The 132,170-nt window shown below is 32.1% G+C and overlaps 6 protein-coding genes and 1 pseudogene across 6 annotated transcripts; 1 reads left to right on the top strand and 6 right to left on the bottom strand.

The window, feature by feature from the left end:
- Positions 1-27,927: 27,927 nt before the first annotated feature.
- Positions 27,928-38,709, bottom strand: LOC139514840 (sialate:O-sulfotransferase 1-like). The gene is made up of 3 exons (XM_071304449.1): positions 38,571-38,709; positions 29,602-29,743; positions 27,928-28,801 (listed from the first exon to the last, which is right to left on the bottom strand). The coding sequence occupies exons 1-3, from the start codon at positions 38,637-38,639 to the stop codon at positions 28,506-28,508; spliced, it is 507 nt and encodes a 168-aa protein (XP_071160550.1). The 5' UTR covers positions 38,640-38,709; the 3' UTR covers positions 27,928-28,505.
- A 25,822-nt stretch (positions 38,710-64,531) lies between these two features.
- Positions 64,532-70,050, bottom strand: LOC139516280 (uncharacterized). Its single transcript, XM_071306284.1, has 2 exons — positions 70,003-70,050; positions 64,532-66,252 (listed from the first exon to the last, which is right to left on the bottom strand). Exon 2 carries the CDS (start codon positions 65,549-65,551, stop codon positions 64,532-64,534), a length of 1,020 nt encoding a protein of 339 aa, XP_071162385.1. The 5' UTR covers positions 65,552-66,252; positions 70,003-70,050.
- A 5,777-nt stretch (positions 70,051-75,827) lies between these two features.
- Positions 75,828-81,940, top strand: LOC139516277 (uncharacterized). Its single transcript, XM_071306282.1, has 4 exons — positions 75,828-76,001; positions 77,735-77,823; positions 78,790-78,965; positions 79,428-81,940. Exons 1-4 carry the CDS (start codon positions 75,979-75,981, stop codon positions 79,605-79,607), a joined length of 468 nt encoding a protein of 155 aa, XP_071162383.1. The 5' UTR covers positions 75,828-75,978; the 3' UTR covers positions 79,608-81,940.
- A 1,874-nt stretch (positions 81,941-83,814) lies between these two features.
- Positions 83,815-86,594, bottom strand: LOC139516279 (putative nuclease HARBI1; annotated as a pseudogene).
- A 10,971-nt stretch (positions 86,595-97,565) lies between these two features.
- Positions 97,566-99,245, bottom strand: LOC139515202 (E3 ubiquitin/ISG15 ligase TRIM25-like). Its single transcript, XM_071304766.1, has one exon. It carries the CDS (start codon positions 99,243-99,245, stop codon positions 97,566-97,568), a length of 1,680 nt encoding a protein of 559 aa, XP_071160867.1.
- A 14,101-nt stretch (positions 99,246-113,346) lies between these two features.
- LOC139516278 (uncharacterized) lies at positions 113,347-119,466 on the bottom strand. The gene is made up of 2 exons (XM_071306283.1): positions 119,398-119,466; positions 113,347-117,035 (listed from the first exon to the last, which is right to left on the bottom strand). Exon 2 carries the CDS (start codon positions 117,019-117,021, stop codon positions 115,324-115,326), a length of 1,698 nt encoding a protein of 565 aa, XP_071162384.1. The 5' UTR covers positions 117,022-117,035; positions 119,398-119,466; the 3' UTR covers positions 113,347-115,323.
- A 3,497-nt stretch (positions 119,467-122,963) lies between these two features.
- LOC139515201 (E3 ubiquitin/ISG15 ligase TRIM25-like) lies at positions 122,964-124,664 on the bottom strand. The gene has a single exon (XM_071304765.1). The coding sequence runs from the start codon at positions 124,662-124,664 to the stop codon at positions 122,964-122,966; it is 1,701 nt and encodes a 566-aa protein (XP_071160866.1).
- Between the last annotated feature and the right edge of the window lie 7,506 nt (positions 124,665-132,170).

Raw genomic sequence — 132,170 nt, 5'->3', positions numbered from 1 at the left:
ATGCTAAAATCTGGTATAAGCCTATTATTTTTATATATACATATAGTACATTTAAGTAAATTATCATTTAAATTTATAAAAAAACTAACTAAATACGTTATTGAAAACAGTTTAACCCTTTCATTGCCAGGAAAAATCCGCAATTTTCCGTTAACTGCCAAGCTTGTTTTTTTTTCTACAGTACACAAGAATATTTGCCGTCAGTGACGTTAACAATAACGTCGCGTCATAAGATTTTCACTAATTTGATTTGCTCCGTTTTTTACGCCAATTTAATTGTGCGTTTATTTATGGGAACGGCAAATATTGTCCTCCACCTAGAGCTCTTCGATCCACAAAAAATGCCGTATGTGTCCTATTAGAATCAGAATAATTGATGGGGCTTGAATATATCGTTATTTTACAACTGGTTGTCCCTTTAAGCCGATATTTTACCACTCGCTAACGCTCAGGGTAAAATATTTGTCATAAAGGGCCAACCCGTGGTAAAATCACGATATATTCAAGCCCCCATGAACTATTTCTTGAAGCAAGGAAAAAATACATGTTTAAATTCGTTTGGTGTACGTTTCACATTAGTGCAATACATGTCACTAGTGAGTTTAAACAAATTTACATTGCATCGGCCTACCAACTTGTGATAGAACGTCTTCCTAATAACCCTATTAATGTAGTATGTGTGTCAGGTAAAAAAAAATCGCTGTTTAAGATTGCCATTGATGTTGCTGTGTTCAAAGCATTTCAATGTAAAAGAAATCTTGCGCAATTTCGTGCTGCAAGTGGTGTTCAGTAGGAAACTGTACGCTAACGTATACGTAATGAGGAAAAGCATTAACCAATTAATATGAAAAAGAAAATGTGGTATGATTGCCAATAAGACGACTCTGCACAAGGCACCAACATGACATAGAAATTAACAACTATAGGTCATCGTACGGCCTTCAACAATGAGCAAGGCCCATACCACATAGTCAGCTATAAAAGGCCCCAAAATGACAATGTAAAACAATTCAAACGAGAAAACTAACGGCCTTATTTATTAAAACAAAATAAACGAAAAACAAATATGTACTGATAGCGTTTGACATTTTTAGCCGAACAGATTTATCAATTTTACATAACTTGAATTATTGTATGCTGGTTCATATTCTAGACGCCAGTCTTTGCTCCTTTATTATATTATTCACTAACAAAAAACAATTATGAAGCCGCATTTTTGCGCCTGTCCCAAGTCAGGAGCCTCTGGCCTTTGTTAGTCTTGTATTATTTTAATTTTAGTTTCTTGTGTACAATTTGGAAATTAGTATGGCGTTCATTATCACTGAACTAGTATATATTTGTTCAGGGGCCAGCTGAAGGACGCCTCCGGGTGCGGGAATTTTTCGCTACATTGAAGACCTGTTGGTGACCTTCTGCTGTTGTTTGTTTTTTTCTATGGTCGGGTTGTTGTCTCTTTGGCACATTCCCCATTTCCATTCTCAATGTTATGTAGCACATAAACAAACTACAACCACTGAATTACAGACTCCTGACTTGGGACAGGCATTTACATACATAATGTGGCGGGGTTTAACATGTTAGCGGGATCCCAACCCTACCCCTTACCCTTGGACAGTGGTATAACAGTACAACATAAGAACGAACTATAAATATCAGTTGAAAAAGGATCATCAATCAACTTTATTGATGATAATGTTCTCAACGACCTGTCCGAAAATTATAAGCATACAATTGAGAATGAAAATGGAGAAGGCAGTAAAATCATTTGACGAAGGCCAAGCTTAAAATGCAGTTGAGTTATCTTCAGTCTGATGCAGTATATTAAAATAAAAACAATTTGATAAATATTTTGGCGTAAAATGGCATAAATGAAAAAGTACGCGAAACTGTCGCAATGTCTTTAGCAACTAAACAATGTGATGTCATATGTATACTCACGATGTAAAACATAAACATTAGACGTGTTTATACCTTTTGTACGCTTCTGAGACTAAAAATGTGACTTTCATGTTTATTTTGGTGGCTTGCTTAGTTACGGACATATAAACACAATATGAACGTATAGTTTAATAATAATGCTAGTTTCTTTTAATTCTTTTTGGGAATCTCATGTATAACGTCTGCCTTATATTCATAGTTGGTTCATATAGCATACCTACTGTTTTCTGGAAAACAAATCTTATTGTGTTACAAATTCATTGAAATCATTATTTTTAATCAAAATAGGTTTTTTTTTCGTCCTACCATATGATACCCTAATCTTTGTTTCTTTTATACATAAAATACAATTTTAAATTTTCATTCATTATGGCAAAAAAATTTAAATCTAGCATTTATGTCATTAATGTATACGTACAACATATGTGCCAGGCAATCAAAACGTGTTATCACTTATTTATAACATAATATTATAAGATAAGCAACACGACGGGTGACACATGTGGAGTAGGCTCTTTTTATCTTTCCGGAGCACCTAAGATCACCTCCAGTTTTCGGTGTGGTTCGTGTTGCTTAGTCTTTAGTTTTCTATGTTGTGTCTTCTGTACTATTATTTGTCTGTTTGTCTTCTTATTTTTAGCCATGCATGGCGTTATCAGTTTATTTTCTATCTATGAGTTTGACTCTCCCTCTGGTATCTTTCGTCCCTCTTTTATTTCTTACCTATTCTATATAAGCTCAACATGTATGTACCTCCACAAATTTCATCTGAATTCCCGCCACATGCCGTATTACATTCAAATGAGTCTCTTTGTATGAAATTGTCAGAGTTCGAAACATTGCTACAAAAGCAATGGTGCCATGCCTGTAATACATAGTCATATTGATATATTTGTTAATATTTAAAGTAATAAGATATGATGCGTTTGGCTGTTGTAGATTTGAAACTATGACATGATCTACTCTTAGAAACCAAATTTAAAAATCAGGAAGTTACGAACCTTCAACAGAACTCAATTTAAAACCTTTGATTATTGTGTTCTATTGTTTGATATTCTCTTTTTTTTTTTTAACTATTCCACATTTTTCAAAAGGACTTTTCAAGTGTCAAAAATTTTCATGATTACAGAAAAAAATACGAAATATACCAGGCGTATAATTTCGAACGCTAAACGCATGTTTCTTCTACCAGAGACTGAATAATGACGTTCAAATAAAAAAGTAAAAACAATAACTAAAAGAGGAGTTTCTAATATCTAGAAGGATAGCATTCATCATCAATTCGGAACGCTTATGGTTGCTATAGCTCGAGAGATTTAATTTGTCACTTTACTCATTTAATATGCACTCAGGTTTGTCCAAGGTTGTGGATGCTTTATCCTTTCTTCACGACAAATATGTTCCTTTTACAGAAGACAAAGTTTTCAAAAATATTGTTTTATGTGCATGAATCATTAACAGGGATGTCTAACTAAAGAACAAGGAATTCACAGAAACTGACATGTACAACTACATCATTTATGAAAGAGAAGATTTTATAAAATCTCAAGCATGTTCTCTTTTTTGAATGAACAGGGAAAAGGACGAGGACTATCTCAAACGTCACAAAAAAATCTGATAAATAAATGAAATTCAAAAATCGATTGAGAAAAAAAACAAATCCAGGATACAAACTAAAACTGAGGGAAACACATCAAATACAAGAGGAAAACTACGACACAACAGAAACACAACACTAAAGTGTAACACACACATGAACGAACTATAATATAACAATAGCCATTTCCCTGACTTAGTACAGGATATTTTAAGAAAAAATGGTGGGATCAACCTGGTTTTGTGGCTATTCAAACCTCCCGCTTGTATGGCAATGTTTTAAATAATTTAAAATGACAACATTACATGACAGGACTACAATACACATAAAGCGGAGAACATATATGACAGCGAAACACACAAATAATAGCTATCAAAAGGTACCAGGTTTATAATCTAATACGCAAAACGCGCGTTTCGTCTACACAAGACTAATCAGTGACGCTCAGATCAAAAAAGTTCGAAAGCAAAAACAAGTACAAAGTCGAAGAGCATTGAGGACCAAAAGTCCCAACAAGCTGTGTTCAATACGGCTAAGGTGTTCTGACTGGGATAAGAACATCCTTAGTATTTAGAATAATTCGTATTTTTTCAAACAGCAAATTCATAATAATGACTTATATATAATAGATATACATGATAACATCGAAGTGGTGACTAACTAAAGAATAAAAAGAATACTTAAAACAACCTAAACCAGCACATAAAAAGTCAAAACCGAGTTAGCCGAAGAGATCGACGCACAAAGTGACGTCACATTTGAATTTCTAAAAATTTCCAAAAAAACATTAAATAACCGTGTTGTCAAGATATTCAACTAATCTTTTTATAATAAATATCTTCCTAAAGTTCTTAATCCAATTCTTTCAGAGGTAAAAGATGGTCTTCAGGAAATTTTTGTGATAATGTATATCCAACCATTGGTGTGAAGCCTATGTGGACGTTAACATTTTTAAAGTACTACTCTAAAATATTATATTGCTATCTTAAAATATTGGCATTATGTATATCTTTTAAGTTTTCTATGATTTACACTACTACTTTCCATGCTCAATTGAAAGGTCGACTCCTGTCATTGTATTAGTTCTTTTTTCCATTCTTGTTCCAATCTCACATACGTTCCGACTATTAATTGGAGTCTTCGTAGTATTAAGGGGAGCGAATGATGAATTGGTTCCGATGACTGTTTTCTTCATTGAATTATGTATGGTAGCTAACTAAATAGTATAAATTTATGTGAATATTTAGAAAGGATTTATCATGATCACAATGAACTTGAAATATAAGAAACAAAAGTGCAGTTAAGTTTGTATCAATCTTAACTTACAGTTAGATATTGGCAAAGAAAATTAGTTGAGAACAAATCTTTACAAGAAGAGAGATGATCTGAGCTTCCCAATTTTGTAATCCCGATTTCTTTGTAGCAATATTTCAGAAGCGTCCTCCACATATCTCCAAGTTGATACGATATTCCCGAGCTTGCATTTCCTATCATGATTTCATTCCCATGATAGAGCGTTTCTGCTTACAAAAAAGCTGTTAAACCAAGAATTCCAAATATTCAAGGTGTTATTATCCCTTTCGAATATTTATAAACGCTATCATTGACTGCTATGGAATATCGACGACGGATATTTTCTAATCGTCGTAATAATACATTATGTCCTCTTTTCCTCGAATGTGACCTATCGAATAAGACTTATCACCGATTTTGTACTTAAATGAGCAATTCAACGGGTCACACATGTGGAGCAAGATCCTTATATCACCCCAATTTTTGGTGGGGTTAGTATTGCTCATTCCTCAGTTTTCAATGTTGTGCTTTGTGTACTGTGGTTGGTCATCTTGTCGATTTTCGGTTTTTTTCTTCATGGCACTGTCAGTTTGTGTTCGACATATGGGCTTGAATGTCGTTTTGGTATCTTTCACCTTCATTCTGTGTCATTTGGTATCTGGAGGATAGTTCTCTCATTGGCAATCATACCACATCTTCTAAAATGTATATTAAATAATTTGGCGGAAATACGGGATAGTGATTTCACAGAACGGGAAACATTTATTGTTTTCTTTTTGAGTGGTTAAAGCTGGGGTCAAACATTCACGATTTTTACTACCGCCCGGAGCATTCCCGATAATAATTTGTTTAAAGTCTGATTCAGAGCTTGTAAATCGTGGCTTGAAATTTTGACTTTTTATTAAAATTTGTGAAAACATTTATTTAATCACAACATTTATTTAATCACAACAACAATCATATATATATAAGAAAATTATTAAAAGATAAACGGTTTCAATGCATCACTTTTTTACTAGTACTTTCACTGCTTCCGCAGATCTTCAGGTAATATGACTTGTATATAAATAAAACAATTGATTGACGTTAACAATAGTATGACGTTAACAAATACAAGGGAGACTACTAATGTCATTTTAAGACTTTAAAATGTTACGTTAAAATTAGAATATCATTTATCATTTAATCCCGGGTTGAGAATGTTTATGAATAATTCTTCCTTCTTCCTCCGGAGAAAATCATTTTGACGATTGACCATATACAATGGAAATATTTTAAATCGTCCATTAGAACAACGATGGAAATGGTAGTTTGCCCTGATGAGTGTTAAATCTTCATGGTTGGTTTGTTGTCTATGTAAAGTCATTCTAGTCCGCAGTTCATTTTTTGTCTCTCCAACATAGAATTCCTCACAATTTGAACATATGAGAGAATAGATATATATATATATCTGATTGTTGTTGTGATTAAATAAATGTTTTCACAAATTTTACACAATGTATTTATTATTTGTCAGCAATCTAACTCAACAATTTATATATATATATATATATATATATATATATATATATATATATATATATATAAGTACGTCTGAGTCAGTGACAACTCTACAACAGATGTATCCATCGGATCGCCATCAATGATGGTGATACATGGCTGTGTACATAATGTATATACAACTCGTCTAAACATCAACCCAACAATGTTAGATCTGTAAATTTGCGTTCGCAAATTTTTGGTTCTTCCCTCGCCGGGATTCGAACCCATGCTACTGTGATATCGTGACACCAAATCGCCTGCACTGCAGCCGTCCCGCTAGACCACACGACCACCTGGGCTCTCAAAAAAAGAGCTTTCGCTGGCCGTGTGTTACCTTTCCTCGTCAGTTTTAATCTAGCGGCGTACTACAGTACATGATATATAAGGCATGAAGATGTTATTGCTACAGATCAGCTAAATTATCTATAGTAAAGGATCCTACAAATTAATGTAATATACAGTCACAGAAAATACATGTAATTATATTTATAAGTACGTCTGAGTCAGTGACAACTCTACAACAGATGTATCCATCGGATCGCCATCAATGCATGGGTTCGAATCCCGGCGAGGGAAGAACCAAAAATTTGCGAAAGCAAATTTACAGATCTAACATTGTTGGGTTGATGTTTAGACGAGTTGTATATATATATATAGAAATTGTTGAGTTAGATTGCTGACAAATAATAAATACATTGTGTATATATATATATATATATAAAAATTGTTGAGTTAGATTGCTGACAAATAATAAATACATTGTGTATGAAAATAATAATATAACATCTACACACGCTTAAAAAACACGTGTCTCATGTCTATCTCTAGATTCACCTTCCGTGACAAGGTAACACTACGACTATTGAAGTTATATTTTAATATAGCGGATGTGGTCGAGTGGTCTAGAGCGCTGGATATAAGGCTAAGCGATTGGTGCTGTAGTGTATCAAAGGTGTGAGTTCGAATCCCGCTGAGGGACGGACAAAAATTTGTCAGTATAAAATCTAACTCTAACACTGTTTGGTGTAATTTTCAGACTTATATATATATATATATATATATATATTGTTCCCAAGCGTCCAAATCTAGCCGTTTCCATACGATCTTGTCCGGATTATCCCACTGTAAATCCGCTTCTAATCCGATTTGCATCTTTCCCATCAGATACATGTATGAAGAAATGTTTAGATGAGAAGAGATGGCATTTGATAAAATCATACAAATGGACAGAATTGTCATCTTCAAAATTAATTAATGTTCTATCAACAGAAAATGTTAAAAAGGAAATTTTAGATTTAGAGATGGAACATTTTGATAGCAATAAACTAGGCGTTGATGGTGCAACTGAAAAACTAACCAAAATTTTAGAAACTGTTGCAGAAAATACATGTAAAGTCATATCTAAACCAACAAAAAAGAAAAAGAAAAAATTAAACAAGTATGGTCAGATAATGTAGTATATGAAACAAAAAGACAAATAAACTATTTAGGAAATAAAATCAAGAATAACTTAAATGACAAAAGTTTAAAATCTAAATATTTTGAATTATGTAAAAAACTAAAAAAATGATTAAACAGAAAAAATTTGAATATCACCAAAAAATTTATAAATCACTTTCAGATAATTTAAAAAATAATCCAAAAGAATACTGGAATGTTCTAAAGGCAATAAAAAAGAAACCAAATATTGAAGAAGATATTCCTGAAATTTTAATGAATGAAAATAAAATCATAAAACATTTTCAGGATCAGGGTACACCAGTCTCATATTATGATAAATCCTTTGTAAATAAACTGGAACGTGAACTAAACATTATAGAAGATAATATTGAATTGAATATGGAAACTGATGCACCAATTACATTTGCTGAAGTAAAACTGGTCATTTCAAACCTTAAAGTAAACAAATCAGCAGGTCCAGATAGAATTGTGAATGAAATACTCAAACACTCACAACCTGTGATAATTAATTCTATTGTAAAAGTTTTTAATTTGATTTTAAAGACAGGTAATTATCCAGATTCTTGGAAATTATCTTTCATGATCCCTTTACATAAAAAAAGGTGACAAGTTAGACCCTAATAATTATAGAGGCATTTCTCTTATAAGTAATCTACCAAAAATTTTTAATGCCATATTAAATAATAGGCTAATCAAGATTGTTGACAAACAATTAAGTGATTGTCAGTTTGGTTTCAGAGAAAATCACAGAACAGCTGATAGCATCTTTTTATTAAAGTCCTTGATTAATAAATATTTACATAAAGAGAAAAAAAAGATTTATGCCTGCTTCATAGATCTGAAAAAGGCTTTTGATTCAGTATGGAGAACTGCTTTACTTTATAAATTATGTAAAATGGGAGTTGGCAAGTCTTTTTATAGAGTTATAAAACAACAATACTTAAATACTAAATCATCTTTAAAGTATAAAGATTATGTATCAGAATATTTAAATATTGCTAGAGGGGTTAAACAGGGAGACACACTAAGTCCCACTTTATTTAATGTCTTTATAAATGATATTGTAAAAAATTTTGAGGGAAATGATTCAAGTCCCCTTAAGCTTATAAATAGTAAGGTAGGATGCCTTCTTTTTGCGGATGATCTTTTAATTCTGTCAGAATCAAAAGAGGGTCTACAAAACAGTTTAAATAACGTTAAATTATATTGTAACAAATGGCAACTCTCTTTGAATACAAACAAAACTAGATCCATGATTTTTAGTCAGTCAAAACATAAAAGTAAAACATCACATATTTACTATGAGAATAAAGCCATAGAGAGTGTAACAGAATATTCATTTTTGGGAATGTTGATAAAATGTAATGGAAATTTATCACAAAGTACTTTAGAGCTGACAAAAAAAGCAAAAAAAGTATTTTTTGCAATAAAATCATATACTAAATCATTGAATAATCCTATACCTATAAAAGTAGCAAATAATCTTTTTGATTCTTTAGTAAAACCAATTATGACCTATAATTCAGAAGTAACATATTTGGATACATATATTTCTTTTTATCGAGCCAAAAGCAGAGCCTTAACTTCAGGAAAAGAAATTAATCAACTTGATTTTATAGACAAAACCCCCATAGAAAATATGCATCTTAAATTTTGTAAATCTACTCTAGGGATAAGAAAAAATGCATCCAATTTAGGAGCAAGAGTTGAATTAGGAAGATTGCCTATAGAATGCTTTATTAAAACACAAACCCTTTTATATTTAGCTAGACTATATAATAATAATATTAATCCATTGTTAAAGGATGCTTTTTCTCTAGCACAGTCTCTAGATTTGACAGGAACTTACTCATGGTATACATATGCTAAAAATATTGTTAAAGAGACTAACGTTGACCTTAATATTCGGACATAAAAGATGTAAATAAAATAAAAAAACGATATAAAGTTAAAAATGAAAAATAGATAAGAAGATTTAATTCAAAATAAATTTCAAAACATCGATGATAAAAGTAAATTTTTTCTCTATAAAAAACTTAAAAAAAGATTACAAACTAGAATATTATCTAAATACATCTAATTTTCAGATAAGGAGATTAATCACTAAATTTAGAATAAGTGATCACTCCCTCTTGATTGGAAAGGGGGGATATTTTAAAATCCCAAGAGAGGAACGTCTTTGCCATAAATGTAAAATACTAGAGGATGAGAAACATTTTTTACTATGTTGTGAGTATAATAAAACTCTAAGAAATGACTTTTTTCATCACATATGTACAGAAAATAATAACTTTAATAATTTAAATGAAGAAGAAAAAATTCATTATTTACTAAATCCATCATCACCTTTACAAACAAATAAGTTAGGATCCTTCTTGAAAAAGTCATTAGAACTGAGGGCAGGGGACTCTTAACAACTTGTTTGTTGTTATAAATTTTAATGCTGTTGATATTTTGTATGTTTAATATGTATGTATTTATGTTTATTGTGTTTATTGTATTAATAGAATGAAATTCAAAACAGTGTGGCTGTGGCCATTGATTGACACATTAAATTCATTCATTGACTGGGACAATTTACGTGAACGTTTGTCTGTAACGACCACTGTTCACGACGTACCTACGATAGACATTTAAACTGTGGGGTCACCAAAGGTTTCTTGACGCCTTTAATTATAAAATAATTCGAAAAATTAATCAGGAATAACCTTTATGTTTTGATTTATACTATTGATATAAATCAAAACATCGTGTTATTTCTGATTAATTTTCCGAATTGCTTTATTAAGGTGTTGAGAACCTTTGGTGACCCCATAGTTTAAGGGTCTTTAAAATGTACATAGTCAGCAGTGGTCGTTACATACAAACGTTCACCTAAATTGTCCCAGTCAATGGATGAATTTAATGTGTCAATCAATGGCCACAGCCACACTGTTTTGAATTTCATTCTATATGTTGGTCACAAACTGTAAAGTTTATATGACAATAAAATATTTGATTTGATTTGATTTGTTAAAAGCGACGGAATCTATCCCGACAACGTCCCAATTCTGCCGAATGCGATCCGACAGACATCAGGCAGTGACCAGACAGTGAACCGACGCTGATGGAAGATATTCGTTAGAAAACTGTTGCTAATTTGGGATGATCAGGTACTGACAGAAGGCAATCCTATCACATTATGTTGCACCGCATTGCAAACGGCTTTGTCTGGACTCGGTCGTATTGTGTTCTGTAATTGTCGGGACTTAGACGAGGATATTATAATACCTAATTTTGTATTAATAACGGGACTGTTCCGGAACTGTTTCGTCAGAGACTGTCACGACATAATCGCGATTGTAATCCGACTAGACAAAATCTGATGAGTTACGGGATGCTATGGGATGCACCTTACTGACGGGGATACATGGCCGACCTCTCCGATACGATAGAATCTGTCACGAACGTATACTACAGCGTTCAGACAATAATAGGACATTCCAGATCATTGAGGATAATTATCCGACATTTTTTACTTTTCGTGTCCTAGCGCTCTCGGATCTCAAACTGGAGCCAGAATTGGTACTGTGTGAACGCCGCATAACCAAATGATAATACCGTAACTATCTGGCTTAAATACATCAAGGTTATCAGTTAAAGTAAAATTAGATAAAGCAAAATGACAATTTTTTTTTGAAAATCATCGTGCACTACGTCAATTTGTTTATATATAGACGTTACGTACAGTGTTCGGTTTAGTAATGGTAAAGTTACTCGACGTAGTTTTTAATTATTATTTAATCCGACCTCTGTACAAAACGCCAAACTTTTGCACTGTATTTAATACAGCTGGCATTGAGATATTTTTAAACTTCTTATTTGGAAAATATATATATAAGTATACATGACTGATTATATATTTTTGACAAATAAACTTTATTTCTTCATAATCTTATTGAAAATATATATTTCAAGTATTTGTCACTGCCCATGAATGTTAATTGTTGCAAAATGCATATATCATCTATGATGCTCAGGATTCCGTCACCACAAGTATCTTAGTCTAGGCATGTACATCGTGTGGAAACAGCAAGCATCAAACTGTTTAGTACTTTAAAAGTTTAAATGATATCAACCGCCTTTAACTATAGTTTTCGAACTATAAATAGCGAATAATTTTATGGTCTTTTTATCCGTACTATCAACATCCCAAACATGTGTCTTTTAAGAAGATTATAATGTTTGTGGATGCGTGGAAATAACTGTTAGTGTATACAACAAACATGCGTTCTAGCAGGCACATACATGTTTCTAGGTTTCAAAGTCGAAAAGTTATTATTTATCAAAAACTTCTACGCCTTTAAGATCAGCACATAGTTTACAACAATATTTTTTGTGATTTATTACCTTTTTCAGAGATATTATTAAAAAATATCTCCAAAAAATATATTACTACACAAAACATGTAAATGCTATATATAGCTAATGACACAAAAATGCTAAACTTTCAGTTGATGGAAAATAGAATTATATATATATTACGTTACATTTCATACGTTCCGTGCAAAAGACGTTCAATTTGGACGTGGTAACATTTTGGGGAGACACGGACAACTTGACGGAAATTGATGAAAAATTTAGCGTTTCCTAAACATTGAAGGCTTAAACAAATCTTCAAACAAATTACATTCCAGTAGTAACATTTGTTTTCATAGTTCATTTGTCTGTCACAAATTTAAAATAGCCTAAATTATCATGGTACTTGAGCAATGGCTCTATGGTAACATTTTAGGGAGACACGGAAAATACTTTAAAAAAATAAAACGAGAGAAGCTGTGTTAGAAATAAAAACATGTTCGTAAAATTCAATAAAATTACATTTTCATGTAGAGGTGGCGAACCCTTTCTATAAGTTATGTGAAAATATTGTAATATCGAATTGCTTGCTTTCATTTTCGTGTACTCGAATTTTCAAATCTTACAGCTTCTATGGAATTTCGAAAATGGCCGCCATATTGCAAACTGACTTGAAACTTATCGTAACCTTTTCACACCATGAACATGATCATATTATATCCCACATGTACAAATTTCATAGGAATCCATTCAGTAGTTTGATTTTTTTCTTCGTTTATATTTGGATGGTCAGTTATTGTTGTTACGTCTTACACGGCAAAAATGGCAGTATGAACGAGAAGTTATAGCTTAATTATGTAATAATACATAACATTAAATTTATTAAAGCCAGGTTTTACTTAACTTTGATTCTAATGATGAATCAAGACAAGCTACTAATTGATAATACGCAGAAATGATTTGTTTTTGTCCTACTGTTGCATCAAGAAATGATCAAATGAAAAATAGACCGAATACCGTGCATAACGTCATACCTGAGTTCCCATGTAAGTAGCGTCATCTAGAAATGAGCAGCAATGTGATACAGACATATCATTGGTCATAGTTTTTTCATCAAATTGTCCGTATGGTAGGGTTCTTACTGCTCCTTCTTGATAGCATCCAATGTACTGTTTTCCTGTGAAAAATAGTTTGTTATTTCACAAAAAAATCAAAATTGTTACATTTACCAAATTAAGATATAGTTAAGTAATTGTTATTGATGTTATATAAATGATTGTTCGATGGTAAATTATGTTTTAATAGTAAATTATCATCTTTGTATTTTGTTGCCTTAAATAACTTTCAGATCTTAACACATAGACACAAATTACTCTTTAAGAAAGAACCATATATCGTATGGCAAAAGATCTAATTATATAAATGATAATTTCTACTGTTAATTCATAAATTTCGCTGTGCATTCATAATGTGTTTATACTTATAAAAACGTATCTTAAAGGTAGAGTATTGCTTATAAAATTTTCATGATAGTTTAGCTTTAATTTGTTTAACTATTTTTAATTCAAATATATTGATAAACTTATACAATTAGATTGGTTATATATCCTTTCGACAAACAAATAATAGCATATTATACATTTATTGAATAAATTGATGTAACTTTCAGGATAACTGTTACACTAAACATAATAACGATAATTAAAGGGGCTCAAGTTACGAAATATATATATAAAAATTCTAAACATGATTTTTTTTTGTTCAATCATTAATGAAAGTCAAATAGTGGAATAATTATTCCATTTAGCGGCCAGAATGGTTCAGTTTTGTCAAAATAAAGAAATAAACAATGATTATGATATACTGCAAGTGAGGTCATCGGAGGTCAACTCGATAAGGATGAATTAATGATAAGATAAGCGTCTGCGATAGTTACATAATATGGACAATGTATCAGCAGAAGTGCGCAGGACCATTGCGCTTTTTAACCTATAACACTAAAAGATCTCGAATACAAGGACATTTGCGCTTTAAAGTTTGGAATACCTGTACAAAATTGACAAGACATTTGCGTTTTTTACCTATAACAGTTTACCAGTAATCTTTGAAAATTTACCATATTCATGGAGAGATGTACATATTTGTTTTGAAAGAATTTTCCGAAATAACGACAAAATCAGTTTTTTTTTATGTAAACTAGACGTTTTATAAGAAATATAGTGTATGTTTTTAGATAAACGATAGAGAAAACGAACCTCTTATGGATGGAACATTCATAGTTTGACCAAATTCAGTTAGTTGTTTTTATTAATGATTTCAAAATTGAAATATATGCTCCTCTTGTATCCATTCTGTTCAATGCATATTCAGAGGAACTGCAACATCATAGTTGATCTAAGCTTGTTTCAATTAATGAAAACCGAAAATTTTTTTTGAACAACTCAAATGTCCCGCGCCGGACCAGAAATAGTAATCATGAAACAACATTTCTTTTATTATTTGATATATATCAGTCAAAAGAAACGATACAAGGCTATGCCTCTTCCATATACTATGAACTTGGATACACTGTACCAAGGTGAATAATTACACAATTTGTCAATTTGAGGATGTCGTATCAATTTATCCTCATGTTCAACTGCACAACAGAAGTGGTCGTAAACTATGTGTACAAGCCAATATTTCCGTTAATGGCATAATTTGACAGGATCATTTTCATTATTGCTTGATTGTCTCAATCAAAAACAAAGTTTAAATCCTTCAAAAGCAAAATTCTTAAAATGATATAATGGGGACTTATTTAGAAATATTTATTAAAATTAATAATTATTTGCATTGTATTGCCGAAATAAGTTTTTAAAAAAAGCAAGAAAATATATCACGTTTATAATTTAGTCCGTATTGCTGTCAAGAAAAATAAAAAGTATCAGAAAATTCATAAAGAATGAGAAACTGTTCATCAGAACAGAAGGATTATCAGATGAATTGAAAAATTACTCACCGATGCCATAACCTGTAATTTTGTCTCGTTGATGAAGAAAATAAAGTATTAAGATACAGTTAATTCGACTGAACATATTTGTTTTGTAAGACACAGGCACAACATGTGCTGCAAATCATGTTGAGTCTTGCATGTAATGCGCTTATAAAGACTTTTTAAAGTATCCTTTGACAGGGTAATGTAGCCATGAAATTTTGAAATCGAAAAATATGACATTTATTTGTTTGCTTAAAAACAATTACAAAACAACAAAATATATAAATCGGTTAATATTCAATTTCAAATTTATTCTTCTTGTTTGCCAAGGAAAATGTATATTTCTGACACTATTATGTTTCTTAAATTGTTCAATTCAGATATTATACAGTAGATAAATATAGAACAAAGGTTACAATGTTTTGTCTGGTTTTTTTTTTAATAAACCTAGGTATGCCTTTTTCAAATCTTTAGTTTAAGTAAATACATATTGTTTCTTACTCAAAAGAAACTAGCATTGACATGAACGTCCAACTGAAATTAACTAGAAAATTCCAAATTTCACCATATGGCTTAAATCCATCTTTTCAGACGGTTAATGATAGCTATGTGAAAGATGTATATTGATCTAACTGATATGCTAAAGGATGTAGTCAGTTGTAAATTTAAAAAAAAATGGAACATAGAACTGAAACTTTAAATCAGAAGAGCATTAAATTTGTTCTTTAAGAATACGTTATAATCCTATTTACCATTTTTCGTTTATTCTTGCGCATTGCGGTGGCCCAAGGTCTCTTGAGAGGTCTTGATTAAGGACACAGCATACAGAAAATATTTAAGGAATGACTGTAATATTTGTTCTGTCTATGAAGAAATAACATTAAAAATTTGGTGCACACTGAATAACGCGCGTAGCGGGTTATTTAACAGTGTGCACCACATTTTTCATGTAATTTCGAATAGACAGAAAAAATATTAAAGTCATTTCTTATAATTTAATTCTAAATTCCATGATTTTAAACCGTAGAAAACCATGAAAAAACGTTGAAGACGTCACGGTCACATAACTAAATTATGTCTATGGGCTGATAACAAAATAACGTCAACCAATCATCAGACGCGTTACATCTAAAATTAGATTATTGGTGAATTAATGTACAGAAAGACCATAATTCAATAGCAGTACATTTCTGTAATGTTTTATAATGTAAAAGATTTCTTATATAAGAAAGGTTACGTATGCGTGTTTTGTAGTAAAACTAAGCCATTCAAGTTCATTTTAAAATACAAGTTTCGTATAACTTTAAAAAGTTTGCATGCATGAAGAATGAGACAATCAGCTTATTTACTAAAAATAAAATCATGTATTCATGTTCTAGTAAATACTATTGAGAATTAGGCCGCCTTAGTTGTTTCAATACAGGCACTTTATATGTGTCTATATTTATAGTTTTATTTAATAAACCTCTGAAGATTCTTTAGAATTGTAGAATGAAGTAGAGCATTTGTTTTATACTGGCTTACATCAATAATATAGATAATTTTCTGATTTTACACTTTTTAACTTGCCTTTTAAAAAAGTCATTTTTTCAGATTTGATCATTTATAGAGCTTCTACTCTGACATCTGCTCCATTCTTACACGAACAAAAATGTTCGAAAATGGTTTCTTCATCAAAAGCTTTACATTGTTTTTGAAGTCTTTCTTCGAGAAAAAAAATTATCAAATGTATTCACTTTTAGCTCATCTTGACTATAGAGATAAGTGAAATATTCTGATCTCTAAGCATTGACCGTCTGTTGTCGTCAATTGACTTTTACAAAAATCTTCTCCTCTGATACTACCGAAACAAATTCAACAAGACGTTTCCACAATCACTATTTAGGTATATATATATATTTAAAAAAAATGTTTTCAATCATCCCACCTGTCAATCGAGATGGCCGGATTGTCTAAAAACTAAAACACAGAGGTTTATAATAAGTTGTGTCTATTATTTTGAAAATCGTTACATAGATTTTCAGAATGTTAAGCTCGACCAATTGTACATTGTCGTCATAACTGTCATTTGACTAAATATATGATTTTTTGCACTGATTTTTTTTTAATTTCTGCTCTTATCTTGAAAACAATAATGTATAGAGAGAAACTTTATATTTTAAAAATGATCAGCGAGACATAAGCGTGATGGTCGAAATCGTCAGTCTATTCCTTACTAAAGTTATTGTCCTTTGATGACGATTTTGTATTCATTTAAATGGGTCTCGACTTTTTATTTTCAAAATTATATAACATGGATATAGACTTAAATAAGCAAAAATTATCGTCATATAAGATCGGTATTCAAGACAATATAAAACTTTATCATATGTTTAGTAGTAAAAACCGTAGTTTTGCATATTTGATAAATAGCCTGCTGTTTAATCCATATCTCGCAACTTTGATGAGCACCCTTGATCGCATACCCTTTATCACACCCCTATCCTTTATCGCATACCCTTTATCACACCCCTACTTCTTTTTTTTTTTGTACATAACGTTTTTTTTTTTTTTTTTTTTTTTTGGCTTAAGAAAATTTTTTCTCATAATAGGTAAATTATTTGAATAACGTCATTGTTTGGTATTTGACGTCACGAACGTGAAGTTTCCATATTGTATGTGACGTCACCAACGTCAAGTTTTCATATGTTTTGGCACACTAAATGCAACTATAAAAAATACAAAACACACAAATAAATACAATAATAAACAAAATATTTTTAAAACAACAGCACGCAAATTGTAAGGTAACCCAGGTGCTTCGGATAAGTAATTGAGCAGTTCTGTTAATGCCTTTTAAACAAGACAAAAGTAGAACTGAAGGTAACCCAGTGCTATGGATCAGAAAACAGTTCATATTATATAATACTCTTCTGTTGAAATATATGATAAAGCGTATAATACATGGCAAAATCCGTATCACATGCCGTATCACCCTCGACCAATATCATCCCTCGGGCCTAAAGGCCCTTGGGCTGATATTGATGTCTCGGGATGATACGACATATGATACGGATTTTGCCATGTATTATTCTCTATGTATCGGAGTTATTGTCCTTTAGTGTAATTTTACCATAGTTTTGTGTTTTGCCTTATATTAGATAAATTAGTGCATGAATGATTGATAAAATGAAACTTGAAATAACAAACATGATCACCATCGTAAGATCAACAAACAAGTTAAATTTTACCGATACATTTAGTAGATTTTCGCTCTTTTCAGAAGTGATCGACAAGGATTTTACAAATTTTGTTTTTTGGCCAAATACAAAGTCGTTAAAAAAAGAATTTTTTGTCATGAGTTCTATTCTAGCCCGAAATGTTTATGAGAGTCCAATGTAGACTGTGCGCATAAGTGAGCGATACAGACGTCGTAGAGCCACCAGTTTCAGAAACTTAACTTCTATTCTATTCTTTCATGTGTATTAAAGATTGATAATCAGACATAGAAATACGTGAATCCAATGATGATCCTTAATTTTATATTTAAAATGAACTTTAAGTTTCTAAATGTAAGTTGTAGGGATGTTCATCAAGAAATGGTGGCGATGATACTGTTAATTATTTGTAAAACGCTGTATGTTTCAATTCTGTAAATATAGATAATGCAATTACCCATAGGAACTCCCCATGTGGCTAAAACTGTGACACTTCTACAATGAAAAATATTTCATCAAAAATTATATCTAAGAAAGGAAAGTTGATATGCACTCCCATTTCATTCAAAGGTCAAAACATAGCGCTGTACTGCATATTTTCAACATGTATATGCCCTGCAACTTTTTAGAGTTTAAACTTATATCAAAATGACGTACTACCTACCTTTACTCTTTGCCTACTTCAAAATTCAATTTTCACCGCAATTGTGTGTTTTTATACTGGAAACAGTCCTAGATTATATCTATAGAGATCACATATTGGAACCAGCATTTCAACAAATAAAATTATCTATGAATACTATATATTTTTCCTCAAAAGAGGCTGTATTTACAAAGGGCAACCTGTAGATTGCCTACTCTAGAAGATTTAGACGTATCATGCCTCGTTTGTCAATACCTTATCTTACGAAGTGTCACTTTCTGATGTGTTCATTGTCCTTTTCGTCTCATTTTCATGGTTCAGTGACTGATAAAAAGGAATTATTGACAGTTTTCTCATGAATGTCACACTAATGATGAGTTTGAGATACTTAAAGTTGGTATTTCAAATCGTTGCAACGTCTTTCTTCTGTCAGATATAGTTTACAAATTAATGGTTTAAACAAATTATGTAACAGCTGTTAGGGAAATGTTTAATTATCAAATAGAAATGCTCGGAAAATTATAACAAAATAATGCATGGTTCTTTCAATTCACTTATTTGTCACTAGCTCCACATGTTCATAACACGACATTCTTTTGCTTTGGTGTGGTATAAAAACGTTCAGACACTTTGGGTCGTGTGTGCATACAGAGGGAACCGAGTTAGTTTTCTTTGGGGTTATTAACCATGTTATAGACAAATGTTTTGCAATTTTATACCATCATGAATTATAAGTGTTAACTTAATAGCACTATTGAATCCGGGATATATTAAGTTCTTCCAGTTTCAGTGTTGACATTCTGGTTCCAATATGTGATCTCTATGTTACATCTCATATATATATATTCCGGCGAGGGAAGAACCAAAAATTTGCGAAAGTAAATTAACAGATCTAACATTGTTGGGTTGATGTTTAGACGAATTGTATATACATTATGTACACAGCCATGTATCACCATCATTGATGGTGATCCGATGGATACATCTGTTGTAGAGTTGTCACTGACTCAGACGTACTCATAAATATAATTACTTTCTGTGACTGTATATTACATTAATTTGTAGGATCCTTTACTATAAATAATTAAGCTGATCTGTAACAATAACATCTTCATGCCTTATATATCATGTACTGTAGTACGCTGCTAGATTAAAGCTGACGAGGAAAGGTAACACACGGCCAGCGAAAGCTCTTTTTTTTGAGAGCCCAGGTGGTCGTGTGGTCTAGCGGGACGGCTGCAGTGCAGGCGATTTGGTGTCACGATATTACAGTAGCATGGGTTCGAATCCCGGCGAGGGAAGAACCAAAAATTTGCGAAAGCAAATTTACAGATCTAACATTGTTGGGTTGATGTTTAGACGAATTGTATATAAACATTATGTACACAGCCATGTATCACCATCATTGATGGCGATCCGATGGATACATCTGTTGTAGAGTTGTCACTGACTCAGACGTACTCATAAATATAATTACTTTCTGTGACTGCATATAACATTAATTTGTAGGATCCTTTACTATAGATAATTTAGCTGATCTGTAACAATAACATCTTCATGCCTTATATATCATGTACTGTAGTACGCCGCTAGATTAAAACTGACGAGGAAAGGTAACACACGGCCAGCGAAAGCTCTTTTTATGAGAGCCCAGTTGGTCGTGTGGTCTAGCGGGACGGCTGCAGTGCAGGCGATTTGGTGTCACGATATCACAGTAGCATGGGTTTGAATCCCGGCGAGGGAAGAACCAAAAATTTGCGAAAGCAAATTTACAGATCTAACATTGTTGGGTTGATGTTTAGACGAGTTGTATATACATTATGTACACAGCCATGTATCACCATCATTGATGGCGATCCGATGGATACATCTGTTGTAGGGTTGTCACTGACTCAGACGTACTTATATATATATATATATATATATCGGTCAAAGTTTACAATCAGGTACAACAACGTGAACAACCAACGTCATCATCATCATCATCATCATCATCATCATCATCATCATCATCATCACCATCATCATCATCATCATCATCATCATCATCATCATCATCATCATCATCATCATCATCATCATCATCATCATCATCATCATCATCATCATCATCATCATCATCATCATCATCATCATCATCATCATCATCATCATCATCATCATCATCATCATCATCATCATCATCATCATCATCATCATCATCATCATCATCATCATCATCATCATCTTCCAATAATGGCCAGGAGTCGTAGACGACTGTAAATATTGACCAAGCGTAGGTCTGAGAGAGCCACTCTCGACATAGGTTTATTTTGTACAAATAAAAATCATCATCATCTTCTAATAATGGTCAGGAGTCGTAGACGACTGTAAATATTGACCAAGCGTACATGTAGGTCTGAGAGAGCCACTCTCCACACAGGTTTAATATGTACAAATAAAATGCTGGTATTTACATCAAATGGTGGTTTATGTGGTTGTCCTCACTGCCGCCGTTTCATGGAGGCTGGCCGTGAAGTAGTTCAGAGTGGTTGAGTTGGGTTGAGTTGGTCACCGTTGTTGGACACTGGTTCCAATTCTGGATAGTGCGAGGAAAGAAAGATTGTCTGTACACTTCTGTTTTGGTGTAGATTTGCCTCAATCTGTTTGTCCCTCTGGTTCTGTTGTCACTTTTGTTGATGATACTGTCGGATCCTGGTATGGAAATCATGCCATTGATGGCCTTGTACATGATCAATAGGCGTCGGTCTTGTAATGATTCCCATTTAAGAAGCTGAATCATGTTGGTGACACATCTAGGGGTTTTATCTCTGTAGTTATTACAGACATAACGGGCTCCCTTTCTTTGCACTTTGTCGAGTCGTTTTATGTCTTCCGATTGTATAGGTCTCATACAGCGGACGCATACTCCAATGATGGTCGGACCATGGATCTGTAGGTTGTTTGTTTTTGGACTGTTTTGTTACAATCTCATAAGTTGCGGCGCAAGAATCCTAGAGTTCTTGATCCTTTGGCTGCTGTTATTTCTGTGTGCTTTTTTCCAGTTAGATCTTCACTAAGAGTAACACCAACATATTTGCTGCTGTCCACAACTTCGAGCTGGTGTCCATGTAGGTGGTACTGTGTCTCTAAGATGTTTTTCGGTTGGTGTCTATTCTGATGACTGTGCATTTAGCAGGGTGAAAGCTCATCTGCCATACATTATCCCATTGCTCGAGGACAGCGAGGTCTTGTTGAAGTTTTTTGTTTTGCATCTGCTTGATTCCTGATGTGCTTATACACATGTATATAAAAAAAAGTAAAATCACAAAAATTACTTAGAGGAAAATCAATTCGGAAAGTCCATAATCACATGGCAAAATCAAGCTGTCGTCGGCAAAAATGCGAACTACAGAAGATGAAACTGTATAAGGCAGGTAGTTAATGTATACCAGGAACAAGACTAGACCTAGGACAGTGCCTTAAGGAACTTCAATAAGAACATCTAGCTTCTCTGAGGTAGAGCCTTCTACTATCACTCTTTGTGTTCGAGATGACAAAAATGATGAAATTCATTTTTGGATGTTTCCTCTTATCCCATAAAATTCTAGCTTGTTCAAAAGGCGTTTGTGTGGCACTTTGTCAAAAGCCTTGGCAAAATCCAGTAGTATTATATCAACCTGATCTCTCCCTGCCTTCAGTTTTTCTGCTATTCCTTGGATCGTTGATATCAACTGTGATTCACATGATCTTTTGGAGCGGAATCCATGTTGGCAATCGGTCAGAATCTTGCAATTATGTAGATGTCTCATGATGGTTGAATGAACTTTGCTGACAACTGATGTGAGGTACACTGGTCGGTAATTTGATTGAACATTGCGCTCTCCTTTCTTAAAAAAGCGGTGTAATAAAAGCTTCTCTCTAGTCTGATTGAACAGTCCATGAATTGATTGAATACTGGAATAGTAGAGTAAGTGCTGGCGAGATCTCAGCTGCACAGGTTTTCAGGAACTGGGTTTGTATTTGGTCTGGAACAGACGCTTTGTATTGATTACGTCTTTTCAATAGCTTGATGATGCCAATTTCATTGATCCGGATGTGATTCATGCTTTCATATGGGCTTGGGCCTTTATCAGTTATAGTGGTTAAGTCCTATTCTGTGTACACAGAGTGGTTCAGGATTTCAGCTTTGGAATGACTGTCGCTGTGTAAAAAACATTCATTCAAAAGATGTGATATTCCAGCTGGTTCTTGCTTGTTACTCTTTACATAGGACCAAAAGCGTTTTGGGTTGGTTTTGATGTCATCGTTAACTGATGTTTTTATAAATTCACGCTGTGCTGTTCTCATTAATCTCTGTGATTATGGCGTGCCCGATCCTTCAAGTTTTTGGTGGTGTTTGCTCTCCTTGTAAACCCATGGGTGTGTGTTAAATTTGATGATGACATCTTGGATGGAATACGAGTGTTATTAACTAATGTAACTCCTTCCTTAAATGCTTGCCACATCTCCAGATTTTTGGAATTCAGAGCATCTGAACTGTGTAGCGAATTCTGTAGTTGCAGATCTTAGTGATGTTTCATCGATCTTTTTCCAAAGATGAATTTTCCTACGTTGTGTTTTTTTTTTCCTTGAGACTTGGTGGGTACTATCATAAAGGACTATGTCATGTTTATTTGTGTCACCAAATGGTGATAGTTGTTTACAACGTAGTTTAAATGCTGGGTGACTAGAAAAAGAAGATCAAGAAAATTGTCTTGTCGATTAAGGAAATCTACATTCTGTTTTATTCCTGAATCATGTGGTAGGTTTATATATGGTTGATTGACTTTCTTTGAATATTGACGACCAGCTATGGTGTTGGTTTTCCAGCAGATGTCTGGAATGTTGTAGTCTCCCGATAAGATGAAAATAGCTTTCTTGTGTTGTTGTTTAAGTTTCGACAACTTATTGTATGTATCAGTGATATAGTTGTCATCAGATCTGGTTGATGGTCTGTAGTATGCTGCAATGACCATTTTCTTTCCCTTTGGTAGTTCTAAAGTACCAGAGAGTTAAACTGACTTACTTTTTGTATGATTGTGGTAAATTTCAAGTTCTGCTATACAGCTATCATCACACACCCATGCGCATCTGATTTCCTGTCGTTCCTGAAGACAGTGTAGCCTAATGATGGATTCATAAATTCAGATGTCTGAGTGGAGCCATGTTTCCGTTCCGATTATTATATCAGGAGATTTTGATTCTAGTATTACCTCAATGTTGTGCTTTTTATTTCTTATGCTTCGACAATTTATTTTCAGCATGCGCAGATGTTTTCTTTGTCCAGTTCTTGTTGGCCGGTGTTTAACACTGGTTGCTAAGAAGATGGTGCAGCTAAAGGGCTTCCGATTGAAGAGAAAGAACTGTTTATAGAGCGGTCCAAGTTTGACGATATGTCTGTTGTGCTCTCTTTACCAGAATAGCTGTCGTCAGTGGTGGTGCTCGTCACGGATGAATAAGTACTACCAATGCTGTCTGCTCATATGTCGGGAATTTCATACAAAATTGCTGATTGATTATTGTTTCCACATGTTGGACAGTGCCATGAGTCAGAGTTATTTGCAAGGTTGTCAAACAACGATGAACTCATACCTATGTATGATTTGTGAGACCTTTGGTCACAAGTATTACATGCCAAAGCGTGTTGGCCAAAGTGCTACTTCATTGTTGCAGGACCCGCATGGATATTTAGATACTGGACCTGGGTGGCTTTCAATGCCGTTCATAAGGAGGAATATAATCCAGAACGATTTCCTGTTTAGCTGTAATGAAGGTTGAATTCTACGCTGACGTTGTGAGCTAAACCAAACGTAAACTAGGCATGGCCAGTTTAAATATTTGTTAGTGAACGCTGGTATAAAAGCATATGCACTAAAATCATTGTTTTTATCATGATTTTAAGTGCAACCATGATTGTCAAAGTTTATGAAAATTGGTGTTTCTACATTTAATACTTCATGGTAAGTGCTGTTCATATATCTATTTACTACTATGATATGTTGACATTATTGCATCAGCGTGTTGTATGCTATGATTACCAACTTGATGTCCATAATATGATATGTGTACTGAAAAATGTATCTTATGTTGTTATTTACTTCTTCCAGGTAATGTTAACATTCAGCCGGATGATTACGATGTTTACAACGGGGGATAAATTCATGTGTGTTGCCACCTTTTGTTGATAGATTGATAGTTTCTGTAAATTTCGTTTTGATCTGAAGAAACTGGCTCAAAGATTAGGAGTTGAATATTCAGGGTATCTGAATGCAGAACAATCAATTGATTATCATGTAAAACCATGTGTGAAAGTAAAAAACTGATTTTTTTGTGTTTTCGCGGCAACCTCCGACATACGCAACCTTATCTTAGTCTTGAAAAAAAAATATTCATGTTTAAAGCATAAGATAGACATAGAGACAGTATTATTAAGAATAAATTCTTGAAAATCTTAAAATATAATTTGTATTTACCATTTCTTGTTTTAATGTTATCTTTACTATAAATTAAATATCTAGCACTGAATAGGGTGACACGTTGTCGCTACACTCCTTTAAATATACACATGTCATAATTACATTGGCATGAGGGTAACTTGATTATTAGAGGATCAAAGGATTTAATTAAGACAATCAAAGGCAGGTATCCCTATATTTTATTACTTTGCTGGTTTTATGATTAAAAAGACGTTTTTTGTGAGCTTAATTTTACTTTTAAATTAAACTTTTTCATATTATCATATATTAGATATTTTTTTTAGAAAATGACACTTGCTGAATCTAAGGATATTGCAAACTATATTTCCACATTTGTACCTAGTGCTCAAATGTATAGCATTCTGAATGACAACTGGAATCCACCTAGTTCTTTTCCTTTTCATAAACGTGAAATCTACGGGTTAAAAAGATGCTTCTAATATGCGTGGCTTCACTATTTCCCATGCATTGTCTATTCAATTTCACAGGACGAAATTTATTGCAAATTTTGCGTTTTGTTCGCTACTGACGACAACCCCGGACAGTTTGTTAAAAAAAACACTTTCAGAATTTAGTAAAGCAAATGGTGAATGTTAATCTCTCAAACAAACAAACAAAATACTACCAAACAGCCTTATTAAGATCACAAAACTTTACCAGCACACATGATAAGACGCGGCTTGAGGAATAGATGCAAGGGGTGATACAGCAATTGCAAAACTGGTAGATACGATCTGTAATTAAATAATTAAACTATTCAAAAATTTATTTAGAGTAACCATATGCCGGATGAACAAAAAGTGTGCCATTTATTGAAAAACGTATAGTTTGATATAACAAGAAAACTCATCCCCCCCCGCTTCAAGCTCTGGATCAGCGCCTGATACAAAACACTGAGGGCAGCTACAGGCTATCAATATACTTATGATGTTTTCCATCATACTTTGAACGACAAAACTATTTTATTTATTAATATTACTTTTACTTATGTATCTTGTCATACTTTGAATGACAAAATCATTTTATGTCTACCAGTGCTAAGTCTGTTTTTTTGTTATATCTATTTCACGTGACTCTGTATTTATGTATCCCGTCATACTTTGAACGACAAAATTATTTTATGTCTACCTGTGCTAATTTCAAACGCGCAATTTCACACCAGTACTTTATTCCTTCCATCCTTTGTGGGTGGATTTTACATAGATAAATAAAATCATATAAGCAAAATGAGGATGTGAAATGTGATGTATGCAGTTTTGTGCCTCTTCGTTACATTTGTTGTTTTTATAGTGATTAAGATGATAACACAATGTTGACTGCTGTCCCCTATTTTTACCTATTGTGTCTGTTTGTCTTGTTCACGCATCGTTGACAATATAATGGATTTTGATGCGACTGTCATACAAGTGAGAGATTTAGCTAGCTATAAAACCAGGTTCAATTCACCATTTTCTACATAAGAAAATGTCTGTACCAAGTCAGGAATATGACAGTTGTTATCCATTCGTTTGATGTGTTTGAACTTATGATTTTGCCATTTGATTTGGGACTTTCCTTTTTGAATTTTCCTCAGAGTTCAGTATTTTTGTGTTGGTTTTTTTTTTCTTTATACTATGATCAGATGTAAGGATAGGAAGAAGACAAGAAGTGTACAAAACCAAAAACCTCAAACCAAAGAATAAAAACGCAAATTTGTAAATCATGTCAAATAAACTCATCATAGATACCAGGACTAAATTTTGTACATACGCCAGACGCGCGTTTCAAAGAAAACAGTCAACACAATACTTCCATAAACAATATATAGTAAATGGGATCGGACGGGTCAGTAGTTCCTGATCCAATTGTGGCATCCATGTTGTTAACAGTAAATGTGATGATAATGTCAATTTTTATAATGTCACAATCGAAGAACACAGGATGAGATAGTGGGTGTTGGCATAATCTATAACATATTTTTTGTTTTTAATTCCCTGTTTTTAAATAAAATAGTCCTCAGAAATTAATGTTTCAACTCAAACAAGCAAATCTAACTTTAGATGAAAATGGATATTTTTGTTTGTCTCGTTTTGATCATTTACTCTTGACGTTTATACGTATTGAAACATTCCTAAATGTCACTTATGAAGATAAAATTGGACGCACGACATTGATAAGTGTGCTATCATTCTTTCACATACAAGTACTGTTATACTCAGATTGGATACAACACAAAACACTTTGAAAAGTAGATTTAGTTAAATAAATTTAATTCAAAATGAAGTCAGTAAGAATTAAAAACATAATGAGAAAAGATAAGTCAATAGTAAAACTACAATTCAAACAGATATTTAACTGGTAGGCTAATCATTTCATGGTATTTCAAATCACTGAAACAAGAAAAAAAATACTGAAATAATAATTTTAAACTTACTATTTTTTTAACATATGACACTTGGAATAAAGTTAAATAACAAGAATACGAAAGTCGGAAATAAATTCTAAACGAAAAATTTTCTACAGGTCATATTGATATTTTGAATTAATATAGTGGAGCGTTCAAGTATTTTTTCTTTATTATTATTTATAATATTATTTTGATATACAATGATTTTGTTGGTTACACTCATATTGGTCTGTACTAGTCAGCGTTCATATCCACTTATATTAAATGTTCAAGCGTTGACAACAATTTAATAAAATCCAAGTTGTACAGTGCTCAGTTTTTTGTAACAAATTTAACAATTTGAATTGCAGGTATCTGAGGAATATACGTATGTATACTTCTTTGATTGTTTTTAAGTCTAAGTAATCAAAGTGATGATAAATGTATTTACTCTGCCATTTTTAGCTCCGTTCTACAAAATAGATCCGAAATTGTGCATTAAATTTAGTTTATTCTTTGATTTACACAAATTGTTTTCCAAAAATAACGAAGTTTCGAAGTTCGCTGTATTTCTACATTTCAATGGTTGGTAAATAATTCTAATATAAACAGATAGTAAACTACAAACTATAATTGTTTTCAACTAAGACAATGTTATCATTGACAGATCCTATGAACATCTATAACTACTACAAATATAACAGGAACAACCAGTACAATGATGCCGACTATGCCAATATTTCTTGAAGACTTCCTCGGATCATATGCAGACATTTTAGTGGCTCTGTACAATTTTGTTCCTTTCTTGTCAATAGAAATTGCATTCCTCAACAAATATAATTTCTCAGCTAGTTCTTCCTCTGTCCAGACAGTGTTATTTATTTGCAAACAGTGCAAAGTGGATTCAGTGGTCACTTTTGAAACACTTGGCACTATTGTTTCGGGTGAACAATCTGAAAGTTGAGATAAATATGATAATATGAAACCTGTCTAAAATAAACGAAAAGAAAACAATTGCAAGTTGAATTTAGGTATTTTAAGAAGAAAAAAACCATTATCATTACTTCTACTGAATTGTGTACTTAACTTTAGAATTAAGCCATAATCAAGTTTCATGGGTTGATTATTTTATTATTGTTTCTGAAGCACTAGGTATACATTTTTTCTTATTTTGAATTAGATTTTATACCACGTTGTCCTGTCCTAAACTCTTTATAGTGTGAGTAAAATTTCTAGAGCAAGCATAGAGCTACTTTAAAAAATTTTATATTTGCGTTCTGCTTATAACAGGCATATCAGGACAAGTTAAAATTACAAGATTACACGTTCGATCCTACTGTACACTGACACGAAGACATAAAAGAGAACACGTAATAAAAGGGATTATTTGAAGTACTAGTTTGCAGTTCCGGTAAAACCTATAACCCCTCCAAGACCAATTATATGTACACAAAGTGTATTCTAACCAACTTCAAAATGTATCCTGCTCGGAGAAGAAACAAATGCCAATAATCAGTTATTGGTTTGAACTTGACAAAGGGATTGAACACTAAACCTTACGATACAGAGACAACTGGCCACCAAAGTTCAAATGAAATCAATGTAAGCAATTATAATAAATGTTCGTCCTCATCAATGAGAAAACTCTATACCTTTGTTTGTCTTTCATTTTATGAAACAAAATTCATTTTGTTTAAAAGTTGAAAATCTGGAACAAAAGCATTATCAATATGTGATATCACTATAACCTTACCTAAACTATATAAGCTCAATCTGTACAAGGCTCCACAAAATTCATCTGAATTTCCACCACAGGGCTCATTGCATTCACTTAGTTCGGTTTTTACAAAACTGTCATTGTTGGGTGCATTGCTACAATAGCACTCTTTACGTAACTGTAATAGATTAAAACATTGTTATACCGTTATGTATTAACATTTTATAGTAATACGTATGCATCTTTTGATTGATCCGGCATTGAATCTTCCTACTGTGGATTCATTTATTTTCGTTGGTATTAGTTTTCGTGGATTTTAAACATATTGCATTTTCGTGGATATTTGATTTTTTTGTTTTCCCAATCTCTGTAATCAGAGCCTATTGAAAATATGATATTCGTTGAACATTTGAATTCGTGGTTGACCCATACTCACGAAACCCACGAAAATTGGTTTCCAACAAAAAATAGTGAATCTACAGTATGCAGACATGGGGTAATGCAGATTTGTAATTGTAATGCATGGTAATGCATTACATTTTGTCAAGTAATTGTATGTTATGTGTAATGCGGCAATTTTTGCATTACATGTAATTGTAATATAATGCATTATTTGAGAAAAAAAAGTTGTGTAATTTAATGCATTACATAGCATTACATGACACTACTTTTTTCACAAATTTTAATGTATCTTTCACAGATTGTTGGAGGTTTAGCTAAAGCAGAATTTAAGATTTCTGGATTGATTAAGAAAATAATCATTTGGATAATGACTTTTATTTTAATTGAAAAGCATTACTACTGTAAAAGTGTTTTATTGTTGTCAAAACATCAATGAATACTTTGTCATGATTAGATAACAGAAAATTTACCATTGATATAAACACTAATTAGTTTGTAATGCAATCAATCTTTAAAATTTCACTATTTTGACACTTGTTCATAACTTATAGGCTCTTTGTTTATATTTTAATTACGAAAGAAATAATCAGTGAATATTTTTGATTCAAATTTATTAAACAAATGTACATATATAAAAGTGAAGTTAACATTAGTTAAAATAAATATTAAAATTTATTTCTTTTTAGAGAAAGCACAGATGTAAACCTTGAAAACCTTGTTAAAAATGTTAAAATTTAATAGTTGTATTAAATTAACAAATGTAATGTGTTATTCCTTTGCATTACTTTGCAAATGTAAATGTTATGTAATGCATTACTTTGATAAATGAATGTAATTGTAAGTGTAATATAATGCTAATTCTGTAAAAATAATTGTAATATAATGCATTACATTGCAATTTAAATCGTCTCATACCTGAATCCTGTACCAATAAACAAAATTTAAAAAAAAAAACAGGAAATTAAGACTCTTTTAATAATTATCCTTACGTGGTTTGCCCTTATTTTGTGATAATGAATGTTTTGTCTTCTTAATCCACATATTTTAAAATAGTCTGATGTGTCAATACTTCCTTTTAGAGGTTTTATTTTAAACGAAATCACCAAAGATACCAATCATATTATTGTACGGTAGACGTGTATTTCGACTACATTAGACTTGAAATTAAAGTGACGCTCAAATCAAAAAGTAAACAGACCAACTAAAATATGTTCCTTATCTGAAAATATTGCACACATCATCATCTTGGGTTGGAAAAGCTATAAAAAAAAAGAGCGCAAAGTCAGGTTTAAGGCTCTTAATTAACAATATGTGACTTCTGGCCAAAATAAAAAGGTTGAAATGTGGGTTTTTTCATTTCAAATTATCAATTTAGACAAAGAAAGCAAATTTTTTCTGATTTTTTGGTTAACATCGCTTTTCGCGTATTAAAAATCCTTATCTGTTCAACCAACTTTTGCAATTTTCACAGATTTCTAAATAGTTTACCTTAACAACTCATAAACTAGTAAAAGATCGACGCAAGATACCAAAGGGTTACCTTTACAAAAGTCCGAGGTGGAAGATTCATAACCTCTCTCAACAACAGGGTTGTTTTTGTTACAGCAAACAAAGCTTCAAACAATATTGTTTTTTTTTTATAAACAAGAATCAATTTTAAACCAAAAACAATAATCGGAATGGGTTATGTCCATCTAAAGAACAGCTCAACTGGGAATTCGAGAATAACTTCAGCATTACGGAAGAAGATATTTTATAAAACCCCATATTTATACTTGGTACCTTAACTTTACTACGCTAAAACTATATATAGATGAGATGTCAACATATTAACCTAAAAAGTTGTCTAAAGTGCTAACCGGCATTCTATCAATAGTAAATCATAGTACTATATACTAGTAAAGTAATCTAACTATTGTGGTGATATACATACATTTAGCGTTATCAAGTTGGTGTGAGTTTGACATATTCAGGTTTGTCCCTATCACAACAATGCACAATACTTCCGATTTTACAATTTTAAATTACATATTTTGTATTCTATGGTTTTCGCTGCTATTCACAATGATTAATTGATAGATCTACTCTTTCCTGTTATCGTGACTTTCGTTTAACATCATTCTTGTTTAAATCTCTTTCATTTTGAATTTTCATTGGTGTTTTCATAGTATCAAATGAAAAAAATATCAGTTGGTGTTTTCATAGTATCATATGAAACAAATATCAGTTGGTGTTTTCATAGTATCAAATGAAACAAATACCAGTTGGTATTTTCATAGTATCAAATGAAACAAATATCAGTTGGTGATTGTTTTCGTTATTCGATTGTTTGTAGTTAATACCTTCTAAAACAGTTGGTCATACTAAGAAAACTTGACGGGAGGACGAAGTGGTGATTTAACTGAACGAAAGACATTGTTTTCTTGTGAAGTGCAGTAAATATCAATTCTGGAATGAATACGTCAAGGTTATTTCTTTTGTAATAATAAGAATATAATAAATAAACTATTAAACTACAAAAAAAAACTAGAGGCTCTAAAGAGCATGTGTCGCTCACCTTGGTCTATGTGAATATAAAACAAAGGAAGAAGATGGATTCATGACAAAATTGTGTTTTAGTGATGATGATGTGTTTAAATTTGTACATCTTACTTTACTGAACATTCTTGCTGCTTACCCTTAGGGGGTCAATTGACCATTTTGGTCATGTTGACTTATTTTTAGGTCTTATTTTGCTGTACATTATTGCTGTTTACAGTTTATCTTTATCTAAAATAATATTCAAGATTATAACAGAAAACGGCAAAATTTCCTTAAAATTACCAATTCAGGGGCAGCAATCCAACAACAGGTTGTCCGATTTATTTGAAAATTTCAGGGCAGATAGATCTTGACCTGATAAACAATTTTACCTCACGTCAGATTTGCTTTAAATGCTTTGGTTTTTGAGTTATAAGTCAAAAACTGCATTTTACCCCTATGTTCTATTTTCAGCCATGGCGGCCATCTTTGTTTGTTGAACGGATCACATGACACATTTTTTAAACAAGATACCTCAAAGATGATTGTGGCCAAGTTTGGATTAATTTGGACCAGTAGTTTCAGAGGAGAAGATTTTTGTAAAAGATTACTAAGATTTACGAAAAATAGTTAAAAATTGACTATAAAGGACAATTACTCCTAAAGGGGTCAACTGACCATTTCGGTCAAGTTCACTTATTTGTAAATCTTACTTTGCTGAACATTATTGCTGTTTACAGTTTATCTCTATCTATAATAATATTCAAGATAATAACCAAAAACAGCAAAATTTCTTTAAAATTACCGATTCAGGGGCAGCAACCCAATAACGGGTTGTCCGATTCATCTGAACATTTCAGAGCAGATAGATCTTGACCTGATAAACAATTTCACCCCATGTCAGATTTGCTCTAAATGGATTGGTTTTTGAGTTATAAGCCAAAAACTGCATTTTACCCCTATGTTCTATTTTTAGCCATCGCGGCCATCTTGGTTAGTTGGCCGGGTCACCGGACACATTTTTTAAACTAGATACCCGAATGATGATTGTGGCTAAGTTTGATAAAATTTGGCCCAGTAGTTTCAGAGGAGAAGATTTTTGTAAAAGTTAACGACGACGGACGACGACGCCAGGACGACGACGGACGCCGGACGCCAAGAGATGAGAAAAGCTCACTTAAGGGCCAGGTGAGCGTAAAAAACAGTAGCTTCGTCAAAATGGGGGAAAACAAAGTAAACGACTGTTAAATATATTTCACAGACAACTAAAGATTACGCTACACGACCGCTACCTGGTTAACAGTAGTATACCGCTGTTCGAAATTCATAAATCGATGCAGAAAAAAAACAAATCCGGGTTACAAACTAAAACTGAGGGAAACACATCGAATATAAGAGGAGACCAACAACACAACAGAAACACAACACTGAAATGCAACACAAACACACAGAGAAACGAAATTAAAACTTGGATTCCACGGAAATATAAGCATAATCTTTCCTGTTCCTTTCGTAGAACCTGCCGTTTATACTATCAGAGCTTCCTGTGAAATCGGGGTTCTGATAGTCAGTAGGATGGGGTATTTAACTTTCTTTTTTCGCAAAATAATTGTGAAAGATCGCTCTAGAGAACAATTACATGCATTTATATTTCTCGTTTGAATTTTCTTACATTTGTCTTTTTATGGCCTTTATACATTTAGCAGAAAATGCGGTATGGGCTTTGCTCATTATTGAAGGCCATATGGTATCTTATACTTGTTAATTTTTATGTCAGTTAGACTCTTTGTTGAGAGGTGTCTCATTGGCAATTATGCCAGATCTTTCATTCTATATATAATTATATAATGAAAAGTAAAGTAGTCATCCCTGTCTCTTCAGGGCACTTTTCCCCCCATAGACATATCGTTAAAGCCGCCATCTTGGATGGTGGAGGGAAATTTTCGATATGGGTCAAGGGGTCATTTTGTTAACTAGTAACATAATTGAGAAATTTTTGTGTGTTCTTAATAATAATTATTTTTGATTACTTATATAATTAACCACTCCAATTAATATAATTGTTTAAATCAGATATTTTGAAATTTATTTTATTATTTCTCCATTCACCCACAAAATACTTTTAAAATCAATTCAATTCAAACTATTGCGTATTATATTTTCCATTAATAACATCTAACCCTAATGATTTTTAGTTTATTTTTATTGTTAACAAATCCTCGATCTTTAATTGTGTAAACAAATTACTTAATCATTATTGATTTTCGGCTTATCTGGTTAATCCCTTTGGGAAAATGGGCAATCCCTATGGGACATACATGTAAACGTGTAAATAACGATATTGATTTACGGATTATATCATTACTGTGCTTTGGTAAACATAATTTATGCATTTTTTCAGCACTTTTGCGTCTTAATTATATATTTCATATATAACATGTAACTCCAAAGTATCTTTAAATAAACGATAATTTAATGCTTTTGGTAATTCCTGTAGGCTTGCTAGCCATTTTTGTTTGAATTGATCTATTAAATTCTGTTTGATGGTTACATGTAGCCATGTTTTATTTACAAAAAAGATATTGTCCCATACTGTCACGGGATTGAGGAAGGACTTAAGATGGATTCAAGCCAGCTAGGACATTGATTACATTATTTTGAGACTCGTCTTTAACTTTAACGTATTGTAGTTATCCTATCCTAAACAGGATCAAATTCTAGAACTTTTTAAGAGTACATTTTATAGGATCAACAAAGATTTATTAGGAATGTTTATTATGTAAATTATTGCAAAATAGTTGAAGACATTTCTATGGAGAATAACAATTCCAATGAATCCACTATGATAGCAAAGATATGTGCACGCAGTTTAAATAGGCTACATATATATCAGATGTATTTTTTCTTTAACTTGGTGAATAAAATGTAAAGAAATCAAAATTGCTTAATTGCTTTTAATATTTGTTTCAACCTTTTAAAGTATGATTATTTAACATGATATTTTACATTTATTGAATATAGACGTTGTCTGTTCTATTGTCGGGTTGTTGTCTGTTCGACACATTCCCCATTTCCATTCTCAATTTTATATTTCATTGATGTAATGTGATGTAAGTAATATAAGTGTATCATGCACAGAAATACGAGAGAAAATAATGTATGGCAGGCAATTTTCAAAGAGATAGAAGAAGTTAAAAATTGGGTAGCGTCACTTTTACCATTCAAAAGTTATGTCCCTTTATAACATTATATACAAGCGAGGCATCATCTGTGTCCCATGGACACATTCCTCCCATTATTTTTTTTGTGTGTCTTGTATTCATTAACAATTGATTTTAATGAGAAAACATGGTCCGCTACTCTAGCCTAGTCAATTTTCACATATCAAAGTTCATCAAAGTGTTAATGTTGCTAAACTTCTTAAGTCTGGTAAGTATAAGTCTATTAACAGTTTATTACCCAATTTTTAACTTGGTCTGAGTTTTGTGGTAATAGGCATTGTGCAAAAGTTTCATTACAGTTGGTTGAGGCAAACTTAAGTTAGAGTACCAAAACGAAAAAATTCAGCATTTTTTCCATTTGTAAATGGTAATAACTCTAGATCGATTAAGTGACGCCACCATAATTCAAACTCGATCTGTGTTTACCGTAGTGATAATTAGCGTTGTGCATAAAGGGGCCTCGGTGGCCGAGTGGTCTAAGTACTTACTATTGTATTGCATGTTAACGAATTGGTTACATGTTTAGGGGCTAAACATGTTTAATATCTTAACATGTTTAGGAAAGTGCTTACAGTCTAAACGTGTTTGCCCTTCAATGTTTAGTCGAATGACATGTTTAGGGTGAATGTGTTTAGAATGTAAACATGTAAATTCTTAAATACACTCTTTTTTTCAATTCAGGTCCTATCTTTACCTTTATATAGTTTCCAAAATTTCTTTTTCTGTAGCTTTTTCTGTCAAAGCAGTGGTGGACACTGAATTCTTCTGTTTGGGTTAAACGTGAAGTTTATTTTAATTTGGTTGAAGCTTAAAATTCTACATTTGACAGTTAAGAGACATAAGAATTTACCAGTCCTTAAAGGTGCTTATTTTAACATGTGTTCATAATTCTTCTATCTCTTTGAAAATTGCCTGCCATACATTATTTTCTCTCGTATTTCTGTGCATGATACACTCATATTACTTACATCACATTACATCAATGAAATATAAAATTGAGAAGGGAAATGGGGAATGTGTCGAACAGACAACAACCCGACAATAGAACAGACAACGTCTATATGCAAAAAATGTAAAATATCATGTTAAATAATCATACTTTAAAAGGTTGAAACAAATATTAAAAGCAATTAAGCAATTTTGATTTCTTTACATTTTATTCACCAAGTCAAAAAAAAAATGCATCTGATATATATGTAGCCTATTTAAACTGCGTGCACATATCTTTGCTATCATAGTGGATTCATTGGAATTGTTTTTCTCCATAGAAATGTCTTCAACTATTTTGCAATAATTTACATAATAAACATTCCTAATAAATCTTTGTTGATCCTATAAAATGTACTCTTAAAAAGTTCTAGAATTTGATCCTGTTTAGGATATGATAACTACAATACGTTAAAGTTAAAGACGAGTCTCAAAATAATGTAATCAATGTCCTAGCTGGCTTGAATCCATCTTAAGTCATTCAACAATCCCGTGGCAGTATGGGACAATATCTTTTTTGTAAATAAAACATGGCTACGTTTAACCATCAAACAGAATTTAATAGATCAGTTCAAACAAAAATGGCTAGCAAGCCTACAGGAATTACCAAAAGCATTAAATTATCGTTTATTTAAAGATACTTTGGAGTTCGAGAAATATTTAAATATTTTGAATGACAGGCAGATATCCTTATTTCTTAAATTTCGAACTTTGAACATGAAATTTCCAACAGAAACTGGAAGATGGCAAAACATAGAAAGAGAAAACAGAAAATGTGTATTATGTAATCCAGATGCCATTGGTGATGAATACCATTACATTTTTAAATGTTCAGCTTTTGATAACTGTAGAAAACAATGCATTGCATTTTACTATAGAAATAGACCAAACACATTGCAGTTTTATGACTTAATGAATTCAAAATAAATGTACAGAATTGAACGAACTATGTAAACTTATTAAGGAGATTAATAACAAATTGAACTTTTCTGGGTGAACAATTGTAAATGCCTCTATCTACTTTCGTACATTATTTATTTATGTAATTGCATTGAAATATGTATAATTATCTCTATACCTTTGTAATTTGGTTTGTGAGAATAAAGATATATATATGATTATATTATTATTTACCCAATAAAAGACTCAGGATTTTTAAGAATAAAATATCCGAAAATTAATAGGGTTACATGTTATAGATGAAATATATAATTAAGACGCAAAAGTGCTGAAAAAATGCATAAATTATGTTTACCAAAGCACAGTAATGATATAATCCGTAAATCAATATCGTTATTTACACGTTTACATGTATGTCCCATAGGGATTGACCAGATAAGCCGAAAATCAATAATGATTAAGTAATTTGTTTACACAATTAAAGATTGAAGATTTTTTAACAATAAAAATAAACTAAAAATCATTAGGGTTAGATGTTATTAATGGAAAATATAATACGCAATAGTTTGAATTGGATTGATTTTAAAAGTATTTTGTGGGTGAATGGAGAAATAATAAAATAAATTTCAAAATATCTGATTTAAACAATTATATTAATTGGAGTGGTTAATTATATATAAGTAATCAAAATTAATTATTATTAAGAACACACAAAAATTTCTCAAATATGTTACTAGTTAACAAAATGACCCCTTGACCCATATCGAAAATTTCCCTCCACCATCCAAGATGGCGGTTTTAACGTTGTTTATGGGGGAAAAAGTGCCCTGAAGAGACAGGGATGACTACTAAATAAGTTGATAAATTAGGCAATGCAAATAAATAAATATATAAATAAATGCAGATAATAAAAACTTATATTATACGGAAATCCCGAATATCATCATGTACAACGCTAAATTGTTTTAAAAGTACCTCAGTTCCCATGAAAGTAGCATCATTCAGAGATGAACAGCAATGTGATGCACACATATCATTGGTCATAGCGTCGCTATCAAGTCTCTTGTGTGGTAAGGTTCTTGTAGACTGGTCAACATAACATCCAAGGTATTGTTTTCCTGTTATGAAATGAGGTTTTTTTTATTATTTTAAAGCAAACAGCGAAACTTGAAATTTGACAAGTTATTTTATTCCTTGTTGATTAAGATAAAGGATGGTAGTGATATGTAAACATGCACTCATAGATCGAATCAGATTAATCTGCAATAAGTTTGGCACTGCCCATGGCCTAATCCGTCCGCTTTTTCTCGAGTTTGACTTACCGAATTGAAATAAATCACCGGCCTTGTACTTACATGGGCAATATGACGAATGCCACATGTGGATCAGGATCTGCTAACCCATCCAGTGCACTCCCAATATTTGGTGGAGTTCGTATTGCTCAGTCTTCAGTTTTTTATGTTGTGTTTTGTGTATTGTGGTTTGTCTTTTTGTCTTTTTGGAGTTTTTTTGTCATGCGTTTGAATATCCCTTTGCTATATATAGCCTCTCTTTACTAATGACTAAGAAATACCTTATGTGTATATGTTCCGGACCATATTAGTATTTGGACCATACGCGTATGGTCATGACCATATGGGTATATACTCATATGGTCCGACCGTACGCGTATGGTCGGGGTAATTAACACTCTGTTACAGTTTACTTTAGATACTTCTAAACTCTTCATATGGTATGACCGTTCCTTAAAAAATCGCTATCATATAAATCATTTTATTATCATATTATAATAAAGAGATTAACTGGAAAAGTTTCACCTAGTTAATTTTACTACCTAGTCAAAACTAGAATAAACACATTTTATACCGATTTGTTATTACGAGTGAATAGCAATATGTCTACTTAAAAAGATAACTTCTAAAAATTTCTCAATAAACTGTTACGCAAGAAGTCACTGGCAAGGCACATATTTAATTTAAGTTGTTTTGTGAATATGGTGTACTGCAGTCATATTACGGTATTTAAAATCTAGAGCTTCATAAACACCGTAGAAACATCGAAATAACTCAAAACCTCGTCATCACTACACACAGCTGCAAAGAAAGTTACATTTTCACTTTCAAACAAAAGGTGTACCTGAAAAGGATTGTGCACAACCATGAAGTGCAAATGCAAAACAAGTTATGTACCGTGTGGAAGTAAATGTCACTACATAAGCCTATATGGAAGAATGTAATAAGCGATGAAAATTAACTTTGGCATCAATATCTAATTTCAACGTAGCCTTTAAATAAATACTTTGCCATGTAGATAAAGTTTATTGTATTATTGAAACGTTTTAAATGCATATTTTAAAAAAAATATCTATATGGTCAAAATACTCAGATGGTCCGGCCCGTTAATAACCATACATGGCTTTGTTTGTACTTGTTTGTTTGCTTTTTGGCCTTGAATGTGTGTCCCTAATATTTTATTAACTGTGCATTTGCATTCATATATCGCAGATCAAATTTATTCGTTCATAGTGTATTAATTTACGTTTTTTGATTGAGTTAAGCCTGCCAATTGATATTTTATCGTGTGTTTTTCTATGTTGTGATGTTAATATGCTATTGGTTAAGAAAAGGGAGAAGGTTTGGATCCATTAAAACGTTTAATCCCGCTGCAAATGTTTGCACTTGTCCTAAGTCAGGAATCTGATATACAGCAGTTGTCGTTTGTTAATGTAATTTATACGTGTTTCTTGTTTCTCCTTTTTTTATATAGATTAAACCGTTGGTTTTCCCGTTTGAATGGTTTTACACTAGTAATTTTGGGGCCCTTTATAGATTGTTATTCGGTGTGAGCCAAGGCACCGTGTTGAAGGCCGTACATTCAACCTATAAATGGTTTATCTTTTTTTTAAATTGTTATTTGGATGGCGAGTTGTCTCATTGGCACTCACACCACATCTTCCTATATCTAAGTATATACTCATATGGTCCGACCATATGAGTATACACATATGGTCATGACCATACGCGTATGGTCCAAATACTCATATGGTCCGGAACATATAAAAAGAACCTCATCGGCCGTAAAAGAAATGACAGCAGATATGTAAGACCCCTCATGTAAGGTTTCAAGGTTAGTTAAGTAATTTCTGTAAGGTTTTAAAGGATAGAAAGTGTGTATGATAAGGCACGTGATAAAGTGAAATTGATCATCAATAAAGATTGTATCTCAAATTTTCATATTATGAAAAAAAGAGTAAAGAATAAAATGCATGCAGGTATTTGAAGACTCAGATTATCAGAAAAACTCGAAACAAAAAACTAGCAAAATTTGCTAAATTTTCACGCAACTCTTCGAAATTTTGCATGAACGTTAGAATGATGTGATCGATGTATTTCAGTAATGTTCCATGGCTGCCTCCATCTTATATTTGCATATATATTTTGAAAAGAATATGATGAACAGAAACTTTCAAGGGAAAATTTAGTTTTGAAGCTTGAAATATTTCAGTTGAAAAATTTAAATTTTAACAGACAATTTATTAAATTGTATGCACGATGTACTAAATGCTAAATACTAAATGCTCTAGAAACCTAAATTATGAGCTTATTATTCAATTCATAACAATATGCTTGCAATTTCTTGCGGAAATGTCCGAAGTAAACTTTCGTGTCTTCACAAAACTTTTAAGGCAAAAAACAGAGACTTAATTTCGGGCAGATTATTTTTCGGCTTTGAAAACAAGATAATAAAAATTACTTTAAATGTTGTTATTGGAACACCAAACTGTACTGTATAAGATTACAGTTTATCTATAAAACATACGGATCAATGAAAATATCTTGCAAGGTTGTCCGTTAACATAATTTGACGTTGTCACAAGCGTTATATGTCAGGAACGGTATGAACTGCATTCTCAAGTTACTTCTATGCTAACTGTAAATGTTCTGCTTTCAACAAAACGAAATTATGCACATTTTCAAATAATGTACACCTATAAGACCATTGAAATAAAATTAAGAAAACTATATCATGTATATGTAGGTATGTTTTATTCCCTCTTTTACCACCCGCTAGATAAAACTTACTCCGATACACAAACTTTAAATTTAATTTCTTATTTTACGACAAATAATCAATTTTGTGATAATTTGTCAACATTAAACACACATCGATAAATGATTAGAAAAGTATACCTCTTTATCAAATTTGTCTCACTTTAATATTTCTATGGTACCTTTTTTCTGACATTTTGCATAACTAGGGATTTATCAAAACGACAGTAGTTTAACAATGTTCAAATCAAAAAGATTTGTTTGAAAAAATATATATCGAGGTTATAAATGAAAACGAGGGACGACATCAGGTGCGTTTACAAGTTAAGTTCCAGCTCTGCTATGCATCTCCCGCAATGCAATTTCACACTAAATTAAGTCAAGATGACATAATCGACAAAAGGACACAGTCGATAAAATTACAGATCAACAACTATACTGGTATCTAGAGGTCGTAGATCCATCGGAATTCGGACTAAAAGGCTGAGATATAATAATCTTTAGTGCCCAGTTTCACGAAGCTGTCTTAGGACTAACACATGTCTTAGGATGGTGTTATGACATATCTTAGTCCTAAGTGGTTTTCACAACGTGGTCCTAAATTAGGACATCTCTTAAAGTTGGTCATAAAGTAAGAACTACACGAGAGGTGGCTTATGATGGTCTTAGGATAATCATTAGTTTATTTATATAAACTGCACTCATTTTTTATATATATTGATTTTGGTCATAAAGTAAGAACTACACGAGAGGTGGCTTATGATGGTCTTAGGATAATCATTAGTTTATTTATATAAACTGCACTCATTTTTTATATATTGATTTTGCAATTAATCTTGATATTATATAATTATTCTCCTTTTCCTGCTTCTTAATCTTTAACTTAATTAACACGTTAACTGTAAATACAGTAGTTTATGATAAAGATATTCTACTTTTACATGATTTTTCCGTAAATCAATGTTTATATTTGAAAATTAAAAAAACTTGTGACAGGTTTAGGATGTCTTTGCTAAGATCTTCCTTGGACAGCTTCGAGACGAGGTCTGACATATGTCCTATGATAGTCATAAGAGGATCAAAAGACATGTCCTAAGATATATTATGACAGTTCTTTGGATAGCTTCTTGAAACCGGCCCCAGACTCAAATAAAATATGATGATGATAAAACGTCCAGTATTTTTATTATATCATCTTAAGATTTTGAAGTGAATCTTTAGAATTTTTAATACTCCACATCTGATAAAGAATATCTTAAAATTTTATGAGCGAATATATTTGTATATGGCATGTTTTTTCTTCTTCTGATATCTCTAATGAGACTTTTATCTAGGTCAACGCATTGGTCTTTAATCAGAAAAGATTGAAATATTGAATCTCAATTGTGATTAATTATAAAATTATGAATGATGCTCACAATTGTTGAAATTCTGAAGAACACAACAAGGAATGAATACAGGACAGCAAAAAAAAAACTTGAAAATAAATCAACATATTTTAAAGCTTGTTCATTAATAAGGGAATCTAAGTATTGACAATTTACATGTAAACCAAACACATAGTTTAAAATACATACAAAAGATTAAATCGTAAAACAACATAGGTATATTTACTGATTTTGTTAAACCGAAGAAAAAACTGGATCTTCCTTTATTTTATTTGATACCAAAAACTATTGGGTGGTGGGATTTAGATGTGTATACTAAAATAAAGAATTGACTTATGATCAGAGTTCATATGATATAAGTCCCTGTCGTCATCACGGGAGGGGTAACTTCGATATTTTTTTGGTAGGGGTGTGCCATTTTTGCCTCAAAAAACGTACCCATTTTAATATAACATTCACTGAAATTCAATACCTATAGTTATATAAATATTTAAGAAAGAATGACCTATACTTATATACAATATTTAAAATATGACCCATGCTTATATAAGCACTAACTCATCATCACTCATAATTCATAAATATACCGTTTTTAAATATGAATTGACATCGTTTGGTGCAATATTTTATCGTTATATATACGCATGGATTGTTGGATATTTATATATGATATGTAGATCATACCCCAAATCAATATACAGTTATCAAACGTGAATGCATTTTAATATAGGATGTCATTAAAAAGGAGGTTCATTTTTATATAAAATGTCGCAAAAAACGCTTGAAAGATGATATATCTTTAAATTCAAATCTTTTATTTAAATATATGCTAGCTAGAATGGTCCATGAAGAAAAAAATGTTTTCTGAAAGAGACAATCCATACTTAAAAAACACTCTAATTAGAGTAAAACTGAAATTGTCATTATAAATATGGTACATTTTTTAATTTATTACATTGTGTTTACATTTGAGGACAAATCAGCATTCATATCCGTCTTTCTGCTTAATTCTAATTAAACAGACGTCATAGACTAAAACACTTCAAAACGTGAGGAAGCTGGCATCATTTATCAACTTTATTTTCCGCAAAAGATGATGTCCTTTGATACTGTATTGTCATTGATAAAAAAAAAGATAATGCAAGTATATCACATTGATATAAGAAGATGTGGTTACATTCTCAAGAAGATAACTATCCATCCAGGTCACAACTTGGCAAAGTAAAACATTATAGGTCAAAGTACGGCCCTTAAAAAGGAGTCTTGGGTCATACCGAACAGCAAGCTATAATAGGCCTCAAAAAGGACTATTGTAATATCATTCAAGCAGACAATGCAACGGTCTAATCTATATAACAAACAAACAAGAAACGATAAAAAAAAAACACATAAACCACATGAAAAGAGACCTTTTTTCTAGTTTACACTGTTTACAGATTTTAATCATTAAATTAGATCAAAACTGTTAAACAAATGTTAAAAAACAGTTATCATACTATTTATATATCATGTGTATAAGGTAACTTCATAATGGCTCTGGAATTTTCACATGATTGGTATGGAAACAAATCCGGAAAAGATTTGAAAACAATTAAGAAAATCCGGAAAATGGTAGTTTTACATTTATTTTGTAGAGGTTGTAATAATGATGTTAATTTGAAAATAAAGAAAAATACAGGAACTGTCATGAACAAATCTTCAAAAAATCTTAGGAAAGTAGCAAATAATAAGATAAAGCGCATTAAATGAAAAATTAGAAAAAATACTCACCGATGCCATACACTACGATTTTGTCTCGTTGATGAAATAGAAACAGTAATAAGATATACTTCAGTCGACCGTACATATTTTGTCTGATATGTAAGACACAGACCTTAAATGCGCTTTTAGTCCGGTTGATTCTCAGATGCAATGCGCTTATAAAGACTTCTTAACGTATCCTTTACGTAGACAATTCTTACCATGAAATTAAAAAATCGAAAAGTATGACACTAATTTGTTTGCCTTTAAAAACAATTCCAAAAAACGATCTTTTTTTAACTCGGGTAATATTTGGTTTCACATTAATTGTTGTTGTCTGCAAAGTAAGACATATATTTATGACACAGATGTGTTCAATAAATTGTGCAATTTAAATATTATAATAAATAAATATAATGCAAAAGTAACATGTATTGGATTTTTTATTTTAAACATAGGGATGCCAACTTTTTTCAACTCTTTAGTTTACGTAATTTATTCTTATTCAAAAGAAACTAGCATGGGTAAGTACATCCATCTGGAATCAACCAGAAATTTCAAATTTTAACATGTGGTAAATTTCCATCCTTTGGAACGGATTACAATGGTTATGTGAAAGATGTATATTGACCTAACTGTTATGCTTAAAGATGTCAGGTGAACTTTTGTTTTAAATATGGAATTTAAAATTGATACTTAAAATTATCACAGTATTAGCATAGCAACAAAACAAAATATATATTGATAGGTTATGGAACTTCTATTGAGGATAATTTTTTTTAAATAGCGATTAAAGGCTGGCTTCGAATTTTACCTTATCTTTAGCACCAGTTTGGTCTCAAATCGTAAGAAAGGAATCTTAAATTGCTGTTAAATTTTGGTAAATGATCTTTTATGAGCTATTTATATATATAATTAAGTATTATATGAGAGAAAAAGAGGGTTACGTGTGGTAACTATATTTCCCTTTGTCGTAGGACAAAACTTTCTAGACCTGACCATATACGTAAAGAGCATTGAAATCCAAAATTTGTACCACATTATATTTTTTTCTATTTTAAAGATTAGTTTTTAGTTTGTTCCCCACTATCTGTATGATAAAACATTTGAAAAGGTTTGTTAACAGCACTGTTTCGACCATTCAACATTGTTGGTAACAAGAAAAACAAATGACAATAGAAAACAAGTATACGACACATTTGAGTTTTATATAACCACTGAATACTCCAATTTCTATTGATTTATATCTCTAATATAATTACTATGCTTAATGAAGCGAATGGATAATCTAAGCGGTACGTAACTCCTCTTAACCTTCAAAATGCAAACAATATTCGAAGTGTTGGTATAGAAACCTTATGACATTATTTTTTTGGAAACAAGATCCTACTGCGCAATTTAAAATGTCCGCCCGTCTGCCCCGACGTTGAAAGAACCATTGTCATTACTACCTAAAGAATATTATGTTCCTATCGTCCTAAATATGTATGAAATACTTGATCTTAAATGTCAACCAAAACGCGTCAATAAATATTTAATCAAATAAATTATTTGATTTGTAGTGAGTACCAAAATGCAGACTGCATATAGTTATAAAAAAGAGGTTGCCAAAACAAACTAGAGGCTCTAAAGAGCCTGTGTCGGTCACCTTGGTGTATGTGAATGTTAAACAAAGGACACATGACAAAATTGTGTTTTGGTGATGGTGATGTGTTTGTAGATCTTACTTTACTAAACATTCTTGCTGCTTACAATTATCTCTATCTTTAATGAACTTGGCCCAGTAGTTTCAGTGAAAATGCTAGTGAAAATTTACAAATTTTATAAAAATTGTTAAAAATTTACTATAAAGGGCAATAACATTTTGGTCACGTTGACTTATTTTAAGGTCTTACTTTGCTGTACATTATTGCTGTTTACAGTTTATCTCTAACTATAATAATATTCAAAATAATAACAAAAAAACGGCAAAATTTCCTTAAAATTAGCAATTCAGGGGCAGCAACCTAACAATCAATTATCCGATTCATCTTAAAATTTTAGGGCAGACAGATCTTTACCTAATAAACAATTTCTTATCCTGTCAAATTTGCTCTAAATGCTTTGGTTATTGAGTTATAAGCCAAAAACTGCATTTTACCCTTATGTTCTATTTTTAGCCATGGCAGCCGTCTTGGTTGGTTGGCCGAGTCACTGGACACATTTTTAAACTAGATACCTCAATGATGATTGTGGCCAAGTTTTGGTTTAATTTGGCCCAGTAGTTTCAGAGGAGAAGATTTTTCTAAATAAAAGATTACTAAGATTTACGAAAAATGGTTAAAATTGACTATAAAGGGCAATAACTCCTAAAGGGGTCAACTGACCATTTTGGTCATGTTGACTTATTTGTAAATCTTACTTTGCTGAACATTATTGCTATTTACAATTGATCTCTATCTATAATAATATTCAAGATAATAACTAAAAACAGCAAAATTTCCTTAAAATTTCCTATTCAGGGGCAGCAACCTAACAAGGGGTTGTCTGATTCGTCTGAAAATTTCAGGGCAGATAGATCTTGACCTGATAAACAATTTTACTCCCGTCAGATTTGCTCTTAATGCTTTGGTTATTGAGTTATAAGCCAAAAACTGCATTTTACCCCTATGTTCTATTTTTAGCCATGGCAGCCATCTTGGTTGGTTGGCCAAATCACTGGACACATTTTTAAACTAGATACCCCAATGATGATTGTGGCCAAGTTTGGTTTAATTTGGCCCAGTAGTTTCAGAGGAGAAGATTTTTCTAAAAGATTACTAAGATTTACGAAAAATGGTTAAAAATTGACTATAAAGGGCAATAACTCCTAAAGGGGTCAACTGACCATTTTGGTCATGTTGACTTATTTGTAAATCTTACTTTGCTGAACATTATTGCTATTACAATTTATCTCTATCTATAATAATTTTCAAGATAATAACTAAAAACAGCAAAATTTCCTTAAAATTTCCAATTCAGGGGCAGCAACCTAACAAGGGGTTGTCTGATTCGTCTGAAAATTTCAGGGCAGATAGATCTTGACCTGATAAACAATTTTATCCCTTGTCAGATTTGCTCTTAATGCTTTGGTTTTTGAGTTATAAGCCAAAAACTGCATTTTACCCCTATGTTCTATTTTTAGCCATGGCGGCCGTCTTGGTTAGTTGGCCGGGTCACGCAACACATTTTTTAAACTAGATACCCCAATGATGATTGTGGCCACGTTTGGTTAAATTTGGCCCAGTAGTTTCAGAGGAGAAGATTTTTCTAAACGATTACTAAGATTTACGAAAAATGGTTAAAAATTGACTATAAAGGGCAATAACTCCTAAAAGGGTCAACTGACCATTTTGGTCATGTTGACTTATTTGTAAATCTTACTTTGCCGAACATTATTACTATTTACAGTTTATCTCTATCTATAATAATATTCAAGATAATAACCAAAAACAGCAAAATTTCCTTAAAATTACCAATTCGGGGGCAGCAACCTAACAACGAGGTGTCCGATTCATCTGAAAATTTCAAGGCAGATAGATCTTGACCTGATAAACAACTCTACCCCATGTCAGATTTGCTCTAAATGCTTTGGTTTTTGAGTTATAAGCCAAAAACTGCATTTTACCCCTATGTTCTATTTTTAGCCATGGCGGCCATCTTGGTTGGTTGGCCGGGTCACGCAACACATTTTTTAAACTAGATACCCCAATGATGATTTTGCCCAAGTTTAGTTAAATTTATCTCAGTAGTTTCAGAGGAGAAGAGTTTTCTAAACGATTACTAAGATTTACGAAAAATGGTTAAAAATTGACTATAAAGGGCAATAACTCCTAAAAGGGTCAACTGACCATGTTGGTCATGTTGACTTATTTGTAAATCTTACTTTGCTGAACATTATTACTATTTACAGTTTATCTCTATCTATAATAATATTCAAGATAATAACCAAAAACAGCAAAATTTCCTTAAAATTACCAATTCGGGGGCAGCAACCTAACAACGAGGTGTCCGATTCATCTGAAAATTTCAAGGCAGATAGATCTTGAACTGATAAACAATTCTACCCCATGTCAGATTTGCTCTAAATGCTTTGGTTTTTGAGTTATAAGCCAAAAACTGCATTTTACCCCTATTTTCTATTTTTAGCCATTGCGGCCATCTTGGTTGGTTGGCCGTGTCACGCCACACATTTTTTAAATTAGATACCCCAATGATGATTGAGGCCAAGTTTGGTTAAATTTGGCCCAGTAGTTTCAGAGGAGAAGATTTTTGTAAAAGTTAACGACGACGGACGACGGACGACGGACGACGACGACGACGGACGACGACGACGACGGACGCCGGACGCCAAGTGATGGGAAAAGCTCACTTGGCCCTTTGGGCCAGGTGAGCTAAAAAGTAGTTAACAAACCTAACACAAAGTAGAATACGAAATACTCTAAATTTTAGCTTACTTCAAAATAATATTTGTATTATGTATTACATTAAAACCCGCTGCATTTACATTTTATTTGCTCCAGTCCTAAGTCATCAGCCCATTATTCAGTGGTTGTCGTTTGTTGATATGGTTTAAGTCTTTCTAGTTTTTCGTTTTTATAGATGAGACCGTTGATTTTTCTATTAGAATGGTTTTACAATGATCATTTTTGGGGGCTCTTTATATCTTGCTGTTCAATGTGAGCCAAGGCTCCTTGTTGAAGGCCGTACTTTGACCTTTAATGGTTTACTTTTACAAATTGTGACTTAGATGGAAAGTTGTCTCATTGGTACTCATATCACATCATCTTATATCTATAAATAAAATAAGGAGATGCGTTTCGAGTGCCACATGTGTGCCAATGAGACAACGATACACCAAAGTTAATATGAAATGAATTTAAGCAGTTATAGGCATCCGTACAGCGTTTGATTATGAGAAAACCCCATACTGTGTAGTTAGATATTAAATGCACCAACACGAAATATATGAAACAATTCAATTTAGAAAAATAACGGCCTCATTTACATATTTGCATGTTATAAATAATGTTTTTCATAGGATCAATATATGTAAATAGATTGTAACTTATCTTACGGGCCTCACAGTAGAGATATCCTGCTTGGTATAAGATTTGTACATGTACAGCCAAACTTCGGAACTAAAACTTTGCGTCTATTATTAATTTTTTTTTTTTTTTTGTAGTAATTTATGGAATCGAAATCCCTCATTAAATAATTTCACGTTATAGATTTATGTTCATTGGAATTTAAAACCTCTCTAAAATACCTTTCTACTACTATAGCTAAGAATATGGGCAATATACCCAAGGAAGAGAGGTCAAGGGAGGTAAAAGAAAAAAATAACCAAGAGGCTCCAAAGAGCCTGTGTTGCTTACTTTGGTTTGTCTGCATTGCAAAAACGACACTCGCATTCAGTAACGAAAATAGAATTCATGATAAAAACCTCTGTCTTATTAATTTTGTATTGCTGATAATTTAATCTGATTAGTCCTCTCTATCTACTTTATTTTTTGCTCAAACAACAGAAGAAAATAAACAAAATTCTTATTAATCATTTCTATAAAGAGTGACAGTCTACTCATAAACTTTTAAAAGAACTTTTATGATGTTTGTTATTGTCTTGGTCCAGTTTATACACCAATAAAATCCTTTGAAATGACGTTCTATCCTTTAATATAATTCTATAAATTGGAGATCATTTAATTAACCCTCCCACCAGTAACCTCTAGATATAATGATAGAATACGTCATCAAAGAGTGTCAATTGTAGATCATTATAGTGTTAATCATTTTTGCTCATTTAAGTTTCTATCTATCTATCATATCTTCTATAACGCAAAAACGTAAAGTGGTAAATATCGTCATCTAAGGGCAACAACTCTAATAAGAAGTTGACTGACGATTTCAGCCATCATCTGATGAATAATCTATTTTGCTAATCAATTTAGCTTATCAATTTCGGGTTTCTCCTGATTTATTACAGTTTTCAACATAGTAGTCAAAAATGAAACAAAATTGTAAAATTTGTCATTTCAGGGCAATACCTCTTGTAAGAAGTCGTCTGAGAGTTTGACGTATACAGAAAATAGGTAAAGCTCGACATTCTTAACATTTTTGTTCGCGACCAATTTTCCTATTCTATAACGGTAAGCAAAATAATAGACAAAATTTGCAGTTTACCTTTTTGCCTTTCTTTTTAGCAATGTCAGCCATCTTGATTTGCAGGTGGGGTAAGCGGACACTTTTTTACCTAATATCCCAATAATGATTCTGTTAATTGTAGAAGAGGAAACACATTAGACGAAAAATGACGACAACGACGGACGACGGACGTCAGGTGATCAGTAAAATCTTATTTTGGGCTTTTATGATTACAAAAATTATAACATCATTCCCTGATGCCATACACTGAATTATGGGTTCGTTGTTAATTTAAAGAAGTAATAACATAAACTTCAGTTGACCAAACATATCCGTCTGACATGTGAATCACAAACGTAAATATTACATTTCGATAGATTTTTTCCTATGCAGTATTGCAATCAAGAGGTTTATTATGACTTTAAACAGTTAATATTTTTAACATTAAAATTAAAGAATCAAAAACTATGACATGCGATTGTTAGAGTAAGAAAAAATTTCGAAAAAGAAAATCTTATAAGTCAGTATATAGTCATATTCAAATTCAGACTGTGTGTCTGCAAAGAAAAACATGTATGGTCATGCATTGCTGATACAAAAATCAACGGCAAAGAATGTTATTCGAATATTGTTTGGAAAAAAAAACCTTTTCAAGTAGTCTACAGTTTTAACCATTGTTTCTATTTCAAAAGGAACCTATCACGAGTCCCAATTCAAACTACCTGAACTAGGATCCAACTCTAACAAGTTAAGATAAGTTCTAGAATTGATTTACGTGAATATGGCCGTTTTCACACCAAACACCATGTACAGCAAACATGTTCACAATTAGTTTAATGTAATGTACACTGGTTTCACATTAAATTTGTTCACATCAATACACCTTGTTTAATTATTTGTACATAAGATGTGTTCACACTATTTGTCATTTAAAAAGTAAAATCACAAAAATACTGAACTCAGAGGAAAATCAATTTGAAAAGTCCATAATCACATGGCAAAATCAAAAAACAAAACGCATCAAAAACGAATGGACAAGAACTGTCATATTCCTGACTTGGTACAGGCATTTTCAAATGTAGAAAATGGTGGATTAAACCTGGTTCTATAGCGCTAACCCTCTCACTTTAATAACAGTCTCATCAAATTCCGCTACATTTACATGATGCGTTAAATAAACAGTACAATTAATAAAATAGTCAAAATATGGGTACATCAGTCATCATCGTATAACAACTTAACAGGACACAAAAACATCTACTATCTACGAACACATGGATTGATTTGAGTGTCTGACGTCAGAAAAATTATATACGTAACATAAATTTGTCGTTCAATGTGCATACAATAGTTATCAAAAGTATTAAATGTTCATAATGTAGAACCGGATGTAGATTTTCGAACAATTTTTCGAGCAGTTACGGAACAACCATTTGACTTCAAAAAAGAGTGGGGAGGGAGAATTTTCATTGAAAAATATTCTGATCCCCAATTTGATAAAAAAAAAATATTCTGGTCATACAGATGATTAAAAAAATATTCTGAATCCAGAGTTTTCCAATACATTATAGTGTTAAATATTGAAAAACAATTATTTGATTGCTAGCATCGAAAAAAACTGAATAAAAACGTTCGGAACAAGAAAATCTAACACAGAAACCCCCCTTTCCCCTTTAAGAAGTTGAGTGATTGCTTTTTTATGATAGCCATTTTGATGATTTACAGTAGTTTAAAGATACAATATATGTCTCAATTACGCATTAGAAAACGTACGCTGCATCAGAGTGCTTTCAGACGAAAAAAATGATTGTAATGAGATGTCAAGTATCACTACATTTCTCTCTTTTCTGTTTGTTTCTTTTTCTTTTGTTGTTTTTTTTCTCCAGGGAGTATTTTGCAATAGGAGGGGATGGTGTTTTTTTTATATGACTTCAGTCGATTCGGGAAGACCTTTTCACATGAAATATTTGTTCGGAAATGATGATGCTTTGAGTCTTGATAAGGGGTTAATAAAGCTACGTTAGGTGTTTTTATAACAAATCAATATATTATTATTATTATTATACAATATTTATATAGCGCATTATATAATTTGAAAAATTACCCTAAGCGCTTAACATGAATAAAAAAAAATAAGATACATAAGGTAAAAGCAAAATATACAATCACATAAATACAATTTCTGAGCAGTGGCGTGTAAAATGAAAACATTGATTGTCGGTTAAATAGAATAATATAAAAGAAAGTACAACCCACACAAAAAAATCTAAAATTTAAATTAATCAAAATGAAAGAAAAGTAAAAAGTTTCAAAAAAAAAAAAAAAAAACCAAGGTGACTCAAGTATTAAAAATTATTAAGTAAAAGTTCACTATACAATCAACTGGTAAAACAAATTGTTCATAAATTTCAAAATTTACAAAAATCAATATATCAAGTGTATACAAATATTTCTTTAAAGAACTTTATTAAAAAAATGTTATAAATATCAATTTTATTCCAAAATCGTCTCTTCTTTATAAATATACATGGTAAAATTAATCTTCTTAACGCCTAGTTTTGTGTACACTTAAGCTACACAATGCCTACATTGACTATCGGCTGTATGTAGACAAAACATGATTTAAACTACATGTAAACATAGAGTGAAAGTAATTGTGTTTAGTTTAAGTTTGAGTTACACTAAAACAACACTGAGTTCAGGTCAATGTGAACACGACCTGTATCCGAATAGTGTTTTTGTTGAACTGGACTTTTTGTTGATAGATAAAAGACTTGTCGTTTCCTAGTTAATTGTACTGTAATTCATTCATATTGCGGATATCATTAAACAATGTTCAATATATGCTACTATTAGAATTTTTTTTTATATAGGGTGTCATGTTGTTTTCAGATTCATTGTCGACTGTACATATCTGTCTCATATGTAAGACACAGACCTTAAAAGAGTTTTTTTTGTCCGGTTGATTCTTACATGCAATGAGCTTATAAAGACTTTTCAAAGTTTCCTTTACGTACACAATTCTAACCATGAAATTAAAAAATCGAATATTATGACAATAATGTGTTTGCCTTTAAATACAATTACAAAACAGATTCTTTTTTTAACTCTGGTAATATTTGGTTTCAAATTAATTGTTGTTGTCCGAAAAAGAAACATATATTTATGACACAGATGTGTTCAATAAATTGTGCAATTAAAATATTATATAATAAATAATTATAATGCAAAAGTAACATATATTGGATTTCTTATTTTAAATATAGGGATGCCTACTTTTTTTAATCTGTAGTTTACGTAAATGATTCTTATTCAAAAGAAACTAGACTGGGTGTGTATTTCCATCTGGAATCAACTAGAAATTTCAAATTTTAACATGTGTTAAATTTCCACCCTTTCGGACAGATTACAATAGCTATGTGAAAGATGTATATTGACCTAACTGATAATATGCTTAAGGATGCCAGGTGAACTTTTAAAATATGGAACTTAAAATTGATACTTAAAATTATCACAGCATTAGTTGAGCAACAAAACAAAAATATATATTCATGCGTTATGGAACTTCTTTTCAAGATATATTTTTAAATGGCTAAGAAAGGCTGTCTTTGAATTTTACCTTATATTTAGCTATATTTTGACGATAAGTAAATTTAATTCAATTTGTTTGAACGAATGTTTACGGTTGGACTTTTAAGAAGGTTTGATAAGATCACTCTTTCGATCATTCAGCATTGATGGTTACAAGAAAAACAATTGACAAAAAGATATCAAGTAAAAGACAGTATTTAACATGTTATTCTGTTTCATATAACCACTTAAATGTTAACTCAAATTTTCTTTTGATTCATATCTTTAAAAATTAATATGCAGAATAAAGAGAACTGATTATGTTATAAGCAGCAACTCCTCTAAAACTACAAAATGCAAACTTTGTTCGAAGTATTGGTATAGTTACCTTATGGCATTTGTATTTTTTTTTAAACAAGATCCTACTTCGCAATTAATAATGTCAGCCTATCTGCCCTGACGTTGAAAGAACCATTGTCATTACCACCAAAAGAATATTTTGTTCTGATCATCCTGAATATGTATGAAATACTTGATATTAGATGTTTACCAAAAAACGTCAATAGATATGTAATCAAGGATATCATTTGATTTGTAGTGAGCACCAAAATGCAGTCTGCATATAGTTATGAAAAAAGAGGCTGCCGAAACAAATAAGGGGTTAACAAAACTAACACAAAGCAGAATACGAAATTTTAGCTTATTTTATAATAAAATGTGTATTATTATGTTTTAACCCGCTGCATTTCCATTTAGTTGCACCAGTCTTAAGTTATGAACCCATTATTGTCGTTTGTTGATGTTGTTTTTCGTGTTTATATAGTTGAGACTGTTGATGTTCCTACTTCAATGGTTTTACACTGGTCATTTATTTGTGGGGGGAGTCTTTATAGTTTGCTGTTTGCTGTGACCCAAAGCTCCTTGTTGAAGGACGTACTTTGACCTATAAGGTTTACTTTTACAAATTGTTACTTATATAGAGAGATGTCTGATTGGCACTCATACCACAACATTTTTTATTTATCGGTAATTAGTACATTTTTCCTTTGATGTGTACTCGCTGATAATGTCAGTATCAGTGGACTGGCCGTGATATAAAAATTATTGGGTTAGTACGCAAATGACATGCGCGAATGCAACGCGTAAGGATCTACTTCCCCCCTTCATTCACAAAATTGCGCGTGATTTTTATCGCAGAAACGCACGAGATTTTTGGCGAATGAAACACTTGACATTGATTATAACTTTCACAAAGTTAGTTTAGCCTTTTTTGTTGAGAAAATGTGAACAGAAAATGCATGAAAAAGCCGACAGACTTAAAAAAAAAAGCGTTATCTATAATTGATATATGAAGTACTGTGTAACAACTTACACATCGTCCATGGTGTTCCAATCCGAGTTTTTATTCATACAATACCAATACATAGCCTGGTGCCGTTCCAAGTAGTTTTCTTTTTCTGTTTCTTGAGAAGTATTTGTTTTACCTGTTCAGTCACTATAAAGTGTTACAATTCATATTTAACGCAACACATAAATAGTGACCAAAAAGGTACCGCTATCGCATTAGAGAAGCTAGAAAAAAATGAAATTTACGCATTTTCGACAGTTTTGTGGGACCATCATATACAACTTTAAAAGATTTAAAGACAGATATTCATAGAACGAAGAACAAAAAAGTGAACTTATTCATATGCGGATCTAGGATAAATTTTAAAAAGGGGGTAACCGGGGCACCATCTATTAAAATGTTTGAAATAATTATGAAGTAGACAATAAATGAGCTTGTTCAGATAATTTACAAATTACAGTCAGCTTTAAGTCAAATATAATTATAACGTGACGTCGTTGAACTTAAAAATGATGATCGTATTATTCTAATGTTCTGACTTACTATGCTCGAGGGGGATACATGGATAGGACCTTAATCGGGACTCCGGGATCGGGTGTTTTTAAGCTCGTAATTTTGGGATATCGGGATTTACTTTATTTATAAATCACAGGAGTTTGATATACCAAAGTCGACTATCACAGTAGAGCTTCTCTCTCGACTTTGGTATATTTTTAACCCCTCATTGATAGGATTTCAAACTCTTCGAGAGAAGCTCTACTCTGATCGACTTTGGTATATTTTTAACCCCTTATTGATAGGATTTCAAACTCCTGTGATTTAAATTCGGGACCTCGTGATTTCGTGTTTTTAAACCCGGGATTTCGGGATCAGGACCCTCCTATCCCCCCTCTATGTTGATGCTTTGTGAAAAATAAAGAAATCTGACTTACCGGTATGCTACCATTATATTTGCCATTGTTAGAGTCATGTCCAAAGCAGAATATTAATGAAACACATGCAATAATTCCTTTTCAATACTTTGTGCAAGAGAACGCCATGTTTACTGCACTGTGACAAAATTTCAAATGACGTAATGCAGCCTGTGACGTCAAGTGTGATTCGCCGTGATTCGACGCGAAAAAGAAGTTCGTTTGATATTTTCTCTATTATAGTAGTAATTTTTTTTTTAAATTACCGATAAACAGAATAAAGGACTTTTTGTTTTTGATACTGACTTTATCACAGAAAATATCAGGCTCGCCCTTCGGGCTCACCTGATATTTTACTGTGATAAAGTCAGTATCAAAAACAAAAGGTCCTTTATTCTATATTTATATCTAAAAATAAGGAGATGTGTTACGAGTGCCAATGAGATAACAATACACAAAGGTGCATATGAAGTCGATTTAAGCAGTTATTGGAAACTGTAAATCGTTCGATAATGAGAAAAACCCATGCTGTGTAGTTAGATATTAAATGCACCAACGCGAAATAAAAGAAACAATTCAATAAAAAAAAACTAAAGGCCTCATTTATATACTTACTTGTAATAAATAATGATATTCAACGGATCAAATAAATGTATATAGAGAGTAACGTATCTTATGGGTCTCGCTGTAAAAAACTTCGGAACTAAAACTTTGCGTTTATTATTGAATTTTGTAAAGTTTTGTTGTAATTTATGGAATCCAAATCCTTCATTAAATAATGTCATGTTATACATTATGTTCATTGGAATTTAAAACCTCACTAAAATACTTTTTCTACTACCATACCTAATATAAGGATCTGGAAACTATACTCACCGGGAGAGAGGCAAAGAGAGGTAAAAGAAAAAAAAACCAACAGCGTTTTGTCCTTGGTTTGTATGCATTTCAGAAAAGGACACTCGCACACATAAACGAAAATAGAATTCATGATAAAAATCTGTCTTATTGAATTTGTATTGCTGATCATTTAATCTGATTAGTCTTCTCTATCTCCTTTTTGCTCAAACAACAGAAGAAAGTAAACAAAATACTTATTTAAGGGCAATCATTTCTATAAAAAGTGACAGTCTACTAACTATGTAGATCTTGATTTGCTGATAATTTTTGCTCATTTAAGTTTCTATCTTTCTATCATAGGTTTTATATATAAATATCGTCATCTTAGGGTAACAATAAGAAGTCGACTGACGATTTCAACTATCAATTTCGGGTTTCATTTTATTTATTACAGTTTTTAACATAGAAGTAAAAAAACAAACAAAATCGTAAAATTTGTCATTTCAGGGCAATAACTCCTGTAAATAGTCGTCTGACAGTTTGACGTATATGAAAAATTGGTAAAACTCGACATTAATAACATTTTTGTTCCCGTCAAATTTTCCCTTCAAATAACGGTTAGCAAGATAATAGACAAAACTTGCAGTTCACCCCTATGTCTTTTTTTAGCATTGTCTGACATCTTGATTGGCAGGTTGGGTCATCGGACAAATTTTTTAACTTAATAATGGTTCTGTTAATTGCAGAAGAGGAAAAACATAAGATGAGGAAGGACGAAGACGACGAACGACGAACGTCAAGTGACGAGAAAAGCTTACTTGGCCTTTTATGATTATAAGAATTATAAAATCACTCACTGATATCATACACTGCATTATGGGTTCGTTGGTTATTTAGAAGTAGCAATAACATTTACTTTAGTTGACCCAACATATTTGACTGACATGTGAAAAAAAACATTTTTGATAGATTTTTTTCCATATGCAGTCTTGCAATCAAGAGATTTATTATGACTTTTTATCATTTGAACAGTTAAAATGTTTAACATTAAGATTATAGAATCAAAAACTATGCGTTTGTTAGTTTAAGAACAAATTTCGAAATAGAAAATCTTATAAGTCAGTAGAAAGTCATATTCAAATTCAGACTGTGTGTCTGAAAAGAAAAACATGTATGGTCATGCATTGCTGATACAAAAATCAATGGTTAATAATGCTATTCGAATATTTTTTGGGAAAAAAAGGAAACAATTGCATTATATTTCAAACTTTTCAAGTAGTCTACAGTTTTAACCATTTTTTTTCCAAAAGGAACATATAACGATTCCCCACTCATACAACCTAAACTACATTCCAACTCTAACAAGTTGAGGTCAGTTCTAGAATTGATTTATATGACTATTTTTCATAGCCGATTCCCGAATAGTGTTTTTGTTGAACTAGACTTTCTGTTAATAAATAATAAGACTTGCAGTTTCCTAGTTATATGTATTTTAATTCATTTATATTATGGTTAGCATTAAACAAAGTTGAATATATGCTACCATTTAATAATTGTTTGAATATAAGGTGTCATGTTATGTTCAGATTCATTGGTACTCAATTTTGGCTTTGAGGAAAAAATAGTGTACATATACTCCAGATATTCTGTCAGAGATTCCATGAATAAGAATCGATATTTCCCCGGTTTTGTTGAATTTCATAGATATCCTGCATGAATCTGAGGTCATGTACAATGTTGATATCAGGTACCATTTCAAGTGCCAGTGTCAGATTTTACAATAAAGCAAGAAGTCGGGCTAAACACACACGTTTTAAATCAGAATGCGATTTAAGTCTTCCTGAACAATATCAACACTTTAAACCACTAAAGCAGCCAGGCAGGATATTTGTTGTTTTCAAACATTTGCTGAGGAAACACGAAAGAAGATAGAAAAACTATCATTGGGCCGGTTCATGGAGTATGTATACATTTTGGTCACAACTTGGATCATTCAGGGTTATCTTTTCAGACATTGCCTATCGTAATTGATTCAACACATGTTGTGCGGAGGGGGATTGGAACCAGATCAAATGTCTTAAAATATCTACTAGTATGATATCTCGCAATCGTATCAAAAGTGCTTGTGGTGAAAGAAAATATGATTTCCTTCAAACACAAACAGAGGGAAATATATGCAGCAGTGAGACATGAGTGCAATAGATTTATTGATAATGATGTAAACACTCAAAGTCAACATCTACAGTCAGAAAATTTGTGTCACAGCTATTGGACACCGGTTTCCAGTCCACGTGTGCACCATTTTTAATACGAACCTGATAATCAAGCCAATCAGACTTAACACCAGGTTTCGATGTTTTATGACGAAAAACCAGTCGTATTGCGAACAGCATGCAGCCAGTGTTTCTGATATTAAGGTAAAGCAGGATCACCAACTAAGTTTTGATAAGGATATTATTCAGCCATACCAGCTTTTTTCAGCCATGTGTATATGAAGAGAAACATGCTAAAGGCATCCAACTGCATTACACCTTGTGTCAAAAATATCCTCTATAACAAAACGGCAATCGTCAAATTCAGCAAACAACTATATCAAACCTTCAACAGGTCACTTAAACTATTCTATAAAAGTTAATCGCAAACATAATATACCGAGTCGGTCAGAATTTTAACCACATTTCAAAAAGGCATTGGTTCAGGCTGCATTTATGTCAACAGCGCAACGTCATCAGTATTTGCATATGATGATTTATCTTTTTTCGGGTTTATTTGATCTTATCCATTAATGATAATGAGACTTCAACTAACTAGAGCCGGGTGTTCAATATTACTTTTTATTTCACAGAAGTAACTTCTAATTAACAATCTTTCACTTTAGCAGCTTGTTAAAATAATTCAACAGTTGATCAGTTTGTGGAGGAAGAATTCAAACTGTAATTTGGTAAACTGATTTAGTAATTGCTATTTGATACAAAAAAGGGTAACTAGATAATCACACAAAAATTATCTGTTAGAAAACATATAATCTAGTATTTTTCCTCTTCAACATTTTAGTATAAAATATTTGACTCCTCTACTCTATACACTAATAATCTTCATTTTTACTTTAAAGACATATTGACAGAATTAGTCACCCTTGGAATCATAGAACATAATAGACAATGTAGATACAAATATATCGTTTGAGGGAGAGATAACACCCTTTACAATAAATCAGTCAGATGCATACAACCATTTCATAAGAATGACTTCATCAAAATCCTTGATTCTATATTGACAACATATTCGTTTAGATGACATGTTTTTCAACAAAAGCTTGTTCCTCATTGTTCCTACTTCTTCCTTTCTATTTATTCAGCACATGCCATGCAGGAGCTTCTCAGATAGATTGAAAAAAGGTTGGCTTTATCCTTTAACTTCACGTTCCGCTCTATAGATGATGTACTCTCATGAAATTTTACAAAGATTTCAGACTGATTTGAACGCATATTTCGCATCGAACTTCAAATAAAAAATACCACAAATACAATTAATATAAAATGCATATAAAAGAACAAACTATAACAATCAGTTGAGTACTTACATCTTGAAATTGACCTAAAAAAGGGTCATTTATTTTTGATAACATAATCATTTCAGCCTTTCAATGCGCGGTTTCGATTGATGTGGGCACTGAATGTGATTGATTATCGAATTTGTAATAACCGTGAGCGACGATCGCAATTTACAGTGCAGGTAATGCGTACCCTTTGAGAGCACATAAGTGTATTTCAATTTTGGTTGATTTTTTTATGCTCAGGTTTTTTCGTTTTCTATGTCAGTGTTTTGTTAATCAATTTATTTTTACCATTTTCTCTCGTTTTTTTGTCATGTCAATATGATTTTTCTCAACTGACGTCTATTGGCTGCACATTTGGTTTCTTTCGCCTTTATTTTGAACATGAGGACGAAAAAACAGGCGGTTTAAGGATCAATGATAATCATTTAATTTGTCTTTTAATAACATCTCGATCCATTCAGAAAGCTATCATAATTAATCTATATAGCAAAAGGTTTGTGATATATATTCATATGTGTACTGTACATAATTTTCAGGGTTTCTATTTCCATTAGCTGACATCATGATAGTTCTAGGCATGTAACTAAACACATAGCAAACCCCAAAATCGGACAGGTGTTAAGCCTCGGTCACACCTAACCGGATACAGGTAGCACGAAAGGACGCCTAACGGATGAAAATAAAAGTTGTCCGTTGACAAAATTGTTATCCGTTGGGAGTCCGTTGATGTACTGACCGAATAAAACGGACGTGTAAACGGATGCATAACGGACACACACCGGATATGCAACGTACGAGAATCGGACTCGTACCGGATAGAACGGATGTCGAACGTACAGCCAACGGACGGGTAACGCATAAAACGGACACCTTACGGAAGCGTACCGGATAAAACGGATGAACAAGATACACGGAAAAATCAAAAGAGACAATAATAATACATGTAAATCGCATAAATATTCAAAATGTTTCTGTGTAACTGGTTTTGGTTTGTTCTTCAAAATTCCGACAAAGGGCAGTGTCTGGCCTGAATAAGAACTGCTTGATTGTGAAGACGTGCCTATACTCGAGCTCTAAGATCGGTTATGAATGATAAGAATTCATGAACCTCAAGAAATCTGACATACCAATAATTGGCATTTCTGACGCGAAATTTTCATTTTGGCATTTATCCGTTTCAGATCCGTTCATCATCCGTTATATCCGTTTTACGTCCGGTATTCTTTCGTTTAGTAATCTAGAATTTCTAAAAATACTACATAAATAAAATTTAATAAATCAAATATATAAACAGCAATAACTCTCCTTTTTCCAGAAAAAAAACATTTTTTTTAAGTTACACGGGAACCTCTACACAAACAATTTTAACTAAAGGGACGACTATTCTTTTCATATTGTAAATTGTCATTTGAGGGACGGTGATGTTCCTTCGGCACCATTACACGGCGTTTATAATAAAACAACTCCGCATGAGTGAACTCTTTTCTATTCCCGTGTCTGTTGTTACGATTTGGAATAACATGAACAAATCTTTTTTTTACTGGTAAATGTTTAAGTCTAGAATTTAGTTACCACATATTCCTGAATACATTTATTGAATTCTTCCAGATATACAAATATTGATTTGGAAGTTAGACAGTGAAAGTAGAAAACTTTTTACGGGGATGGCATTAAACATGGAGAAATACATTTGGAAGGGGTACATAAAAGGTTGGTAAGTAACACACACTAGGGACTATATTCGTGGACAACGAAAATCAAAGGACGGTAACTATGTACTCAGACCTAATGATCCGAGACCACGGTTATTTTGTAGTGCATTTCTTTAAGACAATAAATCAAAATTAAACAAATCCCACCAGCGCTTTCTCAATAATATTTTTACAGTGTGTTGTACTACTTTTGGGACAAATTATATCCAAATTATAGAACACTTCATCGGCTCTAATTCAAAATACGGAAAATTTGATGTAAATAAAGGCAACAGTAGTATACCGCTGTTCAAAACTCATAAATCCATGGACAAAAAACTAAATCGGGATAACAAACTAAAACCGAGGGAAACGCATTAAATATAAGAGGAGAACACCGACATAACACTAAAATGTAACACATATAGACAAAATCCCACGAGAATAACAAATATAACATATATATATAACATCAAAACCAAATACATGAATTTGGGATAGACAAGTACCGTGACACGTCTTATCGCAATGTGAATTTACCCTCAAAAATAAGAGAAAACAAACGACACAACGTTATAATGTAATACACACAGAAACGAACTATAATATAACAATGACCATATTCCTGACTTGGTACAGGGCATTTTTAAAGGAAAAAATGGTGTAAAGAGGGTCTTGAAATCTTTTGACAGCTTCCGAAGGGCTAATCTTAACATTTTTCAGCTGGACCAAATCACCACTTTATTTTAAAATGTATGACACAAATTTGTTAACAGTGTAAATTCACCCCCTTTTTTTTTCATTTGTTGTTTCCGAGCCCGTGGAATAACCGTTTCACAAATGATATCGAATATGTTCCTTACATCGTAACTACAATCCCCTTCCCTTTCATGAATGTGACCTACCGAATTAGACTATTTACCGGATTTGTAATCACATAAGCAACACGACGGTGCCACATGTGGAGCAGGATCTGCTTACCCTTCAGGAGCACCTGAGATCACCCCTAGTTTTTGGTGGGGTTCGTGTTGTTTATTCTTTAGTTTTCTATGTTGTGGCATTTGTACTATAGTTTTTCTGTTTGTCTATTTTTCATTTTTAGCCATGGCGTTGTCAGTTTGTTTTAGATTTATGAGTTTGACTGTCCCTTTGGTATCTTTCGTCCCTCTTCTAAGATACGATCCTGGAAAACCTATCAATCCATTAATTAATTTTTTTCTATAAGGCCGTCATTTCAACACTGTCGTTAAAACTTTTAATATTGATATTATCCGTATTAATATTGATGTTCTAATCAGTAGATTAAAACTGAACATTTTTTTTACATTAATTTCTTATATATATATTGTACTATTACAAGATTGTACGGGAGGTTTAAGATCCATCTTACAAGTTCAAACCCCGCTATCTTCATTATGTGCCTATCCCAAATCGGGAGCCCATAACTCAGTGCTTGCCGTTTCTTTTTGTATATATATTTTTCATTCATTGTTTAGTACATAAATTCTCATTTGAAATATTTTACATTTGTCATTTGAGGACCTTTTGTAGCGAGCTGTGCAATATAGGTTTTGCTCATTTATTTGTTGAAGAATGTACGGTATCTATAGATCTACGTACTTTTATCTGTGACAGGTTATATTTTATTAACTTTATTACATTAAACAAAAGTAATGCGCATTTAATAAAACAAAACACTGTATAAAAAAGCAGTTCCGTCTTGTGTGTTGCACACCAGTAATATATTCGTTTCCTTGTTGTAATATAGACGTGTGGGTTTGTTTAGTCCGTCTGCTTTAGTAAGTAATATTTTGCTGACAGTTCCATCATCTTGCAATATCATAAGGTTATTAGAATGTAAACCTAAAACAAACACATTGTTGGCACTGTCAGTGGCAATGCCTCTCGGTGTAACATGTGATGTATCCTTAAAATTCCATATGTTGTTTCCAGTTGTAGTACAACACTTAACAGTACTTGCAAAAGGCACTGTGTAGTAGATTTTGTCTTCGATCGACGCGATATTAAACGCAAGTTTGTCGCACTTGATTGTATTAAGTACAGTTCCATCTATATCCAACACCACGATTCCTACACAGTACACTACAACATAAATCTTTCCATTACTGTACGATATCCCCCAAAAATTATTTTTTAATGTCACTGTTTTCATAACTATAATTTTCTTTAAATCTATAATATCGATGTAATTCAGAGTATCATATGAAACAGCTACTTGATCGGTACCTATTACTGTCATATTCCATGGTTTTGCTGATACGGGTATATCACGGATTAAACGTCCGTCTTTATTATACTCCATCATTACATTCTTCCCAGCGTTGTCGGCAAACAATAAGTTGCCATTTGACAATATTGCACATCCTGTAGTCTCCATTCTCCTTCCGTTTTGCTCAATTTTTAACTTCTTTCGCAGCTTTAGCTTTGTATTATCAATAGATCTTCTAGTTGGTACTTGATGTCTATTTGCAATAGGTACTTGTATTTGAGCTTGATCGATTTTTGAATCCTTAAATGGACAATTGATGGTACTTTCGTCGACTTTTACTCCAGCAAAGTAATCAACATCTTTCAGCAGTGAAGTAATACTCTGGTGTATCTCTATGTCTATTTCGTAATTCCTAACTGAAGCTAAGGCTTTTTTCATAGACTTAACCTCGCCATGAATTTCTTTATTCATCTGATGTGTACTTAAAAAAAAATGTCTGAAGCAAAACGTTTTAGTTGAAATGTTTGTTCTTGGAGGCGTTTTATTTCCTTTTCCATTTCATTCAGCTGATTCTTTATTGTCCCATATTTTGATTTACAAGAAGTATGTGTTGTTGTCAACTCGTTTAATAATTTTCTTTCAAGATCATCTAAATGTTTATTTATAGTTTCCCTCGTATCAAAAATACGCTTCTTGGTGATCTTTTCTTGTTTTTCAATTTTTTCGGTTGCAGCCTCGCAATCATTACGACATATTTGTATGTTTACTAACGTTTCGTTAATTGTGTGTTCCAAGTCCGCCAGAGCAGTTGATGTCTTCGCATTTTTCCCTGCTTCTGCAAGAGGAATTATTGAGTCGGCGCAATAGGTATGATTTGTTGGAAGGCATGCAATACAAATAGCATTTTCATGTCTTTTGCAATACATCTCCAGGTTAGACCCGTGATCCTCGCACTGAACACAAACATTCACATTTTCAATTTTACGGTAGTCTTCGCTTAAGATCAAATTGTGGTCTCTCGTAATTCTCAGTGACTTGTGTGCCTTTTCACACACATTACAAAACCCTTCATTGCAATCCGTGCAAAATTTCTCTGCATTCTGTGTGTTCCCTTCGTGAAAACACGGTTCACACGGAATGAATGAAGCCATATATCTCAACACATCTGGTTACTAAGAAAAAACGAAACATTGAAAACAATAAATTACTAAATAAATGTACACGATTTCGTCCATATATTGCCATATTACAGTCAAAATTAGCTTTTTATCATGCATTAATATCTATGCAGATCTAAATTCTGAAGAAAAAGATTGTTTCAAAGAAAATTTTAGGTAGTATTAAACACTGCATTCACTACGGTCATCTATGTATCATAATCTATGGCAAATGAAACGATTTTAATTTTGCAATGATCAATTTCCCCCACCTTAGTAGCAATATACCAACTTCACCTGCATATGGGATATAAATTCCCAAACTTATTCGATATTCAAGTGCTCGCAACTTTTACTCAGACTTTGTAAAACGCCACGAATGTCTACGTAGAAAGTTGATGAACCAGGGGTATGTCAAAGAACGTCTTGTCCGTTTCCTAATTAAGTTAATAGGAAGGTGCCAAGACCTTGTTGACAATTATTCCGTATCAACTTCAAAATAATACACGATGGTCTTGAAGTATAGCTTATTGGTAATGATGGTGTATCATCTTAATAACGTGTTATAGTATTCTTTTATTTGTCTTTATAAAATTACTTTTACTGTGTAGTCTGGGGTTGGTTTTTTGGGGATATTTTTTTTTTTTTGAATTTTTCGAAAAACTGGCGTAATCAATTATAATCCTGGTACATTTATAACTACCGATATTTGTCGTGACTCTGTACTTGTACATCCTATCATTTTCTGTTATTGTTCATTGGTTATGTTTGTTCTTGTCTTTTTTTTGCTAATGTGCTTTGTATATTGCATTTTTGTGTGGCTCTGTACCTATACTGTAAACCAACTTATTTTCGCGAGCGATTTATTTTCGAGACTTTCGCGAGTTGAAAAATAACGCGAATATAAATCGTCGCGAATATGTAAAGCTTGGATCGTTCATTATTAAACTACATTCGGTAAATTACAAATCGTGAAATTAAATTGCCGCGAAGTGTGTTAGGAAGGGTAAAACGCGAAATAAAGTATCCGCGAAAATAAGTTAATTTACAGTACATTCCGTCAATGTGTTATTGTACAACTGTTTCTATTCTTGTCTTTCATTTTTGCTTATGTGCTTTATCTACTAATATATATATATATATATACATGTATATGCCTCTTGCGCTTCTTTGTTATATATTTGTTTGTTTTATTTTTGACATTTTTACCTAACGCTCAGGGTAACATAATCGAATATAAATGCCCAACCCATGGTTAAATAAAAACAAATTATTTTTTTTATTAATTATACGTCATATCACAATTATTTCCGACTTTGTAAGGTTTCAGAGTCGTTCTTTTCCTTGAGTGGTATAGATGTATTTATGTGGGTAAAAAAGTAACAAATGTTCCTTCCCTATTCTGTAATTACAGATTTGAAAGGTGTTTATTCCGGTTTATATTCACGGTAGGTATAGTGTCCGGCTATTATCGTGGTTTTTCTTGTAATTCGTTCCGGGGTTTTTTTTTTTTTTTTTTTTTCGAGTGAAAAAACATTCGATAAGGTCAATTAACTGCTATTTCGTTATTATAATAGTTTTATGACTATCAACTTATTATGATTACACAATTTCCTTGTACATATGTATCTAACAAAAACAATGAGTGTTTATTATTGTCTGGGTTTTTTCGAGAGCAACTGTGAAATCGTCCGGGTTTTTTTTCACAAATGGTCCTGTTTATTTCTAAGAAAATTTTGAATAAAAAAAAATGTTTTCTTGACTGAAAAAAAAAAACTTTTTGTAGTTTATAACAGTAATCAAGTGAAAGACAAAATCATATCTTCCCAACAAATCACAAAACTATATTACTACTTTACTGAACATTATTGCTGTTTACATTTTCTCTATCTATAATGAACTTGGTCTAGTAGATTCAGCGGACATGATTTTTGTAAAAGAAAACGGACGATGACGACGGACAGAGACGCACAGCAAGTGATGGAAAAATCACTTGACACTTTTTGGTCAGATTAGCTAAAAAGGGATGATTTTACAGTTTTTAGACTATATTTTTTAAGTACTTTTAAAAGTTTTCACTACACTTTGGTGAAGGATTTACATAGATTAATGTATACGTAAACTCCCTTTAGTTTTTCATAAATGTTTGATATGACATTGTGAAATTATTTATAGGTTTCATAACAAGTGAGAACGGATATCGCTTGATATTAACTCTAGTTGTTTAATTTCAATATAATACGGCGAGATTATTCTATTGGAACAAAATAACGAGAGTTGATATCAAACGGTATACCATTCTCATAAATGACCTAACGAATAGCCAATGAGATGCCGTAATATCATCCTAATATGATACTGGATTAGCAAATCAAATTAACGCAGATTAACGTGAAATGTCTATTTATGCAAGATACGGATAATAAGCCACAACATAAGAGAATGAACTTTATTCTTTGAAAACGCTACGAGCGTAGTATTCGCTCATGGCGCAGCTGTTTACCAAAAACGCAGTAAGAAACCTGGACAGCAGAGAAGAATCAGAAAAATGCTATGTAATAAAAGTATTCTAACGAAAGAAGTCTGATACCTGCCTCCACAAAATAAAATCATAAGAAACAAAAACAAAAACATACCCACACTAGATCCAACCAGTTTTTATTCCCTTTTAAAATAAAATTTCAATTAAATTTCATAATTATACAGACTGTTAACAATGAAATGAATAGTTCATCAGCTCAACACACTATATGTACGTACATGTGTACGTCTTAATCCAAATTGTCTATGCTTTCATTAGATTGTTGGCATCATGAATATATAATGAACATGTAATTTATAAGAAGTGACAAACAACAATATATAAAAATGTACGATACTTGTTTATAAAGTTTAATCGTTGTACACCATTATCAAACTAATGAATGATTTGGTTTTGTGCCTTAAAAAGTACATAACTTGAACTCTTTTTTATTGTTTTTAAACGTAAATACACTGACATTTAACATTTTAAGCTATAGGAAATTTGTATAATCATTCAATTAAACACGGACGCACTCAATAAAGCCCGGACTGCTCTCGAAAAAAACCCAAACACATAGAAATGAATTTAGTCTTAAAATGTGGTTTTCAATGCCATAACAAGAATTTTTGTAAAGTGTCTGTATATCTAAGAATATAAGGATTCTGTGTATGCATTTTCATCGAAACTCGCATTAGTAAGTGTATAAAACTCCCTTTATTCTGTTTTTTTATAATAAAAGGATTGTACAGCTTAATTCAACTTTTTTAACAAAAATAATATCGGACTGATAAGATATTTTTATCTTAAATACTGACACACCCGTGTAAGTTAAACTCAAGCGTACATTTTTTTATCATAAGCACTCGAAAAAAACTGGTCACACTCGAAAAAGCCCGATCAAATCCCTCGAAAAACCTTGATCATAGCCGGACACTTAACCTACCGTGATCTTTAATAATTCTTTTTGTTTTGTTACTGTTTTAATGTTTCAGATGTAAAAACTGCGAGATTGCATTAAGAGCGACATTCGTACCAAAGAAAACACAGGACAATAAAATGGTTGATTTTATTTGTACCTTCTATTACCAGATATCAGACACCAAAAATAAGGAAATAGAATACAAATCTTCGGGGTTTTATAATATTATAAAATAAGAAACAACATTTTAATAGAAAAGGCGTTTTTTGATAACATTTCCTATATATTAATGAAATAGAATAGCTATGAGAAATAGACTTACCAACAAATGATTACATGTGAATACAACCGTTTCGAAGTGTCATTCTACTGAGTCGTGTGATTGACAAAGACCAACACTGTCACGTGGTGGTATAAGATATAGTGTTTCAAGCGCGTATATTCAAAAAATACTTGAACTCTCTTTAAGTACAAACATCATTTAAAAGTAACGACACGTAATTGTTTGTTAAGATAAAATATTGAAAAGAAACACTTGCAAGTAGAACATATTTTGCTGCAATGTATAATGTTTCCCAGAAAGAAAAAAATGATATTTCTGTATAGTGGGTCTCATTGGGGTCTAAGCGTGACGCGGGATTGCCGATTTTTGGTAAGCGTGACACGGGAAAGTCAAATTATTGTGTCGTGAAAACGGGAAATGAGGTCTAGCGGGACCCGGGAAATGACAAAAAAATGAGAATTGCTTACGTACATAGTGTAAGCGGGATACGGGAATCTGACAAAACAGTAAGCGGGATCCGGGATCGGAACCCCCCAATGAGACCCCCTGTATAAGTCTGAATACAGGAATATATCTCTCTCGTGTAAATAAAATCGTCTCGTCTACCCGGAATAATTTTTTTCACGACAAACGCTTTTTCCGTATACTAGAGACTGACCAGTGACGCACCAGTAAAATGTTTGAAAGGCCAAAAAGAATACCAAGTTGGAAGGCATAGAGGACTCAAAATTCCGAAAGTTTTGCCAAATACAGCTAAGGTTATTTATTTCTGTGGAAGGAAAACTTAACTATTTCGAAAAATAGATTACAATAATTTCATAACTTTGAAAATAATAATGCTGTCTACTTGACTGGTGATGCAATCGTAAAGAAACATCAACCAGTAGTGGTAACGACCAGGTCTAGCTCGGGTTCCTTGCACGGCTTTGGTTATAGTTTTTCTTCCTTTAGGTTTTATCAGCTCTATTATTTGTCGAATTAGTTTTGGATGTTCTGATAGTTTGTCCTCATACAACACTGAAGAGAATTAAATAGGCGACATTTGCATCTAATTCAGTAAAATGGTACCGTTAATGGTTTTTTGGGGTGGTTTTTTTTTTAACAATTATATAAATGATTATTTAACAAATCTAAGAGTATTAGAACCAAATGAGCTAAACGGCACAACAATTTACTTTGACTTTGGGAGTTGCAATCTTAATCTTAATAAACGTAAATTAATTAAAAAGTAGTTTTAGTCTGAAATTTCCTTCTAATTGACATTTGGTCGGATGGAACTGACAAGCTACTCAAGCATAGTTAACTGTTAATAATTCTCTAAAAAAAACATTTAGCTTAAGAAAGTCTTAGGTCGTCTTCGAATCAGTGTTTGATAAAACAAATATATAAACAAGGAACATAAATATGCACATTATCTACAGACGTGAACAAAACTTGCTCTTGATCTGCAACTTCTCATGATAAAACTTTATATGAATTTTCTAAGTCCATGATAAAACTATACATCAATTTTGTTATCATTATCTTTAAGCATGACGAGAAAAGTATGGACAACTGATTATTATGGTGAATTTTCTAAGTCCATGATAAAACTATTTATCAATTTTATAACCATTATCTTCAAGCATGACGAGAAAAGTGTGGACAACTGATTATTCGAGTGTCAAGAATCTTACTATACAAATCCTTAATTTTACAAAATCGATATACGAAAAAGAGGTGCAAGCTCGTGAACTCTACAAGGAAAAAGACAGAATGAGTCGGCAATGGTAATTAGCTCATGTTGTAAATGCATCACCTCGATGGAATCCAAATTCAGTTAAAATGTCAAACCAGGAAATAGATAGTATTAGATAGTACACAGATTAGAAAAGCATCCGTTGTTTATTCAAAGCTTGGTTGTTTGAAGAAGAAAAAAACAATAATACAATTTATAGTATGTTGTGGTAACATGTCTTTTGATTAAGTTAAGACATTTCAATTGATATCTTATACTGTTTCTTTCTATGTTGTCAGGTTGCACTATTGTTTCAGTAAGGGTGAAGGTTAACTTTAAACATATTTTATTTCAAAAAATCATGTACATGGCATACACATATAAATACAGTGATAACATATTACAAAAGGATTCGGAAACAAGGTTTTCCTTATATTAATCCGTCTCCCTGTAGAAAAAAGATAAAGGGAAATAACTGCAAATAAAAAAGTAGATTTTTTTTTCATCAGATCTTTCCTATATATATATGTACCGGCGGCGGAGTGTGTTTACAGGACTTTGTCAAGACTGTCTCACCCAATTTCGATCTTTGTCATGCACGAACGACGCTATTAGCCAAAACGCTTCGAATCTACCAAAAATTGTTGCACTTGTTTAAACACGAGTACATTTTCCTCTTGATTGAGGTTATTGCAGCCAAATAGGAGTGTTTCTATATTGTATGGGAAGGGAATTTTTTCTATCGTACGTTTTCGGACAAGGGAGTAATTATTACACTCGAGGAGAAAATGCTTACTGCTCTCGATTCTACCACAGGTACAGTTTTTACTTTCTACAAGATTTCTCTTAAATAATTGTTCGTTCAGATTGCTACAATCCATCCGAAGTCTGGCATGAAGTATTTGTCCTTTCCTGTCTCCATAAAAATAATAATTTGGCATTTTTCTTACATTTTGATTAAGGTAACCTTTAAGAGTTAACTTAGATGGACTTAGTCTGATATCGTCCGGAATAGCATTCCAGGATCGAATAACTGAGGGGAGAAAAGATTTCTGGTAAAATGCAGTTCTACACTTTATATGTTGCGTGTCATTCGTTCGTCGTGTGTCATAATTATGAATATTGAACAATTGTTGAGGGATAATGTCGCTTAAATAATCAGGGGTCTTATTGTGAAACATTTCATGAAATTTTATAATTTTGTGTTTTTTACGTCTTTCTGATAGTAACTCCCATCCTGTTTCGTCGTATAATTTATTTATGGACGATAACTTAGTACCACCAGTAACTATCCTAGCCGCTTCAAGTTGCATATTTTCTAGTTTGTCACTTAAATAGTCTGGAATGTTGTCCCAAATGATATCTGTATATTCAAATAAAGGTCGGATAAAACTTAAATATATAGTTTGTAAATACTTTCTTTTCAATTTGAATTTCAAGGCACGAAATGTTATCTTTTCAATTATTTAATTGACATGAGAATGCCATGAACCATCCTCATGAAAAATTAAACCAAGGTGTTTATGGCTTTCTACTTCTGAAATCATATCATCATTCATATAAAGAGGTGGATGATGGGGTTTAACTGATTTCTTGGAAACTGTCATAGCTTCAGTCTTTTTTGCATTAAAATTTACCAGCCATTGGACTGACCAATTGTTGATAGTCTCTATATCAGAATTAAGTTTGCTCGCTGCTGCATATTCATCTTCAACTACTATGAAAAGGGAAGTATCATCAGCATATAGTTTTATGTTACAGTCTATGTCGTTTACAATGTCATTTATATATACTAAAAAAAGTAAGGGGCCTAATATTGATCCTTGAGGGACGCCAGCATTTACACCAAAAGTATCAGAGGATTGACCTGAAATAACAACTTTTTGTTTCCGATTTGATAAATAGCTCATAAACCACTTTAATAGGTTTCCTCTTATTCCAATATTTTTAAGTTTATAAATAAGACCTTCATGCCAGACTCGATCGAAAGCACGACTTATATCAAAAAAGACAACACGAATCTCTTTTCCTGCGTCAAGAGCTTTGCCAAATAAATCTGTTATGTGTAAGAGTTGGTTAATTGTAGAATCTCCAGGCATGAAACCTGACTGGGCACTTGTTATTATTTTATGTTTTGTTAAAAAGTTAAAGAAGTGCTTAAAAACACAACGTTCCATACTCTTACCAATGATCGACAAAAGTGATATCGGTCTATAGTTTGATACCAGTTCTCTATCACCACTTTTGAAAACTGGTATAACGCTTGCTAATTTCCAGGTTTCTGGATACACAGCTTCACGTATAGATTTATTGAAAAGCTGAGCCAGAGGCCTACTTAACTCTCGAGCAGCATACTTCAGAAGCCTACCGCTAATTTCATCAGGGCCCGTCGCTTTAGTGACATCTAACAAAGACAAGTGATCAAACACTTCCTCTTCGGTTATTATAATATTGTTTAAAATTGGTATGTCATCGGACATGGGGGTATTAGGAAAAGACGCTTTAGAATCATCCACGGTAGCTTGCTTACAAAAAAAAGAGATTAAATGCGTTTGATTTTTCATTATCGTCTTCTATATATTCATTATTTACTAACAAAGGGGGGTAATTTGACGCTTTCGAAGGCTGTCCAGATAAATTTCTTAAAAGCTTCCACCAATTCTTAACATTGGTTTCTGGATTCTCTAATATATTTATTTGTTTGTTGAAAAAGTCAAGTTTAGCTGTTTTTATGAAATTTATGCATTGATTCCTAACATACCGAAATTGTCGCCAAGAATCAGCAGTATTTTTCTTTTTTGCCATTTTATGAAGTCTTTTTCGGCGCCGAATTAGTTTTTTTATATGACCAGTTAGCCATGGCGGGTCTTGAGATCTAAACTTGACAAATTTACAAGGTATATGTTTTGCTGCTATTTTTAATATAGTTTCTGTAATTTTTGTCGCGGCAACATTTACGTCATTATTATTAATAGTATCATCCCAATTAACTTCACTTAGATCAAATTTATATTTAGTTAGGTCTGCGTGGTCATAGTCCCAAATCTTCCTATTAAAAACTTTATTTGGTGTTTTTTTAATGTTTATTATGCCACTCACAGGACAGTGATATCTTACATTAGCTTCCAAAATATTATCACCGACTTCAGTATATAAAAGTATGTCAGGATCATTTACTAAAATTAAATCCAGTAAAGATGAACTGGTCTCGCAGAAGAATGTCGGCTGATCAATTGCTTGGTTCAGGCCGTTTTGCAAAATAATATTTGTAAGTTTTGTGTTTCGATAATTCAACAAATTTTCGTTGAAATCGCCCGTTACTACTATTTTATCAATACCCGAATTGAAAGCATTTTCTATGGACAAGTTCATATTATCCCAGTATTGCGCATTAGAATCAGGGGGTCTGTAAAATACTCCAAACAGACATTTACATTTTTGTGTGTTAATTTCTATCCAGAGACACTCAAGATTTTGTATTTCAAGATCATGACGTCGTTTACTTGGTATATTATCTTTTACATAAACTAAGACCCCACCACCGATTTTGTCTCCATCCCGATCCTTTCGATATGGATTTTTAAAATTATCTAATTTTAATTGGCTATCAGCTATGCCGGACTTGAGCCATGTTTCGGTAAGTAAGATTATATGTCCCTGTCCCCCAGCTCAGCTTCGACTATAGATTTTTTAGGGAGCAGACTTTGTATATTTAGGCATGAAAAAGTCAAAAGATCTTTATAACGATAAAAATCTAACATATCAGTTGAACTATCGTTATGGTTATGCAGGTAGTTATTCGGTGAGTCGGACGTTGGCCCCGGATTTAGTTCGATATCACCTGCCGTATAAATAATAAGAAAAATATATAAAAATAACTGACAAATCGATAAACAAATGTCATTTGTATTTTCATATCTACCCATCAAAGGAGTTGCTTTTTTGGTGTCTAAAACCCATCTTGTACTTTTTAAATACGAATTCAAACTTGATAGCAAATAGGTAGAACAACTTTGATTTTTAAAATTTGTTTTTAATTCGAAGTATAAATATATTGTGAGAGCCTTTGTGCCAATTTGGGCAAACAAATTAACTAATATAACGGTATGTAAATCGATCGAGTGAGACAGTCGAGTAGACCTGACATAGTGGCCGTGTTCAGGTGAAACTCTAGAGTTAACTCTAGGTACTCGATCAACACCTGGACAAGTAAGATCCGTACTCTCGTGACGTAATGTGACCTGTGACCCGTTAACTCGTGGAACCCAGATTCTTGTCAGGGTTGGAAGAGTTTCAAAATGGCGACCGGTGGAAGTAATATGTAAGTTGCAGATTGTAAAAAAGAACTTTACTCTTGTTTAAAGATTTTCATCACATCGTTGACATAAATAACAACAATTTCATGAAAACGCTTGATGAATTGAATTATTTGAAATCAGCAGGCGGTCATTTTTCATACAAATTATGAAATAAATAGTCAAAATGTTTATACCTTTTTTTATAAATACATGAATACATGTACCTATCCTGTATTCAGGCCAGTAGCCAGAAATCTCCAAAGGGGGGTTGGTTTGACTCACAAACTCGACTTTAACAGTCACAATTCGAACCGAACATTGACTTTAACAGTGCTTATTTGTTTTCAAGGGGGGGGGGGTGTTCGTCCAACCAACCCCTGGCTCCAGGTATGGTATTCATGTATTTGCCAACTCTGTCAAATGATTCCACTGACACTGTTGTCTTAAGTCAGTGTGAATTATACTCTTTAAAATACTATGAATTATTGCCACTTTATAGATACACGGTCACAATAACAATGGTGCACTAATCAGCTGCTAATACAATCTGCAGGGGCGGATCCGGCCATTTTAAAAAGGTGGGTGGTTCCAACTATAAGTTCTCATTCAAATGCATTGATCGGCAAAAAAAAAAGTGGGGTTCCAACCCCCGGAAGCCCCCCTTCCCTGTGGATCTGTTAGATAAAAAAATATATTGGTTGAACCAAAACTTTGTACACTGTACATACCCCACCAACACTTTATCTACACAGTTACAGTTCTCATTTCTTATTATCACATAGATTTCCATATCATAGGCATTTCTGTTCACTATTATAACATTGATGAACGCTTTTGATGTACGCTAAAGCATAGGCCTGAACATCAGACATGGAAGGCTATCTACTAATCTAGTTTGACTAACAAATGAATAGACCCAATCAATAAAATCGACAGCAAGGGGCAATCAAAATGAAAATGTCCTGTTTACCATTCAAACTCCATCATGCATGCAAAGTACCTGAAAAGTAGCTTGCCATTCAGCATCGAATTTGGATGTAATTTTTTCATTGACCATATTGAGATTCTCTTTACCAGAGGTACAATTTTAAACAAGTACTATAGATATAGGAAGATGTTGTGTAAGTGCCAATGAGATAACTCTCCATCCAAATGACAATTTAAAAAAGTAAACCGTTATAGGTCAATGTACGGCCTTCAACACGGAGCCTTGGCTCACACCGAACAACAAGCTATAAAGGGCCCCAAAATTACTAGTGTAAAACCATTCAAACTGGAAAACCAATTGTCTAATCTATATAAAAAAATCGGGAAACATATATAAAGTACATAAACAAACGACAACTGCTGTACACCAGATTCCTGACTTAGAACAGGTGAAAACATTTGCAGCTGGATTAAACGTTTTAATGGTACCAAACCTTCTCCCTTTTTCTGAAACAATAGCATGAGTTCACAACATAGAAAAACCACACGATAAAAATTCAATTGACAGGCTTAACTCCATCAAAAAAAGTTGATTAATACACTATGAACGAATAAATGTCCATACTTGCTCTCGACAGACTTGTTCAGCTTTCCCTTGTCAAAAAATTCAATCCTATCATGCTGCAGCCCTTTATTTTTTATGGTGTTTTGCTTCTTTTTTAGATGCTTATATATGACTTTATATATAATGTAAAATATGGTTAGCAGAGGAGAAATATTTATGATGCACTTTTGAATCTAGAATTAAAATGTAAATTTTCAATTTCAGTGTGAAAATAAAAATCGTAGGCCCTAATAAAACTTATGAAGGCAATATAACTACAGAGTTGGCTGCTATGATAAACGCTCCTGATTGTGGTAAGTTTAAGTTGATCAATATTATTTTAGTATACTAAATGTGTAAGGAAGGAAATAGTGACTGTGTACATGACCCTGACATAAAATGGAAACTACATGTACAAGAAGAATATTGGAGCAAAGGAACAGCACTTTCATTGCTATTCTTCATCTTGAAATGTGAAGTGAGATCTTCTACACATAGAAAATATTCTCGTCTTAATGCAAGTTCAAGATGCCTTCAACACTGGCAATGACTGTAGTACCGGTTTGAGAAGACAGCATCACACCTGCAAAGATACAAGGCAATATCTAACATTTTATAAAATAGTAGGGTTAAACTTCATTCAAAATTATGTGTAGAATAATAAAATGTTCAAATGTGCATTAGTGCTTAAACACAGACAAATCCGAACAAAGGAACCTGCAGGAAAACCACTAAGATCTTTTTCTGAGCCCACTTTACCAATTTGAAACAAACTAACAGAAGACCTTATGAAAAAGTCAATTTAAACTCTTCTGTAAAAAATCACTTTGTCTTCAGGTGAGCCATACAGGTTTCTAAAATGAGCCTGCCTCTGATTTATTCCCTGCAGCTGTATTTGAATTGGCCACTACTAGCCTGACGACCCAGGTCAGATACATCATGGTCAGGCTTTCAAAATTTTCCAAAAAATGAGAAATATCAAGCCAGTTTGATGTTAAGAAATTTTTTAAAATGTATTTTAGTTGAATTTTTTTTCCTGAAGACTGTTGCATGATGGACGTACAGTACCAGTATTTATGATATTTTTGACATATGCATGTAGATGATATATCTGCTAGAACAATCTGTCTGTTTTCACAAAAAGTGATTGGTGCTAATTACTATTGAAAATCATATACATGATATATAGGCATTTTTCTTTTATTTTATTATATACATTGTATAAATTCTTTTTAACTTGTGTTTTTAATATATTAAGAGTATAGAATTATTAATTACAGATCCAGAATTGAAAAAAGTAGTATATGGTGCCATTATAAGAAACACTGGAAATGAAGATCCCTTTGATACCGTGCAAGCACCTGTGAACCCAGAAAATGAGCCTGGAAGCACCAATGTTCAGCCTGAGAGCCCAGCAGAAACTGAAAACCCTCCAGTTCAGGAAATTACTGATTCGGTAAACAATTTAAATATCTGTGATAAGAAACAAAAGAAAAAAGAAAAAAAGAAGATAAAGAAAAAGACCAAGAAATTAATAAAAGGTCTTTCAAAAGAACAACTGATGGAAAGGAACCTGAACGCAAACATTGCTACACATGAGAAATTATATTTATATAGACAAAAAGTTATCCATGCTACAAAATGTACCCCTGATTATTCCGATGAGGAAACAGTATGTTTTTCGTCTCTTTCAAATTCTGATAATGTCAGTACCTTACAAAGTATTGAATCTGCCTACGGACTCCAATCTGTCCCAGTGAATCATGTACAGATAACAGATTCACTGGTCTTAAATTTTGAAGAATTTCATAAAATACTAATGGAAAAACTAAGTTGAAATAAAATATACATATTCAAAATTGTACATGTTGTTTCTGGTAGTGATCATATGCCATTAAATTATTTATATTTTACTTAGATCCACAATTGGACCGAAAAAGAAGAGAAGTTATTGATGACCATTCGTGGAGATATGGAAGATGCATTCAATGGCACAAAACAACATGATACACTGTGGGGAAAAATAGTAAAACAAATGAATCAGGAAGGAGTAACTGTTTCTAGTAAACAGGTTATCAATAAATGGAAAAATCTTTAAAAAAAATACAAAGAAGTAATGGATTCGAACAATCACACAGGCAATAACCGATGTACGTGGAAGCATTTTGATGCATTTAACAGGCTATATGGAAACAAGGCTTCAACAATGCCCTGTGTGATGGTAGATACTAGTAAAAAAAGTGGAAATGTTGTTGTGGAGAAATTTAGTACGGCCGATGAAGATGCCCCTGGTACATCATCATCTACCAAGCCTGGAAAAGAGAGTGTGAAGAGAATGAAGAAGGAAACAAAATGTAAATCTGATAGAATTTCAACAATAATAACTGAAATTCAAGACACAAATAACAATGTCGTGAACTTGATGAAAGAACAGCATGGTGATAGAATTAAAAGGATGGATAGACTTTTGGACATTTTGGAGAAATCCATAGATAAAGAATAATTGTTTTTTACCAATGTTGATATTTAATGTAAGGTCTTATTGATTCTTGTTTGTTATTGATAACCGTTACTTCATTTTGAGCTCACCTTGCTGAAAGAGAAGCAGTCTTGTGAGAATTGTCTTTGGTTAGGGATTATATACCCCTTTTCAGCCCAGGACTTCAAATGTTGAGAGATTCATACTCGACAGATTTTAATGAAATTAAGGTGGTACCTAACACCTTAACTAAAAGTAATTTGGCTCTTTTGATTTTCTTAAAATTTTGACAAAGGATTTACTTTGACCCTTTGACAAAAATATAAAAAAAACAAAAAAATTTAACCAACCGTTTAATCAGAAAAATTACACTGGTTACATAGCAGTTTGACAAACATTTATTTTGATCACCGAGAAGCTTAATATTCCCTTAAGAACACAAGGGCATTAAAACGTTCTGCTGATTTTACAGAGATATCTCCCTGTAGTGTAAATTACCACCTTAATGTTTCTCAATTGTTCATAATTATATTGAAAACAATGTGCATATTATAAGTTTATAAAATGTTAGGTAATTTCATAATTTTGGTGCTTTTTCATCAAAATTTTAAAATGAATCAGATTTAATTGTTTAAAATGTTGTTTGAATCTCACTTTTGAAGTTCTGGGCTCTAAAGGGTACATAATCCTTAATATTGTATGTTGTATAAGGGTTGATATTATAATAAAAGAAATAATTGTTTTTTTGTAATGGTAACACCCTGAAGAACAGATGTAGATGTAACATCAAATATATCTTTATAATTTTTTTTAACTCTGATCGTTTTCTATTTTGCCATTTGTCTTATTTCACATAACAGTTATTCAAAAACGTTAAATATTAGGTGTTTCCAAAATATTTCATGGGATTTATATCAACCTTTTTGATAATTTAAAAAAAATTCTAATAACAATAATCATAATTGGTATCAATTTACAATTTTTTGTCTTCTTGTAGAACAGAAAAGACATGTCTAAAATTAGATCAGAGAGATCAAAGATCAGGGTTTGCTTTATGATTAGAAAATATTTAAAAATATGAAATATAAAAAATCTGTCGGGTACAGATGATAAGCATATAACTGAATTTCAAAAAAGGATCATTGACCCATCTTATAGCTATTGTCCTTTTACATGTTTTAGAAAAGTAATCATAAATCGAATTTGAAAAATCAGGGTATTTTTACTTATTTCAGCTGAGTAAAATTTATAGTTCTCAAACTTGGGTGTGATTTTTTTTGTCAGGTCTGGGTCTTTTGCATTTTAGATGTAAAACTGTTATCAAGCTGTAAATCTGCTGAATATTTCATTATGCAATGTTTAGTGCTATTTTTATTCTTACTGTACATGTTCAAAGGAAGTTCAGAGATATTTGTAATCGGTGTGTCTGTCCCTCCATGTGTTACATTTGTAGATTACCTTGTCTCCATCACTCCTTGTTCATTTTTTGTTTCATCAAATTTATTTCTATAAAGTATTGTTCCTTAATACTATATGTAGATAAAAATTGTCGAATTACTCATGTTACTAGTTTTTTTCTTCTTCTGAAATCTCCATTCATTTTTTGTTTCAGTAATTTTATTTATTTATGGCATTGTTCTTTACTTTGTGCAAATGATGTGTAGATATGCAGTAAGGCTTTGGATTTCAGATTTCTTTGAAGAGTTCCAACATTTGGACCGTAAAAAAATGAATTGATAAGGGCTTTGTAGTGCTGGATGGACATTGTTTCTAATGTCGCCATCTACAATGTTGTTTTTTACTGTTTGTGTTTTTATACGCCAAAAACATACATTTTATATACAAAATGTTTTTTTTATTGTTACTTTACAAATTTATTTTTAAAATGTACAATGGTATGTACCAATTTACAATTTTTGTTTATGTTTCTGTTGAAATAAAAGTTTTAACAATTTTGTTTCAATATTTTTTAGCTCGTATCTAAGGCATTTCTTGTGGAGCTATAAAATTTATTTATTACACACAGGCAACAATATTATGAAGGTGATGTAGTAGTACATTGGTTCATGTATGAGGGTATATGAAAAAAAAGTGGTGTTGTGATTTCCAATGAGACAACTCTCCCCAAGAGACAAAAATAACACAGGAAGTAACAATATTAGGTAACCATAGGGCCTTCAACAATGAGCAAAGCCCATACTGTTGGTCCATAACTATCTTACAGGCCCTTAAGATCTTGCATCTGATCAGCTTCAAATTTGGTACAATAGTTCACCACTAGAAAGGATGAACCACTTTTGATTTTCAAGTACAGGGGTCATTACTGGCCTTTGATCATTTATCAAGAAGATTAATTGATGCTTAACATACATTGGCAGTGCATTTATACGGAATTTTGGATAGCAGATTCTGCATTCATAAATGTAAAGTTTACATATATGCAATCTAAAATGTACAGCAGAATGGAATAACATTGACAGAATTTATCCACACCAGTTGGGGCTGTAGTGTACTAGATATTTGTTTTAGCTCTCCTGTGCCAAACATGAAAAAGGGCATGTTAATCACCCCATCACAGTTTGTGTCTGTCCACAATTGATTTCTGAACCAACTGTGCTAATTTGAACCAAACTTTGCATGAAGGATACTTAGGGTGGCATTCTTTCAGAATTGTGTACACCTGTTCAAGAACCAAGGTGGTCGCCATAGATGAGCATAGTTTAAAACTGGGCCTAATTACTCAAGGAACCACTATGAATATTTTAACCAAACTTGTCTTAGATGGTTCTATGATATTACCTGCTGAATAAGCTCTTATTCTGTATTGGTTATTATTGTATCTTTGCTATTTTTTTTTTTAGTGTTTCCACTTTTTGAACATAAGGGTATGGTACAGATCTTGTCAACTGCCTCTCAGTGGATATCTTTGTTTTGTTGTTAACTTCTTGGTATGTGTTATTATCGTTTCAGTGTGTTTGTTCTTAGATAGTTATTTTTTGCTTTATCAGTGAGCTTGCTTCAATGTACAGGTAGTCTCATGGTTGAAGAACATACAGTGTCTTTCAGATATTTACTTTAATATTGAAACGATGGGATATTGTCTCGTGTACATTTACCCCCATGTCCTTTCGTTTTACTAATGTGGCGTAAAGCAGCCAACAACCAATCAATCCTTTCTTTTTATATGTGGCCTTCAACAGTGAGCAATAGCCCATACCACATAAAGAGCACTTAATGGCGAAGGAAATATGTCAAATATTCAAAAACTGTCACAAATGCTAAAGTAAATAAAGTATTTCACATAAAAAATATAACAACATGGAATAACCACTGAAAATACAGGATGCAGGCTTGGTACATTTAATGGTGTTAAAACTTGTTTGTGAGTACTCAACCCTCCCTCTCAATCCTAGGCCAGTGGTTTAAAAGAATATAAAAACAATAAAAATCAAAACCAATAAACACAAAATTTTATAAGCTTGACACTCCAACAAAATACTAAAAACACAACTGAGGTGATAATGTTAAACAAATTTCTTTGTACTTAGAATGTGTAGAATTTTGTTTTTGTTTGCATATAGCTTTACATTTATAAGGATAAATCAAGACTCACTGCATTAACGTGTGATTGTAAATTGAACAAGTTAATGCAGATTTATAGCTTGTTGTTCGGTGTGAGCCAAGGCTCCGTGTTGAAGGCCGTACTTTAACCTATAATGGTTTACTTTTTTAAATTGTTATTTGGATGGAGAGTTGTCTCATTGGCACTCACACCACATCTGCCTTTATCTAGATAACATTAAAAAAAATGAAATCATTACACATGTTACAGTTGAAGTTTATTTATTACAATTATGGTAGATTGGCCATCATTTGCTGTCTGATTTCAACTCCACCTACATCATTTTGGAAAATGTTTACATAATTATTTGGGTGATTGTCATTGTCTCTATCAATATACAGGTCAATGTCTTCGTGAGCAATAATGCACAAGTTATGTAGAATACATCCTGCCAGAATAGTAAGAACTATCTGTTTTGGTTCATGAATAGTCAACTCCCGCAATCTTCGGAAACGTCCTTTTACATGGCCAATAGTCCTCTCTACAGCCTGACGAAAGGAAGAAAGTGCTTTGTTAAATCTTCTCTGTCTTGCTGACAAGTGACCATTATCTTTAAACGGTGTTATCAGCCAATTTTTAACAGGATAAGCACTGTCTCCTACTATAACTTTATTTGGTCCAAAAAGTTCTCCACCTTCAGCTCTTCTACACAAGGAGCTATTTCGTAGAACTCTAGCATCGTGTGTACAACCTGGCCATCCACTGTATACATCCAAAATTTTCAAGGTGTTGTCAACAACTAGCTGTGTTATAAAAAAAAATAGACTTTTTATTTACAAAAATAATGGAAAAACTCATAACAAAATATTGCTTACATGTACATCATTACAATGAACATTTTATGTGAGATATCAGGAGACAGAGTTGCGACATTTATTTATATATTCTATCTCATAATATTGTGATATAAATATACCAGTACACGTATTGTATTTCTAATTTTACTCATGTTAGTGTTTTATGTTTAACCTGGATGCATCCATTGCTTTCAATACTATTGGAATAAATTAACTGCTAGTAACCTATGTCACATGGTATATACTATATATATAGGATTATCCCTGTATTTTGAAGTGTACCTGAGTGAGTGTAAAACAGGCTAACTTGCAGTATGATGGGGATTCTGAGAGGACAAGCCAATTGTGCCCTTCAATGGGAGTTCAGTATATATGCTGTCTTGTTCTATTTTTGGTTGGCTAACTGTACTTTTTTTTATAATCTTTTAGTTAATGTATCTTTGTGTTTGTGTGTTACACTGTCCAACTTTTCTTTTCCTTAGATTTCAAATCTGTAACTTATTCAGTATTGACACAGAACACAGCTCCTTTGCTGCAACTTTTATATTTTGTATGTTTTAATTTTGTGTCAAGAGATGATAAAATTTAAAAATCGGCAATAAGTGTTTCTTTGTACCAATGTGTATACAGTGGTTTTAAAGAATAAATTGTCTTGTCTTGTCTTGAATATGATATTGCATTAATTCAGATGACTATCATACCTGCAGCTGCATTGATGGGAACCCCTTTCTATTGTAATAGTCATTGTCATTAGAAGGACAAGAACTAAGCCTTATGTGAGTTCCATCTATTGCCCCAATGATGTTTGGAAGCATATGTAGAAGTTGAATTTCTCTTGATAATTCATCTTGCCTCTGGAGACTAGGCCACTGTATTATCTGAAAATATACAAGACAATAGCAAAGAATTTAGTGATTACCTACATTAAATTAAGCTTACAAGGCATTGAATAAGTAAAATTATTCAACACATATCACAAGTATACATATAGAACCATATACAGATAAACACATGATCATGACAATGAATATGTTAAACAACGATAATACGCTGTAGTGTATGAATTAATTGTGTTGATATGCAATTTGTGTGTAATATACATGTAGCTCATTACAGCTTGTGTATTATGAATGTTTGCTGAATAATAATATTGACATGATTAACTTTAAATAAAACTTTGAATATGAATTTGAATTTCACTATGGTCTATGCATTTATAGTTGCCTAGCAAATCAGATTGGTATGGATGTGTATACGTAGATCTGTATAAAATTTGTGGTCATTTTTGTATTATATGTCTCTGATAAAGTTAATTAATTTAATACTGATACTTTTGTTTTATCAATATAAAAATCTAGGGGTACATTGTATCTCAAACTTGTGTTATATCAATGAGGTTTCTTCATTTCATTAATTCCTATTTTGTTCATAAATAGATCATGTATAATAAAATGTACACGCTGAGCAGGCACATGTAATAACACAAGTTTGAATATATTGTAAATCATATATAAATATTTACTTATCACGGAAGGAAAAAAAATGGAAAAAAATCAATGGACACGATGAAAAAACAAAATACATCTTATTCCTACTACAATTTGTATACATACATCTAAAAAGATTTCACAAAAGGCTTCCAAAACCCTTGCAATGCAAACATGTGCAGTAGATTTCCCGACTCCGAAGTACTGTCCAAGCTCTCTGAGTGAATGTTTCATTGTTGGCCATGTAACACAGAAAAAGTAAGAGCTGTTTTCGTGGCGATATTTGTTCATTTCCTCCTCTGTGTTCAAATATTAATTTCGGTTGAATTGCCTCATGAATGGTTTCAAACATGTCCTTGCTGATTCTAAAATGTACCCTGTAGTCCTCAGTAATGAACCTTGGAATAACTCGTTCCGAATAGCCTTCAATACGAGGTACATCCCAGCGTTTCCCGTGCAGTAACTGAAAAAGGGCTCCCATAACATTATTGTGTGATAATAGTTGAATCGGGAGTGTACAATGGTCATTTTCATTTAAAAACGTTTCACACAAAATTGTTATGAGAACAGGATCATCCATGTTTGTTGAGACTCTACTCTAGAGTAAAGTGTTTTGGCGAAATAGATCGTGCGCATATTATAATGAGGTTATTTTTAGATCAACTCTACACTAGAGTTAACTAGAGTTTTTCACCTGAACACAGCCAGTGTAGCCCAACACGTGCCCTATATGTATTTAGGTCACTTCCCATTGTTTACATTTAGTGTAGACGAATATATTACAGAACAAAACACATGTTGGGAGCACTACAATAATAATAATATTAGTGGTAAGAAAATGATAAGTATAACACTGATTCACACATCCGACGCCGGGACAACAAAAAGGAAGCAAATAAACAGTAAGTAACAAAAATGTAATTATATAAACAAGTTTTAGCATTTTCTTTGGCTTGGGAGTTTTACCCATGACAGGAAAATAAATAAATTGTACACAGATCACAATGCACGATAGAGAAATATTAATGCACATTTTAATTTCAATTTGAAGTATCCAAAGAAAGAGTAACCCTTTGTTCATTTATATCTGAATTCATAAAGTGATTATCATTTAGAAAATACCGTCTCAATTAGTCACACACCTTCAAAAAAGAAAAAAAGGGGCGGGGGGGGGGGGGGTGTTACAAAAGGACAAAAAAAAAAATGATCACCTATACATGCACGCTCAACTCGTTCTCAAAGAATCACTGCATCACTTAATATAAAGTGGGGAAATCATTGGTTTGGTTTGATTTGATTTGTTTTTGTATGTATTCCCGCTCGCCAGTTTACATATTACTGCCAAAATAAAATAAGCTCACCCACACATCCACACACATTGTATAAACACATTCATTCCCAATTCAATATGTAAAGGTAAATATAGAATGATTAATACAACAGTATGATGTAGCAAATAACATAAAAAAAAACAAAAAAACAACAAAAACACAAAGTAAATTAGACAGAGTCAAACTGAACATGGTTAATTTTATTAGCGTCCACCGTTTCCAACATCTCCGGTAATGACAGACATAGCATCATCATCATGTGTTAATAATCGTTCTCTAGTAGCAGCTGGTGCTTCATCTGGTTGTTCGGACCATTCGGTTGGGGGTTCAATTTCAAGCTCATCTAACATTGCAATGAAATCATCATTATTTCGTACTATGTGTTTGTCATCTTTGTTGTCTACAATATATATTTTGCCGTCGACCACCCATGTTGATTTGAGCTTCTTGTTTCGTACCAGAAATCTTGCATAGTATGCAAGTTTACTTCTCAGCATTGTTAATTCTTGGTTAATGGATATATTAGCAAGTTGAGGGTTTTTTCTGTTAAATTTGCTCAATCGAAGTAGAGATTCCTTAACTCTATGACTGGATAAACGAATGATGATTGGGCGCGGACGATCAGAATGTTGCTTCCCAGTGCGGTGACTTATTACTATGTCACTCTGTGACATTTGGACATGCATTTGGCTTGCGATTTGGAGTATTTTGTTGTCAGTGTTTTCACCATAAGAGAAAGGAACCCCTGTAAAACGGAGCATATATTTCCTACTATGCTGCTCTAGGTCATCGCATTTGTTTTTAAGATATTTTATTTCTGCCTTTAAATTGTTGCTGACTTCAGAACTTTCATGAACAGTAATAATATCCTGAAAACTTTCCACTTTTTTGTCAAGATCATCATATTTGATTTTTAACTCTTTTAACTCGCGTAGAACAGGTTTTTGTTTTTCATCAATAAGGTTATGTAAGTCACCAATAAGAAATTCTTTCACAGTTTGTGCTATTCTTACAATGTCTTCCTGACTTATGCTTACTACAGGTGCAGCTGTGGAATTACTCATGCTAGTTTCAAATAAATGCTCATCAGATGAAGAGTGTAATATATCCACAGAGTCTGTATCAAACGTTTTTTGCTTTTTATCTGTTTGTAGATTTTGGGGGGATGGTTGAGAAGATGGGCGACGTCTTCGCTTTTTAAATTCACTGTTTGTAGTATTAGATTTCTGCATCAAGGATTAAAGATCCGTTTTACATAGTTAAATACACAGATGATCTAATAAGTTGCTGGCATTAATAAAAATAAAAGTTCTTGTAGAACAATGGTCACGTTGGCATTCGGTCCACTCGACTGAGTATCAGGTGTGCATTATGTTTTAACAAATTATATGTCTTTTGAAAGTCTCAAATTATATACAGTTTATACAGTTTGTTTGTGCATGACTTACTAATTCTTTCCTGTCATTGGATAATTCAAAACAAAATGCTTATTCACATTATTTTACTGAAGATTCGACCTGATATATAAACACGTCTTTCCCATCCGAGCATGCGCAATTTCAAGGGTGAAGGTTGATACCTGTTAGAACGTTTAAACCCGTTGCATTTGTTTGCACATGCCCTAAGTTAGGAATCTGATGTACATTAGTTGTCGTTAGTTAATTTGGTTCATAAGTGTTTCTCGTTTCTCTTTTTTTATAGATCGTTAGTTTCCCCGTTTGAATGGTTTTCCTCTGGTCATTTGTGGCGCCCTTAATAACTTTCTGTTCGGTGTGAACCAAGGCTTCGTGTTGAAGACCGTACTTTAACCTATAATAGTTTACCTTTGAAAATTGTGACTTGAATAGAGAGTTGTCTCATTGGCACTCATACCACATCTTTTTAAATTAATATTAACACTGCCGATGTACCCATGAATCGAACTTCAACTTATTGTATACGATTTTTTTCTGTTTAAGGTAGAGAGGGTATCTTCCTCCATCTTTGATTTTGAAATACCAGAAAACAAGCGGTCTAGGTCTTTAATAAAATGTTCAAATTGTGAGAGTAGTAAGTAATTCATGTGTAAGAATTTTCTTTGAAATATAGAAAATGGCATGTTTTATCATATTTATTGTTGTATTTTACAAAAAACAGAAAAACTTTTTTCACTTTAATTTGTTCCAACTCTGCCACATAAGGGGAGGTAACTCGAATATAAGGGCAGATATTTCGGATAAAGTTACTTTTACAACAGAATGTGTTTGGAATTTACCTATTTTATTATTTAGCAAGAAAACGAGTCCCATGACCCCATTTTTCTGTTTTTATATGCAAGCATAATTTTAGAGCTATCTTCTAATATTTTATCTTCAAATTCTATGTGTAGTTTTCGTTTTAATGCAGACAATTGGGTTTTCCATACATAATTTATACAAATTCGTCAATGTCGACAACCTGTAGCGTAAAAATAAGCCTTTTGACCCATTCTTTTTTATTCTTTTAATTAAAAAAGTATGATATAACCTACAATTGGGCAATTTATTATACAATTCTATGAATTGTAATTTAGAAACCCTACCTTCATCAAGGCATTAATTTTTAAATTTCCTTTTTCAATGAGACCAAAAGTATCACCTCTTTCGATCAATTTAGAAAATATTTAAATTCAACGAGCCGAGGCAAGAAAATGTAAATGCAGTATATATTTATATAGATTTTTTCTGTCCTCGTTCTCTGCATTTTGGCATACCTATATTTGGAAAGCAATTGCTAAAAGAAATGTTTATGGCGTAAACCTTTTGCAGTGTTTTTGTAAGTTTTTTTTAGTATCGTATACAAGAGTGACCGACAATCCCCTTAGTAAAAACATAGAGAGGCCCTTCCTACATGGGGATTGGTTTTTGTAGGGTCTGAAGATTTGATTGATATGCTTTAATTTGATTTCGTATCATCTGCCGTCCATTTTGTAATTAATTTCTTTTGCATAAAATTGTGGTTTTTTTATGTGATCTGTCGGAGAGCTCACAACAGCTCGTGTTATGATTTGTAAGTGTGAACACATTTACCTTAACGTGTGAAAAAATCATCAAAATATCTGAGATTGAAACATGGCTTAATTAAATTTAATTAAAAGATTATCAACCTTGATATTATATACTGTTGCTTTGGGTACTAGGCAAATATCCTGACGTTATCTCAAAGATTGTACAGAACACTTGCAAGTTCATGAAGTTACAATAATTATATTAGATGCATGTTTCATCATAATACTTTATTCTGATTGGCTAACTGCATATCACGTGTTATTCCTAAATCAATTGCATCACTCAATAAAACTTTTCATTCATGATAACACGTGGTCCCACAATAAAGTGCACAGGTGAATTAAATAAAACCATTATAAAATTCGTGTTTTCATGATCATAGCTAAAAAATGTAATTATAAGTATTGAATGCTTCTTTTTGTAACTTCATAGGGTTGTAAAAGCGTTGACCGTGCGCACATTTTTAGTATGAAGCGCTTCCGCGCTTCATACAAATGTACGCAGGTCAAGGCTTTTACACCCCAATGAAGTTACAAAAAAAAGCATTCAATTTTTAAATAAGTTATCAGATTTTATGGGCGAAGTCATTTTATGAAGATGCATGGTATTCAGAATAAAGAGAATGGCCAATTCTGATTAGTCGATATGTGCACCCGTTATGTTTGACCATTAGAGGCTTCGTGCGCTCTGTATTATAAAATAACATATTTCCCTTAGCCCTAAAGGAACTGAGATGTCTTTCCAATGCTAGGATGGGACACGTGTTTTAAGTGCATAATTGATGGGCGAGGGAGATAAGTACAAATAACGTTAAGAAAAGCAACACAAACCTATGTTTTTGGACCGAAAAAAGACTGTCCGGTTTTTTTTTTATTCTAGCAAGGTTTCATGAAAAATGAATTTTCTAAAGTATGTATCTCGAAAAAGGCTATAACTGTCGCCTATGAGGAAATAAATTGTTGATGGCTAACTAGCCATAGTTTTAAGCGACCCAGTCCTTTGACGAATGTAGGACAGACATTCACAGGACAAAAAGTCACAGATAAAAAGTCACAGGACAAATAAAAATCTCAATTCAGTTTTAGATTATTTTTAAACAAGAAAACACTAATTAATTTTATTTTTTTTAACTAATATATATACAACAACTTTGTTATTAATAAAGGCAACAGTAGCTGATTCACTACATATCAATAAAGATCAATAATTGTTATGAAAACCTGTTGTCAAAGTAACTTATTACTTAAATGTATGCATGGTGCCAAGAAATATAACAATGCATGATTGTTGCCTCTTTGACACATTCCCCATTTCATTCTCAATTTTATGATTAAAATCTAATATTGGTTTCTGTTTTGGTTGAGGTCTTGTTGCTCAGTTCTTAGTTTCCTATGTAGTGTATTGTTAAATGTTCATATTTTCATAATCCACCGCTTTAAGTCCTTGAATTATGCGTTCTGCCCACTTATGTATTTTGAATGTCCACTTGATTTCTTCCGCCTCTGTTGTGTATATGAGGACGCAAAACATGGGGTTTAAGGGTTAATGATAATCATTAAGTTTTTTCTTTAAAGACAGACAAACAGACAGAAAAAAAATTTAAAGTGTCACATACCAATACTGAACAATATCATACATCATAATATAAGTATAAAAATACAAATACGAATATAGATCGAAGTTAAAATATCGGTATCCAGCCATGTATGACTTTTGAGACACTTTTGCTTTAAAACTTATTCTAACATTCATGTATGACATTCATGAATAAATAAAACTTTTACATTACATTAAAAAATAAAACATTCGGTTATACACAAAATTTTCTGCGGTTAAATATAAAATATAAGGATTTTTCTAAAAAAAAAAAAGGTTGTATACAGTCATGTGACATCAGAAAGATAAATTTGTCGTCATGATTAAAATCGTAAAAATTTTGGTTAATTGCACTTGCTTTCAAAAATAGATCATATCGCAGATCTGAATAAAATTCACAATGCATTTAAAAATGTTTTTCGTCTTCTACACAAACAACTGTACAATATTTACATTTTCTGTCATTAAAAAGAATTTTTGGTTTGGTGTAACGACCTGTCTCTATAGCTAAAGGTAGAGACCCACTTCTAAAATTAGATAAAATACGTCTATGTTGTCTATCATTTACATTCTTGAGATATGCACTTGTTTCTAATTCATTTTTATAAAGTCTATAAGTACGTAACTTCTTACCATTTGGTTCATTTCGATCTTGATACAATTTTTCAGCCCATTCTTGTTTTTCAATTTCAAACAATTTTGTTTTAATATCATACATTTTATGTCTGTTGGAATATTGGCTATTAATGATATCATACATACCAAGTTTATGAGCTATTTCACAAAATTTCTTGTCCCACGGTCGAGAAATATGCATACCCCTTATATGGACCTTGTGTGTAATTCTATAGTCATACGTATATCGCACTAACAGTATATTCTAACAGTTCAGCTGATTTTGCTGTTTTAAAACCCATATCACCTAAAACATCTATATTCTAAGCATTTGATGAAATTCCCATAAAGAGTCTACATGCCTTGTTCTAAATTTTTTAAACTTCCCTCCAGTTGTTGTGTCCACATAATCTGGCTCCATGTAATAGCACGGGTTCAATAAGAGTTTTATAAAGTTTTGTATAAACATTAAATGACATCCCTCCACATGATAAAAAATTAGTGTATACTGCAGAAAGCGCCCGGCTTGCAGATTTTGTTATCTCTCGGATCATATATTTGTGTTCCATAAATTCGTTTATATGTAATCCTAAATATCTGTACGCATTATCAAAGCTAATAGGCATATCACTGCATTTAAAATTGAAGTCTGATCTCGGAGCCTTTTTGTTACGAAAATGTATAATTTTGGTCTTGGTCTCATTTACAGTCATTCTCTATTTCATACACCAAGAATGAATACAGTTTAACATATTTTGAAGACTCTTTTTATCTGGCACCATAAGTGCAATCTCATCAGCATATAGCAAAATTGAAACATTCAAATCATCAAAGTCAACACCAATATTTAGAGCACGTATGTCTTCAGCTAGTCCATTCGCATAACTAGAGAATAATGAAGGCGACATTTTACAGCCTTGTTTCACACCAAAATTAACAGGAAAAATATCAGTCATATAATGTCCTAGCTTCACTGCGCTTTAGTGGCATCATATAAAGATTGTATAGCCTTTAGAAATAACCCATGTATGCCTATACTCATTAATTTATGCCACAACATATCACGGTTCACATATTTAATTTCACATAACAATATAGTTGTAATCATTCATGTGTATATTCATCTATTTAAGGGTTTCTTTTATAATAAATACCTAATGATATTTTTAAGAATGTAACTTAAATTAGTGCGGTGACAGAATAGGAAAAAGTCAATGTTAATGTTTATTAAAAGAGTTTAATTTCACTTCATGGTATACGGCTAAAAATTGGCACAGTCATAGAAAAATGATTTTACTTGAATTTAAGATTGGTCGTCAAAAAGTCGTATGGTGCAGGTTTTTTTTATTTAAGCTATTAGTCAGCTTCAAATGCAGATCATTAGTGGCATGCAGTTTGGTTTTTTTATTCAAAAGCTGCCCTCGAATATCTTTCTTTTGTTCTATTCAAACATCAGACATAATTCTCTATGCATTAGGCGATAAAGATAATGCTAAAAGCATTTTGATGATTAATTATGAAGCTAAAAGCTACTGTTAACGAGGACATTTTGTGTTTTACCTGATTCCAACATCAATACATAAATAAAGCGCTGATGAATGGATTATATCGTATCTACTATAAGGTAATAAAACTACAATTTTTCTTTTCATGTACACATGTTTTAATGAGGAAAGATTGTTTAAAACGATATTTTTTTTAAACTTTCAAAAATCTCAACTGTTCAATCATTAACTTTTAAAAATTCCAGATAGTTGTGTCCCGTCCATGATTGGGCTGAATACATAATTTTCCTGTAATATTTTGGACTTGATATTACTTGTTTTTGTTGATGTTTTATTGTTTCGTTGAATTATTTGGGTGTCTGTAATTCATTTTTAAGGTTGTGTTAATATGATTTTATGTATATAAGAGGCAACATAAGTTTTTCAGTAGTTTTTTTAAGAAATAGGGATATGACAAAATCCCAAAAAGATAACAAAACTAGAAAGTCCGTTGAAACTTGGCTTTAACATTTCAAAGAAGCAAACATTCACATTAATCACTTAAATAGTGTTATTTTCTTCAATGCGGAAGTGGAATAATTGATTTTGTTAAAAAAAAACATTAAATTGGGGTATTTTGACACAGTTGATTGGTGTAATGATGAAATTTACGGATGATTGTGACTTTAGTTTATTCATAGATGTACATCTATGGTTCATTCTATTCTCTTGAAAGTTGTTTATATGTAAGTGGATACGAATGATACAGAAGTCTACATATTAATATAGTGATTTACAGTTCGCACTGCAATTTGAAATGCAGAACCTTTTCAAAGACCTAAAGAAAACCATTGTGCTTAGTTCTTTGATTTCAAAATCAGATATATTGAAGATTTCCTGTCTCTCTTTTAACCACACACCAGTCAGTGAGTACTTATATTTCCAGTTAGCTTGTGATAAAGGATACTACAGCACTAGACTGTTCGCTTCATATCTTGACCTTTTCTTCAATATTGAGACAGATTGACGACTACAATTAAAAATCTATGACTAATTTTGCAGGTCGATTTTAACTTTCCAATTGTCAATTTCCCCATGTCTCAATGTACTTTACTCCTCTGTGCCATCGTATAATGTGCACATATCTCAAATGACACCTTACGCTTGTGTATGTTGAGTCAATTCAGACTTCATGAACAGTGGAGTACCCCTGACTACTTAAAACAGGCTGCATATTTTAAAGGGATACTTAAACTTAATAGTCGACGATAATATCAAAACGGTATGGTAAAAGACGAAGAAAGAGGTAAATGGCACACAAAATTCTGCAAAATTCTACATAGACTACCAAAGATAACACGAAACGTACTGGAAACCAGGGGTTAGTTATCTCGTGTGCGCCCCGAAGGTTAAGCAGATTCTGTATCAATTGTGACACCTGAATGGCGAACGTGGAAATTTAAATTTGGCGACATTTACTTATTGTGAAAAAGAGCTGGTGACTGAAATAGACACAAAATAAGTTTTTATATCACCGTATCACGAATAATGTTACTTTTAAGCTCTGTCGTGACCCAACTCACTAGCAACATTTTTTTGCGGTTTAAGATTTTTAGATACTGAGAATCAGATCAGACCTCAAAAGTTGCAATTAATTTGTGTTTCATTCTTATTTGTAACATATATTGCTACTTTTGATTCGCATATGACACGGGTTACATGTTGTTGACCCAACCGAATTGAACACTTTTTGAAATTTTTGTAATTCCCCTAGCTTTGTTTAAAAACATTAAAACATCGGTAAACTACTGTTGCCTCTAATGTTTCTTCGAGACATACAGATAAAATAGCAGCCGGCTCAAGTCAAGAAATCGAAGACAAGGGATATCAAAGGTTATGCTATGTGTACTTTTGTTTGTCTGTTGGTTTTTTCCTTTTATTTGGCCATGGTGTTGTCAGATTATTTTCTATTGATGACTTGTAATGTCCCTCTGGTATCTTTCGTCTCTCTTTCATATGCTTGCATCTATTGTAAGAAAAACAACAACCAAGACAAGGAATTTTAATCTCTAAAACAGAACATTTATGTAAAGGCTGTTTAATGCTAATTTGTCATACAGCCACTATAAATCTTTATTGGGTGTATTGGCATGTACCGAGTTCAACGTATATGGCCAAAACTTAAGTTTTCACTTTCATTGAGGTATACTAGGTGGTTATATTAATAAATACATATTTGTTCATAATTTTCTGTAAACTTTGTTAAGTTTTGACGGACGTTGTTCTAATTACTTTAAAAAAAATACATCATTTAAAACTAAAAACTACCCCCTTTTTGTAAAGTCGTATACGTGTGTTCGGAAAACTCATTTAATTATGGATTTTCACTCTTTTGATGAAAAATTGAATAAGGTAGAAAATAGATTTAAGTTTTCAATCATTCTACTATTAAAAAGGGTATTTAAATTGGAGTTTTATATTCAATTTCGTTTTTCCTTGAAAACGACATGTGACCTTTAATCAAGATTTTCTGCACCATATTTTCTTTTGACCGAGGCGGATCCAGGGGGAAAATTTGGTTGATTATATAGGGAATCATTGAAGCATGACTGGAGCGGGCCCCCCTTTGGTCAGTCAGCGCCCCCCCCCCCCCCCCCCTTTTAGGAAAAGTTCTGGATCCGCCACTGGAATCTGAGTATATATATTTCCGAATCCAATGATATATGATATAGCCGTGTACCATTTTTGACGATTAAAATTTCATAATTTCGACTTTGGTCACTGGCCTAAATGTTTGGTTCAACAAAAAACTGGATATACATTTAAAAAGGCAAATATGTTATATACTTACTGGAGCGGTTATGAAGTGATAAGACTGTATTTTTATCATCGACAATACAGTTTATTGACAGGTTAATATACTCATATGAACACTAAATGTGTCCCTTTGATATCAGATTTTTCCTGTACTGTAATGGATCCAAGTGAATAACCCAATTCAGTAAAAGCCCGTCCAAATCCTATTTAATTGATAAATTTAACAACACTTTACGTTACTTTAATGACAGTTTTCCCTAAATAATCAAAAGTTCTCTAATCATACAGCCTAAATAAAATTATTTAAATCAAATATAAACAATAAATGTCATTAATTAGTTTAAATAATTTAAGTAACACGGGAAACTGTACACAAAAATTTACAACAAAAGGGACGATATTTTCGTTCCTTATAGGAAATTTTCCTTTTTTGGACGGCGATTTTCCTTTGGTACCATCAAACGGTGTTCATAATTTCACAAATTAAACGTAAACTATTTATTACATCTATAGATTGTTAACCACAACTTCCTCAAAACCTTTACTAAATTCTTCTATAGATACAAATATTTGGTTCGGAAGTTCGACTGTATATGTAGAAAACTTATTACAAACCGGATAGCGCATCCTAATTTTTACAGTAAATATACTCATCTGGTCAAACGTCATTTGTGTTTCTGGTGCAGAATAGTCTCATTGGCAATTATGCCACATCTTTCTGTTTCTATATCAGGTGAATAAATACCATTGTTCTAGTTTACATATACATACACTTACTACATTCAAAATCAGTAATACGCATTTAATCAAACATAACACTGTATGAAAAAATAGTTCCATCGCATTTGTTGCACACCAATAATATGTTCGTTTCCGTGTTGTAATATAGACGTGCGGGTTTGTCTAATCCGTCTGCTTTGGTAAGTAATGTTTTGCTGACAGTTCCATCATCTTGCAATATCATAAGGTTATTAGATCTTATACCCACAACAAACACATTTTTGGCACTGTCAGTCGCAATACCGCCTGGTGTAGTAAGTGATTTATCCTTAAAATTCCATATCCTGTTACCACCTGTAGTATAACATTTAACAGTATTTGAAATAGGCGCTGTGTAGTAGATTCTATCATCGATCGTCGCGATATGAAACGCATTCATGTCACACTTGATTGTATTAAGTTTAGTTCCTTCCATATCCAACACTACAATTCTTCGACCATCAACTACAACATAAATTTTTCCATCACTGTATGATATCCCCCGACAGTTGTATTTTAATGTCATTGTATTCAGAACGACCATTTTCTTTATATCTATAACCTCGATGTAGTTCAGATCGTTATAAGAAACCGCTATTTGGTCGGTATCTATTACTGTCAGATCCCATGGCTCTCCAGAGACGGGTATATTACGGACAAAAAGTCCGTCTTTATCATACTCCATAAGTACATTCTTCCATATTTTAACAGCAAACAATAAGTTACCATTTGCCAATATTGCACATCCTGTAATATCCATGGTCTTTCCTTTTTGCTCAATTCTTATTTTTTTTCGCAGCAGTAGCTTTGTATTATGAACAGATCTTTTAGTTTGTACTTGTATTTGGGCCTGATCAATTTTTTCATCCTTAAATGGACATGTGATGGTACTTTTGTCGATTTTTACTCTAGCAAAGTAATCAACATCTTTCAGCAGTGAAGTAATACCCTGGTGTATTTCTATATCTATGTTGTAATTGCTGACGAAAAGTAAGGCGTTTGTTATAGACTTAACCTCGTCTTGTATTTCTTTATTTATCTGATGTGTTCTCAAAAATACCTGTAAGTCGGGAGCAAAACGTTTTAGTTGAGAGGTTTGTTCTTGGAGGCGTTTAATTTCTTTCTCTTTTTCATTTAGCTGATTCTGTATTGTCCTATATTTTGATTTACAAGAAGTATGTACTGTTGTCAATTCATTTAATAATTTTCTTTCCAGATCATCTAAATGCTTATTTATAGTTTTCCTCGTATCAAAAATACGCTTTTTGATAATCTTTTCCTGTATTTCGATTTGTTCGGTTGCAGCCTCGCGATCATTACGGCATTTTTGTATGTTTACTAATGTTTCGCTAATTGTGTGTTCCAAGTCCGCCAGAGCAGTTGATGTCTTCACATTTTTCGCTGCTTCTGCAAGAGGAATTATTGCGTCGGAGCAATCTTTATGGTTTGTAGTAAGGCATGCAATACAAATAGCCTTTTCATGTCTTTTGCAATACATCTCCAGGTTAGACCCGTGTTCCTCGCACTGAACACAAACATTCACATTTTCAATTTTACGGTAGTCTTCGATTAAGATCAAATTGTGGTCTCTCGTAATTCTCAGTGACATGTGTGCCTTTTCACATACATTACAAAACCCTTCGTTGCAATCCGTGCACCATTTCTCTGCATTCTGTGTGTTCCCGTCGTGACCACATGGTCCACATGGTATAAATGAAGCCATATATCTCAACACATCTGGTCATAAAGAAAAAACAATACATTGAAAACAATAAATTACTAAATAAATGTATACGATTTCGTCCATATATTGCCATATTACAGTCAAAATTAGCTTTTTATCATGCATTACTATCTATGCAGATCTAAATTCTGAAGAAAAAAAATTGTTTCAAAGACAAATTTAGGTAGTATAAAACACTGCATTTACTACGATCATCTATGTACCATAATCTATGGCAAATGAGACGATTTTAATTTTGCAATGATCAATTTCTCCCACCTTAGTAGCAATATACCAACTTCACCTGCATATGGGATATACATTCCCAAACTTATTCGATATTCAAGAGCTTACAACTTCTACTCAGACTTTGTAAAACATCAACTTTCTACGTAGACATTCGTGATAAATGCATATATATGTCTACGTAGAAAGTTGATGAACCAGGGGTATGTCAAAGAACGTCTTGTCCTTTACATTAAGTTCGTCGGAAGGTACCAAGATCTTGTTGACATTTATTCGGTATCAACTTCAAAAATAATACACGATGGTCGTGAAGTATAGATTATGGGTACTGATGTTGTTTCATCTTAATAACGTGTTGTAGTATTCTTTTATTTGTCTTTATAAATATAACTTTTACTGTGTGGTCAGGGGTTGGTTTTTTTTGTGATATCTTTTTTTAAATCCTGTTTACAAAACGTTGAATTTTTAGAAAAACTAAGGATTTTCTTATCCCAGGCATAGGTTACCTTAGCCGTATTTGGCACAACTTTCTGGAATTTTGGATCCTCAATGCTCTTCAACTTTGTACTTGTTTGGCATTATAAATATTTTAATATGAGCGTCACTGATGAGTCTTATGTAGACGAAACACGCGTCTGGCGTACTAAATTATAATCCTGGTACCTTTGATAACTATTTACAACACTGGGTCAAATCCACTGCTGGTGGACGTTTCGTCCCCGAGGGTATCACCAGCCCAGTAGTCAACACTTCGGTGTTGACATGAATATCAATAATGTGGTCATTTTTATAAATTTCCTGCTTCCAAAACTTTGAATATTTTGAAAAACTAAGGATTTTCATATCCCAGGCATACATTACCGTAGCCATATTTGGAACAACTTTTTGGAATTTTGAGTCCTCAATGCTCTTCAACTTTGTACTTGTTTGGCTTTATAAATCTTTTGATATGAGCGTCACTGATGAGTCTTATGTAGACGAAACGCGCGTCTGGGGTAATCAATTATAATCCTGGTACCTTTGATAACTATTTGACGTGACTCTGTACTTGTACATCCTGTCATTCTGTAATTGTTCTATAGTAATGTTTGTTCTTGTCTTTTTTTTTTTTTTGCTAATGTGCTTTGTCTATTGCATTTTTGTGTTTCTTTAATACAAGTGACGTGGCTCTGTACCTATACATTCTGTCATTGTGTTATTGTACAACTGTTTCTATTCGTGTCTTTCATTTTTGCTTATGTGCTTTGTCTACTAATATATGTCTTTTGCGCTATTTTGTTATATATTTTTTGTTTTATAGTGATTAAGATTATAACACAATGTTGACTGCTGTACCCCTATTTTTGACATTTTTACCTAGGTAAAATAATCGAATATAATTGCCCAACCCATGGTTAAATGAAAACAAATATATTTCTTAATTTTGCCATTGAATAGGGACTTTCCGTTTTAAATTTTCCTCAATGTTCAGTATTTTGTGATTTCATTTTTTAATTTTTTTATTTATACGTCATATCACAAATTTTTCCGACTTTGTACGGTTTCAGAGTCGTTCTTTTCCTTGAGATGTACTTATGTGGGGGGAAACATAACAAATTGTCCTTCCCTGTTCTGTAATTGCAGATTTGAAAGGTGTTTATTCCGGTTTATATTCACGGTAGGTATAGTGTCCGGCTAGGATCGTGGTTTTTCGAGTCATTCGGTCCGGGGTGTTTTTCGAGTGTAGTTCGGGCTTTTTCGAGTGGAAAAACATGCGATAATATCAATTAACTGCTATTTCGTGATTATAATAGTTTCATGACTATCAACTTATTTTGATTACTTTACATGTTTTGATCAACAAAGAAGCACAATTTCCTTGTATCTAACAAATACAATGAGTGTTTATTATTGTCCTGGCTTTTTCGAGAGCAACTGTGAAATGGTCCGGGTTTTTTAAACAAATGGTCCGGGTTTTTTCCAAGAAAATTGTGATAAAAAAAGTATTCTTGACTTGAAAAAATGACTTTTTATAGTTTATAACAGTAATGAAATCGCAAAACCGTATTACTACGTTGATCAAAATTAACCTGTATCAATTAGATTCTGATCGGGAAACATTCTCTCACAATTTTCAATTGTTAAATTAGAAATTATTGGATTCTTCATAAAAAGGTCTTTAGAACATAGTGCAGGGGGCTCATTATCTTTTCAACTTCATTTCATGTTTGTTGTTTTGTCATAGTAAATAATATTTTTCGTGGTGAACCCCGGAGTTTTTATACGAGACGTATTATGGTATACCGTTGTCTGTCCAACGTCAGCAAGTTGGAAAATAACTCACAAACGCTGTAGCCAATTTACACGAATCTTCAGAGAAATGTTTATATCTATTTAGGTATTCACCCTTTCGGATTTTATAAATTATAGATTTGACGTTTCCGAGTTATTGGATTTTACTAAACAAACTAGAGGCTATGAAGAGCCTGTGTCGCTCACCTTGATCTATGTGCTGCAGTGCATGTAAAACAAAGGACACTCTACAACATTGAAGACCAAAATAGAATTCATGACCAAATTCTCTATTTTGGTGATGGCGACTTGCTTGTAATTCTTACTTTACTGAAAATTATTCACAGGCACTTGTCTCAGAAAAAACTTTCCTATATACCTTATTATAACACAAGGTACTTAACTTGCATTTTAGAAAAATGTCAAGTGGTGACAAAGTTCCGTTATATGCCGCTTTATTGGCTGTCAACCCCGCTAAAACTTGTTATATCGTAAATCTAAATTGATTTATCTTTACAATGGTGTATAACATGCCTACATTTGTTGTCGGAATCATCCGTAGCAATCCTACCAAAGTATGTCAATCGTAATATTTTTTTTCTGAGACAATTGCCTGTGACATTATTGCTGTTTACAGTTTTCTCTATCTATGATGAACTTGGTCTAGTAGATTCAGTGGACATAATTTTTTTTTAAAGTAAACGGACGATGGAGACGGACAGAGACGTATAGCAAGTGATGGAAAAATCACTTGACACTTTTTGGTCAGATTAGCTAAAAAGGGGTGATTTTACAGTTTCAGACTATATTTTTAAAGTACTTTTAGAAGTTTTCACGAAACTTTGGTGACGGATTTACATAGATTAATGTATACGTAACCTCCCTTAAGTTTTTCATAAATGTTTGATATGACATTGAGAAATTATTTATAGGTTTCATAACAAGTGAGAACGGATATCGCTTGATATCAACTCTAGTTATTTAATTTCAATATAATACGGCGAGTGTATTCTATTGAAATTAAATAACGAGAGTTGATATCAAACGGTATACCATTCTCATAAATGACCTAACGAATAGCCAATGAGATGCCGTAATATCATCTTAATATGATCCTGGATAAGGAAATCAAATTAACGCAGATTTTCGTATCACACTCTATTCAGTGTGTTACGAGAAATGTCTATTCATGCAAGATATAGATAACAAGGTTTTTAAAAAAGTCAAAACGTGAACTTTAGAACTTTTTTTATGCTATATCTCCGTGTTTTCATTATCATGTGTGTGGAAGATAATATTTCCATTTTATTGTAAATCAGGACAATTTGGGTATATTGAGAGTTGTGTTAAATATAAAGTGAGGAGATAAATAATGTTTTTATTTCGATATTAATTTTTACCAACGTGAAAGGTCAAACAACTAACAATGGATGACAGTTCTAGGGTTCTTATTGATAGAGGTAATATTTCACCTAAGTCCCTCAGTCATTTTATTTACTTTTCTGTTAAAAAATGCCATATTAAATAGATATAGGAAGATGTGGTATGAGTGTCAATGAGACATCTCTCCATCCAAGTAACAATTTATAAAAGTAAACCCTTATAGATCAAGGTACGGAGTTTAACACAGAGCCTTAGCTCACACCGAACAGCAAGCTATAAAGGAACCCAAAAATTACTAGTATAAAACCATTCGAATGGGAAAACTAATGGTCTAATCTATATAAAAACGAGAAACGAGAAACACGTATGAACTACATAAACAGACGACAACTACTGTACATCAGATTCCTGACTAAGGATAGGTGCAAAAATTTGCAGAGGGATTAATCGTTAAAGTACGATTATTTTGTTTTATAGAATGTGGAATGTTCTTTTCTACCAATAAGACCAAAGCTACTTGCTAATCATTTGTTTTGTGAATGCCTAAAAAACCGTTCCACATTAGAAATGGGGTTGGATCCAGCTAATACATTCAATTTGCTGCTTATACATGTATACTTAAAAACATAACTGTCCAAAATCAGGAGCCTGTTTTTTCTTCTTTTTTGGCTTATTATCGTGTCTGTTTTTCGTTGTTTAATACAAAAAATTGCCATTAATTTGATACAGATATATGCATAATGGTGAAAATATACCACCAATGGGCGCTCTTATAACTGGTTTGTATAACTGTCTATTGTTGGGAATCTTTAAGGGATATTCTTGTGTATCAATTAATTCTACTGCATTGATAACCGTTTCTTTTAAATTAACCATGATCATATCTGTGTACATGTACGTTACATCATAGGTGACTCTATTTTATTAATGAAATATGTTGTATCTAGAATTCAAAAGTTATGCCTCCTCAATAATGGTTTTATATTAGGTCAATTAATTTCTAAATCTCAATCCATCTCGTGGGATAGTTACACCTATTGATGAGCGGTCGTAAGAAACATTAATTAATGTTTATTGTATCATACTAGTTGACCAGTTCGCAATGCCTGATTAATTATTTCTAAATCAATTTTATCAATTTTTGGAAGACTGAGGTACATGTGTCCATGTTTTGAATCAGTATCATTCTTTAAAAACTATACGTATTGATAGCTATTTCGTTTTTTTTCTCTATAGATTTTCAAGTATATATTTTATCATCATATACCAAATAAGTGAGTTAGCGATCAGTGTAAAGTACTTTAATGTCATGTTTTAAATATATCGAATACTCCGTATGGAGGTGCTCTTAATTGCAGGAAGCTAATACAGATAAGAAGAACAAATGTTCCGATGAAGAAAAAGAAAGTTTCCGAATATTCCTCCATAGACCATATTTATAACTTATAAATATTGCGTGAACCCTCAGGGGTTCACGCAATAAGCCACAACATAAGAGATTGAACTTTATTCTTTGAAATCGCTACGGGCGTAGTATTCGCTCATGGCGCAGCTGTTTACCAAAAACGCAATAAGAAATCTGGACAGCAGAGAAGAATCAGAAAAATTCTATGTAATAAAAGTATTCTAATGAAAGAGGTCTGCTCCCTGCCGCCACAAAATAAAATCATAAGAAACAAAAACAAAAAAATACACACTAAATCCGATCACTTTTTATTCCCTTTTAAAATAAAATTAATTATATAGACAGTTATGTAATTCCCTTTTTAAAATAAAATTAATTATATAGACAGTTATGTAATTCCCTTTTTAAATAAAATTAATTATATAGACAGTTAAAAATAAAATGAATAGTTCATCAGCTCAACACACTATATGTTCGTACATTTGTACGTCTCAATCCAAATTGTCTATGCTTTCATTAGATTGTTGGCATCGGGAATATATAATGAACATGTATTTTATAAGAAGTGACAAACAACAATATATAAAAATGTACGATACTTGTTTATAAAGTTTAATCGTTGTACACCATAATCAAACTAATGAATGCTTTGGTTTTGTGCATTAAAAAGTACATAGCTTGAACTCTTTTTTATTGTTTTTAAATGTAAATACACTGACATTTAACATTTTAAGCCATAAAAAATTTGTATAATCACTTGATTAAAACACGGACGCACTCGAAAAAGCCCGGACTGCTCTCGAAAAAACCCGAACACATAGAAATGAATTTAGTGTCAAAGTGTCGTTTTCAATACAATAACAAGAATTTTTGTAAAATGTCTGTATATCTAAGAATATAAGGATTCTATGTATGCATTTTCATCGAAATTTGCATTGGTATGTGTATAAAATTGCCTTTATTCTGTTTTTTGGACGGCTAAATTCAACTTTTTTCACAAAAATAATATCGGATTGAAAAGATATTTTTATCTTAAATACTGACACACCTTGTATATCCGTGTATGTTAAACTCAAGCGTTTATATCACATCTTGACAGAAAGGAAGTCTGTTTGTTTACATTTTTTATCATAATCACTCGAAAAAATGTGGTCACACTCGAAAATGCCCGATCGAATCACTCGAAAAACCACGATCTTAGCCGGACACTATACCTACCCATTGGCGGATCCAGGAGGGGGGGTTTCGGGGGTGGGAACCCTCCTTTATTTTTACGATAAATGCATTTGAATGGAGACGTGTAGTTGGAAACCCCCCTTTTTGTCTTGGGTTAGGAACCCCCCCCCCCCCTTTTTTTTTAACTGACTGGATCCGCCCCTGCTACTGCGATCTTTACTAATTCCTTTCGTTTTGTTACTGGTTTAATCTATCAGGTGTAAAAACTGCGAGATTAAATTTAGAGCGAAAAACACAGGACAAGAGAATGGTTGACATTTTAGTTGTACCTTATATACCAGATATCAGAAACCAAAAATAAGGAAATAGAATACAAATCTTCAAGGGTTTATAATATTGTAATATTTAAATAACAAACAAAACATTTAATTAAAATAGCGTTGTTTGATCACATTTCCTATATATATAATTGAAATAGAATAGCTATGAGAAATACACTTACCAAAAAAGGATTACATGTGAATACAACCATTCCGAAGTGTCATTCTACCGCGTCATGTGATTAATCAAAGACAAACACTGTCAAGTTGTATAAGATACAGTGTTTACAGCGTGTAACTATGTCAACTATTAAAAACAAAAATACTGTTTAAGTACACACATAATTACTCCACACAAAATAGGGAACTTAAATTAAAAAGTTTATAATTATTAAATTTTAATAAGTGTATTAAATAGGAATATCAGATACAGGATAATTTCTAAAAAAAAATTAAACTTTTAAATGCCAACAAAGGGAGATTCTGTGAAGATAATAACAGAGACATAGATACGTATATATGTCTCTGGTTACAATTGTTTCAGCGGGGAGATAGGAAATTGGTTATATCACATGACATTTTTATTCATCCTCCTCATAGAGGCAAAATTTACCAAAATGGCACAATTTAAATAGAATTCTATTCAAACAATTTGATTAAATTTGTTCTGTTTTGATATATATTTCTAACATTCACGTGACTCATGTGTGTAAATCAAATCGGACACGGTTAAAAGGTATTGAAATCGGATACTAACTAATTTGACATCAGTCGAATAACATACACCAATAGTAGTACAGCCATTGGGTCCTCCGGACACACTTTTACTTTTTTTACTTTTAAAGAAAGAAAAGATACTAGTATATAACATTGACTCAAATGGGAAGATTATTCGATGAATGTTAATAATAATCTCGTAAAAGTATATTAAAACACACATTTTTTGGTTTGATCCGCTCTTTGGCATTTGTATAACATTTTGGATATACAAATAGTTTGGCCTCGAGAATCATTAAAGATACATGGATGTTCGAAATACGCATCAGATGCATTCAAATTGGACTCGTTTATGTTATTCTAAAATTCAAAACAGTAAAACGTATTACGTAAAGGAAATACATTACTTAAAAACATGCACGAAGAAATGAACTTAAAATACAAAGCAAATTCAGCGTAAAAATACGTGAAATGAAAATCACTAACCAATATCATACGCTTTTATTTAGTTCTGTTTATCTGTTTATAAAGAAGAGCAAATAATAGACATAGTGCTTTCTGTTTTTATTCTGATCTTTTTTTATAATTGGGATTATAAACTTTTCAGTTTTGCACTCAAGGAGAGGGCAACAATTGTTCAGATATATGTTGTATCTGTGTACGATCTATTTTAATCAAGAAATTTAACATTTGATAAAAATGACACGGAATTATTAGGGAAAAGAAACATTTGACAGTAGGATATATTTGGCCGCAAATATATCATGTTTACCAGAAAGAAAAAAACATATGTTGAGTCAATGTATCTTATAGTTCGTTTCTGGGTGTGTTGCCAAGTGTACAAAGTCAGGAATATGACAGTCCTTGTCCATTCGTTTTTATGTGTTTTGTCATTTGATTTTGCCATGTAATTATGGACTTTCCGATTAATTTTTTTTTCACTTCAGTGTTTCTGTTGTTTCGTTGTTTTCCTCTTATAGTTGATGTGCTCCCTCGGTGTTAGTTTGTAATCTGAATTTGTTTTTGTCTCAATCGATGTATGACCCAACAGCGGTATACTGCTGTGGCATTATCTACTTATACAATGCACGCATATTTAAAAAGGCAATTAGAACAGTAAGTTCTTTTTGTAAATAAAACTTAACATATCGTCAGCTTTAAAGTTTTACATTTGATCCTTAGTAAAGGAAAACTAACAATGAAATGGGAAAATCCAAATTCTAAAACTTGGTAAATTATCATCCGTTCATGCAAATTTTTATAGATAAGCACAGTAATCGGATAGGAATTTCTCAATGACATTATTCTGTAACTGTACTTTATCTCTACAAAACAGTTGCATATTTTTTGAGAATTTGCGTAGCCAAAACGACTTCGTTTTCATACAAATCCAATGTCTAGCAAGTATGTCCACTTCAAAATCAAATTGTTTGTTTGTTTGTCTTGTGTTTTATGGTGTTCTTAGCACCCTTGGTTGTATCATATCGAACATTCTTCCATAATATCATGCAAGAAGACCAAAAATAAGAAAAAAATCCGTAGCTGGGGTTGTTCGTTTAGATGAGGTTCTAAAGTCGCGAAAAGACTGTATTGCGAAAGCAAAAAAAAATTTTAATCTATTTTCAAATTCTTCAAGCGTAAAACAGCGATTTGTTATTTCTCTACAATAAGATTCATATGTATGGAACTTGAAAGTGACAAATGAAATTGTTGTGCCTGAAGATATATCATACATCATACAAAGCTTGTAAACATATATAAAATGAATATTACTATGTTTATGTGACAATCATTGCCTGTCTTAGTTTACTTGTTCCGTTATCAAAAAAGTAAAGTGTACTTTATAAGTAATACCGGCGTCACACATCAGCGAATAGCACCGACATACGCCGGACGTGGTCAAAAACAATGTACGCTTTTTGAAATTGAGGATTAAAATAGCCTTCAAAGTGCGTTTAAAGGAACATCAAGACTGTCTGTATGACACTCCGTATTCTTAAATCCACACAAGACATCGGTCCAGCAATTATTGTAAAGTTTCTTTCCAACTTTTTTTCGCACGAACTTTGGTATTAAATTGTACGAAAAAATGAAGCGAATTCAAAGACATCTACTTTTTATTTGATCATTTGGTAGATAAATGTTACAGTTTCAGAAAAGGTATCACTCAAGGCATTGAATTTCTAGTTAAAACCAAATTTGTGGGAACATTTTCATGTCCCTTTTTGCAATATTTCATGGTTAATAAAAGCAGAATGTTGCCATGGATACATTAACAAGGAATTATTTTCCCCATCCCATGGAAAATCTATTGAAGATATTGATTACATACATGTGCATATGTATGACACATACAGTTGGGTTAATATATTAGAAAGCTAGGCATAGAAGATGATTAAACATTTTGGTAGCTCAATTTTAATTTTATTTTGTAACTGTGGAGTGCTAAATTGTTGTACCTTGTACTACATCTGGATAGACATGGTCTTGTAAATTCACGGACATATATGCCAATATAAATACCAGATCACGTTTCGTTGAATACCGAACCACGTTTTTGGTACATCAGGGTTGCATTTTATACGTTCACGAAGCGCTGAAACTACGCCAGGCATATGTAACAAACATGCCCCACATACCTCCATCGTCGGTTTATACGCCAATGTGTGACGCCGGCATAAGACCGGTTTGTTTAACTTGTAATTCTCTCTTTTTTTTTATAAAGATGGATATCTTCTTCGTTTTCGGATTGAATCGGGGAAAAATTTAAAAGTACTTTCTATGTCATTTGGTTTCTGGTGGAGAGTTGTCTTATTTGCACTTATACCATATCTGTTTATTGTTTATAGACTATTATCTTACCCAAATACATAAATTGTGTCGTTACAACTACCGGTGGAAAATATTTCATAAATATTCAGTGCAACCAAACATTTAGAAGTATCCATATTGATGTGCAAAAATAAAATTCCCAACGAAATAAAAAATGTATCCTCAATAATCGGCGTAAAACGTCAATGTTACCAATTGAGAATTCTAAAGATTGAAAAGTATAACTGAAACACTTGCAGGTAATAATAGTAATGTAAATTTGGCTACTATTGCTTTCGAGTTGTTTTTTTTTATCATAACGTTTTATGTGTTATGGTTGTGAAAGATCATTGTCTTTCAAATACAGAGTATTCCTGAAAATGGCAAATCCAGAAAAACGCTTTTAACGCATGAAGTTTAAAATGTCTTGTTTTTATCTTTTAAATTTCAATGGCTGAAATGAAGTAGTTACCAGCCAAGTAGTCAGCACTTCGGTGTTGACATGAGTATCAATGATATGGTCATTTTTATAAATTTCCTGTTACAAAACACCCGTCTGACTTATTAAATTATAATCCTGGTACCTTTGATAGATATTAACAACACTGGTTCGATGTCACTGCTGGTTGACCTTTCGTCCCCGAGGGTATCACCAGCCGAGTAGTCAGCACTTCGGTGTTGACATAAATATTAATGATATGGTCATTTTTATAAATTTCCTGTTACAAAACTTTGAATTTTTGAAAAACTAAGTAGATTACCTTGGCCGTATTTCGCACAGCTTTTAGGAATTTTTGGTCCTCAATGTTCTTCAACTTTTTACTTGTTTGGCTTTACAACTACTTTGATTTGAGCGTTACTGATTAGTCTTATGTTGACGTAACTCGCGTTTGGCGTATTAAATTATAATCCTGGTACCTTTGAAACTATTTACACCACTAGGTCGATGCCACTGCTGGTGGACGTTTCGTCCCCAGGGTATCACCAGCCCAGTAGTCAGCACTTCGGTGTTGACATAAATAGCAATGATATGGTAATTTTTATAAACTTCCTGTTACAAACTTTGAATTTTTCGAAAAACTAAGGATTTACTTATCACAGGAATAGATTACCTTGGCCGTATTTGGCATAACTTTTAGGAGTTTTTGGTCAACAATGCTCTTCAACTTTTTACTTGTTTGGCTTTACAACTATTTTGATCTGAACGTAACTGATGAGTCTTATGTAGACGAAACGCGCGTCTGGCGTATTGAATTATAATCCTGGTACCTTTGATAACTATTACCGTTTCATAGTACTACATTGGTTATCTGCATCTTCAAGTATATCGTCATATCTGATTAGAATATGTACTCCTTATATGTGGCTTGTTGTATATTCAATTCTTTTTGTAGGTTAGGGTACCCCAACAATAAGCCTCATAGTACTTCCTAGGTTATCTGCATCTTTAAGTATATCTTCATGTCTGGTTAGAATATGTACTTCTTGTATGTGGCTTGTTGTGTGTTCAATTCTTTTTGTATGTTAGGGTATCCCAACAATAAGTTTCATAGTACTTCATTGGTTATCTGCATCTTTAAGTATATCGTCATGTCTGGTTAGAATATGTACTTCTTGTATGTGGCTTGTTGTGTGTTCAATTCTTTTTGTAGGTTAGGGTACCCCAACAATAAGTTTCATAGTACTTCCTTGGTTATCTGCATCTTTAAGTATATTTTCATGTCTGGTTAGAATATGTACTTCTTGTATGTGGCTTGGTGTATATTCAATTCTTTTTGTAGATTAGGGTACCCCAGGAATAAGTCTTTAAGGAGGAAGGCCTGGGTAACTATAAAATTGTTCTCTAATTCATTTGTCTTATGTTTACACAATTGAAAATGTAAGGGCCCCTGTATCATTTGCTGAAGTCTTGTGGAAATTCCATTTTATATTAAGAGTGTATGATCAGTTAACCTATAGCACGGCCTTGATCACTATTAGTCACATATGAAGACTGTCTGCTAGACCAAATTTAGAGCTTTTTCCTAGACATCCTTTTATGGTAGTGGAAGTCCAATTTTCCTGCCCTTTATTTCAATTGACCCACTTTGCATATTCTATCTATTCTTTAACTGTTAAATTCCTCGTGGCTTCAAAATGCATGGAATATTTCCCACTAGATTTTAGGAAGCAATAATCAATCTTTTAGCCAAAATAAAGGTCTGCAATCTTAACTCAATCTGAGATCACCATGTTGACGTTCAAGTTGCTTAGTCTTTTACTTTTCACCTACCATTTTTAGAGTGGTTCATGTCGCTCAGTATTTTGCTTTTCTATATTGTGTTTTGTATACCGTTGATGTAATCTTTTGTTGTTTTTTATGGTTTTTTTTCGGTTTTTGCATTAACCTCTCTATTTAAAAAACAAACAACTAACTTTTGATCTTTTTAATATCATTAAATGATTCATTATCACACAGAACAAGGTGGTTTTAAATATACAATATTCTGACCATGGAAGTATCATATTGTCAACATAATACTTTAGTGATCTGACATAAAAATTAGTATACTTAATTAACACGGTCAATGCTAAACAAAACAAATATTTATCATGTTCCAGGCAAGATTATTACATCACTTGAATCAATATCAAAAGCGCTTCTGATGTAATGAACCTAGAGTAATATTCACGACTGTAAAGAATTTTACTATTTATGCAGATTTAGCATCCAAATAGTGCATTTTATGTCCTTTTTCATACAATCAAAACCTTAATATCTGCTATAATCCTAACACAAAAATTTGAAATATTATAGGTTCACGGAAAAAATATGTAAGTAGATTTAGTAATAGCAAATGTTTGCACCTGTCCTAAGTCAGGAATCTGATGTACAGTAGTTGTCGTTTGTTTATGTAATATATACGTGTTTCTCGTTTCTCGTTTTGTTTATATAGATTAGACCGTTGGTTTTCCCGTTTGAATGGTTTTACACTAGTAATTTTGGGGCCCTTTATAGCTTGTTGTTCGGTGTGAGCTAAGGCTCCGTGTTGAAGGCCGTACTTTAACCTATAATGGTTTACTTTTTAAATTGTTATTTGTATGGAGAGTTGTCTCATTGGCACTCACACCACATCTTCCTATATCTAATTAGTAATAGAGTCTGTTTCAAACCAGTATGTTATTGTATGGTATACCATCAACCAGTAAAATGTTACAAACAGACAAAGTCCTCAAAAAGTTCGTTTGAAATTTATGCATAAAAAGCAGCCTTCTTGGATTTTAGATTGGTATAAATGCTTTTAATACCATGTAGGTTCATGATACAATATCCTTTATATATATTTGATATAGACACATCAACTTTATGGTATTCAAAATGAAGCAGTGCAGTCAAACCTGAATTGTATTTTCAATGTACAATGTTCAAAATCAACTTATACGTCTTGAAATTATAGGTTACGAACTTTTACAATCGGCCTTTTCCTTTTCCTTATCAATATCAAATTTTTCAAAACAGAATTCCCATGATGAAGATACCCTATCTTGAATTATTAATACAATGATTTATTGGGAAACAAAAATGCATTTATCAAATAGATCTCCAATTACTGAGCATGCTCCAAATTAAGCATAACATGGATTATATGTAACAATATAGCCTAACTCAACAGAAAATTACCAATGACACATTTACCTACTTGTAGGTTCAACTTTGTAAAAAAAAATGTACAATAAAATTAAAATTAAATATTTTTTAAAATTAGAAAAAAATTAGAAATTAATCCTCTTCGATAGAACAAAAAAATTTGTTCGATGTTATAACATACGGAAGCTTTAAGAAGACAAACAAAGAATTAGAAAATATTTTTTTTAATTCGAGATGACGATAAACCATTACCGTTTTACCGAAATCTCGATACAAAATATATCGTTATCTCGATAAAATGAAAGAGTTAAATCGAGATCTCGGATATTTATATCGTTATCTCGATTTATTATATCGAGATCTCGGATTATTACATCGTTATCTCAATTTATTACATCGTTATCTCAATTTATTCTATCGTTATCTCGAAAAAACGAAACTGTTATATCCAGATCTCGGATTATTATATCGTGATCTCGATTTGTTAAATGAAGATATCGGATTATTATATCGTTATCTCGATTTATTGCATCGTTTTCTCGATAAAACGAAACTGTTATATCGAGATCTCGGATTATTATATCGTGATCTCGATTAATAATAACGAGATCTCGGATTATTAAATCGTTATCTCTGTTAAATATATCGAGATCTCGATAAGAATATATAGTTATCTCGATAAAACGAAACTGTATTTTTTAATTCGTCATTGTGATGTTATCTAACAAATATTAAAATTAATATGAGAAAAAAAAGTTCATAGCACTCTTTAAATTTGTTAACTTAATTCATTCATTTATTTAGTTTCGAAGAATAAACTAGTGGATTTCCCCAATTATTTTAACCAAAATTCCTTGGTTCAATGTATGGACGACCTGAATACCAAAACATAAATATAAAAATACTCAAGGTTATTTTTTTTATTTTCACGTTACCTTTGCTGTTCTTCATCCCATATTTATAGATATAACATGTCCATTGTTTCGCAATGACCATTGAAGGGGTTAAGGAGGACCTAAATGCCAAAATACGCCTGAAAATTAGAAAATAACCAATTTATATCGTTATTCCGATTTATTCTCGATTTATTATATCGTTATCTTGGATTATTATATCGTTATCTCGATTTATTATATCGATATCTCGATATATTTAACAGAGATAACGATTTAATAATCCGAGATATTGATATAATAAATCGAGATAACGATATAATAACCCGAGATAACGATATAATAAATCGAGATAACGATATAATAATCCGAGATCGCGATATAATAAATCGAGATAACGATATAATAATCCGAGATCTTCATTTAATAAATCGAGATAACGATATAATAATCCGAGATCTATATAACAGTTTCGTTTTTTCGAGATTATGATAGAATAAATTGAGATAACGATGTAATAATCCGAGATCTCGATATAATAAATCGAGATAACGATATAATAATCCGAGATCTCGATATAACAGTTTCGTTTTATCGAGATCACGATATATTTTTTATCGAGATCTCGGTAAAACGGCAATGTTTTATCGTGATTTCAAATTTTAAAAAAATCAAATTTTTTGAGTGTCCCCTTACGGCTTCCGTAAAAACACAATCTTCTTTCACATACAGTAATATATTTTTTTGAAAACAAATAAGGCCTGTCTGGTAAATGATATCATAAACATAAATGTATATAAAATTTTCAAGCTTTGTGTATTTTCTAACAACATGATTCACTTCCAAATGTAGCCATCAAAGCAGAAAAAATTGTATATCATTTCTATATTTAGTTGTAACAGCATAATAAATGCATTACAATTTTCATCAAAAATGACTTGCAAGATTAAAGTGGAACATATATGTTTCTATAGGTAATATTGTTTCCAAACACATTCAAAATGAACCCCTTCAGCACTTAAGACATTTTTTTTCAGATTAAACAGGTATTCAGTTTATAAAGGTTAATTTTCTGAACAACTGTTTTGTTCTAATAACTAAAAATCTCATTATTAATATTGATAATAAATTCGTAATTCATAATTCATACGATTATGGTGAATCTAAACTGTATTGTACAAGTTTACAGATGCATACACTAACTACATTCAACATCAGCATTGCGCATTTAATCAAACAAAACACTATATAAAAAAACAATTCCGTCGTGTTTGTTGCACACCAATAATATGTTCGTTTTCTTATTGTAATATAGACGTATGGGTTTGTCTAGTCCGTCTGCGTTGGTAAGTAATGTTTTGCTGACAGTTCCATCATCTTGCAATATCATAAGGTTGTTAGATCTTATACCCACAACAAACAGATTTTGGGCACCGTCAGTGGCAATGCCGCCCGGTGTGGTTAGTGATGTATTCTTAAAATTCCATATATTGTTTCCCGTTGTACTACAACAGTTAATTGTATCCGCAAATGGCACTGTGTAGTAGATTCTGTCTTTGATCGTCGTGATATTATACACATGCATTTCACACTGGATTGTATTAAGTATAGTTCCTTCCATATCCAACACTACGATTCCTGCACCAAAAACTACAACATAAATTTTTTCATCGCTGTATGATATCCCCCGACAGCTGTTTTTTAATCTCAAATTTTTGAGAACGGTTATTTTGTTTAAATCTATTATTTCGATGTATTTATAAGTGTTATACGAAACAGCTATTTGATCGGTATCTATTACTGTCAGATCCCATGGGTTTTTAGAAACTGATATATCACGGATAAAAAGTCCGTCTTCATTATACTCGATTAGTACATTGTTCCCAGCGTTGTCTGCAATCAATACGTTACCATTTGCCAATATTGCACATCCTGAAATGTACATTTCCTTTTCTTTTCTCTTAATTGTGAATTTCTTTTGCAGTCGTAGCTTTGTATTATTAACTGATTTTCTAGTTGGTACTTGCTGTCTAACTGGTACATGTATTTGGGCTTGATCCATTTTTGAATCCGTAAATGGACAATTGATGGTACTTTCATCGACTTTTACTCTAGCAAAAAAATCAACATCTTTCAGCAATGACGTAATACCATGGTGTATCTCTATTTCTATGTCGTAATTTCTACCGGAAGCTAAGGCTTTTGTTATGGACTTTACCTCGTCGTGAATTTCTTTATTCGTCTGATGTGTCCTCAAAAACACCTGTATGTCTGGTGCAAAACGTTTTAGTTGAGATGTATGTTCTTGAAGGCGTTTAATTTCTATTTCCATTTCATTTAGCTTGTTCTGTATTGTCCCATATTTTGATTTACAAGAAGTATGTGTTGTTGTCAACTCATCTAATAGTTTTCTTTCCAGATCATCTAAATGCTTATTTATAGTTTCCCTCGTATCAAAAATACGCTTCTTGATGATTTTTTCCTGTATTTCGATTCTTACGGATGCAGTCTCGCGATCCTTACGACATTTTTGTATGTTTACTAATGTTTCGTTAATTGTGTGTTCTAAGTCCGTCAGAGCAGTTGATTTCTTCGCATTTTTCGCTGCTTCTGCAAGTGGAATTATGGCGTCGGAGCATTCTTTATGCTTTGCTGTAAAGCATGCAATGCAAATAGTATTTTCGTGAACTTTGCAATACAATTCCAGTTTTGACCCGTGCTCCTCGCACTGAATACAAACATTCCTATTTTCAATTTTTCGGTAGTCTTCGATTAAGATCAAATTGTGATCTCTTGTTATTCTCAATGACTTATGTGCCTTTTCACATACATTACAAAACCCTTCGTTGCAATCCGTGCACCATTTCTCTGTATTCCGTGTGTTCCCGTCGTGACCACAGGGTCCACATGGTATAAATGAAGCCATATATCTCAACACATCTGGTTATCAAAAAAATAAATGCATTAAAAATAATAAGTTATTATATGTTATACGATTACATTGATGTTTTGCCTTATTACAATTAAAATAAGCTTTTAAGCATGCATTACCCTCAGAGGCCTTATCATCGATCATCATCTATGCATATGGTTTTTGATCGAACAAATTGTTCAATGAAACTATAATGTTCTTATGTGGAAAATAAATAATAAATTGTCCTATCTTGTTCCTCCTTGATCACTAATTGCAGAATTAATATATAGATATAAGAAGATTTGGAATGATTGTCAATGAATCAGCTCTCCATCCAAGTCCCAATTTGTAATCGGAAACCATTATAGTTCAACGTACGGCCTTTATTTTGGATCGAGTATGTTTATACCGGTTTCCATACTTGCTATTTCCATGTTTTATTACTGTTTTACTGTAATTATCCAATCACCTTTGTGGTATTTAAATACCTATTGCCTGACCAGTATAAAAAATTGTCAACACAATTTGTCCATTTTAATTGTACAATAGTTATTGTGAGAACTCATCAACAGGTGGTCATTTAACTACACAGTAAACAATCTTCACTATTCCTTAAAGGTAAAATTTAAATTACTGATAGCTAGCTTGCTTTTCTCATGTATCATGACCAATGTCCTGAATAGACTATTCTATTCAGATATGGGACATTTTAAGCCATTTCTTTTTGTGTCTCTTAATAGTCAAGATAAAAATGTCAATCAGTGAATTTAGTTTATAAAACGAGTAGATATATGTTGGCTTCATGGTGTTTTTAATTTGGGATGTATTTTAAGTTTCTGATTCTTGATATGGAATTAAAGTGTTTGTGAAATGGATTTTTTTTGGATAGCCCATCTAATTGTGAATAATTCTACAAGATGAATTATGTGTGGCTTGGTGTTTTCTTATGGGATATATTTTCATTTTATATTACGATTCCTGAAATGGAATAGTAGTGATGCTAAGTTTCATTTAATATTCAGGATCTATTACCAATGTTATTTCAACTGATCGGGCGGAGCTTACGTTTTAATTTGCACGAGGACAGTCGACTTGAAAATGTGTGTGATTACGATGATTGCCGTTATAGTTATTACTGATTTCTAATCACCTGTCATTGACCTCAAAGGAATTTACAAAAGAATGACTGGACAATGCATTGATGAGTTTATCCTAAAACACCTATCTATAGATGCGTATTGTTATGCGTTTACTTTTCTGCATTGGTTAGAGGTATAGGGGGAGGGTTGAGATCTCACAAACATGTTTAACCCCGCCGCATTTTTGCGCCTGTCCCAAGTCAGGAGCCTCTGGCCTTTGTTAGTCTTGTATTATTTTTATTTTAGTTTCTTGTGTACAATTTGGAAATTAGTATGGCGTTCATTATCACTGAACTAGTATATATTTGTTTAGGGGTCAGCTGAAGGACGCCTCCGGGTGCGGGAATTTCTCGCTACATTGAAGACCTGTTGGTGACCCTCTGCTGTTGTTTTTTATTTGGTCGGGTTGTTGTCTCTTTGACACATTCCCCATTTCCATTCTCAATTTTATGGACTGGTTTATTATGATAGATCATGAGCAAACTGGATAAACTCCGCCCAGTCAAGTGAAATAAATTGAGTAATACTTCAATTGGAATTACTGTTAAAAATTTATTTTCAATATATCAAAAAAGTACAAAAGGCTTAGTGAATAGAAATTTCAGTGCTTTATTCTTCATTATGAAAGTGGGATTTACCAGCAATGATTTATTTGTGATTGTAAGCAAAATAAATAAATTTACAACAAATATCTTTATTAGAAAGATTAAATAGTGTATTAAATGTAAAATGTCCCATACCTAAATAGAATAGTCCATTCAGGACATTGGACATGAGGAAAGCAAGCTAGCTATCATTCATTTTAATTAGCTCTGTCAAAAACAAACCAGGTAAATTTACAGGTAGCTAAATGACCACCTGTTGATAATAGTTCTCACAATACCTATTGTACAATTTAAATGGACACATTGTATTGACATTTTTTTAAACTGGTCAGGCAATAGGTAATTCCCAACCGCAAAGGTTATTAGATAAGCACAGTAATGTATCAGATGCAAAAACTACGAGATGTTGTATGATGGTATTTAGAAGGACAATCGTCAAAAATATAAAAGGATAAAAGGGTGTTTTACCTCTAGTTGGACCCTTCATTACCAGATAGCCGACACCCTAAACAAGGAGGTTGAATACAAAACTTGGGGTAATAATAATATTGTAAAATCAGAAACAAACTATTATTAAAAAGGATTATTTGATAACATTTCCAACACATAAAATAAAATAGAATAACTATGAGAAATATACTTACCAACAAATGATCACATATGAATACAGCCGTTTAGAAGTGTCATTCTACTGCGTCGTGTGATTAACAAAGACTGTCACGTGGTATAAGATACAGTGTTTCAATCGCGTATACTAGTATTTAAAAAAAAACGTAAACAATTCTTATGTACAAACAGTATTACTCGACACGAAATAGGGAACTTAGTTTTTAAAAAGTTGATAATTATATTTTTTTTTTATAAAAAGTATATCAGATAGGATTATCAGATTCAGTCTTATTTCTAAAAAAATAAAACTTTTAAATATCAACAAAAATTGTCCTGTTTAAAAAGAAGAGCAAATAAAAAACATATTTCAGTCGATTTTTATTCTGATCTTTTTTTTATTTGGATTATAAACTATTCAGTTTTGCACACCAGGTGAGTGCAACAATTGTTCAGATATATGTTGTTTTGTTGTCTTTAACCAAAAAGTTTTACATTTCAACTAAAGACGGTATACAACTGTGGCAATATCTACTAATACAGTGCACACATATTTAAATAGGCAAACAGAACATTTACTTCTTTTTGTAAAAAATCTAAACACAACGTCAGCTTTTGTTTTAAAATCTTGAAATTTTGCCTTTGATCCTTAGTAAACGAAAACTAACATTCAAATGGGAAAATCCAAATTCTAAAACTTGGTAAATTATCATCCGTTCAGGCAAATTTTTATAGATAAGTACAGTAATCGAATAGGAATTTCTCCATGACATTATTCCGTAATTGTACTTACTTGTATCTCTACAAACAGTTGCATAATTTGCGTAGCAAAAACGACTTCCTTTTAAAACAAATCCAATGTCTAGCATGTTTGTCCACTTGACGATTTTCTTACGTTTTCAACGTTTACGATTCTGAACGCATTTTATGTCTTTCAAAATAATATTGTTTGTTTGTTTTATATTTTTGGTGTTCTTAACACCAATGGTTGTATCATATCGGACATTATTCCATAGTATCATGCAAGAAGACAAAAAAAAATTAGGAAAAAAAATCTGATGGCTGGAGTTGTTCGTGTATATGAAGTTCCAAAGTCGTGAAAAAAACAATCATTAATTCATTTTCAAATTTTTGAAGCAAAAAACTGCGATTTCTTATTTCTCTACAATTAGATCCATATGTATGGAACTTGAAAGTGAAAATGAAATTGTTGTGCCTGAAGAGTGTTTTTATATTCTGATAAATCATACAAATCTTGTTAACATATATGAGATGAGTATTACTATTTTTGTGTGACAATCATTGCCTTTTTTAATTTAGCTGTTCCGTTATTTAAAAAAGTAAAGTGTACTTGTATTACCCCACAACCTTTTGATGGATATTTTCTACCTTTTCGGATTGAAATGGGGAAAAATTAAGTACTTTCTATGTCATTTGGTTTCTGGTAGAGAGTTGTCTTATTTGCACTTATACCATATCTGATTATTTTTTATAGACTATTATCTTACCCAAATACAGAAATTGTGACGTTACTTCCAGTGGGAAATATTTCATGAATATTCAGTGCAACCAAACATTTAGAAGTACCAATATTGATGTGCAAAAAAAAAATTGACAACGAAATAAAAAATATATCCTCAATAATCGGCGTAAAACGTCAATTTTTGACGTTACCAATTGAGAAGTTTAAAGATTGTAACGTATAACTGAAACACTAACAGGTAAGAATAATTATGTAAATTTGGCTACTATTGCTTTCGATTTTTTTTTTTTTTTTTTATCATAAAGCTATATGCGTTATGGTTATTAAACAGCATTGGCTTTCAAATACAGAGTATTATTCCTGACGAAGGCAAATCCAGAAAAAAAGTGTTCGACGCATGAAATTAATAATGTCTTGATTTTATCTTTTAAATTCCAATGACTGAAATGGAGCAGTTACCAGCCCAGTAGTCAGTACTGACATGAATATCAATAATATGGTCATTTTTATAAATTTCCTGTTACAAAACTTAGATTTTTTTTTTGTGAAAAACTAAGGATTTTCTTATCCGAGGAGTAGATTACCTTGGTCATATTTGGCAAAACGTTTTGGAATTTTGGTCCTCATTGCTCTTCAACTTTGTACTTGTTTGGCTTTATCAATATTTTGATTTGAGCGTCACTGATGAGTCTTATGTAGACGAAACGCGCGTCTGGCGTACTAGATTATAATCCTGGTACCTTTGATAACTATCAAAGTTAAAACAAAACGAATATATATCATGTTCCAGGCAAGATTAATATTATTCCATCACTTGAATCAATATCATTATGAAAAAAATGTAATTCTTTTAGCTGAAACAAAAGAACTTCAGATGCAATGAACCTTCAAGGCTGTGAAGAATTTTACTAAATATGCAGATTTAGCATCCAAATAGTGAATTGTATACCATTTTTTATACAACCAAACTCAATATCTGCTATAATTCTATGTTTGTGTATGGTATACCATCAACCAGTAAAATGTTACAAACAGACAAAGTTCTTTTGAAATTTATGCTTAAAAGCAGCCGTCTTGGATTTTAGATAGGTATAAATGATTTTAATACCATGTAGGTTCATGATACAATATACTTTGTATATATTTGATATAGACACATCAACTGCATGGTATTCAAAATGAAGCAGTGCTGTCAAAGCTGAATTGTATTTGCAATGTACAATGTACAAAATCATCTCATACGTCTTCAAATAATAGATTATTATAACGTTTACAATTGGCCTTTTCGTTATTAATATCAATTTTTTCAAAACAAAATTCCCATGATGAAGATACCCCATCTTGAATAATTAATACAGTGATTTATTGGGGAACAAAAATGCATTTATCAGATAGATCTCGAACTGAGCATGCTCCAAAATAAGCATAGCATGGAATGTATGTAGAAATATAGCCTAATGCAAACAGAAAATGACCAATGGCACATTTAATTACTTGTGGGTTCAACTTTGTAGAAAATATGTACAATAAAAATAAATGAAATATTTTTTTTAAATAAGATAAAAATAAGATAAAAATTATTCCTCTTCGATAGAACAAAAATCTTTGAAAAATGTTAAAACAGAATTTTCATATACATACAGTAATATATTTTTGGAAACAAATAAACCTGTCTGGCAGATGATATCATAAACATAAATGTATATAAAATTTTCAAGCTTTGTGTATTTTCTAACAACGTGATTCACTTCCAAATGTAGCCATCAAAGCATAAAAAAATGTATATCATTTCTATATTTAGATGTAACAGCATAATAAATTCATTACAATTTTCATCAAAAATGACTTGCAAGGTTAAAGTGGGACATATATGTTTCTAAACACATTTAAATTGAACCCCTTCAGCACTTAAGACACTTTTTTGTTTAAGATTAAACAGGTATTCAGTTTATAAAGGTTAATTTTCTGAACAACTTTTTGTTCTGATAACAAAAAATATCATTATTAATATTGATATTAAATTCATAATTCATAATTCATACGATTATGGTGAATGCATACTGTATTGTACAAGTTTGCAGATGCATCCACTATACTAGATTCAACATCAGCATTACGCATTTAATCAAACAAAACACTGTATAAAAAAGCATATCCGTTGAGTTGGTTGCACACCAGTAATATGTTCGTTTTCTTATTGTAATATAGACGTATGGGTTTGTCTAGTCCGTCTGCTTCGGTAAGTAATGTTTTGCTGACTTTTCCATCATCTTGAAATATCATAAGGTTATTAGAATGTATACCCACAACAAACAAATATTGTGAACTGTCAGTTGTAATGCCGCCCGGTGCATTAAGTGATCTATCATTTAAATTCCATATGTTGTTTCGAGTTGTACTAGTAGTACAACAATAAACAGTATTTGAAGTAGGCACTGTGTAGTAGAGTCTTTCTTTAATCGTCGTGATATTATAGACAGACATATCACATTTGATTGTATTAAGTATAGTTCCTTCCATATCCAAAACTACGATTCCTACATCATACACTACAACATAAATCTTTCCATCACTGTATGATATACCTCGACAGTTATTTTTGAATTTCACTGTTTTCAGAACGGCCATTTTCTTTAAATCTATAACCTCGATGTACTCAAGAAAATAAGAAACAGCTATTTGGTCGGTATCTATTACTGTCATATCCCATGGCTGTGCTGATACGGGTATATCACGGATAAAATGTCCTTCTTCATTATACTCCATTAGAACACTATGTCCTTTGTTGTCTGCAAACAGTAAGTTGCCATTGGCCAATATTGCACATCCTGCAATGTACATTTCCCTTCCTTTCTGTTCAATTTTGAACTTCTTTCGCAGCTTAAGCTTTGTACTGTCAATAGATCTTCTAGTTGGTACTTGTTGTTTAGTTGGTACTTGTATTTGAGCTTGATCAATTTTTGCATCCTTGAATGGACAGTTGGTGGTACTTTCGTCGATTTTTATTCTACCAAAGTAGTCGACATCTTTCAGCAGTGAAGTTATACCCTGGTGTATCTCTATTTCTATATCGTAATCTCTAACGGAAGATAAGGTTTTTGTTATGGACTTTACCTCGTCGTGTATTTCCTTATTCATCTGATGTGTACTTAGAAATAGCTGTATGTCTGGGGCAAAACGTTTTAGTTGAAATGTTTGTTCTTGAAGACGTTTAGTTTGCTTTTCTATTTCCTTTAGCTGGTTCTGTATTGTCCCATATTTTGATTTACAAGAAGTATGTGTTGTTGTTAACTCATTTAATAGTTTTCCTTCCAGATCATCTAAATGATTATTTATAGTTTCCCTCGTATCAAAAATACGCTTCTTGATGATCTTTTCCTGTATTTCGATTCTTTCGGTTGCAGCCTCGCGTTCATTAAGACATGTTCGTATGTTAACTAATGTATTGTTAATTGTATATTCCAAGTCCGCCACAGCAGTTGATGTCTTCGCATTTTTCGCTGCTTCTGCAAGAGGAATTATGGATTCGGAGCAAACGTTATGCCTTGTTGGAAGGCATGCAATACAAATAGCCTTTTCGTGTGCTTTGCAATACAATTCCAGTTTGGACCCGTGCTCCTCGCACTGAATAGACACATTCACATTTTCAATTTTACGATAGTCTTCGATTAGGATCAAATTGTGTTCTCTCGTTATTCTCAATGACTTATGTGCCTTTTCACATATATGACAAAACCCTTCGTTGCAATCCGTGCACCATTTCTCTGCATTCTGCGTGTTCCCTTCGTGACTGCAAGGTTCACATAGAATGAATGAAGCCATATATGTCAGCACATCTGTTTATGAAAAAAGAATAAATGAAATAAAGGTTAAAACTATGAATAAATAAATATTGTATACGATAAAGCGGATGTATCGTTATAAAAAAATAAAATGAGATTTTAGAATGCATGACTATCTATGCATATCGGTATTGGACGACAAAATTGTTTAATTACAACATAATATACTTATGGAAAATAAATAGCAAATTGTAAAAAAAATAATGCGTTTGTTTTCCTTGTTCACTTTATATCGCAACTTAAATTTGTATTTATTTTTATTTTGAATATGTTTAACCCTGCATATTATAGTTCATCTAACAATATATATGTTCCAGTTGATACTAACTCAATCCTTCCGTCATGATACTGTTTATATGTTTTAGGTTGGCAAAAAAACTCTGAGATGTTGTATTATTGCATTTAGATCAACATTCGTCCTTATTACCACTGGTCAGGAGTATGTTTAGTCTTAACAGATAAACGACACCCTAAAGAGGGAAGTAGAATACAAAATTAGGATTTATGATCGATAATATTGTAAAATTATAAACAAACTATTAATAAAAAGTGGTAAGTTGATGACATTTCCTATATAAATGAAGTGTTGAAAATACACTTACCAACAACTGATTACATGTGAATACACCCCTTTTTGCAGTATCATTCGATTACGTCATTTGACTAACAAAGATCAACCCTGTCACGTGTTATAAGTTAAAGTGTTTCAAGCGCGTTTATTCAAAAATAAAATAAACACGCTTTGTGCACCAACTTCATAACTTGATACAAAATATGGAATTTGAATTTAAAAGTTGATAATTTTAAAACTTTAATAAGAGATGAATAAGATAGGAATACCAGGCACATGATAATTTCCCAAAAAAATGCCAACGGTAGGAAATTCTTGGATAGTCGTAGTTTTTACAACAGGTATATCACATGACATTGTGTATGCGTCCACTTAGTTTTTCATACAGGCAAAATAAAGTAAATGGAATAATTTTCATAGAATTCAATTAATTTTAAAAACAATTTGACCATATATTTCTTACAATATAACACTTTTGTGTGTAAATCAAATCGGACACTAACTGAGTTCGCCGATGTCAGTCGAATGACAGATACCAAAAGTAGTACTATCATTTGGCCCTTCGGACACAATTTTCTTGGCGAGTCTATTTAACTAGAGGGAAAATTATTGTTCATACTCCAAATATGATTGAGCAGTTGGGTGTTATTACATTAAATTTGTCCATATAATTATGTATATAAAAACATTGAATTTATTTGAATTGTGTTCAAGATTTTATAATATACAATAATTGGTTTGCATCCACAATCATTTATTCATTGACACGAGAATAATAAAAACGACTCATTTATATTTTACCATGTAAGCTGCTAGAGTTCATAACTACGAGTATATAACTTTTTCTATAATTTAATAATTCTATACAATTCAGTTTACAAATTGCATTTGAACTACACATTATATATATACATATTTTTAATTGAACATATTAGTTAGACATTTTGATACTAGTATATATAACCTTTACCTCAAATGGGAAAAGTATTCAATGAGTGTCAATGATATTTCAGTCAAATTAAGATAAAGACCTCTGATTTTGTTATACTACTCGTAAGAATTAAATAATTTACGTCATGGAAAAATGCTTTAATTGGCCTTTTTACATTTTTTCATTCGAGCATCTCTGATGAGTCTATTGTAGACGAAACGCGCGTCTGGCGTAAATATAAAACTTCAATCCTAGTATCTATGATGAGTTTATTTACAACCAGTGGTTCGATGCCACTGCTGGTGGAGTTTTAATTTCCCGAGGGTATCACAAGCCTAGTAGTCAGCACTTATGTGTTGACTTGAGTTATCATTTATATGTTCCTTATTATAAATCTACTGTTAACAAAACTTTGAATTTTTTAAATTCTAGGGCTTTTCTACCTCAGGAATAGATTACCTTAGCTGTATTTGCCAAAACTTTTAGAAATTTTTGGTCCTCAATGCTCTTCAATTTCGTACTTTATTTTGCCTTTTAACATATCTTGATTCGAGCATCACTAATGAGTCGTTTGTAGACGAAACGTGCGTCTGGCGTAAAAATAAAATTTCAATCCTGGTTTCTATGATGAGTTTATTTACAACCACTGGGTCGATGACACTGCTGGTGGAGTTTTAATTCGCCGAGTGTTTCAGAAGTCAGCTCAGAATACAATTGAGCGTAAAATAAGTAAAATGTAAGTTGGGTATATTTTGCTGCAATTATATTATGTTTACCAATCTAAACAATACGACAGATTTAGTATTTAAATTATACCATTTACTCTTAGTTCATTTTTTACATCAAATAAAACCGTTAGTTTTTTCGTTTGAATTGTTTTCATTATCATTTCGGGGCTTTTTATAGCTAACTATGCAGTATGGGCATTGCTCATTGTTGAAGGCCGTACGGTGACCTATAGTTGTTGATTTCTGTGTCATTTTAGTCTCTTGTGGAGAGTTATGCCGTTGGCAATCATACCACATCTTATTTTTGATATTTAACTAGCATTGGAATGGGCAAATCCAAATTCTAAAACTTAATAAATTGCAATCGATTTATGCAGATTTTCTATAGATTAGTAAAAGAATCGGATAGGAATTTCTCAGTGACATTATTCAAGTTTGCTTTTAAAAATGCCATTTACTAATTAAAACTTGTAATTGCTTTTTTGGATTTAAATTAAAATTCCAAAAACCCAAAGTTTGAAAGCCAGTTACAACTACAGAGAAACGCTAAGGATCACGGATCAAAAAATTAACAGAAGCAAAATATTTGGATAATTCTATTGATGTCTGTGTCCATACGATTAAGATTTTATCTATATTCAATGTTCTTACTTACAACTACGAACTATTTCGGTGAAAGATGACAATTAGAAATACTTTTATCAATGTCTCAATATAAGGATAAGGAGATGTGGTACGAGTATTGTGATCATTAAGGTGGTATAAAAAAATCTTCAAATGCTGAATGAAAGGATTTGTAGATTGGTCTTACTATATATCTTACTACATAAATCCTGGCTGAATGGTTGTTAAAATTTGAACAAAACGGATGTGGGCCTGGGTAAACAAACAATTGTCCTCTTGTTCATTTTTACTTATATTTACACAACTGAAATGTAAAGGGTCATGCTTCTCCTGCTGATGTCTTTTGGAAATTTACCATTGCATTTTATATTATTGGTATATTGAACATGACCAGTTAACCACAAACACGGTCGAAATCACATTTAGTCACATATGTGAACTGTTTGCTAGACAAAATTTCGAGATGTTTCCTAGATACCCTTATTTGGTAGTGGCAGTCCAATTTCCATGCCCTTTATACCAGTTGACCCACTTTGCATATTCTTCTTATTGTTTAACTGATAATTTCTCTTGGCTTCAAAAAGCATGGAATGTATCCCAATTGATTTTAGAAAACAATAATCAATCATTAGCCAAAATAAAAGTCTGCAATCTTAACTCAATCTGAGATCACTAACATTTTTGGATGGGTGTATGTCGCTAAGTCTTTTACTTTATACCTACAGTTTTAGAGTGGTTCATATCGGTAAGTCTTTTAATTTCCACCCACAGTTTTTAGAGTGGTTCATATCGGTAAGTCTTTTAATTTCCACCCACAGTTTTTAGAGTGGTTCATATCGGTAAGTCTTTTAATTTCCACCCACAGTTTTTAGAGTGGTTCATATCGGTAAGTCTTTTAATTTCCACCCACAGTTTTTAGAGTGGTTCATATCGGTAAGTCTTTTAATTTCCACCCACAGTATATAGAGTGGTTCATGTCGCTCAGTCTTTTGTTTTTCTACTTTGTGTTTTGTATACTGTTGATTGTCTTTTGTTTTTATTCGATATTGCTTTCACTTCTCTATTTCAAATAAACAAAACTAACTTTTGATCTTTTCAATATCATTAAAAGATTCATTATCACATATAACAAGATGGTTTAAAATATACAATATTCTGATCATGGAAGTAGCATATTGTCAAAATACTACTTAACTGATCTGACATAAAAATTATTATATTTAATACACAGCACTTCATGTTAAAATACAAATGAGAGACAAATGATCATTATAATGTGCAAATGAAGGTTTTGATATGTAAACAAAATTATGAAAATGTTTTGGTAGAAGCAGCTAAGTATTGTCAGCATGATCAGCAGCAACAGAAATTTGCATAAAGTAAATATTTATCCTATAAGGTAAATCATTACCATGCACTATTAATATACGTTTTTGAATTCTAAGTACACTGATACTGTTAATTTATAAATTAATAAGATAAAAATTGATGAAAATGGGGAAGGCATCAACGAGACAACAACCCAACCAAAGAGCAGAAAACAGCTGAATGGTTTTTTTGTAACGAAAATAATGTGACTGGATGAGTTTTGCAATGTTATGAACTCCAATTCTGATACATAAAACTGTATGAAGATTTTGGAGAAAACCGCAATAATTCTCTTCTTCAAAATCGAAAAATTAATGCACACAATAATTTCAGTTTTTTTCAGTAACGAAGTTACTCTCAAACTGTAATAGGTAATGGTCCTATTGTCTAAAGGGTGTATTATCTTTCATGCCTGCAAATTTCAACACTTGTTTGGTTAATTGATAAGTTTTAGCAAGTCACAAATGCGTTTTAATTGCATGAAAGCAAAAAAAATGAAATAATTGAAATTAATATCATGGACCGAGGATTTGTTACAAATCACTTTCATATAATTAACTGATAACCTAAACAATGCCTTACAATAATGCATACTTTTCAGCTTTGCATTCATATGTATAAGTAAAAACATCTATTGCAAAGAGTATATTGCGAATATAAACACAAGTATACAATTTCCTTTTCTGTAACGTGTTTTGGTCCGACGATACCATTAGCGTGAAAAAAAATCACCTATTAGTATTTTCACGATTTTAATGCACAAATATTTTGAGCCTAGATTTAATACATGTACAATGATGTATGCAGGAATTGGTTTGGCTTTCATATCAAATCAGCTGATTCCTACAAAACGAAATAACTCCCATTGGATTATTTCAATGATTACAAAAGACAGGGAGACATATAGAAAAAACATGCATTAGATGAAACTCAACTATGAAAACTCCTATTACTGCTGTGAAAAAGAAAATTAAAGAAAGCTTCAGAAAAATGATATAAAATTATGTGATAAATAATTGAGTTTTGTCAACATTACATGTAAGCATTTAGTTTAATATGTACATGTATGATTATTTTTTTACAAATAGACAAGATTTCTCTTCTTTATTATACTAATGAATTCTTTCAATTTCACAACTGAGATTGCCTTTAATAAAAGAAGTTTATTTGAGGACAGAGAAGTCATCATAAAATGACAATTGCTCACATAAATGTATATATATATATAAACTAAAATGACAAAAAGATGAGCAGGTATGTATGTGCATATAGTATATATAAATGTTCAGCTATACAAATAGAATGTAAATTCAATAATGTGATCACACCTAGACATTAAGACAATTAATGGAAACCAAATTCAGAGAGCTACTTAATTTTCAAAACAAGGATCAACTTTCCATAAATAAAGCGAAAGAAAAATTGATTATGGATGCATTGAAAACCGACAAAAATTGACAGAGCAGAACAGCAGATTTTTACTTTTTGTCTGAGAGAGTTGTACCAAAAAAAACCCCAAAGATCCAAAAGAAGGATAACTATTTATTATCACAATTCTGTAAATTCAGGAATAAATGCATGGATTTTATTATTGCTGATATTGCAACTGTGAGAATAATGCAAATATAAGATCTCGAATTCTGAAATTGGACACAAAAGTTTTTATGTTTTTTCCCTGTAATTGCAATAATAATTCCCGAATTTTGGTCATTAATGTTGAAATGGCACTCATAAATGCACTGATTAGTTTCTGAATTTACAGTACAAAAGCATTTTTTATTCTGACTGAAAGCATTGGGTCCCCTCATATTTGGACAATGTTTTGTTACCTGCTTTTATCACATAGGTACACCTAATAATAGATCAAACTCATTTTCAACTAATAAAAACATTTAGCGAGAATAGTTCTTAATATGAATTTTGTTCACTTATGCATATCCCCACCCAAAAAAAAAAGAGAAAAAAAAGGAAAATTCAGTGAAAAGATAGTTTAAAAACATATTTGCCCTTTTTAGAAATAATTCAACACATACCCTGTTCTAGGAAAAGCACTTGCTGATTCTTGATGGGCATATGAAATATAGAATGTAAATAATAATAACATGTCTAAGAAAACAGCTAATGCATAAAACTTTTAAAATATGTATATAACTTTCCATTAACAATATCACAGTCAAAATTAAAACAAAGCAAAAAATATATCATGTTCCAGGCAAGATCATTACATTACTTGAATCAATATCAGTATGAAAAAATGTCATTCTTTTATCGGAATTAAAAGAGTTTTAGATGTAACAAATTTATTATAAACTTAATGATGTATTCAAGGCTGTGAAAAATGTTACTTTTTATGCAGGTTCAGCATCGAAATAATGGATGTTATGCTCTCTTTCATACAATCAAAAAATAATTTCGGCTATAATTCTAACACAAGATAACTTGAAATATAATAGGTTTCCAGAATAAATACATGTACTGTACATTAAGGAATGGAGTCTGTTGATCAGTAAAATGTTACAAAACAGACAAACTACTCAAAAAGTTTTTTTGAAATTTATGTTAAAATAGCAGCCGTCTTAGATTTTAGTTTCAAGTTGGCATAAAAATACCAAGAAGGTTCATGATAAAATCAACTTTGAATGTATTTAATACAGACACATTATTTTTATGGTATTCAATTTGAAGCAGTGTAGTTAAATTAACATAGTATTTTCAATGTATTATGCACAAATTAGGCTAAACAGTTTTAAAACAAGAGAATATTGCAAAGTTTTCATCCGCCCTTTTCATAATGAATTTCAAATCATTTAAACAAAACTCCTATGAGGAAAATATCAAATCTTGAACGAAAATTGCATCAATTTTATTGGGAACAGAGATTCATTTATCACATAGATGTTCAACTGAGCATATTCCAAAATAAGCATGAAACTGATTGTATGTTAAAATATAGCCTAATTCGAACAGCAACTGACCAATGACATAATTAATTACTGTGGGTAAAAAAATCGAATTTTCGTAACACCAAAATTGTACAATAAAAAAATTGAATAAAGAATATTTAATTAGAAAAAAATTTATCCACTTTGATAGCTCTTAGATGTTTGTAAAATGTTCAGTCACGTACAGTAATACATGTATTTATTATTATGAGGATTGAAAACATCAATGACATTCAGATAGCTTTTCTTTATCTAACATATTGATCCATTCAGAAAATGAAATTGATCGAATATAGAGCAAATGAGTTGCAATCATTCATGT

Source organism: Mytilus edulis, chromosome 3 (genome assembly GCF_963676685.1).
Source record: "Mytilus edulis chromosome 3, xbMytEdul2.2, whole genome shotgun sequence".
NCBI classification, from domain to species: Eukaryota; Metazoa; Mollusca; class Bivalvia; order Mytilida; family Mytilidae; genus Mytilus; species Mytilus edulis.
This window is presented reverse-complemented; position numbering and strand designations above follow the sequence as displayed.

Bases quoted from the DNA above. Each gene is read 5' to 3' on its own strand.
- LOC139515202 (XM_071304766.1), bottom strand. From the start codon at position 99,245: ATGGCTTCATTTATACCATGTGGACCATGTGGTCACGACGGGAACACA.
- LOC139516278 (XM_071306283.1), bottom strand. From the start codon at position 117,021: ATGGCTTCATTTATACCATGTGGACCCTGTGGTCACGACGGGAACACA.
- LOC139516277 (XM_071306282.1), top strand. From the start codon at position 75,979: ATGGCGACCGGTGGAAGTAATAT. The intron at 77,824-78,789 runs GTAAGTTTAAGT...TATTAATTACAG, and splicing joins GATAAACGCTCCTGATTGTG to ATCCAGAATTGAAAAAAGTA. The intron at 78,966-79,427 runs GTAAACAATTTA...TATTTTACTTAG, and splicing joins TTCAGGAAATTACTGATTCG to ATCCACAATTGGACCGAAAA.
- LOC139516280 (XM_071306284.1), bottom strand. From the start codon at position 65,551: ATGAATAAAGAAATTCATGGCGAGGTTAAGTCTATGAAAAAAGCCTTA.
- LOC139514840 (XM_071304449.1), bottom strand. From the start codon at position 38,639: ATGACCAATGATATGTGTGCATCACATTGCTGTTCATCTCTGAATGAT. The intron at 29,744-38,570 runs GTACTTTTAAAA...AATCTATTACAG, and splicing joins CTACTTTCATGGGAACTGAG to TTACGTAAAGAGTGCTATTG. The intron at 28,802-29,601 runs GTAAGGTTATAG...CTCAACTTTCAG, and splicing joins ATTGAGCTTATATAGTTTAG to ATTGTTCACCCGAAACAATA.
- LOC139515201 (XM_071304765.1), bottom strand. From the start codon at position 124,664: ATGGCTTCATTCATTCTATGTGAACCTTGCAGTCACGAAGGGAACACG.